The sequence below is a fragment of the Cetorhinus maximus genome, chromosome 15, assembly GCF_964194155.1.
Source record: "Cetorhinus maximus chromosome 15, sCetMax3.hap1.1, whole genome shotgun sequence".
NCBI classification, from domain to species: Eukaryota; Metazoa; Chordata; class Chondrichthyes; order Lamniformes; family Cetorhinidae; genus Cetorhinus; species Cetorhinus maximus.
In genome coordinates, this window is record NC_135893.1 from 75344227 (window position 1) to 75488405 (window position 144179).

Genomic DNA, 144179 nt, shown 5'->3' on the forward strand with positions numbered 1-144179 from the left:
TCAGCTTCATCCTTTTATGCCCCCGCTTCAATGAATTTCAAACGTGGCATGATGCTGACCTCTTCTTCCATCACTTGTCACATCCATGCCTACTTCTTCAGCCAGGAGTCTTCAAAATTCTCATTCTGCCTGGATCCTTCCATCTAGCCTCTTACTCTGTCTAGATCCTACCACTGAGAACAGCTGGCATGACATTGACTGTCTCAGTTTCTCTGCTCCTCTCACTCACTCTCACCTATTGTAGTGATTGTTGGTATAACCTTTCCTGCTCTCTTTAGATTGTTCTGATGAATGAGCCCTTAGTGTGGGTAATCCTGGGGGTGGAGCTTTCTAGTCATGGACATGGTTCAAGCATGTAGCTTCTAAACAAGCTCTGTAATAATGTCATCTGTTTCAAGTAAGAAACCTGTCCGGTACATCAAGTTCGTTACATTTGACGGCAAGGGTCAAATAGCTCTGACGCTGCACCTCACCTTGTGAGTACATCAGTTCTTAAGGAAAGAAAGAAAAGTATACTCACCAGTCGTGCAGAATCGACCTTTATAATGCATCCTTGGAAGACTGGAGCCAGTACACAGAGTGCCTAGGTTTTTATTTCGTGGCAAATGAAATAACAGCGGAGGAGAAGCAGAAAGCAATTCTTTTCAGTGTCTGGGGTAGCAAGACATGTAACCTCATCTGCAGTCTGACAGCCCCAATGAGCCCAATTCTAAACCTTTTACCGAATTGGTAGACCTTGCGATGACGCATTTTCAGCTGAAGCCGTCACTAATAATGCGGAGGTTTAAGTTTGATTCCAGACTAAGGGCCCTGGGCGAGTCCATTACAACTTATATAGCGAAATTGAGACAGTTGACTGAGCACTGCGACTTTGGAGACATGCTTAAAGATGTTGCTGGACCGGTTAGTTTGTGGCGTTCACGACGATGCCATTCAGCTTCATTTAATTGCAGAAGTTAACATCGATTTGAAGCGTGCTATGGTAGTAGCGCTAGCCATGGAAAGTGCTACGAGGGACTTGCAGGCTTTATGGCGTACAACATGGCGCCATTCTTCAGTTGGGGCAGGAGCCTACCGCCGGGCATGGCACACACAAAAACCAGAGAGACAGCAGCGAAGCAGGAGACAGTCTCTGCTGCTCGAAAAATGTAAAGGCCTAGTGGAAGCATTTCAGCAGCGATTCAGAGACCAATCTGTTACGGATGTGGAGGTAACCAAGTACCTGAAACCTGTCGATTCAAGGAGGGAGAATGCCTTTACTGCCACTAAAAAGGGCATGTAATAAAGCAATGCAGGGCGAAATCGAGACAGCCCATCAGACAGCAGACCAAGATGATTGAAGTGCATAATATAACATAACCAGAAGCTGCTGATGCTGATATTTATTCCCTATACAATGTCAAAGCAATAAAACTGAACCAATACCCTCTGCAGACTGTATTGCAGGGCTCCACCAGACCGATCCAGGCACCGGAACCTCATCTTCAGCATCCCGATGGTCTGCTCCACCAAATCGCAAGCTGCAGCATGAGCCTCATTATACTGTTGTTCTGCTGCAGCCTGAGGCCGCCGCATGGGTGTCATCTGCGGGTAGCCCTTGTCCCTGAGGAGCCATCCCTGCAGTTTCTGTGGACCCTGGAAGACTCCAGGGATCTGTGACCGACTGAGGATGTAGGTGTCGTGTACACTCCCTGGAAACTGCGCACACCTGCAGGATGCATTTCTGGAGGTCGCATACCAGTTGCACATTCGGTGAGTGGAATCCCTTGCGGTTGATGTAGTCCATTGTGTGCAGCGATGGAGACCTGAACGCCACATGGGTGCAGTCAATCGCACCCTGCACCTGTGGGAAACCTGAGATCTGGACAAATCCAATGGCCCTTGCAATCTGGCTGTCCTGGTTCTGGGTGAAATGCACAAAGTTATGTACCCTCGCAAAGATGGCATCTGTGACTTCATGGATATAATTGTGGGCAGAGGCTTGTGATATCCCACAGAGGTCACCTGTGGAGTGCTGAAAGGAGCCACTAGTGTAGAAATTGAGCGCTGCGGTCGCTTTCACAGCCACTGGCAGTGGATGCCCTCCACGTCCCCTTGGTGCCAAGTCCTGCAGTAAGTGGCAGATGTGAGCGACCAGGTCCCTAGGCATGCGCAGTCGTCGGCAACACTGGTTCTCAGTCACCTGCAGAAATGTGAGGTGGCATCCAAAGACACTGGGCATAGCTAGGCGCCTACCAGCCACAGCTCGCTGTTGCCCCTGGGCAATGTGTATGGGAGCCCCAGCAGCCCCTTCTCCCTGAAGCTGCTATTCCTGCCTTTGCGCGGCCAGGCACCTCAGTTACTCGCTCCTCCGTCGCCTTTGCTCTCTGTAGGCCATCAGGCATTCAGCTAGGTCACCAGGTTCCATGCTCCGGATTGTAGTCCTCCTGCGGCATGAAAGAGAGAGACACGTGTGTGATGGCCCCTTAACACTTCCCGGAGAGTGCTGTCCACCTCTCGGATGGCCACAGATGAGTGCGCTGCATGGCTGTCCTGTCAGCCTGCAACATGGGGGAGACAGCTCCTGACCGGGTTGCTGAGATTACAAGGGGCTGTGAGGGCCTCCAGCAGTGACTGCTACATGGCCAGCGTTGTCGAGGAGATTGTATGACGTGTGCAGCCCAACTGCTCTGCGATCCAGTAAAGTGGACTCGCAGCCTGTGTCGGGGGGAGGTGGGGTGGGGTGGGGGGGGGGGGGGGGTGGTAAAGTGCGCTTGGTGGCTTTTTGGTGCCTCCGCGTTGCTTGCATGGGTGGACAGGCTAGGAGCCTGACCCCAATCATATCACTGTGGCTGCGCCTGCTCTGTCTCAGTTGCAGAGGAATGGTCAGTTTATACAGGTGTCCTTACTGTGTGGCCACTCCTCTCGCCTACCCTGCCCCCCACCTCGATCTCTTGTGCGTGGGATCCAATGCCAGGGCAGCATTTGCCGCCCCCACGCCCCGACAACAGCAACAGTTGCCTCCGAGATTGGGTAGCAGTTGTCCCTGGACCCCCCCCCCCCCCCCCAAGAAAACAGGCTCCTCCGAGGCAGGGTGGCACTTCTCCCAGGCACCCCACCCCCACCCCCCTCCCCCCGGCGCCCCTGAAACCTGCAAAGCAACAGGCAACCCTGGCGAGCTGTGGAAAACGATGCTATTCACTCGCCTCAGTTTCCCCGAATTGAAGGCCACCAAGTGTACGTCACCTGTTTGTCGTTGTGAAACATGTCGACGTGCTTTCCCGCCGATGTGGACGGACGACCTAGCGGGGGTCCAAGAGCCTGGCGGGATGGACTTTTAGTGATATGCTGATGCATTACAATGAGCTCCCTGACGACCGTTGACGGGAAACGTGGCCTGAGCGGAAGATCGTGACCTGCCTTCCTGCCGTTGTGAAACCGATCGCGCCATATTGTCCGCGCACGCCACCTATCACGCCTGCTGCTGCCAGCGGCACAGAAAATTCCGCCCTTAATTTTTAATCATGTGACCTGTGTATGTATGTATTTGTTGTGGTTTAAGATATTCTTTGTAACTAGGAAATGTAGAAAACTAAAGGGGGAGGAAAGGTAGTGATTGAAGGTATAACCTTCCCTGCTGCCTTTAGGGGGTTACATGATTGTTCTGATGAATGAGCCCTAAGTGTGGGTAATCCTGGGGCCAGAGCTTTCTAGTCATGGACCTGGTTTGAGGATGTAGCTTCTAAAAGAGTTCTGTAATAAAGTTATCTGTTTCAAGTAGGAAACCTGTCTGGTACATCAAATTCATTATACCTATCTACCTCTGAATTTGCAACGCTCCATTGTCTTGGGTCCAATCCTGTCACTGTCATTAAATCTGCTGACGAGGGCAGTGCTATTGTTGTTTGGCAAACTGACCTCTACCTAGCCGAGGCTGAAAGCCAACTCTTCGATGTTTCTCCTATCTCTCTCTGGACCATAACCCCACCACTGAACGTGAAGCCGATATTTCCAAGAGTCACTGATGTCATCTCCTCCGCAAATCTTCCTTCCATGTCCCCCAAATTCATGGCCCCTAACCTCAAACAGCTCGCTTCTACATCCTTCCCAAGATCCACAAACAGGCCCTGGTGAACCTATTGTTTCAGCCAGTTCTTGCCTCACAGAACCTATTTCTTCCCGACTGAATTCTTTTCTCCCTGTGTCCAGCCTCTTCTCGCCCACGTCCTGCCTCTTCCGGCCCACGTCCAGCCTCCCTTCCAATGTCCTCCGTCACTCTAACAGTTTCCTGGCCTGAACTATCTCCTTTTCAATCTCTTGCACCTCCATCTCCCACTAGGGCAGTTGGAGAGGTGTCCGCTTCTTCCTTGAATGGAAGCTCAGTCAGTTCCCCATCCATGACCATGCTCCTCTGCCTGGCCGAACTCATTCTGTCTTTGAACAACTTGCCTTTTAACTCCACTCACTTCCTTGAAATAAAAAGCATTGCTGTGAGAACACCTAGGGTCCTAGCTATGCCTGTCTTTTTGTGGGGTATATGGAAGATTCTTTGTTCCAGTCTTAAACGGGTCTCCTCCCCACATCTTTTTCCAGCATGTTGATGACTGGTAGCTATACCATTTCCTCTCTTGCCCTGAGCTAGAAAATTTCATCAGCCTTGCCTCCAGTTTCCACCTTTCCCGTTCTTACATATTAAATTATAATTTCGTTCCCAGTATCCATTACCTATTATAATTACATCATTGTACACTGGAATTGTTTTAAACTAGGTACACAATTTGGCCAGATATCTTCTGCAGTCATGTTAAGTAGACATTTATTATGCACCAGAATTGGAGCGGCCGTGGACAAATTCGAAAATCTTACAGCACGCCAAAAGGATGTTTAACTCCTTATGTCTATGCTGGGGCTTTAAAAGAACTCTCCGATTAGTCTTACTTGCTACCCGACAAAATCTAAAGAATAATTTTAGAGTCACCGACTTTATCTATGAAAGGCTATTTTTTCTATCAAGAGATACTGACCCTATCTAGATTACTGCATTTCGTTTTTGGCACTGAATGTTAGCAAAGATATATTGGCCTTTAGCAGGTACATTACAGATTCACCCAGATGATTTAAAAACGGGAAGTGCTGGAAAAACTCAGCAGGTCTGGCAGCATCAATGGAGAGAGAAACAAAGTTAACGCTTCGAGTCCAATATGACTTGGGTCCAATATGACCCAAATTATACCAGGCTGAAAGTGTTAAATTATGAAGACAGGTTGCATAACCTTGGCTTGTATTCCCCTGAGTTTAGGCAGTTGGTGAGTGATCTAATCAGGGTCTTCAAAGTGACATTGAGCCACAAAAGGCAATATTAAGGAAGATGACCAAAACTTTGGTCAGAGATGTAGGTTTTAAGCAGCATCTTAAAGGAGAGAGCAGGTTTAGGCAGGGAATTCAAGAGTTTAGGTCCTGTCAGCTGAAGGAACGGACACCAGTGGTAGAGCGATTAAAATCAGGATTCTCCAGAGGCCGAATTAGAGGAGTGCATGCCTTGGAAGTTATGGAGATAGGAAGGGGTGAGGCCATGGAAGGATTTGAAAACAAGGATGAGAATCGTAAAATCACGAGGTTGCTTAATGTAGGTTAGTGATGGGTGAATGGGATGGTGCGAGTAAGGCAGCAGATTTATGGATGACATTAAAGGTCAAGTCTAGAGGTAACAAAAGCACAGGTAAAGGTTTCAGCAGTGAATGAGCTGAGGCAGGGGTGGAATCAGGCGATGTTACAGAGGTGAAAATAGGCGATCTTATTGGCACAAATATGTGGTCGGAAGCTCATCTCATGGTCACATATGACAACATGGTCTGGTTCAGCTTCAGACACTTGCCAAGGAAAGAAATGGAGTTGTAACTAAGGAGCAGAGTTTGTAGCAGGCACCAAAGACAATAACTTTGACCTTCCCAATAATTAATCAGAGGAAATTTATGCTCATCCAGTACTGGATGGAGGGTAATTTAGAGACCATGGAGGAGTCAGGACAGGCAGTCGTAAGGTAGAGCTGGGTGGCAACAGTGTAAATGTGAAATTTGACACTGTTTTCTGATGATGTCACCAAGATGATAACGAAGAGGAGCAACCACCACTCCCCTGCTGCAGTATATCATTGGTATTAATAAAATTGTTGGTTCTGAGACAATTCACACCATTTTTAAGATCAACATAAGAGGTTTACCTCCCATTCACTAAGCAATGACAAAACAGCAGAGGAGTGCAGAAAGTTCAGGCAGTGCAGGATTACCTCCAAAGGAACAGTGTGAATAGGATAGGGGAAGTTGATGTCGACATGAATAGCAAATTATGTACCTGCTTTTTATGTATTATATGTGAGGTCTATGGGTTTCAGTTTTCACAAGAAAAATAAACTGAATTGATGATCTCAAAATGCTATCTAAAATTTCTGAAATCCAAAGTAACAAAGAATTCAGCTTGCTCTTATCACCTTGAAAAGATGGCTTGGTGATCGGCCTTTTATTCAGGGCTGTTTCCCACCTATCCCCTGTTCTTGAGCTGTCAGGTTTTCAGTGTTTTTTTGTAAGCTGGCATTGAGGATGCTAAATCTGGTTCAATGTATTGCTGGAAGTGCCATTGTGATGAAAGAAAGAGAACGTCCCCAGTTCCTATAGTTTCTCCACATAACTGAAGTCCCACATCCCTGACACAATTCTGATAAATCTGCTCTACACCCTATAGATGGCTGTGCCATCCTTCCTAAAGTGGTGATGCCCTTCCTCATGCAATTTCTCTCACATGAGCCCTTTACATTTGGATTCACTAACAACGTTGATTTGAATTTTAAACGGAACCCCCTGAACAGACCCTAATCCAATATATCCTTTTGAAAAATGCAAATTTACAATGCAGTGCTTCTTAAAAATAGGCGTAGCACAGGTATGGTAGGATTTGTTATTGCTGGGTTTCTTTAAGTTGAAATGGCTGAGTATAATCTGCAAAGGAATGATTGTGAAATTACTCATGTCTAAATACAAAGTGTTTGCTTCATTCTATTTAACACTTTAAGATTTATAATTTTTTAGATTTGCTACACTTGTTCAATTACAGGATGTTGCAGAAGACCTGGATAAGGAGCGTCCTGTTGAATGCCCTTTAGACCGTGAAGAACTGGGAAGAAGCACCTGGTCTTTCCTACATACGATGGCAGCATATTACCCAGACAGGCCCACCAATAATCAACAGGGGGACATGAAGCAGTTTATTTCTTTGTTTTCAAAGTTCTTTCCTTGTGAGGAGTGTGCAGAAGACTTGAGAGAAAGGTCAGTGTGTACTTCTAATTTGCATTTGATTTTGTTAGTTGGTTACCGGGAAAACCCTTTGACTAACTGTTGCAGCCTTGTTTCTCTGGGCTAATCTGAAATAAAATTGTATTGAAGCTACTCGAACAGCAAAAGTAAATCTGGTACTGGAGCATTAATCCTACAAAAATAAATGCTCAAAATAATTTGAAGTAACTTGAAACAATCCCTGTTTTATTCTGCTATCTGTAATTCACTTTATTCCCTTGTCGTTTTTATTAGTTTTAATGTTTTTTTTCTATTATGAAGCCTTTCCTCCCATCCCCTCTCCTCTCCCCTCATCTTTTGACCTGAATTTAAAATAGGTTACTTTAGCTTTTTTTAAAATTTTGTCCCCACACTCCTGCCTTGTGGTTTGGACGTTTAAACGACTTTGGAAAAATTTACTTGACTAAAACCTGATCCAATTTATTAAATGGAAAAGCAAAGATTGCCATGGCCATTATATCAGTTTTTGAGACCCTGTTTTTTTTTTCCACTCCGGTTTTCACTCATTCCCTTCTTTCCTGTAGGGCAGCGACCCCTTGCTGGAAAATACCAAGTGGCCACCCTTATTTATGGATGAGTCATCACAGCTGAGCTCATTCTTGACCTTCCCTGATAACAAAACAGGCTTGAACAGAAGTCGCTGGGTAGCGATAAGAATCAGATCCTTGGCTGCTGCTTTTCTCTTTTCCTTCCTGCAGCAGAAATGCCACTGAAACCAGTTGGTAAATGCTGCGGCTGCCACTCCAGTTTGGCGCGCACAGTGATTTGAACCCGTGACATTTTGTGCCTGTGTGGTGTGGTCGCACACTATGTATAATTGTTTAATATATGGAATGCTTGCAGTGCAGTAAGTAAATAAAAAAGCCTAATTGGAGGGTAATGTTCAGCTGGAGGCTGATGCTTAGGTAAGGGTCTGAGGGCGGTGGGGTTGTTGAGCCATGAGTTCAATCTAATGTAGCTGAATGGATGGCATTTGGCGATTGGAGGCTGTATGCTAGAACTGAATTTTAAGTCAGCCCCCAAGTCAGGGAGGTAGGTTGAGGTCATGTCAACAACAGCAGGATATGGGGTGGGTAGTGTGTTGGGTGAGATGGATCTTTGGGTAGAGGCGTAAAGGATTTGAATGGAGGTAACAGGCTAGAGCTAGGCACCTAGTTAAAGTCTGTGGGTTGTGTGTGGATTGGTGAGTTGGGCATTAGTGTTAAATTGGGAGTGGACAGAGAGGCTGGCTGTGAGTTAGGTGGCAGCAGGGAGGCAGTTGCAGGATACAATGTGACTGCTTTGTTTTTTGATTGTCGATTTGATTGAATATGCTGTCCACCTGGAAGAAAATGCAATGTGATTTTCTGGCCCTTGTCAGCAAGCTCAGGAAATGTGTCCCTGTGCAATGTAGCAATGTCAAGGCAAAATAAGATAACAAATAGATTTTGCTCAGCGAAACATTTGGGAAAACTTCACTTTGGAATCCTTTCTTGAAGCTAATCCTGTTTTTAATTCACTGTTGTAGACTGAAGACAATGCCTCCAGACACAAGCAACAGGTATAAATTTTCCCAGTGGATGTGCCTTCTCCACAATGACATTAACAAGCGAGTGGGAAAACCAGAGTTCGATTGCTCCAAGGTGGATGAACGATGGAGAGATGGATGGAAGGATGGTTCATGTGATTGATTTTTAAACTTCACGTTTTATTTCGACTCTGATCTATTTGGTGTTTTTTTCCCTGTCCTTGACGATGTGCTGTTACTTGGTTTTGACTAGTTGGAAACTACAGTACGTGCTACCTTAATTTTTCATGCACATTTCTACATTCGCATTTCGCAATTCCTAAATTAAAATAGATTCTCTTTCGACATGCTCCCTCACCTGGGAAAGTGGGAGACAGGTAATGGAATAATTTCACTTTAAACAATTACTCTTGTGTTTTTATCCTCTAGGGGGTGCAATTGCTTCAGATTAGTGATTTGTTTGTGTGGAGACATCTTGCTTCTTCCTCCCACCACCCCCCCACCTTAAACCAGCTTATATTTCACCCCTCTCCTATTTTTACTTCGTTCTGTTGAAGGGTCATGAAGACTCGAAACGTCAACTTTGTTCATCTCCACCGATGCTGCCAGACCTGCTGAGTTTTTCCAGGTATTTCTGTTTTTGTTTTGCTTCTTCCTGAGTGAGTGTAGCTACAACAGACAGTTGAGGCAAAAGAGATTTTATATTTCAATCCACAAACCAAATTTGCTTGGGAGAGGTGAACATTTTGGCTCTCCAGTTCCCCCCTCAGCACTGCAAAACATTGAGAAATTTTGCCAGGTTTCAATGGTTTTTCAAACTGTCTCCATCAAGATGAGGTGATATCTTCAAACATCTAGTTTCAGTTTGATATTAAACGGCTAACATTGAACTACACTGTCATTAGGAGAATCACAATAGACCTTTACCTGGCTGTGAACCAAGAAACCGAGTACAGGGTAATTAGCTTCCAATATGCCCGTCAGAAGGAATTTATAAAATTTCAAATTAATTGGTGAATCCATGAAATTGCAAGGGATATAATAATTCTGATCTCTGTGCAATGACACTAGCGAAACTTTGGCAAACAAAAATGAATTACACCCACGTCAACTAGTACAGTATCCAAAGGAGGATGTTTAGTACTAGTGATTTAGCACAAGTGCTATTACAGCTGTACTAATGTATTTTCAAGTCTGGTACTGAATGGATTATGTATTGGGGTCAGTGTTGTCGATTAGAAAAGTTGGCCACGGTGTTGAATAGCAGTTTTTGTGATGTTGTAATATGCATGTCCACTGCAATATGTAAAATGTGCAATTCAGGCACTATGTGTCACCCAACACACCGACCCCATGTTGATAGTCTAGAAATTGTTAATGGAAAGGAAAGCCAAGACATTGTAAGCTTTTATAAGTAATTATGATACTTGAAGAATATATATGAAAAATATGCCATGTGTTGGAACTGTAGAAGGTTCTTAGTCACAGGGCTGTGCTTCCAGAAGCCCTCAGCTGAACACTGCACCTGATCTTGGCAGCCAAAGGCTTCTGGAAGCAGCTGTGAGATGTTGAGAACATTATGGGATGAAATTTGAACAAAGGAATGAAGGACTAAAATAAAACTCTGAAAAGTTGCAATCGTTTATTGCACTAAATTTGTACAAATGCAACCAAATTGGGCTGGTTGTAGAGTATCTGCAAACATTCAGAGTTTGAATAACTGTGTTGTCAATCATCATGGAAGATTTATTTCCTTAAATGGCCTTTTTTATATCTGTCCCCAAGCTCCTCAGTTTATTTCAGGGAGGAAGTGCAATGGTTGTCACCCCACAAAAGACTGATTGATTCTTGTCAGACAATTATGACCACCCAGCTGTGGATGCAGGACAGAAATAAAGTTTCAAATTCAATTTTTAAGAAATGCAAAGATCTGAACACCTTTTGTAATATTTGAGAACAGAGTTAATATGATATTTTTGTGTTTCAACTACTAAAAGGTTTAAAGGGTATTTATGCTTTAATTATTGCGTTAATTTGTTTGGTTAGTACTTTTACTGTGAGCTAAGTCTAGGTATGTGCAGCGTGTCTTGATGAATTAGCTCAATTACCCTTATTTAAATCTGACGGCTGAGCACCATTCTGAATCAGTGCATGAAACATATAGTGAGATGTAAATGTGCTGTTTGTTAGTACAGTGGGTTACTGTTCAGGTTACAATCTGCCCATTTCTTGTGAATTCATTAATGGCGCAAACAGTAAAATGTACAGTATGGTTAGCCATTTATGATCAGCACCATCTGGCCTGGACTGTACTACTATCCCCTTATGAGATTGCCATTGGAGATAGTGGCATAGAAGAAATTTAAATATTCTATGGAATGAATTAAACCATGAGAGAGTTTTAATAACCATTACAATTTGATATATTGAAAGGACATGCAATAAAATAAAACACCTCTTGATTTCAAACCAAGCGGTCAGACTATAGGAGCTTTCTGTTCATTGGTGTTCACCATGATCATGCTGTTTAGGTCGGGAGAGACGAGCTGCACTCTCAAATTCAGGTTTACAGCTGCGACACCCTCTAAGAAGATAAGATGCCCCTTCAGAGTGGCTAAAATACTGAAAGGTTTGAGAATCCTGAACTCCTTAGTATTGTCACTGTTTTGCAATAGGTTCCAGCTACTGCATTATCCTGTTTTAACTACATCATCAATATAAAATAATTTTCATCTGCATATTTTCTGGAGTACATTCCTATATTGATCAGTAACTTATGACTGGAAGTTTTACAAGACTTTGTTCAGAGAATAGTAAATGTTTAAGGAGGTAAGATAAACCTTACTATTGCACTAATTTTGAAGAATTAAAAACAAAATCCAAATGGTGGAAGTAGCTGCTAGTGCAAACAACATTGTTACTACTATGTTACACAGGATTGTACATACTTACGTATACTGTACTATGTGGCTATGATCTAAAGAGGTTTGAGTTTTCTAAAGGGTTCCTTGTCTGTGCACCTTCTGGATTTGTCATATTGTAAAAAAAAGGAAATAATCAAGTGTAGGACACCCATAAATGGCTGGCTTTGAGACTCATTTTGCTCCAGGAGTATGTGCAATAATGAAGACTCTGTCAGACTCTATATAATGCGACGCCAAGGAAACTTAGACTACAATAGCCAGTACATCCACAATTCTTTGTGCTGCCTCAGTTCTAAGATCTGCCTTAGCAAGGGAAAGATTTGTTTTATACAATTACGGAGTTTATTTGTTCCACTGACAAGAACTTACAATCAAGCTGCATGAGACTGTTTTTCTGAGAATTTGATTAGGGATATAAGTAATTGAAATAATGCTGGGTTTAAATTTTATACACTTCTGTTATTAATTTCAAATCACTAGGTGGTTAGATGGACTGTTATCATTTGATCTTACTCTTTTAGAATGCTCCCTCTACCCTCTCCCTAATACAGCAAATTAGCTCTTTCTTAGATAACGCAACATCTATGCCACAACACCAGTCGTTGACCATCTTCTGTATATTTTCCTGTTTTCTTTTCACAACTCTATACCTGCTCCCGCTTGTCCTCTATTACATGGGTGTATCTAGAGGTATTATTTGGGTTTATTTGCTCTGCCCTGTTGGATACGTTGTATACATCCTAAGGTGTCCTTTGGGACGACTCCTTTTGAAGCTGAAGATCACCAGCTCTTCCCTCTGACTTTGAAGATCAGTCTTTTTTTTCCCCCTTTTCTGGATCATCCTATTATGTTGTGCCAATAAGAATGGTAAACATGTGCAGCCTGACTCTGCAGCTTGATCAGGCTTTCAACTGAAAGGATACAACAATATAACCCAGAATCCTGTTTGCTTTGTTTATTCTCATCTTGCACTATTGAATGAGATGAGTGATAAGTTAACTAATCTCCGGAGGTATCTTGCAACTTCTCCTTTAGTGTATTTTATGTGGCTCATAAAGTGCATCAGCTTTTTTTTTGCAATTTTCTGTCTTTCACTTCTTATCACTGATCAACCCATGTGCAAATCTTGCCAGGTTCTTCTGGTAAGATCTTGGCTGCTTACTGAGCTCACAGTAAACCAGCTCGATATCCTTTGTGAGTATACCTGCCTTGGATTGAGACTGTGAGGTTAGGCAGGAAGAGGGTAGGTCCCAGCACAGATCTATGGGCCACTCCACTAAAACACGCGTCATCGTTCCAGGCATAAAATTCTGAAATCTTCTTAAAATGAGGTAAGAATTCATAAGGTGTTTCTTTTATTTGGCCAAGGGAAGGGAGAATCCCATCCATATCTCTTTACATTTGTTGAATCTTAGAAGCTGGTCAATTAATTTGACTTTACAATAAATGTAACTTCTTGCTCGCACTGTTGTTTGGCAGAGTTCTAAGATTTTGACCCATCAGTTATGCAGTAACTTTATATGCCTAAGCCTGTGAATTTATTTCCTCATTAATGGCAAGAGAATGTTCTGAGTTGACATCTCCTCATCTTTAGAGAAAGGTGAGAGACGGCTCACTTAAACAGATTAATAACTCCTTTCTTGTAACAGTCTTCATGGTAAATAGATAATTAAAAATAAAATCTCCATTTGAGGGAAAAAATAAGTTATGTTGGAAACTTTTTTTCAGTGTCCGGATTGCAGAATATATTCACAAGTGAGAGGATTGATGGGGGGAAGCCATGTTGGAAGTTTTATCATGGAGACTCATGAAGTATTGCTGATTAAACTGATTTTCTGCAGAGTAATTTCCATTTCATGAATGGACGGAAATGTGCTTCGTAATTCAGCTATTGTAATAATTTTGTTTCACCCACGCAAATGCTTCCTTAGCCACCATACCACCGCCAATGAACAGGGGACCTAACTTAAATAATTGAAAGGGACCAGGGATGACAGGCAATAAAATAATGACAGAATTGCTAGTTTATTTTTGCTTCTTTTTGAGTATGTCATAGCCGGTCCTCTCAATTGTGTGTCTATTTTGGGCCTTTTGTTAGATTTGAAAATGAACAAAGATATTTCTTCATATTTATATCCCATGTTATAGATAGAAGTTATGTTAGAAATACATTGAATGTTTCATGATTTTGTTGTTCATCATTATTTATTGGTTCCAGCCATTGAATAAATATCCTGTCCAGCAAGTCCTTGATGTCTGAATCTTGTCTCTTAGTTGGAAGGAGTTGCAATTCCAGTTAACCACTACAGTCCGTGAGGTGAAGGTTCTTCCCCAATGCTATTAGGCAGGGAGTTCCAAGATTTTGACCCAGTGATGTTAGAAACTTTGATATATGTTGAAGCCTGTGAATTTATTTCCTCCTCAATGGCAAGAAAATGTTTTGAGTTGAGCTCTTTTGAGAGAGCTCACTAGCATCAAAAACTCCTTTCTTGTAACAGTCTTCATCATAAATAGATATTTTTTTTAAAAAATCTCCCTTTGAGGAAAAAAAATTTGTGGATCAATTGGAAACTTTTTTTCAGTGATTGGTAAACAGAATTTATTCACTATGTGAGAGGATTGATAGTGATGATTTAAAGGTACAAAGGAGGAAGCCATGTTGGAAGTTATATTGTTGAGTCTATTCTTGATGAAAGTAGTGCATTTGATATGGATTTTCTAAAGTTGTTTGATAAAATGCCACGTAATTGACTTGTTAACAAAATTAGGATTAAAGAGGCAGTGGCAGCGCAGATACAAAATTGTTGCTGTAACAGAGAGAGTGTGGCAGTGAATGGTTGCTTATAAGGCTGGAGGGAGTGATGGTATCCCCCAGGGGTAGGTATTAGGACCATTGCTCTTTTTGATGTGTTATTGACCTGGATATGGGCATGGGGCCATAATTTCAAAGTTTGCAGATTACACAAGTTTGCAAATGCAGCAAACAGGAAACTTGTGAAGGACTTCTTGAGGACATAGACTTGTGAAATAGCCAGACATATGGCATATGAAATTTAATGCTAGGAAGTACAAAGTGATGCATTTTTGGAGGAAAAATGAGGAGGCAATATAAATAGATGTTACAATTTTAAAGAGAAAGTGATAACAGATCTGGGGAATCACATACACAAATCTTTGAAGATGGCAGGACAAATTGACAAAGCCAAAGATTCTGTATGGTTTTTTTTCAACGGGTGGAGGACTATAGTGCAAAAGCAAGGAGACTACGCTAAACCTTTATAAAATACTGATTAGGCCTTAACTAGATTATTGTATTTTTTTAAAAGCAAAATACTGCGGATGCTGGAACAAAAACAAAAATAGCTGGAAAAACTCAGCAGGTCTGTATTTTTTTGAAATACAATCAGCAGGATCGTATTTTTTTACTTGTTCGTGAGATCAATCATGGACTTTCAATGAGATCACCCCTAATTTCTCTTGAAAAGGTGGCGATGAGCATTCAGTGTGGTGGAGGTACACTCAGTGCAGTTGGGCAGGGAGTTTGAGGATTTTGATTGGGTGACACTAAAAGAATGGCAACCACCACCTTCTCAAGGGCAATTAGGGATGGACAATGAATGCTGGCCTATCCAGGGACACCCACATCCCATGAATAATTTTATTTTTAATTCCAAGTCAGGATGGTGTGGCTGGGAAGAGAACTTGCAGGTGGTAGTGTTCCACTCCCACCAGTAGAGGTTGCAGATTTGAAAGGTGCTGTTGAAGAAGTCTTGGCGAGCCCCCTCCTTTGAGATCTCACCTTGTTCCATCCTTCTCACCTCTTATTCAAAATCAACATTCTCTTCTGCCCTCCCAAGTGCGATTAAAAATATTATCACCGAGATAACTTCATTTTCTCAGCCTCTTTTTTTTACTCATTTATGGGATGTGGGCGTCGCTGGCTAGGCTAGTATTTATTGCCCATCCCTAATTGCCCTTAAGAAGATGATGGTGAGCTGCTATCTTTAACCACTGCAGTCTATGTGGTGTAGGTACACCCACAGTGCTGTTAGGGAGGGAGTGCCAGGATTTTGACTCAGCGACAGTAAAGGAATGGTGATATATTTCCAAGTCAGGATGGTGATTGGCTTGGAGGGGAACTTCCAGGTGGTGGTGTTCCCATGTGTCTGCTGCTCTTGTCTTTCTGATGGTAGTGGTCGTGGGTTTGGAAGGTTCTATTTAAGGAGCCTTGGTGAATTCCTGCAGTGCATCTTGTAGATGGTACACACTACTGTTACTGTGCGTCAGTGGTGGAGAGACTGAATGTTTGTGAATGGAATGCCAATCAAGCGGGCTGTTTCGTCATAGATGGTGGCAAGCTTTTTGAGTGTTGTTGGAGCTGCACTCATCCAGGCAAGTAGTGAGTCTTCCATTAGACTCCTGACCTGTGTCTTGTAGATGGTGGACAGGCTTTGGGGAGTCAAGAGGTGAGTAACTCGCCGCAGGATTCCTAGCCTTTGACCTGCTCTTGTAGCCACAGTATATATATGGTTAGTCCAGTTCAGTTTCTGGTCAATGGTAACCCCCCCGCAGGATGTTGATAGCAGAGTATTCAGCAATGGTAATGCCAATGAATGTAATGGGGTGATTATCTGTTGTTGGAGATGGCCATTGTAAAGCACTTGTGTGATGTGAATGTTACTTGCCACTTGTCAGCCCAAGCCTGGATATTGCCCAGGTCTTGCTGCATTTGGACATGGACTGCTTCAGTATCTGAGGAGTTGCAAATGGTGCTGAACATTGTGCAATCATCGGTGAACATCCCCACTTCTGACCCTATGATGGAGGGAAGCTCATTGATGAAGCAGCTGAAGATGGTTGTGGCTAGGACACTATCCTGAGGAACTCCTTAAGTGATGTCCTGGAACTGAAATGATTGACTTCCAATAACCAAAATCATTTTCCTTTGTGCTAGATATGACTCCAACCAGCAGACAGTTTTCTTCTGATTCCCATTGATTCCAGTTTTGCTAGGGCTCCCTGATGTCTCACGTTGTCAAATGCTGCCTTTATGTCAAGGGCAGTCACTGTCACCTCACCTTGGGAGTTCAGCTCTTTTGTCCATGTTTCAACCAGGACTGTAATAGAGGTCAGGAGCTAAGTGATCCTGGCGGAACCCAAACTAATCATCAGTAACCAGGTTATTGCTAAGCAAGTGTCGCTTGATAGCACAATTAATGACCCCTTCCATCACTTTACTGATGATCAAGAGTAGACTGATGGGGCAATAATTGGCCGGGTTGGATTTGAAATGCCTTTTGTGTACAGGACATACCTGAGCAATTTTTCTAATAGCCGGATAGATACCAGTGTTATAGCTGTACTGGAACAGCTTGGCTAGGGGCGCGGCAAGTTCTGGAGCACAAATCTAGAGTACTATTGCTGGAATATTGTCAGGGTTCATAGCCTTTGCAGTTTCCCCTACCTATGCACCAAATGACCTCTAATTTTGCGATTTCAACCTCCATCTCAGTTCATTATGATCTCTCTCCTCTGAGTTCACTGCCATCTTATCATCCTTAAATCTCTTCTTTCATATAAACGCCCCAACCCATATATAGGGCCATCCCCTTGACCTTGCTATCTCATGGTCTTACCACTCCCATTGTATCAAACACAGATAAGGCTATTGTTGATTACTTCCTTGTATCACTTTCTCTCTCCCCCTCTGTCTTTCCCCTCCATCCTTTTTTCCCTCCCTCTTTCTCCCCTCTCCCTCTCTTACCCCTCACTCAGTTTATAGCGTGTATTCAGGACAAGTTCTTAGAGCAGTATGTCTAATGCCAGCCAGGGAGCAGGTTTTCTCAACTTGGTAATGTGCAATGAGAAAGGATTAATCAATAACCTCATGGTAAAGGAGCCTCTTGGCAACAGTGATCATAACATGATAGAATTTCACATTTAGTTTGACGGTGAGAAGTGAAAGTCTAAAACTAGTGTTTTAAACCTAAATAAAGGTAATTATAAAGGTATGAAGGCTGAGTGGACTAAGTGAAGTGGAAAACTAGGTTAAAAGGTATGACAGTAGAGATGCAGTGGCAGACTTTTAAGGAGATATTTAATAACGCTCAACAAAGATTGATCCCAATGAGAAAGACTTTGGGAGAAGGATTTATCATCCATGGCTAAATAAGTAAGTAAAGAATAGTATCAAATTGAAAGAAACAGTACAAATCTGTGAAGGTTAGTGGTAGGTCAGAAGATTGGATAGATTTTAGGAACCAGCAAAGAATGACAAAAGAAATAATGAAGAGGCAGAAATTAAAGTATGAGGGAAAGCTAGCTAGAAATATAAAGAGAGCAGATAGCAAGAGTTTCTACAAGCAATTTTAAAAAGAGTAAAGCAAGCGTCAGCCCTCTAATAATGGAAAACAAGGAAATGTCGGAACAAAAAATGCTGGAAAAATTCAGCAGGGCTGATAGCATCTGTGGAGAGAAAGACAGAGTTAACGTTTCAAATCCGTATGACTCTTCACTCTGAAGAAGAGTCATACAGCCTTGAAATGTTAACTCTGCCTTTCTCTCCACAGATGCTGTCAGACCTGCTGAGCTTTTCCAGCATTTTTTGTTTTTGTTTTTGTTTCAGATTTCCAGCATCCGCAGTATTTTCCCTTTATCTTAAGGAAATGTTGGAAGTGTTGCACAGGTATTTTATGTCTATCTTTACTGTGGAGGACTTAGAAAACTTCTCAAAAATACTTGAAAATCAACCAGGGAAAAGGTACTGTGAAGACTATTAGAGCTAAAGATTAACAAATCCCCAGGACCAGATGGCCTGCCTCTAAGGGTCTTAAAAGGAATGGGTGCAAAGATGATAGAGGGATTGGTTATAATCTTCCAAAATTCTTTAGATTGTGGAAGGGTCCCAGCAGATTTGGAAATGGCAAATGTAACACCTTTATTCAAGAAGGGAGGGAGACGGAAAGCAGGAAACTATAGACCAGTTTGCCTAACATCTGGCATTGGGAAATTGCTAGAATCCATTATTAAGAAGGTTATTGATGACATCATGTGATCAGGCAAAGTCAACATGGATTTGTGAAAGGGAAATTTGTGTTTAATTTATGAGAGTTCTTTGAACAACAAGCAAGGTGGATAAAGGGGAACCTGTTGATGTGGTGTTCTTGGATTTCCAAAAGGCTCTTGATAAGGTGCTACATCAAAGGTTACTGCATAAAAGGAAAGCTCATGGTGTAGGGGGTAACATATTAGCATGGATAATGAATTGGATAGCTAGCAGGAACCAAAGATTGGAGATAAATGAGTCTTTATGTGTTGGTAAGCTGTAACTAGTAGAGTGCCACAGGGATCAGTGCTGGGACTTCAACTATCTACAATCCATATCAATGTCTTGGATGAAGGGATCAAATGTTTTTTAGCTAAATTTGCTGATGACACCAAGATAGGTAGGAAAGTAAGCTGTTAAAAGGAGGTAAAGAGTCTACAAAGGGATATAGACAGGTTAAGCGAGTGGGCAAAAATTTGGCAGATGGAGTATAATGTGGGAAAATGTCCACTTTGGCAGGAAGAATAGAAATGCAGTATACTATTTAAATGAATAGAGATTGCAGAACTCTGTTGTACAGAAGGATTTGGGTGTCCTGGCACATGAATCACAAAGAGTTAGTATGCAGGTACAGCAAGTGATTAGGAAGGCAAATGGAATGTTGTCATTTATTGAAAGGGGAATGAAATATAAAAGTAGAGAAGCTTTACTGTAGCTGTACAGGGCCTTGGAAAGACTAAATCTGGAGTACTGTGTACAGTGGCTCTCCTTATTTGAAAAAGGGTATAATTGCATTAGAAACAGTTTAGAGATGGTTCAAACAACTCATTCTTGGGATGAAGGGCTTATGAAGAAACGTTGAACATGTTGAGCCTAAAGCCATAGGAGTTTAGGAGAATGAGAGGTGATCTTATTGAAACATATAAGATCTTGAGGGGATCTTAACAGGTAGTTATTTAATTACAGCCAAAATATGCAGACAAATGTCTCATTAACAATAATGAGGTAAGTGACCAGCTGATCTACTCTTGATGGTGGCTGTGCCTTCAGTTGCCTGGGCCCCAAGCTCTGGCATTTCCCTCTCAAACCTCGCTACATCTCTTTCCTCCTCTAAAATGCTCCTTAAAACCTACCTCTGACCAAGCTTTTAGTTATCTGCTCTAATAGCTCCTTATCTGGCTCAGTGTCATATTTTGTTTTATAATGCCCCTGTGAGGCACCTTGGGACGTTTTATTGTATTAAAGGCGTTTTCTAAATACAATTTGCTGTTGTTGATTAAATATTAGCCAGGATACTGGAAATGTGGGATAGTTTGCATTCACCCAGGAAGGCGCATAATTATCATCAACATCACCGAATGACAATCACCAGACTTGCTGTGAGGCCTCATCGTTCATCCTGCAAAATGGGAATTTCTGGATCCTGTACAAGTTGACTTCCCTTCCTTTGCAGTCATATGGGGCTTAGTTTTAAAAGATGGCAACCCCGACACTCCCTCAGAATCAGATGAAACGCCAGCCAAGAGTGTGTGCTGAGATCATGGAATGGGACCTGAACCTACTGTCACAGAGTTGGAAGAGCTACTGCTGAGCCAGGATTGACACATTGAGCTACAGACTGTGAAATTTTATATTGGCTTTTAGGCACCATGGAGTCTCAGCCCACGACTGTGATATGGAGCTAAATGGATGAACATGTAAGTGAAGCAATCACCAGCAGCAGTCTTTCAATCTCAGACTGCTGCCTCTTGGTATAAAGACTTAAAAGCGATTAAATGCAGCCACCCAGATACTTAACGTCAAGCAGATTCTCACCACCCAAACTCAAAGCAAAGCTGAATGGTACAGCCATTACAGTTTATGGTCCTGTCTCTATTTCAACACTGGCAAACCCATCTACATTGTCAGTGGAAGTGATTATACTATTTTCTCTTGATAGTAGATTGATTACAAGTAAAAATATGAGCAGGAATGAGTATCCTTCCTTGGAAGCTGTGAAGCAGCCCCTCAAAATGAGGCAATTTTTTCCTCACTTCCCTCGACAAACTAAAAGAAAATGATCCTGTCCAGAAATCCAATTCCAAAATTCTGAAAAAAAGATAAAGTACCTTTTTTGGTTTTTATTAATTGAAACAATATTTGTCATAAAAGTATTATAATCATGTGAAATAATTGCTAAAAGCGTCTTATGGTATGTAACTGACAGTGGGATAAATTTGCACAGTACTGCATGCCAATAAATGGAATAAAAAGAATTGTCTGTTGTCTTCAGGAATGTGTAACACACAAGTCTTAACTATCCAATGTGCAGAAAATTGGTTTGCAAATGCAACTAACCTCATTGTTTTTAACTGACATCAATGCCTTTAGAAACTCAGTGCAAATTGACCAGATTTATACACAATAATAGCAGCAACAGCTTCATACAGGAACATTATAAAATAAAATTTGACACTGATCTACTTGAGGTGATATTAAGCCAGATTATAAAAGAAAGACTTGCATCTATGTAGCACTTTTCATGACTGCTGGACACCTCCAAAGTGCTTTGCAACTAATGATGCATATTTGAAGTGTAGTCACTTTTTTAATGTAGGAAGCATGATAGCCTATTAGTGCACAGAAAGGCCCCACAAACAGCAATGTGATAATGACCAGATAGTTTTTGTAACGTTGATGGGCAGATAAATATTGGCCAGAGCACCAGGGATAGCTCCCCCATTCTTCTTCAAGACAGGGTCCCTCAGTACTGCACTAGGGTATCAAAGTAGATTTTTGTGCACAAGCTCTGGATTGGGAGTTGAACCCAGAACCTTGTGATGCAGAGGCAAGTACTACCAACTGAGCCACTGCTGACATATGGCTGAGTTGCATACCTTGTCCAAGTCATTCTGTAGGGATGAAGGCCAATCTCCACATGCCAACTGAGATTTTCCAGTTGGCATGTGGGCTCCCACCACCCACTGAAGCTGAAACATGGCCAAGGGATGGAGGCAGCCTCGCGGTGGCAGACCGGCAATTGTAGGGGTGCAGCATTCCATCCTGCAAGGAAATCCGCACCCCCCCCCCCCCCCAACACCCGGCACCCGCCACAGCTGTGGCCACAGGCTATTCAGTAGAGAGGTTGCCTTGCCATGGTGACAGCCTGGTAACTGTGGCCTTTGTTTTTACTGTTATTTTTTTTAAAAATCACTTCAGCTCCATCACCTCCATCTTGAGACGTCTTCTTTCCTACCTGCATCGGCAGTGCCCATTTCTGGACAGCCACTTAATTGACTGCCTCCTCTAAAATCAGCTTCTGGGTCCCAACGCTGGCATGTTTGGGTTTAGCCCAATGTTTCAGGCCAATGACCTTTAGTCTGAGAGATGTGACAGGTTTTAAGCAAGTACAGGGGCAGGGAAAGGGGAAAACAAAAAGGAAGATCTCTGGTGGGGTGGGAGGCAGGAGTAAATAAATGACAAAAGGACTAATGGTGCAAAGCAAAAGGGGTTGGTAGTGGAACAAGTAAAGAAACTAAAAATGAGTGTAGAGAAGGTGTAAATGACAACAGCAGAATCAATGGGCCTGAACTTTGGCAAGTGGCGATCAGAATTGGATTTGCCGCTCAGTGCCTACTTTCTTACTTGGAAATCGAGACGATCCTTTCTTGCCCAACCTTCCAACTCAGGCCGGGTGAGAGCTATGCAGGGCAGCGGGCTCCTGAGGCCTTCAGTTGATGGCTGCAGTGTCGGTAGTAAGTTGGCCACATCCCCTTTTTTACAACACTAGCTGCCATAAATCAGGTAAGTTAAAAGGTCCAGCCACTTTCAAATCAGGGAGAAGGTAGGTTTGTAGGATAAGGATAGGATTTTGGGGCAGGGGGCAGGGATGGCTGGTCAGGGAGGGTTGGGTGGTGGCTGGTCAGATTTGGCGGTGGGGGGAGGGGTGGGTCAGTGGTGGGTGGAGTGTCAGTCAGGCGAAATAATCAGTGGGGGGGTCCAGTCGGGGGTGTGCAGTCAGAGGGGCGGGGTGTGTAGGTGGGGGGAGGGGTTGCAGTTGGGAGGTTCCCTGCGGGTTGGGAGGGGGGAGGGGTATGGGATCCCATGAGGACAGTCAGGAAGATAGTTGGGGGTTCTGGGGGCTGGGTGTGGGAGGGTTCCCGTGAGCGATGGTGTCTAGTGGGGAAGGAGGGGGGGTCGGTAGGAGTAGTCAGGGGGTCCCTCGGTGATGGAGGGGGTGTGGTGTGGTTGGGGGAGTTCCCCTGCACATCTTTGGGGTACCCCCAGATACACTGCCCTGGAGCTCAGAAGTTACAGGTCTATTATCAACACCTGCTGTCTGAAAAAAATAGGAGCAGCGATTGCGATCTGAAATTGTTGAACTCGATGTTGAGTCCGGAAGGTTGTCGAGTGCCTAATCGAAAGATGAGATGCTGTTCCTTGAATTTACATTGAACTTCGTTGAGACAGTGTAGGTGGCTAAGGATAGAGAGTTTAGAGTAGGATTGGGGTGGAGGATTAACATGATAGGCAACTGAAAGCTCAGGGTGGTGCTTGTGAACTGAATGCAGGTGTTTGCCAAATGATTTCCAATCTTGGCAGATGGAGCATATAAAAGCAAAATACTGTAGATGTTGGAAATCTGAAATAAAACTGAAGAAGAAATGCTGAAGAAGAGTCATACGGACTTGAAATGTTAACTCTGTTTCTCTCTCCACAGAAGCTGCCAGGCCTGCTGGAGTATAATGTGGGGAAGTGTGAGGGTATTCACTTCCATAATAAGAATAGAAAAGCAGAACATATTTTAAAAGGCTTGAAACATATACATGCTGATGTTCAGAAGGACTTGGGTGACCTCGTGCAAGGAACACAGAAAGTCAGCATGCAGGTACAGCAAGCAATTAGGAAGGCAAATGGCATGTTGGCCTTTATTGCAAGGGGCTTGGAGTACAGGACCAAAGAAGTCTTGCTACAATTGTACAGGGTCTTGGTGAAACCATACCTGGAATACTGTGTGCTGTTTTGGTCCCCACATTTAAGAAAGGATACATTTGCATTATAGACGGTACAGAGAACGTTCACTAGATTGGTCCCTGGGATGAGGGGGCTGCCCTATGATGAGCAGCTAAGTAAATTGGGCCTATATTCTTTGGAGTTTAGAAAAATGAGAGGTAACCTCATTGAAACATAAAAGATTCTGAAGGGAACAAAAGCAAAATACTACAGATGTTGCAAATCTGAAATAAAAACAAAATGCTGGAAATACCCAGCAGGTCTGGTAGAATCTGTGGAAAGAGAAACAGTGTTGCCATTTCAGGCCAAGGGCCTTTATTTAGACTCTGAAAGGGGTGGTGGGTAGTATCGAGGAGTGGACAAGGATGCCGCAGAGCAAATGATCCACTACCATCACCTTTAGCTTTGCACCATCACCCCTTTTGTCATTTAATCACTCCTGCCTTCCACCCTAACACAGATCTTCCCTTTGGTTTTCCTCTTTCCCTGCCTCTGTACTTGCTTAAAACCTGTTATATCTCTAAATTCTTCCAGTTCTGACTAAAGGCAGGTGGCACCATGGTGGAGGGGCAGAGATGATCCATTGAATGTGGAAGTTGGTGGGATGAAAGGTGGGGACAAGGGCAACCGCATCGCGGTTCTGGGAGGGAGGGGAAGGGGTTGGGCAGCGGTGAGGGAACTTCTGCTAGTTCTGACAGAAGGTTATCAACCCAAAACATTATTGGGTGAGACTTTAAATCACTCGAAACCCATTCACTTACACAGTTAACATTGAGCCCAATATTAGCTCTGTTTCTCTCTTTACACATGCTGCCTGACCTGTCATTTTACCTTTTTTTCCAGATTTCCAGCATTTGCAGGATTTGACTTTTGTTATAAACAAAATCTTAGCTCAGTGATAATGCACTTACATCTATGCCACCAGGTTATGGGTTCAGGTCCACTTGAGAGATTTGAGCCTCTCATCTAGGCTAGCCTGGCACTCCAGTGCAGTACTGAGGGAGATGCTGTCTTTTGGATGAAATATCAAACCAGGGCCCCACCTGTACTCTCAGGATGGATACAAAAATATCCCATAGCACTATTCAAAGAAGGATAGGGTCATTGCATTTCCTTACAATACAACAATGACTACACATCAGAAGAACTTCATTGGCCCTGAAGTGCTTTATGACATTCTGAGATTGCAAAAAATGCTGTATAAAAACAAATCCTTTCTATTGTAACTCAGAGGAGGTAATGACCAAACTTTAGAGCACTGTCGTTAGGACGCACCTTGAATACTGCATCCAGTTCTGAACACCAGGAATCAAAAAGGACATTCAAACATTGGAGGCAATGCAGCGAAGTGTCAGGATGCTGATCGCCAGTGTCAGGGATCCGAGTTATGAATAGAGAATGGAGAAACTTGGGTTTTTCAGGAGCCAACGTAGAAGTAATTTTATAGAGATATATAAAGTTATTAAGGGTATGGAAAGAGTTAACCAGAATAGAACAGGGAGAGTCAGCTTCAAACTAGAGAGGGTAATTTTAGGACAGTTATCAGGGAAATTCTTCAAACACTGTTCAGCGTGTGAATTAAACTTCCAGGTAGAATAATCCAGGTGAAACCTTGGGAATCAATTAAAAAGCAACTGGATAGTACAACAGGGTGATATTAAATCTCTGAGATGGATCAATCAAGATGGGCTGAAAACAGTTCTCATCTCGTAAACTACATTTTCATTAAAAGTTTTGACTACCTGGACAGAAAAATTATTTTGATCTGTTTGTGATCTCGAATTACCTTAAAATGACATACAGTCATAGCTAAACTATGGAAGACCTTTTGGCCCATTGTGTCTGTGCTGGCTCCTTGGTAGACCTATCCTTTTAAACCCACTCCCCTGCTCTTTCCCCAGAGCCCTGTATTTTCTTTTCCTTCAAGTATTTGTCAAATTCTCTCTTGAATGTTGTGGTTGAATCTTCTTCCACTTTCAGGGGTTCCAGATCACATTGACTCACTGGGTATAAAAGTGTTTCCTCGAGTTGTCTTTTGCCAACCACCTTAAATCTGTACTCCCTGGTTACCAAGCCTTCTGCCACTGGAAACAGTTTCTCCTTACTTACTCTATCAAAATCATTCATGATTTTGAACACCTTTATCAAATCTCCTCTTAACCTTCTCTGCTCTAAGGAAAACAATCCCAGTTTCTCCAATCTCACCACAAAGCTACCATCCCTGGTACCATTCCAGTAAACCTCTGCGTTCTCTCTAAGACCTTGATATCCTTCCTAAAGTGTGGTGCCCAGAATTGAACACATCACCCCAACCTGTGTTTTGCAAAGTTTCAGCATGACGTCCTGGCTTTTGTGATACTATTCCTTTATTAGTAAAGTCAGCAATCCCACATATTCTTGAACAGTCATCTCAACTTGTCCTGCCACCTTCAAAGATTTGTGTACATACACTCCTGGGCATCTATTCCCGAACCCTTTAAAATTGGACCATTTGGTCCTTATTGCCTTTCCTTTCCTCCTGCCAAAATGAGTTTGGTCACACTTCTCTGTGTTAAATTTCACCTGCCATGTGCCTGTCCATTTCACTAGTCAATGTCCTCGCCATATCATCTGCAAACTTTGAAATTATGCCCATGTCTATGTCATTAATATACATCAAAAAGAATAGTGGTCCTAATAGTGACCCCTGGGGAACAGCATTGTATACCTCTTTCTCCAGTCCAAAAAGCTTTCTGTGTCTTATCCAATTTTATATTCATGCTGTCACTCCCCCTTTAATCCTATGCGTTTTGGCTTAACCAACAGGTCTATTATTTGGTACTTTGTCACAAACCTATTAAAAGCCCATATACACAACATCAACCACACTACCCTCATCAACACTCTCCGTTACTTCATTAAAGAACCTGATCAAGTTATTCAGACATGATTTGCCTCTCACAAAACTGTGCTGAGTTTCATTTATTCGCCCATACTTTTCAAATACCAATTAATTTTGTCCAGGATTATTGTCCTCCCTGCAAGCTATGCTGGTTTCTAACCCCCTAACTAGGCTTTCTGCTCTCAACATCCCAACCTTGTCTATCTCTCCCCTGACTTTTCCTACCTCTTCCCCCTCTGCCTTTATAATCTCTTCCCATCACCAGCCTCCAATCTCCCCTGCTTTTTCCAGTCTCCTCCAGCCTTCCTGATCTCCCTCCTTGGCCTCAAATCTCACCTTGGCCTTTCCCCTTAACGCCCTGCCCTCCACCCCTGACCTATCCATGTTCGCACCCTTGACCTTACCTATCTCCCACTTTCCCCCAGCCTTTTTGATCACCCCCTGCCCATTCTGATCTCCCCTTCAGCACCAATCTTTCTTCCCTCCCTCTTCCCAGCTTCCAATCTCACCTCCAACCTTCAATTTCTCTCCCCCACCTCTAGCCTTTCCAATATCCCCCTCCCTTCTCTCCAGTTGATGGCTGAGGGCTGGTTTCGAAGGCTTGCCCACCTGATAGCCTCTCAACCCAGCTGGCTGTAGCTGGGAAACAGAGACAAAAATGTTAATCAGATCCTTCCATTGAATTTATCAGGACCTGATTGAAACTATGGTTCCTCAACTGTAAAATTGCCACCTCCACTCCCTCCCTGTGAATGTCAAAGTCATTGTGTCGAACTATTTCCCTACAACAGTAGCACTCTGACTGGCCTGCTGGCTTTGGCCCTCTTCTCTTTCTCTGGCACCCCCATATCTAAAGAGGATCAGAAGATTGTGGCCAGAGCCTTCACAATTTCCACCCTTGCTTCTCTCACCCGCCTAAGTTGTATCCCATCTGGACTGGTGACTTCTACTTTGAGAACTGTGAACCTTTTAAGTACTTCCTCTTTTTAACGAGCCCAATATATTTTCACCTACCTCCTTTACTGCTCTTTTAAGGTGGCATCCTTTTCTCTAATGAGAACAGATGCAAAATCTTTTAACACCTCAGGTTTGCCCTCTGCTTCCACAAGAAGATCTTTTAGGTCTCTAATTGGCCCAACTCTTCCTTTAACTGCCTTTTTATTATTCATCTGTTTATAAAAAGGCTTTAGGGGTCCTTTTTAAGTGAGCTGATTATCTAGCCTCATACTCTCTTATTGGACGACTTCTTCCCATTTTTTAAACCTATATTCAGCTTGGTTCTCTACTAGGGTTGCCAACCCTCCAGGATTGGCCTGGAGTCTCCAGGAATTGAAGATCAGTATCCAGGACACTTCTGTGTGCTACCTTGGAGAAAAATCATCAGGACATTAAAAAATATAGTTTTTTTTGTCACTTTCTTTGAATATTTCTCTTTTTCAGATATAAAAATATTGAAAATGGGAAAAACCAGCTGATTGGCTGACAGTCAAGCATTATCTAAGTGGATAATGAGTCTTTTTGCTTTCTAATTGGTGTAGGAAGGCAGTATATCACAAGGATTGACGTGATGGGCAATTGATACCTTATGAGGAAAGGCTGGACAGGCTGGGCCTGTATATATTGGAGTTTAGAAGAATGGGAGGTGACCTTACTGAAAAATGTAAGATCCTGAGGGGACTTGACAGGGTGGATGCTGAGGGGATGTTTCCCCTTGTGGGAGAGACTAGAACTAGGGGGCACAGTTTAAAAATAAGGAGTCTCCCATTTAAAATGGAGATGAGAAGAAATTTTTTCTGTCAGGGGGTTGTGAATCTTTGGAACTCTCTTCCCCAGAGAGCGGTGGAGGCAGGGTCAACAAATATTTACAAGGCAGAGGTAGATATATCCTTGATTAACAAGGGAGTCAAAGATTATCGGGGTAGGCGGGAATGTGGAGTTGAGGTTACAACCAGATCAGCCATGATCTTATTGAATGGTGGAGCAGGATTAAGGGGCCGAATAGCCTACTATTGCTCCTAATTCATATGTTCGACTAATGGCTGGAGTGTGGGGGATATAGTCATATGATGAAGCCTCCAGGAATACACTTACTCACAGTTGGCAATCCTATTCTCCACCCTATTATCAATTGTCATAAGCTTCCATGCTCCCATCTCATTTTAGCCTTTGTATCTTTAGTCAGCAAATTTGCCAAGTGGGTTTGACACATTCACACACTGCCAGCAACAGTAAACTTGCCAAATCTCACTCACTTGGCACTTATCTTAGTTGTCTTTTTAAACAAAAAGGGGGGAAAAAAAGAACAGAAACTTTATTATCTGATTCTTGCTGCCCATGAACACAACCCCTGACTTTTTCCCTCCACCGAGGGGTGGCAGGCAGGGGCTGTGCTCTCCCGAAGACTTTCGCTTGCAGGGAGACACCGCGCGGTGGCGCGCTCTGCCTGCGTGCACGCGCGCCGGGAGGGCGGGCGCGGGCGCGCTCTCGCCGCGCGTCCCTCGAGACTTGGTGGCGAGCCGGGACGCCGAGAGACAGACAGAGAGAAAGACTCAAGATGGAAGGAGGTGCGTACGGAGCTGGCAAGGCTGGTTCTGCTCTGGATCCCATCTCTTTCCTCAAACAACCCCAAACCATCCTCCGCATCCTCAGCTGGGTAAGGCAGATGATTTCATAAATGCAAATAGTATTTATTTCTTTTTTTTTAAAATAGGAAAATGGAATTGTAAATGCAATGTGTTTTTTTTTCAATAAATTGTGGAATGAGAAATTACAGGCATCACCTACCTGGTGGAAATGAGAACCCAGGTATTTGTGTGATGTCCATTCATCATTAAAACCTATTTCTCCTCCTAGTCTGTGTATTTCTGTCATTCTGGCAGCAAATATGTGAAATGTCGAGGTGATCTAATTATTATTAAAACATATAGGGTCAGAAAAGCCAGGTATTGCTGTAATATTCATTCATTGTTCAAAGTGGAGGTGGATACAATGTAGAAATGCGTCGATTTTTTTTTTCTCGTAATTTTTAAGGTTTCTGTACTGCTCATTGTCCAAACACATTTACAAATATTAAGGTAACAGTTTTTAGTTGCTTGAGATTTAAACGATCTCTCAAGTCTTCCAGACGTGAATGACACCGCGCTTGCCAGTTGCTTTTTCTTAAAATAAATATTTTACAGCATTTTGCGGATGTATTCTTATTTCCACCTGTATGATGGTGGGGGAAATCCAATTTCACTTCTGTACATTTCAGTGGTGGGGAACATAACCAGAGTTACTTATTATTTAATATAAAATAGAAACAGATTTTTTTTTCATGTCTGTTGCATGGTGTTGTTGCTTTGCGTTAGGACAAATATGTGTTACAATTAAAATGTTGTCTAAAGTCAGAACTGAATATGTTGCCATTCCATGTCCTTCTGTTGCAATGTGTGTGTTTCCCTTTTGGTATTTCAATAAATTGTCACAGGTTATTGTTAACTGTAACCCCTGCAATTCCAGGGAAACATTGTGGGAAAGTCCTCATTTTTATTAGTTAGTGCAGAAAATTATAAACCCCTCGTTTCAAACAGATGACCTTTCAGGAAATGGTTTACAAGGGGTTTTTCTCTCAGTTCAGATAGCGCCATCAACCACATAGTTGGCCAGAGATTAAGTAGCAGCTTTCATTTCTCCTGATGTCTGTGCTTTCTTTCACAATACATCATTCTGGCTGCTTGTACAGATTTTATTTTTTCCTAGGGACTTTTGAACTAGTCATCCGACATTTGATCACGTTTCCAGACCCAATGATGTCAACAGAAGGTCTATTATTGAAATTGATTGAAGAGTACCAGGATTTGGCATGGATGATGTGCATTGCCACTGGTTCATTCTTGATGTTTTGTCATGCTTTACATATTTTAATTGCACCCAGCGTGTTCTATTTTGCTTTGTGCCCAGTAACTGATTTTTATAAATGGACAGTGTTTCTTGAAAGAGAGAGGCCACCATCAAGTGCATAGATACTTGTGACATTCTATCTTACATATCCTGATGTTGTTTCAGTTCTTCAGGAGTGGGAGTATCACCCAGTACATTCTCGAATAAGATTTCATACATCATTTACTGACTGTTCCTATTGGATGACACAAAGTTATAATTTCTGACTGTAAAATTGGGTTAAAGCCAGTGTGTGCCCTATGCGCTGATCAGAACTGTTTGCTACCCAGACAATGGTACACTTATGCCCTGTGTCTCACCTGCTCAAACAATCACTAAACTTACACTCACCACAGTAACGTACATGCAATTCAGACACAGGTGTGATACCCTTTTCCTTGTGTTGAAATCAATTCATTATTATTATTCAAAAAACAAAAGTAAAGTCTAATTTTTATTTATTGGTTAAAGCTGAGCAGGCAGTAATGGGTTTTTAAATAAATGAGGTGAATAAGGTGAGGGGTGGGTTAAATTAAAAACAAATGAATTATATTAAAGATACTGCTCCCAGATTCTGCATCCCTAATCAATTAATTATATCCAATGAAGCAAACAGAAGACTGGACTGAACAAAGTTTGTTCATGTCACTTGTACCTGTTGCAATTAGTCATGGATTCTTCCTATTTCAGGGAGAACACCCAATGCAATATGTCACACTGTTGGTAACATTCTCTGCACTAAGGAGAATTACTCACAATGTCTATTTATTACCCACAGCTTCTATGCATTAATTAAATTCTACACATAAGGATTAATTTTGTTGTGAAATGTGGCTTCACAGCCCTGTGGAGATGGGCAATTTATAACAATTGATGGACTTAGCTGACATCGTTGATAAAATCCCTTCTTAAAGCATGTTCTGGAGGAAGAACAGCAATGTGTACTCTCAATCTGGGATTCCATTTGGACTCATCTTTTTTAATAGTGCCACCTGAATAATGATCTTTGCTTTTGAATAGCATCCAGGATTAGGAGGTATGCTGCTCTCTACTCTGCTCTGAGTGCATTTTGCTGCCAAGATTTGTAGGTTGATGTCAGCTGAGTACATTTGCTAACTTGGATCCTCTCTAGCAGCCTTTCACTGTAATGTTAATCACCCAGGTATGGAAATCTGTGGAAGATGCAAGAGATTAAATACTTTACATTGAAAATATTCCTCTTGCCCCATTACATAGTTCATTGCTTTCATTTGCACTAACGTGAGTTAAAATCAATGTTGCAGATTGTAAGGGGGTGTCATGTGTTAGTTACACATCAGTAAAATAAAATCCAAACAAATGTAAATCAAAATACAATTCGCTGACTCGTGTTATGCATATAACAACAGGAACGTTTAATGGACAAAGCTTTTATTTTGCCAAAAACTCACTGGCACTGGTCGATTCACCTGGAGAATTATTTATAGTTTGAAAACATGACCTGAAAGAATCCCAATAGGACATCACTATTAATCATAAGAGCATAGGACTTAGGAACAGGGATAGGCCATTCGGCCCTTCAAGCCTGCTCTGCCATTCAATAAGATCATGGCTGATCTGATTGTGGTCTCAACTCCACTTTCTTGTCTGCCCCCCCATAGTCCTTGATTACCTTGTCAGTCAAAAATCTGTCTGACTCAGCCTTGAATAAATTCAGTGATCCAGCTTCCACTGCTCTCTGGAGAAGAGAATTCTACAGACTATACACCCTTTGAGAGAAGAAAATTCTCCTCATCTCCGTCTTTAAAGGGCGACCTCTTATTCTTAAACTGTGTCCTCAAGTTCTGGACTCCCCCAGAAGTGGAAACATCCTCCCGTTATCCACCCTATCAGGACCTCTCAGGATCTTTTATGGTTCAATAAGATCACCTCTCATTCTTCTAAACTGCGATGGGTATAGGCCCAACCTGTTCAACCTTTCCTCATAAAATAAGTCCTTCACCCTAAGAATGAGTCAAGTGAACCTTCTCTGAACTGCTTCTAATGCAGTTATATCCTTTTTCAAATAAGGAGACCAAAACTGTACACATTATTCCAAATGTGGTCTTACCAAGACCTTGTAGAGCTGCAGTAAAACTTCCCTGCTTTTATATTCCATGTCTTTTGCAATAAATGCTAACATTCCATTGCCTTCCTAATCACTTGCTGTATTTTCATACTAATTTTTTTGTGATTTATGTACCAGGACACCCAGATCCCTCTGTATCACCGAGTTCTGCAGTCTCTCTCCATTTAAATAATATACTGCTTTTCTGTTCTTCCTGCCAAAGTGGACACATTCACATTTTCCCACATTATACGCCATCTGCCAAATTTTTGCCCACTCATTTAACCTATCTATATCCCTTAGTAGGCTCTTTACCTCCTCTTGGCAACTTACTATCTTGATGTCATCAGCAAATTTGGCTACCACGCATTTGGTCCCTTCATCCTAGTCATTGATGTTAATTGTAAATAGTTGAGGCCCCAGCACTGATCCCTGTGGCACTCCACTAGTTACAGCTTGCCAATCTGAAAAAGACCCATTTATCCATACTGCCTGCTTCCTGTTAGATAACCAATCCTTTATCCATGCTAATATGTTACCCCCTACACCTTGAGCTCTTGTGTAGTAACCTTTGATGTGGCGCCTTATCAAATGCCTTTTAGAAATCCAAGTACACCATATCTACAGGTTCCCCTTTAACCACTTGTTTGTTTCTTCCTGAAAGAACTTTGATACATTAGTTAAACACAATTTCCCTTCCACAAAGCCATGTTAACCCTGCCTGACCCTATTATGATTTTCTAAGTATCCTGCTATAACCTCCTTAATAATGGTTTCTAGCAATATCCCTATGACAGATTTTAGGCTAACTGACCTATAGTTTCCTGCTTTCTGTTTCCCTCCTTTCTTGAATAAAGGCGTAACCTTTGCTATTTTCGCTGGGCCCTTCAAGAACCTAAGGAATTTTGGAAGATTATAACCAATGCCTCTACTACATCTGCAGCTACTTCTTTTAAGACCCTAGGATACAGACCATTCGTTCTGGGGGACTTGTCAGCCTTTCGGTCTAATAGTTTTCCCAGTACCTTTTTCCTGGTGATGGTGATTATTTTAAGTTCCTGCCTCCCTTTCACCTCTTAATTTTCAAGTATCTCTGGGAAGTTTTCTGAGTCTTCTACAGTGAAGGTGGGCACAAAATAACTGTTCAACACTTCTGTCATTTCCTTGCTTTCCATTATTAATTCCCCTTCTCACTAGGCTAGAGAATCAATACACGCTTTAGTTACTTGTAGAAACTCTCACCATCTGTTTTTATATTTCTAGCTAACTTTCTCTCATACTCTAATTTCTCCCTTTTTTTTGGCCATTCTTTGCTAAAACCTGTCCAATCTTCTGACCTACTTTGCAGAATTGTACAGTGTTTCTTTCAATTTGATATGATCTTTAACTTTCTTATTTAGCCATGGATAAAGGCTTCTCAGAGCCTTTCTTTCTCATTGGGATAAATCTTTGCTGAGTGTTATTAAATGTCTCCTTAAAAGCCTGTCAGTGCATCTCTAATGTCTTACCTTTAAACCTAGTTTCTCAGTTCACTTTAGTCATTTCTGTCTTCATAACCTTATATTTACCTTTATTTATGTTTAAAACACTAATTATAGACCCGCACTTCTCTCATTCAAACTCAACATGAAATTCTATCATGTTATGATTGCTGTTGCATACAGGCTCCTTTACTATGAGCTTATTGATTAACCCTGATAGTCCAATATCTTGTAATTGACATGTCTCCTTTGTTTCCATTCCATCCTTTCGTACTACCTCTCTTTCAGTTTTTTTTCAATAACTTAGAAAAAGGTTTTTCAATGATAAGCATTCTTTAAATATTTTATTGTCTAGTTATGTTATATTATTAGTTTAATTTCTTGGTGTGATGTAATTTTGATTCCTGTAACAGTTTAAACTTTATTTAATTGCTTTATTTAATTTTGCTAACACCTTGAGTAAACAATAATGAATAATTTATGCCTTTATTCCTGTTTATTTTAATCTTGTTTAAGCCTGCCCTCTCATTTGGCCCTGAGCAAAATAGCATTCTCTTGCTGAGAGATCAAACAACACACCCTGTTCTCGGGCTTCTGTTAACCAAATTATAAAAAGGGGAAGTAGAAAGTCACTGGATAATGTGCACTCTGAACTTCCCCTGTGCAAAGAACACCTCTTCCTGATGGCATGACTTGAGCAATGTGGGAAATTAACAAAGGCTAGCACATGTCCCACTACTCTGGTGCCTTTACCACATTTATTACATGGAGGTATTTTTAAATTATTTATTTATTCTTTCATGGGATGTGGACATCATTAACAGCCCACATTTGTTGCCCATGCCTAATTGCCCTTGAACTGAGTGGCTTGCTAGGCCATTTCAGAGGGCAGTTAAGAGTCACCCACATTACTGTGGACCTGGAGTCACATGTAGGCCAGACCAAGTAAGGATGGCAGATTTCTTTCTCTAAAGGGCATTAGTGAACCAGATGGGCTTTTACCAGTTTCATGGTCATCGTTACTGAGTCCAGTACTGAGTTATAAGCCAGAATTTACTAATTGAATTTAATAACTAGCTGCCATGGTGGGACTTGAACCGTGTCCCCAGAGCCATTAGCCTGGGCCTCTAGATTACTAGCACAGTAACATTACTGCTACACAACCATCTCTCCCACATGAATGGATCAGTACACAGCATTGTGTCACCCTTGGCACAGTGCAAGTACTTTTGCCTTTGAGAGGGCTATGAGGTTCCAGCCCCATTCCAGGACTGGAGAACATAATTTATACTGACAGTTTGTAACACTACTGAAGGAGTATTGCACTATTGGAGATGATGATGAACTCTCAAGTGGAAGTAACAGATCCTTTGGCACTAACAGTGAAGTTTCTCCAGCATCCAGGTTAATATTTATCCTGCCACTAACATCACTAAAATTGGTTATTTATCTGATTTCAGTTTACTGTATTAAAATTGGCTGCCACCTTTACCTACATAGCAACAATGACTATATTTCAAAATTATGTAGTCGACTGTGATGTGCTTTGGAATGTTCTGAGTTTGTGAAAGAGGGTATATAAGTGCAGGTTCTTCCTTTACTAAGTTTCTCTGTGCTATTACCATGCCCATATACTTTTAAACATTAAGAATTACCCTGAAACTTGCTTGTCCAACAGACATGAATTTTTTTTTCCGTTCTCAATTGATTCCGAAATGCAAGTAGTAAAGTTCTAAGCCTGGGATTCTAGTGCAGTACTGATTGGAGGAGACGTTATTCACAGCAACTTCAATATCTGAATTAATGTGGATGAGGTAGTTGGTAGGGCTTTAGTATGAAAAAGATGGTAATTTTCAGGCTTTGGAGCTGGGGAACGGGATATGATCTGTGAAAGGTGAAACTGGAGAGCAGGATCTGAAGCCACAGAGAAAAATCTGCAGCCAGGAAGTAGCATGGAATGATACTTGGAGCCAGATAACAACAGGGACTGGGATCGAGCACTAGAATGGTGTTCGGAAGCCATGAAGATTGGGATCCTGAAAAGGAAAGCCAATGAGTGATGGCGATAGAGAGAGAAACCTAGAGCCATTTGAAAGGCAGCATTGGGAGGGGTACGAATTTGGGGCATAACTATGAGAAGACTGGGGAAACAGTAAAGAGAATGGCAAGCAATTGGAGTGAGCTGGGAAGCACTAAACTAAAGATAGGTCTAAGAACAGAGAATATTCAGGCAAGGCTGGAGACGCTTGACTGGTCTCAAATGGAATTCTGCTTTCCTGCTCTCTCCCCAGTCTCTCTTCCATGTTGTCAGTTTGCACTTACATCAGCTTTTCTATTCTGCTCTTTGGAATCTATTTGGTCCCTGCTAGCCACATGTTTTAAGTGGTGACGTGTTCCAGATCACTCGGGGAGTCTAAGTTGTTGTGGCAACATACACTTTTACATGTATGTTGTAGTCTGGAGCTGGATAATGAAGGTAGAAGCTCCAATTTATTTCCATCACGTGGCTGGACCACTCTTACTGCCTGCCATTGGCGTTTGTCAGAAGCATTTATAAATTGATACTCAACCTGTTTGAACACGTCTTCCTTGGCCACCAAGTCTTGGAGTGGAATTTGAACCCAGAGCTTCTGGCTCAGGAGCAGAGACGCTACCCACTGCGCCACAAGACCTCCTTATAAGTATGAACCACTTATTCTATTACATGATCAAGTCTTTATTATGCAACCAGCTCGATATAGTCTGTGACATGGTTAGCATGCACCAATCAGCAAAGGTAGAAAAATCTTGCCATATTACAGAACATTTTGTTTTTAAGGTAAATGGATAGGTTTTCTTTGGTTAAGTCTTTTCCCATCCCTTCTCTCTGCTAGGCATCAGTTTCCAGTCAAAAGGAATTCTCTTCAAATGCCAGTAGAAGGCACTCAAAAATTGAGTGAAAGACCCTTTACTTGAAACCTTTGAGCAGCATATTTTGAGAGTTTTGTCGCTCATTTCCTGTTAGCTCAATGACCTGTGGAACCACTTTAGTTACTATCTTAAAGTTATCAAAGGGATAGTGGAAAGGAGAACCATAGAACTTGTGCATTTATTAGGCAAAAGCAAATCTGTTTCTGCCATTATTCCCTTTCACCATTGAATTATTTGAAGTCTTTACATGCTTCCAGCAACCTCAAAGGTGAATTATTTCTTGTTAAAGTTTTCTTTAGCTGCAGTCTCTTCTATACCTCCAAATAGTTAAAAAAAACTAAATCTAGTAAATCTAAGTTCCAGGTTGTATAAGGAGCTATGAACTCAACCAATTCTCATTGGTTAAATATAAGTTTTTTTTTGAATGAATAATGAAGAGAGTTTGCAAACTAGCCATAAAGAAATGGTTTATATGAAGTCAGGCTGGGAGAACCAGAAGTTATAAGTAGCTAAAGAAATCACCACAGATCAGAACTTGAGGACGAAAATGGGTGATTTTCCTCTGCTTTGTATGTTTTTCTTAGGTGCACTTTCTTTCTGGTTACAAAACAGAGGGAAGAGTGAAAGTGACCCATGATACCAGAAATCTGCCCTCTTTGCGCTTAACTTGTACTTCTCTTCGTTTCACTATGAGATGGTGCAGAGTGCTCTTCCCTGGGATAGGCAGCAGCATGGTAATGAGTTGAGATTGACTTGACCACACCTCCCACCTCATCATTCTATTTGTTTTCACTTGCTGGAGGTTCAATTACTGTGGCATCCACAACTATTCAGCCCTTGTGCTTGCCAGGCTTCCTACAAGTTCCTTCTACTTTGGTGAAAGCCTCTTCCTGTGCTGGGGCATGTCAGTGCCAGTATAATGAGCTGAGCCCACAAACACGGGTGAATTTGAGTAGCTTTGAGTTGAACGCACTTTAGGAGCTCACGACCACCTTGAAATCTAGTGGCGAGGGGATAAAATTAGCTCCAGCTTCTTCACACTTTACTCAGGTAAGCTTATGGAACAGACTAAGGCAATTGAGTGAGATGAAGAATGGTGATTGTAGACATTGAAAGAAAAGTTTATCATCTTCATTTTGGACCTTTTGGTGGATTACAAAACCTTCTCATTATATTTAGTTCTTGTAATTTTCCCTGTTCCAGGCCCTGAATGGTATTTTTGTTGCTAATTAATGACCTGCTAATAGAAATTATATTTGTGAATTTTAAAAAATACATTAGTGAAATTTGATTTCAAATTTCTGAAATCAGAATTCTTTGAAATTTGAAATCTGTTTTATTGTGTTAATCTACCGGTTAACAATATTTCATCCACATAGGTGAGATATCATGCCTCAGTCTTTCTGGAATGATATTCACACGCAAATGCAGTGACATAGAATATGTGCCTTTGGCACTCTCATTAAATCATAATGTGATAGTCTAATTAATAAAAAGGAGTGCTCTGAAAGTGTACCAGTATGATTATTATGTAGGATTATGTAGAGCATAACACAGAAATAGACCAATCGCCCTAATAGGCCTACACTTGTATTTATGCGTTACATGAGCATTCTCCCACTTTATTTCACCTAACCCTACATTATTCTTCCATTTATTTCTTCCTAATATGTTTATCTAACTTCCCCTTTAATGAATGATATTCACTTCAACCTTGTGGGAGTAAGTTCCACATTCTTCCCATTTTCTGTGTAAAGAAGTTCCCCTGAATTCACTGTTAGATTTATTTAGAACTATCTCGAACTTATGACCCTTGGTTTTGGTCTCCTGCACAAGTGAAAATACCTGAACATTTACAACATCAACCCTTCCCCTAATCTTTAATGCTTCTGTCAGGTTACCCCTCTAACTTTACTTTTCTGGGGAAAAGAACTCCAATGAGTTCAATCTTTCCTGCTCAGTATAACCTCAGTTCTAGTATCATATTTGTGAACCTTATTTCCATCTCCTTGAGTGTCCCTCTATCCTTTTTTTTAAAATAATATTGCTACTTATATTATTATAGTACAATTTTCAAAACTAGCCTTCATAGCATTAAGTATAAAAATTGGTTTCAGTGAATTTAATTTTACTGCAATTGCTCATCATATTTGAAATAGTGAAAATAATGGAAACCATACAATAAAGTGCCAGCTTTGGATAAATCACAGAGTTCTTGAACTTTGATATTGTTACAGATAGGGAGAGATGGTGGGATAACTTCCCGCCTTTTCTTACCTCTTGGCTGACCGTAACAAGATGTATCTTTTTGAGAAGGAGTGTTTAACCTCTTTGAGTGCTGTGACTTTAAAGAACAGACACTAACAGGCTTCTTGTAACTTTAAATCAAAAGAAAGGATAAATGTTTATCTTCACAACATCCGAAATGTAAGCAAAAATACACTTCTCAGACACACATACACACAGGCATGCATACAGACAAGGAAAGATGGTTTCTAGAGATGTAACATGCACGTAGATTTAGTAGACGTTAGTAGATTACTAACAGAGTAACGAATGAAACAAGTCACTTGTTTAACCAGTCTTTAAGATGGAGGTTCAGAATGGTGCAGGTCTGTAGGATCCTCTCCTGGTTCTTTGAAGGCAAATGGAAGTTGGAAGTTTCTGGCTTTTGCAGCTGAAATTGTGGCTGAGTTCCTGTTGTGAAGAAATATAACCTTGTAGGTAAAATGAATTAGCCCCTTTTTGTTACCTGAGATAACTGTCTTTCAGAGGCAGGGTTCTTTTCTTCTTTGGGTATGATCTCACTGTACTGCTGGTCCCAGACTGTCTTGCTGGCTCCCTTGTGGATTAGTAAGATATTGACATCCTCTCCAGCAAGTTTCAGTCATGTGATGGCAGTATTGATGCATCCCGTTGTCCACACCATGGGTTGAAGCTGATGTGAATGATACACATTGGGGGAGGGGGTATGGGAATGGTGTGGGTGTCCTGATTGATTGATATACCATCAGCATTGCAGTTATTATTCGCTCACAGATTTGACAAACCATAATCATGGGGCCAACAGGTCTAGCAGCTGGTATCTTTTAGATCCCTTCCATTGAAATGGTAAGGGGTAATCAATTTGTACCTGGAAATACATTTGCATTTTCAAGCAACTTCCCAGATGTATTGGGCAGAAATTTCTCTGCCTGCTGGTGTTGGGCGTGTGTGGTGACGTGAGTGGACAATGTGGCACAATTGGTTTTACGACGGTGAGAAACCAGTTTGCAATTTTCCGCTCAGCCCCCCCCAACGGTGGGCCGTGTTTCCCAGCATCAGATGTTGGGAACCTCATTGTAATACATCAGCATATCATTATCAGGCCAGCCTGCCGGAATCATTCCCCTCCCCCGCCCGCCAGCCCCACCCCCCCGTTGGATAGTCCGTCCACGTCAGCGGGAAAGCACGCCGACGTGTTTCACAACAGCACATAAAAGGCGTGCACTTGGCAGCCTGCACTTTGAGGGGAACTCGGAGGTGAGCACACAGTAACGTTTGTGCAGCGCCCGCCAGGGTCGCCTGTTGGACTTCAAGCCTCAGGGGGGTTGGGGTTACAGGCAGCACTGCCGTTGAGGTGGCTGGTGGCGGGTGGGTAGCAAGCGCAGCTCTGCCATTGAATATAGCACATGAGCACCTGGGGTGGGGGGTAGGGTGGGCGAGGGAAGTGGCTACGCATTAGGGAAACCTGTAGAAAGTGACCATTCCTCTGCAACTGAGACAGTTCAGGTGCAGCCACATTTTTGGGGTCGGGCTCCTAGCTTATCTGCCCACTCAAGCAACACAGGCATCAAAGTGCCACCAAGTGCTGCAGAGCTCTCTCCCCCCACCCCCCAGCACAGACTGAAATCTCATAAGCATTTTAATAGACTGCAGAACAGTTGGATGACTGCATACTTTGTATATTCTCCTTGCTAAAACCGGCGATGTAGCAGTCACTGCTGGAGGCGCTCACAGACCCTTACAATGTCAGCATCCCGGTTTGGACCAGTCTTCCCCATGGTTCAAGCTAACAGGGCAGCCATGCAGCACACTAATCTCTGGCCGTGTCTCTGTCTGTCCAGAAATCACAAAAAGGATCACCTGACTTTCTGGAATCCATTTTGAAGGTACAGTATCCATTTTCTCATGTGGCATTCTATTTAAAAGTACAATGTTCACATGCCAATTAGCTTTACAGACATGACGTGACCATCACAATATTCATTACTGTCCAAATGATGGACCAACCTCTGTACAGAAAGTTGTGATTTCAAGCCATGCTGCAGAAACTGGGGCATCTAACCAATTCTGACACTTCAATGCAAAATGAAGGGAACACAGCACTGTCAGAGGTGGCTCCTTTTCAATGGGATGTTAAAGGAAGATCCCATCTGTCCTCTAAGATGGATGTAAAAGAAAAGCTCATGGCATTATTAAAAGAAGAGCAGAGGAGTTCTGGCATCTAACATTTGTTCCTCAACCAAATATTTCTAAAACAGATGAATTGGCCATATATATCATTGCTGTTTAAAGCACCTTGCTGTGCTCAGACTGGCTGCTGTGCAAACCTACATTGCCAACATGTAAAAATACCTCAATGCTTTGCCGTGTCCTGAGATTGTAATATAAATGAAAGTCTTTTCTGTCCATATAAGTTGCACGATACAGTAAAGTTGCTGTTTTATTTCACTTTTATTCTTACTAAATGTTCAGTATATTCGGGCTTACAGGTGCAGGTGACAGTAAATTCTAAATATTCTAAGTCATACCTAGCAGAAAGGAAGATGGTTTTGGTTGTTGGAGGTCAGTCATCTCAGTTCCAGGTCATCACTGCAGGAGTCCCTCAGGGTAGTGTCCTCAGCCCAACCATCTTCAGCTGCTTCATCAATGACCTTCCTTCCATCTCGCTGATGATTGCACAATGTTCAGCACCATTCGCGACTCCTCAGATACTGAAGCAGTCCATGTCCAAATGCAGCAAGAAGTGGACATTATTCAAGCTTAGGCTGACAAGTGGCAAGTAACATTCATGCCACACAAGTGCCAGTGCCAGGTGTTATATTTATGACTGAACCAATCACAAAGCCTTCTTATACTTGAACCCATGTTTGACTTCCACTCAAGCCTGGTATCAGCGAGTCAAGAACAGCAAACTTTGCAATGTACACAATGATATAGCGTGAAGCCGTTTTAAATTCTCGATATTTCTGTTTGACTTGAAGGGACAGCCACCCTGGAGACAGAACTACTTCATTCTTGTCAAAGTAGTTTTGAGGATGGGATCAAAAAGGCACCTTAAAAACTGTTTGCAATCATTGTAATTAAAATGTTACACTAGATTGCATTGCTTTTGTCATTTTTAATACTGTCAATTAGACCATTTTATTATGCCTGGAGTATTTTTACCAGTTTTGGGCCTGCCCATATCTAAGCTCTGGAGAAGGTGAAGCAGAGGCTGACTGGAGCCTATGGGCTGTTGGTTATGAGGATAGGTTCCAAGAATTAGGGCTCCTGGGCAGGAAAATCCATGAGAGCATGATCCACTCAATGCAGGGGTTAATTTAAAATGTGAAATGCTCCCCCCAATTTTCAGGCACAGTACTATGACTCTCGCCTAGGTCTCTAGGACTAAGGATCCATCGACAAAAGGCCCGAAAGGAAACTCACATGTAAGGCAGGGACATGGTGTTTGTGGCCGATTCCTACCAACTTAAGGTAGGAGTTTACAGGTTCATCTCCACAATTTTGTGGCCATTTACCAAGAGTTTGGAGAGGCTATAATATAGGTTCTTAAAGTGATGAAGGAATTGAACTCATTCCTGTTAGGTTACATTGACTGAGATATGAAGACTAAAATGTATAGGCAGGAAGTTAGGTTAGATGCCACTCAGTTATTCTCTTTACAGAAAGCCCCTTTTGTTATTAATTCATTATAGACTCTTAAAGGGGAATTTGACAGTGCCAGTTATAGAGGGTGAGTTATGACTGAGGAACCATTCTATCATAGTCTTCTGAAAATCTAGACGATTGTGCTAGGGGGTTGGAAAGAAATTTTCCTAAGTTGAACCACAGATTTTTTTCTGTGGCTTTTTTTATTCTGTTTTGCTGGAGATTGAGATTAGGGGGTGAGTCAGTGTTGTTAGTGGTTGTATGATGTCTAGCTAAGGTGGGCTTGATTTTTTTTCCACATCCCTTTTTATATGTTTGCGTATGTTCTATATATATTCCTAATTCATTTGGAAAACACATTTGTAAAGTTAGTTGAACATGATGCAAAGGTACTGCTGGCGTACTGGTAGTTGGCACATAAACATGCATCTGTTATGGAATAAACATTCCTTTTATTGTCACTTAATGTTTTATTTCAAGAACTGTTTACAATTTGTCACTTAATCATTTTAGAGTAAGCAGAGTGGCAATCAGGCCATACTTTTGGATCAAAAATAGGCCAACAAGGATAAAAACAAAAAAAAAGGTTGAAGAACAAGAAAAGAAGTGACATTAAGAGAAACCTATTAACAATAGAAATGGATTTTCCAGTTCTTGAAGCTGGGAATATTAGATCACCTGGGTGTATTGAATAGAGCAAAATTGCAATAGGGAGGAGGGAGTGTGCCCAATTTTATGTCCATTTAAATTATTGTAAAGTCAGCCATGGTTTCTAATGGGCCCAAACTCCTCCCCACCTGTGCCCAGTCAATCCAATATACCCAGGACCAGCAACAACAAATATCATGGATTCTACTCCAGTGAATCTCCTGAGGAAATATTTGCCTAAAGGCTTGGTCTCTGGAAGCGGCCGAGCAAAATGTCAAATATTAATCCATCCTCTGATTTCCATAGTTCAATCCCTAACTAACCTCTTGCTCCAGCCAACATTTTCCTTTGCCCCCTCTCCAAAGCAAAGGAACCATTCTATTGCCTGGAATATTTAATAATCTCAATATCAGTTCTGCTCCTGGCAGCTATTTTGCCCAGCCTTTTTAAAGAAGCTAATACTTTATTCATCATTGAAGGATAAATGAGAAGCACATTTGCAGATTTCTATTTTTATCGTATCGGTGAGGTAAAAGAACATTGTGTAAGGCAGAAATATAATTACATAAAAAGATGCAAACACAGAAGGGGACAATTTTATTTGAGAAGCAGAAAGTGAAGAATGTTTGTCTTAGATTAAAGAACAGTGTGATCTGTTTGCTAAATATGTAACTTCAATCCAAGTCGATGGCCAAATTGAAAGGATTAAAACTGGAAAGTCTGCTCAGCAACTAAATCTAAGTGGCTAGAGTTGACAAAGAATTTATTTGGGAAAATTCTCAGTCACGCTTGTGATTCTGTGGAGAATGTACACTAATTTGTTGAGGGCATAGGGGGCTTATGTTGCAAATTCCATAGCAATTCCAAAGAGGGATGAGAATTAATTCAGTGTTTATGAAGAAACACCAGGGCAAATTAAATGTGAAAAAACAAAGCTGATGAATAACAGTTGACACCAAGGTGTAAATTTGGCCCTCATTATTTTCCTTGTGGCTGAGTCGAGTGATGGGAACTAAGTTGTAATGTTGGTTTTCGAAACAGTATACATTAGATTGACTAACAGAATCCATCTCTAATATTTACATTTCAGCATTCAACATATGAAAAAATGTATTTGGCATAATATTGACCAGATCAACACACACATGCTAATTATGGTAGCAGAATAAAATTCTCCCACGATTTGTATTCTGTTTTTATTGTCCTTTTAAAAGCCTCTAAAAATAAGGCTTTACTTATTTTGAGGAACGTAGCAACAAGTGCAGTACATTAGTGTTAGAGATTAATTGTAGATTAGACTCAGGTCATGATGCAATATTGGGCCATTCTCATATGATCATGTGACAAAATATAACTGTTTGCAAATCTTTTGCAAACATCCTGTTGCAAGATCCTCTGCTGCTGGACTTGGTGTAGTTAAAGTAATTTTCCTTTAATGAAACATGGGACAATGGTTTGGAAGACACCTTTGCTCCCTTATTCCCAGGTTTGATGGTCCTGAGCACAATACCAGAAAAGGGCTATGGTAATGCCAGAGTCTGCTGGTTTGAATGTGCGCAGACCCACATTGCATCTAAATTGATTACTGCTCTAACTCCATGATGAGTGTGGTTGCTATTGCCATTGGCACTAATGCTAAAACTAATAACTATTCTACCATGTTCTGTAGAAGTATGGGGTCACACTTACACCATTGTTGAAAGAAATGTTCTATTAAATTTTGTCTCTATGTATCCTAAAGCTGACATATTTTCACACTGCAGTGCTGTACTTTCACATTGCCTGTTCAGTTTAGAAGGAATTCCCAGAAAACCAGGAATCTTTTGTGTATCTTGGGCTGATAAGAACATTTGCAATCATTTGGAGTGCCTGTGTGAAACTAAGGCAACAGAAACCTTTCACTTATCTTTCTGGAGATGAAACCTAGTCTAATAAAATCTCATTGTCCTTTGTTTAAGATTCTGCAATGGTTTCACCTCTTGTCATTATTATTATGTTAACTCGAATTCATTCCACTCGACATGTCACTTATATAAGCTTATATGTCTTCCTCTTAAAGGGGGAAAAGATACTGTTTTGATTAGCTTAGACTCAAGCATATTCTTGATTGGACTTAATTACAATTTTCAAGCTTTGAGTTCTGTTCCTATATGTTATTAGTTTATATTGTGTTTTTCCCTCACAATTGATATGGCATCCCTAGCTTTCTATTGGTTACTATGGAAACAAAGATCTAATATTGTGCCCCTGGAGATACTCCCAGAACTTTTAATGAACCTTGTTCAGTGATACTTTTTAAATTGACTAGTGCAGTAACAGGTATTTGATTAAACATTACTCTAGCACTCTAATTCAGTATATGATAGCAAATATTTTTACCTTAAAGTGCAAATATAATTTTGATGCCTTTCGGCTGTGCATTATTCATAATCATTTATCTGACCTTTGCACAAATTTTAATGCAATGTGCAAGATACAATACAATTTTCAATAAATAAAACGCAAATAAGTAATGAAAGATAATATAGTAGGGGTTAACATTTTGTATTTGTGGAGTGATCACCAGCCAGTAGCATATGCATTACACAGAACCATTCAGGTAGGCCACAGTGTTTGCAGCATTTTGTTACTAATTCAATCAAATAGAAAATTTAAGGGTTTTTTTTGTTTGCGGGTGGTTTTGCAGAACTTGCAATATTCCCAAAATTAATGCAAATTTATTTGAATTTGGCCCAAGGTTATCTCTCCAACTTTTCCCACCATTCAACTCAAGTCATTTAAAATGGGACAAAAGCAAAATACTGCGGATGCTGGAAATCTGAAACAAAAACAAAAAATACCTGGAAAAACTCAGCAGGCCTGACAGCATCTGCGGAGAGGAATACACTTAACGTTTCGAGTCCGTATGACTCTTCATCAGAACTAAGAAATTTAGAAATGAGGTGGAATATAAGCTGGTTGAGGGGGGTGGGACAGGTAGAGCTGGATAGCGGGCCAGTGATAGGTGGAGGCAAAGAAGAGATTGCCAAAGATGTCATAGACAAAAGGACAAAGTGGTATTGACGGTGATGATATTAGCTGAGGAATGTGCTAATGATGACATTAAAATGGGACACTTGGATGCTATGATGTTTTTCATTAAAGAATATGCATTCTTAATGCTGGGCCTGACTATGTTTTCCCTGACTTGCAATATTGCTGTTTCTGCGTCATTGCTTGAACATTTTATTTTGCTAATTAGTGTTGGTTTTTCACAGTACAGAGAGCTCCCTTTGCACAGACCTGCAGCCACAGTACTGTTGCTGCCTTCAGCTATCAGATGCAGCACTACCCAAACTGATCAGCATAAACATTTCATTGGGCCTTACCAATGCCTTTAGAGGATATAGCAGAGTTCAGGGAGACAGATGAAAGGCAGGTGTGCTTGCACATCAGGTGTGTGGCACATACTCAGGGTCAGCCCAGTCTCTTCTTTTCACACCCTGGCACACCTACTAGGCCATATCTGAAGAGGCCAGCCTTCACCATCTACACTTCATGAGGGGGGTTTTCCTGGAGTTATACCATCTACTGAAGCCTAACTTGCAGATAGGAATAATGCAGGTAAAGGTACAAAATCCCAGCCTCGTCAGCATTATCTAAGTGCCATGCTGAGTGGCATAGGCAACCGCAGTCTTCCAAGCTTTCCGATCATAGATTGTGGATGACCAGGTTGTTGGAGTACTGGTTAAGCCCATCTCTAATGTCGTCTAGCTGATTCCTTCTCTGTCGGCCTCTTGCTCTTCTTCTGTTAATCCTTCCAGTTAGTGATTAGGCACTCCAACCCTCCTGTGCAGCTAACATGTCCAAAGAACTCCATTTGTAGTCTTTTGATACGATTTAAGAGTTCTCTTGTTCTTCCGGCCTCAGTCAGTACACCTTTGTTAGTTCTTTTCTCCACCCAGCTTATCTAAAGCATCACATTTCGTAGCTGTTGATTTCCTTTTTTTTTACCTCTTTCCCAATACTCCAAGCTTCACATCCATGCTTCATTACTGACCAGACAGAACATTACAGTCCACAGGTTCTCATTTCAAGACTCAAGCTGACACTTCTTTGAATCTTGTTTAATTTTGTAAAATCACTCTTGGCTTCAGCAATCCTTTTTGGGATTTCAGGACTGATTTTAACACCGGATGTTACGGTGCTTCCTCGATAGTTGAATTGATTGGCATGTCCCAGTTAGAACATGTGATAACTTGAACACATAATACCAGCACTATTGCAAGATGGGCAGAGTGGGTGGATGGACCTAATACACCCGGCCACCTTCCGCTGCCACTTCCTTGCTCCTTCTTATTTCACAGGTGATAGCTCCTGACTCTGATTCCCCATAAGTGGATGTTGCCATGCTAGTACTTACATGCTGAGGATTGATTTATGGGCATGATGGGACAATGTCCTTGGTACTAGCTACATCTGCTGGGCAAGTATACCACTGTGACTTGAGATTCAAGCGTTAGGAAGAAGAAGTTGAAGAGGACTCTTATACCTTGATTATTCCTGAAGATTCATTAAAATTACTCCTGTCCAAATCCTCTACTGGCAGTACAATAAAAGCAGAATACTGTGGCTGCTGGAGATCTGAAATAAAAACAGAAATTGCTGGAAAAACTCAGCACTCCTGGCAGCATCTGGGGAGAGAGAAATGGAGTTAATGTTTCAAGTCCCATATGACTCTCCCTCGGAATTACTTTGGTTCCGTCACCCTCCCGCCCAATTAAATGCCCTCTCCATGACGCCAAACTCGCCTTGGTGGAGGGCATTAAGTTCTACCCTTACTGCCTAAAGTGTAGCTACAATGCCTCATATCTACCTACACTGAAGTGAGTAACTGTAGTTTAGGCATCAGGAGCTGGCTGTAGTTTGAAATATTTTTCTTTTTAAACTGTTTTTCATTTTGCATTCTCTCACTTCCCATCATTTTTTTTTGTTTTACTCTGTCACTGTGAGCTTAATGCGCATATTTAATCAGGAAATGGGAGACCGTCCAAGGTCAAGGATATTTTCATCCAGGTTCCTGGGCAGATGGTTGAAATTACTATTATGGGAGAGGCACAGATAAAGCACTCTCCTACAGTTCTAGAAGGTTCAAACTCCCATGCACAGATATAATGGAAGAAGTGACCGTCCAGGCATCTTCAATCTCTTTTCCCTCCTTCCTAGGATCTGTGCAGAAGTATCAGCCATGCCTAACTCACGGCCAACCCTTACTGCAGGCCTAATCTCATTAATGTATCACAAAAGGATTGACAGGCTGGCTCTCTTTTCTCTTGAAAAAAGAAGGCTGAAGGATGAACTAATAAAGATGTTTAAAATTCTGAAAGGTTTTGATAAAGTGGATACAGAAAGGATGTTTCCTCTTTTGGAGAGGCCATCAATGTAAAATAGTCACCAAGAAACCCAATTCAGAAGAGTGGTGAGAATGTAGAACTCACTACCACAGGGAGTGATTGCAGCGAATAGTGTTGCTGCATTTAATGGGAAGTTAGACAAGCATATGAGGGAGAAGAGAATGAATGATTATGATGTAGGGTCGGCAACTCTTGCTGGACAAATTCCAGGAGATGTCACCAGAAGTGACGTCACAGTGTGGTGCGAGCGGGTTCGATGATAATCCTACATGTCCAAAACGACCGAACCCTGGTACCTGGTGGGGAATTCACTGCATACACTGTCTAATAGGCTTTGGAAAAGCAATCGATGTGTTCTGAACAGTACAGCCTTCAAGTTCCATTGTGTGGACATGATATTCTGATTGTGCCGTTCCTGGAACCACTTGGTGCTTCAGGAATTCGGGGAAATAATCCCACGAAACATCAAGCCAGGGAGCCCCATGGGTCTATGTACCTTGGAAAGCGATTGCTGGGGTGTGCGAGCTCTTTGTAAGTGGGGAGTTTGAGCCGAGCCTGTTCATTGGCTCTTTTCTCAGTCCAGGGGCACCAGGTGGACTGAAAGTTAAGTCATTGACATCACCAGCAGAAACTGGCTCCAGCATCAGAGGCCAGCATAAGCCACAGGAGAAAGAGTGGTGACAGTTCCAGGGGGGTGGACAGCAACTTCAGCTGCGGACTGGGCAGCTGCCAGGTTCACCACAGTGGCCACTTGCTGTTGGCCAATGTGATGCTACAATTTCAAAAGCATAGTCACTGTGTAAAGTATGTCTCAAGTTTGCAATTTATTATGATGCTAATTAGAGGGAATTTACAGTCGAGTGAAGACCAATAGGAGAAAAAAAGAGCTGCCAAGAACTAAGAAGTGTATTAACAAATTGTAAGTGTAATTTTTAATTTGTATTTATTTGGGAGAATTGTTTTGCTATTGCTTGATGCCTGGTTTTATATTTCGACCACTGAAAAGTTTGACAGTTTAATTTTTCACGTAATATTAGACTTGCTGATTGTGCTGCAGTCTGTATTTTTGCTTTTCTGATCAATAAATTATCTTTAAGAAGATGAAACTAAAATGCCCATAAACTGAGCAACAACCTTCATCATTGAAGTTCAAGCCATAAACTGGATGCACCAATTTAGCTTCTTTTAAAGAACTTAAAAGGAAATGGAACCACATGGTCAATTTGCTCACATTCTCTAAAGGATGTGTTGCATCACAGAAATAGACTGTTATCTGAAAAGAAACAATGTGCAGGGTTACGGGGAGCTGGCAAGAGACTTGGCAGGAGGTGAATTGCTCATTCAGAAAGCTGGTGCAGGCATGATGGGCTAAATGGCCGCCTCCTTCACTGAATTCTGTGATTCTGTGATGAAATCATTCTAAAGGTGGCTTGGTGGTGGTGGTGAGGGGGTGTGTGTACAGGAAGGGAGAAATCTCTAGATGTACATACACAAATCTTTGAAGATGGTTGGACAAGTTGAGAAGGCTGCTAAAGAAGTAAATGGGATCCATGGTTTTATAACCAGTGGCATATAATACAACAATATGCTAAACCTTTACGAACCACTGGTTAGGCCCCAGCTGAAGTATTGTCCAAATCCAAGCTTTACTCTTTAGGAAGAATGTCAAGGCCTTAAGAGAGGGTGCAGAAGAGTTTTGCTAAAATGGTACAAGGATACGTGGAGAATTTGGGGTTGTTCTGCTTAGAGTAAAGAAGATTAAAGAAAGATTTATTAGAGGTGTTCAAAAAGAAAAAATAAGGAGAAATTGCCCCCAGCAGCAGAAGGATCAGTAGCCAAAGCAAAAGGTTTATGTTAATTAGCAAATGAAGCAGAGGTGAGATGAGGAGAATTTTTTTTACACAGTGGATTGTTATGACCTGGAGTGCTCTGTCTGAAATGGTGTTGGAAGCAGATTCAATGATAACTTTCAAACAGGAATTGGAGGGGAAATATGTGCAAGAGCAGGGGAGTGGGACTAATTGGATAGCTTTCTCAAAGAGCTGACACAGGAGCAGCAACCAAATGGCCTCCTGTGCTGTGCCATCTTTGTTTCTATCAATGTACCACTCCATTGTGCAACATTGTACTACCTTCTAGCTGGCACTTGCAATTGTCCAAGGATGTAAAATTCGCTTTATGATCTTAAGTCCTGTTTCTTTTCCACCTGCTTCTTCATTAATAAACAATATCGAATTATAAAAATAAGCTTTTATGGGCAACTGGTGGAAAAGAATCATGCTACACATCAGAATGTTTGAAAATGCCTCCAAAAAAAAATCAAACTATCTTGGTGAGCAAGATGCTACAGTGCCCATGAAAATATATTTTTCACCATTACAGCTAATCTTTTCCCTTAAAGTTTCTGTATCCACCCTGATAAAATATCACTTCTGTGTACATTAGTTCGCCCCTCCCCCCACCATAATAATAACTGATGGAATATTGGATATGGTTGGCACTTAAATCCTGACAAGTTTACATCCCACTGCACTTCCTTTGTAACTAATTCTTTTGACATGTCTTCTATGAACCTATTGGGTTTCAGTGTTCACAGTAAAACTGAATTGCAGGATGTGATCTCAAAATATTAATAAAAATGCTGAAATCCAATGGGAGACAAAAGAATTGAATTTATTCGGGCACATTGAATGGTTGAAATTTGGTAGTGGGCATTTATTGAGGGCTAATGTGTAGCTGTACATTGATCTTTAAGTCAGGGTGACCAACCCAGATCTTCTGGGATCATCCCGCAATTTGGTGCCTCATCCTGCATACCGGGAAGGCCTTTTCGTGTTTTGTCCTAGATTTCTTCTGCAGGACTTGTTTCAGCACGTGCATTGGGCACAGTAGGTTGGTGGTGTGTGTCCAGGGCTGTCCTGTCCTGTGGTAGCTGAGTGGCGGGGTCTGAGCTGCCAGCATCAGAACTGGAGTGGGCTATGCAGCCACCTGTTCCACTCCCCTCCCCCACCTCCTGCTCTCAAGGTCTCGTCAGTGCACCACACACACACACACACACACACACCCCACCCCCCTCCACCCCCGGCAAAGTATCTTAATGTTTTGACTCAGAGTTGGCCACCCTACTTTGAGTTGACAGCTTTTATAAAATCTGCATGTTGTACATTGGCATCTATAGATCTAATATTGTTCATGAAAAACTGCTGCCACATTCTGTGCCTCAAGTTAGTGCCAATAAGCATGATTCAATGCTTTAAAAATAGCAATAGGTAGTCTGTTATTGTGATCATAGTCATAGTGGGCACCGTGATCATAGTCATAGTGGGCACCATATGTTGGATTAATTATTGACACTAAAGATAATCTACTTTTCTCAAAGTCTAAGATACTGAATTAATGATGCAAAGGTAATCAGCTAAACAAAAATGCTCAATACCAAAGGTTAGTTTCCTGATAACAGTGTGGACTGTCTATTATAAAGTATTCAACTATTCCTCTGGAGAATATTTAGATAAGCATGTTTGAATGAAAGAAACAAAAACAAAGTTGCTCCTGGTTTAGATAATGGTCTCACTGCAGGACTGGAGCACATAGTGGGAGATAGTGGCATTGTGATAACATCACTGGACCAGTATTCTAGAGACCCAGGCTAATGCTCTGGAGATGTGGGTTCAAATCCCACTATGGCAGCTGGTGGAATTTAAATTCAGTTAATAAATTTGGAATTGAAAGCTAGTGTCAGTAATGGTGACCATGAAACTATCATTGATTGCTGTAAAAACCCAACTGGTTCACTAATGTCCTTTAGGGAAAGAAACCTGCCATCCTTGTCTGATCTGGCCTACATGTGACTCCAGTGTGGTTGACTCTGAAATGGTCTAGCAAGTCACACCGTTCAAGGGTGATAGGGATGGCCCACATCCCATGAGAGAATCTTTTTAAAAAGCATAATATAGGCTAATACTTTAGAGCAGTACAGAGGGAGTGTTGGATTATCAGAGCTGCTATCTTTAAGATGAAACATTAAACTGTGGAAGCCAAAGATTCCATGGGCTGGATTTTACGCTTGTCTGCTGGCAGGTTTGAAGATGGTTGTGCTTGTAAAATCCAGCCTCATGCCACTCTTCAAAGATATTTGGTTGCACCAGGTGCAGAGATCCTGGGTGAGCTTCTCCCAGGACTCGAGCTCGATGTCAAAACTCCTAAGTGAAGCCTTCAGAACATTTGTGTGGTGCTTTCTTTGACCACCATGTGCATCTTAGACTCAAGATCTCAAGAGAAGATTTGCTTTGATAAGCCTGTGTCAGGCATTCTCACTACATGACCAGCCAACTCAGTTGTGACTGTCTCAATATGGTGTGGATATTTAGTACCCTGTTGCTCACCCACACATTCTCTTGCTCTCACACATTCACACACACGTTCTCTCTCTCGCTCACACACACACAAACATTCTCTCACTCACACACGCACACACATTCTCTCGCTCACGCACACACATTCTCTCACTTGCACATGTGTGTGCACACAGGCACATTCTATCTTGCTCATACACATCCTCTCGCTTACACACGCACACTTTCACTCACACATACATACTCGCTCACACACATTCACTCGCTTGCACACACACTCTCTCACACATTCAAACACGCACAGACATATTCCATCTCGCTCACACACACATACACTCACTCTTACTCACACTCAAAGACACAATCTTGCTGACACACAGACATTCTCTCACTCGCGCATGCGCACACTCGCTCGTTCACACACACACAGACAGACACACGCTTGCTCACACACACAGAAACACGCTCGCTCTCACATGCTCGCTCACACACTCGCTCATACACGCTCGCTCACACACACAGACTCTCGCTCAAACACACACACACACTCACTCTCTCACCCCTCTCTTTCCCCCACTCTCTCTCTCTCCCCCACTCTCTCTCTCTCCCCCACTCTCTCTCTCTCCCCCACTCTCTCTCTCTCCCCCACACTCTCTCTCTCCCCCCACTCTCTCTCTCCCCCCCCACTCTCTCTCTCCCCCACTCTCTCTCTCCCCCCACTCTCTCTCTCCCCCCACTCTCTCTCTCGCCCCCACTCTCTCTCTCGCCCCCACTCTCTCTCTCGCCCCCCCACTCTCTCTCTCGCCCCCCCTCTCTCTCTCTCGCCCCCCCTCTCTCTCTCTCGCCCCCCCTCTCTCTCTCTCGCCCCCCCTCTCTCTCTCTCGCCCCCCCTCTCTCTCTCTCGCACCCCCTCTCTCTCGCCCCCCCTCTCTCTCTCTCGCCCCCCCTCTCTCTCTCTCGCTCTCTCTCTCTCTCGCCCCCCCTCTCTCTCTCTCGCCCCCCCTCTCTCTCTCTCGCCCCCCCTCTCTCTCTCTCGCCCCCTCTCTCTCTCTCTCGCCCCCCCTCTCTCTCTCTCGCCCCCCCTCTCTCTCTCTCGCCCCCCCTCTCTCTCTCTCGCCCCCCCTCTCTCTCTCTCGCCCCCCTCTCTCTCTCTCGCCCCCCTCTCTCTCTCTCGCCCCCCTCTCTCTCTCTCGCCCCCCCTCTCTCTCTCTCGCCCCCCCTCTCTCTCTCTCGCCCCCCCCTCTCTCTCTCTCGCCCCCCCTCTCTCTCTCTCGCCCCCCCTCTCTCTCTCTCGCCCCCCCCTCTCTCTCTCGCCCCCCCTCTCTCTCTCTCGCCCCCCCCTCTCTCTCTCGCCCCCCCCTCTCTCTCTCGCCCCCCCTCTCTCTCTCTCGCCCCCCTCTCTCTCTCTCGCCCCCCCCTCTCTCTCTCTCGCCCCCCCTCTCTCTCTCTCGCCCCCCCCTCTCTCTCTCTCGCCCCCCCTCTCTCTCTCTCGCCCCCCCTCTCTCTCTCTCGCCCCCCCTCTCTCTCTCTCGCCCCCCCCTCTCTCTCTCTCGCCCCCCTCTCTCTCTCTCGCCCCCCTCTCTCTCTCTCGCCCCCCCTCTCTCTCTCTCGCCCCCCCTCTCTCTCTCTCGCCCCCCCTCTCTCTCTCTCGCCCCCCCTCTCTCTCTCTCGCCCCCCCTCTCTCTCTCTCGCCCCCCTCTCTCTCTCTCGCCCCCCCTCTCTCTCTCTCGCCCCCCCTCTCTCTCTCTCGCCCCCCCTCTCTCTCTCTCGCCCCCCCTCTCTCTCTCTCGCCCCCCCTCTCTCTCTCTCGCCCCCCCTCTCTCTCTCTCGCCCCCCTCTCTCTCTCTCGCCCCCCCTCTCTCTCTCTCGCCCCCCCTCTCTCTCTCGCCCCCCCTCTCTCTCTCTCGCCCCCCCTCTCTCTCTCTCGCCCCCCCTCTCTCTCTCTCGCCCCCCTCTCTCTCTCTCGCCCCCCCTCTCTCTCTCTCGCCCCCCCTCTCTCTCTCTCGCCCCCCCTCTCTCTCTCTCGCCCCCCCTCTCTCTCTCTCGCCCCCCCTCTCTCTCTCTCGCCCCCCCTCTCTCTCTCTCGCCCCCCCTCTCTCTCTCTCGCCCCCCCTCTCTCTCTCTCGCCCCCCCTCTCTCTCTCTCGCCCCCCTCTCTCTCTCTCGCCCCCCCTCTCTCTCTCTCGCCCCCCCTCTCTCTCTCTCGCCCCCCCTCTCTCTCTCTCGCCCCCCCTCTCTCTCTCTCGCCCCCCCTCTCTCTCTCTCGCCCCCCCTCTCTCTCTCTCGCCCCCCCTCTCTCTCTCTCGCCCCCCCTCTCTCTCTCTCGCCCCCCCTCTCTCTCTCTCGCCCCCCCTCTCTCTCTCTCGCCCCCCCTCTCTCTCTCTCGCCCCCCCTCTCTCTCTCTCGCCCCCCCTCTCTCTCTCTCGCCCCCCCTCTCTCTCTCTCGCCCCCCCTCTCTCTCTCTCGCCCCCCCTCTCTCTCTCTCGCCCCCCCTCTCTCTCTCTCGCCCCCCCTCTCTCTCTCTCGCCCCCCCTCTCTCTCTCGCCCCCCCTCTCTCTCTCTCGCCCCCCCTCTCTCTCTCTCGCCCCCCCTCTCTCTCTCTCGCCCCCCCTCTCTCTCTCTCGCCCCCCCTCTCTCTCTCTCGCCCCCCCTCTCTCTCTCTCGCCCCCCCTCTCTCTCTCTCGCCCCCCCTCTCTCTCTCTCGCCCCCCCTCTCTCTCTCTCGCCCCCCTCTCTCTCTCTCGCCCCCCCTCTCTCTCTCTCGCCCCCCCTCTCTCTCTCTCGCCCCCCCTCTCTCTCTCTCGCCCCCCCTCTCTCTCTCTCGCCCCCCCTCTCTCTCTCTCGCCCCCCCTCTCTCTCTCTCGCCCCCCCTCTCTCTCTCTCGCCCCCCCTCTCTCTCTCTCGCCCCCCCTCTCTCTCTCTCGCCCCCCCTCTCTCTCTCTCGCCCCCCCTCTCTCTCTCTCGCCCCCCCTCTCTCTCTCTCTCGCCCCCCCTCTCTCTCTCTCTCGCCCCCCCTCTCTCTCTCTCTCGCCCCCCCTCTCTCTCTCTCTCGCCCCCCCTCTCTCTCTCTCTCGCCCCCCCTCTCTCTCTCTCTCGCCCCCCCTCTCTCTCTCTCTCGCCCCCCCTCTCTCTCTCTCTCGCCCCCCCTCTCTCTCTCTCTCGCCCCCCCCCTCTCTCTCTCTCGCCCCCCCTCTCTCTCTCTCTCGCCCCCCCTCTCTCTCTCTCTCGCCCCCCCTCTCTCTCTCTCTCGCCCCCCCTCTCTCTCTCTCTCGCCCCCCCTCTCTCTCTCTCTCGCCCCCCCTCTCTCTCTCTCTCGCCCCCCCTCTCTCTCTCTCTCGCCCCCCCTCTCTCTCTCTCTCGCCCCCCTCTCTCTCTCTCTCTCGCCCCCCCTCTCTCTCTCTCTCGCCCCCCCTCTCTCTCTCTCTCGCCCCCCCTCTCTCTCTCTCTCGCCCCCCCTCTCTCTCTCTCTCGCCCCCCCTCTCTCTCTCTCTCGCCCCCCCTCTCTCTCTCTCTCGCCCCCCCTCTCTCTCTCTCTCGCCCCCCCTCTCTCTCTCTCTCGCCCCCCCTCTCTCTCTCTCTCGCCCCCCCTCTCTCTCTCTCTCGCCCCCCCTCTCTCTCTCTCTCGCCCCCCCTCTCTCTCTCTCTCGCCCCCCCTCTCTCTCTCTCTCGCCCCCCCTCTCTCTCTCTCTCGCCCCCCCTCTCTCTCTCTCTCGCCCCCCCTCTCTCTCTCTCTCGCCCCCCCTCTCTCTCTCTCTCGCCCCCCCTCTCTCTCTCTCTCGCCCCCCCTCTCTCTCTCTCTCGCCCCCCCTCTCTCTCTCTCTCTCGCCCCCCCTCTCTCTCTCTCTCTCGCCCCCCTCTCTCTCTCTCTCTCGCCCCCCCTCTCTCTCTCTCTCGCCCCCCTCTCTCTCTCTCTCGCCCCCCCTCTCTCTCTCGCCCCCCCTCTCTCTCTCTCTCGCCCCCCCTCGCTCTCTCTCTCGCCCCCCCTCTCTCTCTCTCTCGCCCCCCCTCTCTCTCTCTCTCGCCCCCCCTCTCTCTCTCTCTCGCCCCCCCTCTCTCTCCCCCTTGCGCTCTTTCTCTCTCTCTCTCTCCCCCCTTTCTCTCTCTCCCCCTTCCGCCACACTCACTTGTTCCCTCTCTCTCACACGCGTGCATGCACACATACACTCTCTCTCACTCACACTCACTATCTCCTCTCTCACACTCTCATACATTCACATTCTCACACTATCTGTCACTCTCATACTCTCACTCTCATTCTCTTACTCTCACTCTTTTTCTTACATTCTCACACATATCAGCTGCCACATTCTCTCCCTCCCCACCCCCATCAGTGGCCAGTCCCCCCCCTCCGCCCGGCAGCCACATGCTTCCACCCTGTCCGGCAGGTACTTTGACTCTTTTCCCCCCTCCCAGCAGACTCACCGTTGCCGTCGTGCCGTGTTTTCAGGCTGAAGAAAGCTGCTTCTCCAATCAGAGACTGGTTCTCTCTTACATTTGCTGCTGGTTGGCTCACTAGTGATCCTAGCAACAGCAAACACGGAGGGAAACGGCCTGTGATTGGTGGAGCAGTTCTTCGAAGAATCTTTCGAATTCACTTAAAGGCATTTTGAACATGGGCTTCATGGACCAGGTCAAGAGGCCTGGCGGGCCAGATAGTGGCCTGTGGGCTGCATGTTGGACAGACCTGTCCTAGATGCAGGAAGGAGGATGGAACAGTCTGTATTCATCTCCACCTACTTACAACCAATTTTATATATAATGCTAATAAACCAGGTTGAAGCAAGTACCAGAGTAAGATTACAGTCTCTCCTAGATAAGGTAGGCCGTGCATACCAGAAGCCAGCAACCACACCACTGGTATATAAGCAAATATAGTCAGCTCAAAAGAGTGTGCTGCCAAGATAAGTGAACTTATCCACTGCTGACAGGTTCTGGGTAATAACTGAAACCTTGGGCTGGAGATAGGGCTTTATGCATACATGGCGTGTAAACATGTGCTGTGAATACTTTACACTGAGGAGGCACAACCTTTGGCAGCTCTGTTTGATAGTTTGTCTTAATGCTGGTCTGAAGTAGGGTCTATGAAAACTGTTTACTGTTCAGTAAGGCATGTCATTTGTAAAGACGACATATCCATTGTAAATTGATTGTTTTAGGCTCCTTACTCTAACTACATTAAGAAACAGCTACACAGAAATAGAACTCTCCTGCGACAAATACAGTTTTATAACAGAGACAACTCTCGTGTGTGTTAAAGGGCACTTCAACAGATCAATAGTCTCTGCTATAAAACTGTACTTGTCGCAAGAGAGTTCTATCTTTGTGTAGCTGTTTCTTAATGTAGTTGGAGTAAGAAGCCTAATTGATCTGTTGAAGTGCCCTTTAACACACACGAGAGTTGTCAATCCTTTGGCTGGTTCTAAACAAGTTCCTTTAAACACCACTAACTTTGTGACTCACAGAAGCTACAGTTTCAAATGCCACTTGTTTTAGTTACTTATTTAGATCTGAGTCATTTACATCCTGCTCTTTCAGTCTCAAATGATTTAAAATATGTTTGGAAGAACTCACCGTACTGCGCTCCCATTTCATTGTAACAATACCAAAGTTTCTGTCCCACAACATGTTGTGTTTTTACTATTCTGAGCCTTGAAGAAAAATAAAAGGACCTGAATTTGTGTTCTGCAGTGGGTTCTGAGCATAGGTACAGAATTGGCATTTTTTTGGGTTCCTTTTTGGTCATGCCCCAGTTCCACCCCATTAGTCATGCTGGTGGTGCTGTTTGGCTCTGGGATCTTATATGTGTGCAAATGCTGATTCTGCAGGTTCTTGCTCCTGAGGCAGGTGGTGCGGTAGTAAGGTCTGGTACATACAGGGTTAATGTAAGACTGAGTACAGTACCGCCCACACAGTGATGTAAGAAGGCACATGACCCAGAGCCAGGGTCAGTCTGGAGCTGGACAAAGATGTGTAAAGACCTAGGATGGAGTCAGCTCCATACCTGTACCCTCGACTGTATGTGTATAGTTATGAATTGTTCAGAAAGACTTGCTGTTAACATACTCAAGACTACAAAGCCTACTTCCTGGTGTCCGAAGCAGGATTTGTCAGAAGGTTGTGGGCTCAAGCCCTCAGTTTAGGACTTTATTATCCAATCTGCCACTTAATTGTAGTACTGTGGGAAGTCTTGCATTGTTGTAGGTGCTGTCTTTCAGCTGAGGCCTTTTTCACTCTCTCGTTTGCTGTAAATTTCCCATAGCACTACTGGAAGAAGAACAGGGGAATTCTTCTGGTGTCCTGGTCAATATTTATCCCTCAGACAACAACACTTAAACCATATTACCATTATCTCAATGATCATTATCTCAATGCTGTTTGTGGGACTTTGCTGTGTGTAAACTGGCTGCTGGGTTTCACTACATTACAATGACCAGGGCCAGAATTTTAAGGGGCCATTTGGAGATGGGCCTGGAGGCAGGAAGGCTGGCAGAATGGCATGGGAAGGCAGCAGATGGCCCTCCTGCCCAAAGTCCAATTGAACCACTTAAGTAGTCAATTAAGGGCCTCTTCCTACCTCTGCTGGTATTTTACAAGTGGCGGGGGGACATTCTACCACAGGGGGCAACCATCAGGTAAACTGTAGTGGCCCCCCCTGTGTGCTCCAGAAGGCGGTGGGGGCCCACTTTTTTGGGCACTCTTTGGCCTACGAAGGGGCCCACAGTGACAACTGGGAATCTTATGGCAATGGTGCCGCTTGCCCTCAGCGACCACCTCCCCCATGTCGCTGGGGCCCGCCTGACTGGGCCACTAGCTTTAATGCAACGGCAGCCACTTAATTGACTGATGCTGGTAAAATACCTCCCGAGGTCCAGCTGCCCGATAAAGCTTGCCTTCCCGCCCGCTTTCGGCACCAACAGCAGGACCCCTCTGCCCCTGAAAAATCCCCACCTATGTTTCAGAAATGCTCCATTGGGTGTGAAATGCTTTGCGACTGCTTGAGTTCATGATGACTGTAAAGACCCCACTTAGCCAAGTGTCTTGCAACCAAAATTGAGTATAAATGAGCAATAAATTGATAATCTGACTTAAATGGGTGGTTGGTTTGGAAAATTGAACTGTTTGGAGCAGTTAGTGAGTGGAGGTGCTGTTTTGAGGTTGGGATCAAAGTGAAAGCCCTTGTCACTTAACTCTTTCCTAGAAGATCGAGCTACCAAATGCTGTTGTCTGCTTTCCAGCATTGAGTCATTAAAAAGTCAGCATTATAAATGGAACCTTTTTTGCAGTTTTGTTTCCTAATGAACTAGTGGCTCATCTGATGATTTATAATTCTGTGAACGTCATTGTTCTATAAATGTTTTATTTTTTAATAAACTGCAGAAACATCCAATAACATTTCTAGAAACATGAAACCTTTGTAGGCTGCAGTCACTTGACTAAAATGAAAACAGACAGTTTATTCATGCAGTTATATATTGTTGACTCTGATCTTTTTTTTTTTGCTTTCACAATGCACCCACATTTTTCTCCTACAGTTTTTAACCTCAGAGGAAAAACCTTGGGTAATTAGTCTTTGCAACAAAATACAGGTACCAATTAAGCAATAGAATTATATCCTTGAAAATATAATTATTTTGTAGGATTGTAGAGCTCAAAGAATTAACTGATCTTTGGTATTCCCAGCATAATTGCATATAATGTCGATTAGAGGGAATTCTTTCTTACAGTGGAATGAGAACAGTGGAGTTGAGGGTTTAAACTATGATTACCCTCCATTGTTCCCTTTCTTGCTGTTTTTTCCATCGTGCAACATTGTTGTAATGAGTATCATGCAATCACGCTACGAGTAGAGATCAATCCCAAAGAAATGCGTCATGGCATATTAGTTGTGTATCAATAGGAGAAAAGATTGTGGCAGAAACATCAGGCAGAACCTCTTGCCGCTCATTTTCTACAATGCAACCAGAACCCCCTAGTTTGAACAAAGAACAAAGAAAAGTACAGCACAGGAACAGGCCCTTTGGCCCTCCAAGCCTGCGCCGATCATATTGCCTGTCAAACTAAAACATTTTGCACTTCCGGGGTCCGTATCCCTCTATTCCCATCATATTTATGTATTTGTCAAGCTGCCTCTTAAACACCACTATCGTACCTGCTTCCACCACCTCCTCTGGCAGCGAATTCCAGACACTCACTACCCTCTGCGTAAAAAACTTGCCCCGCACATCACCTTTATAGTTTTCTCCTCTCACCTTAAATCTATGTCCCCTAGTAATTGACTCTTCCACCCTGGGAAAAAGCTTCTGACTATCTACTCTGTCCATGCCACTCATAATTTTGTAAACTTCTATCAAGTCGCCCCTCAACTCCGAGAACAATCCGAGTTTCTCCAACCTCTCCTCATAGCTAATAAACTCCAGACCAGGCGGCATCCTGGTAAGTCTCCTCTGCACCCTCTCCAATGCCTCCATATCCTTCTGGTAATGTGGCGATCAGAATTGCACACAATATTCCAAGTGTAGCCTAACCAAGGTTCTATATAGCTGCAACATGACTTCCCAGCTTTTATACTCAATACCCCTGCCAATGAAGGCAAGCATGCCATATGCCTTCCTGACTACCTTATCCACCTGCGTTGCCACTTTCAGTGACCTGTGGACCTGTACACCCAGATCCCTCTGCCCATCGATGCACTGAAGGGTTCTGCCATTTACTTTTATAATTCCTACCTGTATTAGACCTACCAAAATGCATTACCTTGCATTTGTCTGGATTAAACTCAATCTGCCATCTCTCCACCCAAGTCTCCAACCGATCTATATCCCGCTGTATCCTTTGACAATCCTCTTCACTATCTGCAACTCCACCAACCTTAGTGTCGTCTGCAAACTTACTAATTAGCCCAGTTACATTTTCCTCCAAATCATTTATGTACACTACAAACAGCAAAGGTCCCAGCACTGATCCCTGCGGAACACCACTAGTCTCAGCTCTCCATTCGGAAAAGGACCCTTCCACTGCTACCCTCTGTCTTCTATGACCAAGCCAATTCTGTATCCATCTTGCCAGCTCACCTCTGATCCCATGCGACTTTACCTTCTGTACCAGTCTGCCATGAGGGACCTTGTCAAAGGCCTTACTGAAATCCATGTAGATTACATCCACTGCCCTTCCATCAGCGATCATCTTTGTCACTTCCTCCCCTTGTGCTTTCTCTCCCTTCCATAGAAAAGTTACAGCACAGAAGGAGGCCATTCAGCCCATCTTGTCCATGCCAGCCCTAGGACTCCCAGGTGCCCTTTCTAATCCCACCTTCCTGCACCCGGTCCATAGCCCTGCAGCTTACAGCACTTAAGGCATAGATCCAGGAACTTTTTAAAAGAGTTTAGAGTTTCTGCCTCTACCTCTGCCAATGAAGGAGAGCATTCCATATGCCTTCTTTACAACCTTGTCTACTTGAACTGCTGCCTTCAGGGACCTGTGTACTTGTATGTCAAGATCTCTCACTTCATCTACCCTTCTTAGTATATTCCCATTTATTGCGTAATCCTTGTAACTTCCTGTGATGGATGGACTTCTCAGATCCCGCAGACTGGAGGAGCTGGGTGAGAACTCCAAGCCCCACTCTCAATTGCTTGCTGCAGCATTTGAGCCTCGACCCAGGAAGAGACCTTGGAAAATGACATTGGAGCTGGGTTGACATTGCTTCTCTATGGCAGCGTATTTAAAGTAAGTAAACTCTAACCCCTGCACTCAGAATACCTTGGAAGTTTTGATGAATCACCAAGGGGTTCTGGACCCAGAATAACTTGCTATGATCCTTGACCAGACCCCAAGTTTTTAGTAAGATCTGGTTAGGGACCAATAATGCTTTGTTTAAAATAGACAAAGTTTGAAATTTAAGACACCTGCTCAGTGAATAAATCCACAAGATTCCATGGGTTTTGAACAAACGAAAAGAAACTTTACACGGTCAGAGAGATCAAACAATTTACACTATCTTGTACTCTGACATTCAGGGTTAGTATGATGTACATGTGAATTAACAAGCCAACTGTGGTCGAACACACCACACTACACAATAAATGACAGATGCAACTGAGACAGAGTCCATGGATTTCTCAACAGTCCACCCAGATCTCAGTAAACATTGTGAGTCAACCAACCAGTCTGAAACTCTGTCCCTCTCTCTCTCTCTCTCTCTCGGGATTCCCATCTTCATCTTCGAAGATCTTCCCTTGGAATTCTCGCCAAATGTCACTCCAACTTGGACGGTGTCAACAACAGTCCACCTTTCAGGGTTTCATTTTCGCCTCCCGAGATTTTGTTCCCCTAGATTCCTGAGTCTACATTCAATCACAAACTCTAAAGCACAATTTCAGATTTTCGGCCACACCAAGCAGAACACTACTGCTCCAAAGGGGTACGTTCACCCCAACAGCCTGCAGCATGGAGTCACCAACCTTCGGCTGCCTTCTTGGATCTTCAGGACTTCTTCTGAGCTGTTTTTGATTACCCAGGCTTTCCTTGAGGCCTCTTCACTTAAAGTCTGTTGTCCACAACCCTTTTCTTATTTAGAGCCATTTTTCCATGCTCCTCTCTTTTTAACTTAACTGGGACTTCTTCCTGTCCCTGTCCCCTGTCTGGAACTCCCTCTCTTTGGGACCTCTTCCTGTCCCCTTTCCACTGTCCCCTTCCTGGGTCACTCCCCTCGATGGCTCTCTACTCCTGGTCACCTGACTTGGATTTTGCACCATTTATCTTCCTGCACAGGCACATTGGCCCCACAGAACCTAAAAATTGCAGAAGTGCGCATGTGCAGCCTGCTCCTGGACTGAGCATGTGCAAAAGCTCCGCGGTCCATTGGGAGTTGAAGCTCCTGACCCCCACTCCCCAATGAGGTAAGTAGAGTTTTCATAAACAACTGACCTCCATCCTACTTACATCTAGACAATAAATCGTCCCCACACACAAAGCAGGGGATATTCAGCCCCTTGAACATCAGTGATCAAATTTTCTGTGTTTTAAATATGGTGGAAAAGGACTTTCTTTTACCCCCTTGTTTAATGTATAAAGCCAGGTTACAAAACATGGTTCCCCATTAGCAAATGGCTCTGCAGTCACTACTGAGATTATAGGTTTCACAGAAATCGTAATTATTTGAGTGCTAATTAGACTGAATACAGGTGATACACCGGAGTGATTTATAATTACAAGCTAAAGGACAGTAACTTGGAGAAAGTTAACTAATTTGAAAGCTGCAAATGGCAATTAATGTTCTGAGGATTGCAGTTTTCAAGTATCACTATTTTCTGGGAAATTGCTTAATGCCTGTTTGTTTCTTTGTTGATGCCTCTGGTGTTTAGAGGGTCATTTCGCTCACTGTGTGCTGGAGCCATAACTTCTCCATTTCAATACGAATGAGTCATACCAGTTTCTGCAAGTGGGGAATTTTAACCCAGCCTTTTGATACTTAGCTGCCAATCACACATGGATGATTATTACTTCACTGATGTGATCTGTCCTTTTAGCATCGTGTAGGGAAGAATAGTTGATTTATTAACTTCAGAATGAGCAAGCAGGTACATCAAGCAAGTTGAGAACAAACATCCCCACTAATTAAAATAAGATCATAGAAAGTTTACGGCACAGAAAGAGGCCACTTGGCCCATCATGTCTGTGCCAGCCAAAAAATGAGCCATCCATCCTAATCTCATTTTTCAGCATTTGGTCTGTAGCCCTGCAGGCTACAACATGTAAGGTGCATTTCCAGACACCTTATAAATGAGTCGAGGGTTTCTGCCTCTACTACCCTCTCAGGCAGTGAGTTCCAGACCCCTACTATCCCTGGGTGAAAACGTTTTTTCTCATCTCCCCCCAAATTTTTCTTCCAATCACTTTAAATCTATGTCCCCTGGTCACTGACCTCTCTGCTAAAGTAAATAGGCCCTTCCCATCCCCTCTATCCAGGCCCCTCACAATTTTGTACATCTCAATCAAGTCTCCCCTCAGCCTCCTCTGTTCCAAGGAGAACAACCCCAGCCTATCCAAACTTTCCTCATAGCTGCAAATTTCCAGTCCTGGCAACATCCTCATGCTTTGTGTTAGAGTTGGGAAGTAATCCCCCTAATACAGTTGGCCATACGTTTCTCCATCTTGTCCCTGAATCAGCTGGAGTACAGTATTAGACATTGGTCAGTGAGTTTATAACATTTTTCATAATTGTATTGTTGCCTGGGAAACAGGCCTGGACTATATTAATTGGACCAAAAAAAAGTGTTGGATAATAAAGTGTCATCAGGACAGAAAATCGGCACCACAAATATTGTTTCATGGGATATGAGCATCAATGGCAGGTTTGGAAAGGGCAGCATTAATTGCCAATCCCTAATTTCCCTAGAGAAGGTGGTGGCAATCTGTCTTCTTGAACCACTGCAGTCCACGTGATGTTGGTACACCCAGGTATTTTGATTTGCACCCCATCCACACCTTCAACGTTCACTCCCTCCACCACCGACGCACAGTAGCAGCAGTGTGTACCATCTACAAGACGCAGTGCAGCAACTCACCAAGGCTCCTTCGACCTTCCAAATCCATGACCTCTGCCATTTAGAACTGTGCTTTCCAAACTTGTTCTGGTGTGACCCCATTTTAATGCTGCAGACTTCATGTGATCCTGAGAGGGGGAGGGGGAGAGGTAGCTTCAACTGCTGACCGGGAGGGTTGGGAGGCTTTTAGCTCCTGAGTGGGGTTGGGGGCAGGGTTTAGCTCTTCAGTGATGGAATGGGGGGGATTCTTTTAACTTCTGAGTGGGGAAGGGAGTGTGTTTTAGCTCCTGAGCAGGTGGGGTGGACAGGGGTAGATAGAAGTTAGGGGAATAGGAATTGTTCAAACTGCAGTGCTTTTAAAAAAAAATAAACACCTACCTTTACACAGGCCTTTTTTTTAATAGCAACAAACAGGCCTCAAAAATGTTTGTTAGGCCACACCCACCAATAGAGCCTTGCAGCTGTCAGAAATCAGTCTGAACTCCAAGGCACCCATAACCCACAGTTTGGGAACATTGACCTAGACGGACAAGGGCAGTAGACACATGGGAGTACCACCACCTTCAGTTCCCCTCCAAGCCATTCACCATCCTGACTTGGAAATGTACCACTGTTCCTTCACTGTCACTGGGTCGGAATCCTGGAACTCCCTCCCTAATAGCACTGTGGGTGTACCTACACCACAGGGGGACTGCAACAGTTCAAGAAGACAGCTCACCACCACCTTCTCGAGGGCAATTAGGGATGGGCAATAAATATATGACTTGCCAATGACACTCACATCTCACAAATGATTTTTTTTTTTTAATTGTTGGTGTATGTGTGTGTGGCTGCTTGACCTTTGTTACTGACATCACCTGTGTCTGACTGGATGGACCCCATGGAATAGAAGTTACGGACAGTTGTGACCCTATTAGACATTGAAAGAGTCGTACCTGTGGTACAAGTGGGTTGTAGGTCTGCTTGTGGCATATGAAATAACTAACTGACAGCTTCCTTTTTAAAGCAAACCCATCGAAGATCATATGCTGATACCTGTATTTATTGACCTTTTATTATCACTTTATGCCTATGGAGTACTCGGTTCTGTTACAGGAGAAACCTACTCGTTTGAATTTCTGTTACCATCAATTTTTTGATTGGAAACTATAGCCAGTTTCATTGTTACTGATGTTGGTCCATAAAGCTATGAAGCATTCAACTCTCACATTTTCACTCCTTCCTCCACAGATATTCTCCATCGTTGTATTTGCTTCTATAGTGAATGAAGGCTACGTCAATAAAAGCAGCGAATATCTTTACTGCGTTTTCAACAAAAACAACAGCGCCTGCAACTATGGCATTGCCATCGGCATCTTAGCGTTCTTTGGATCCATCCTGTTTCTTACCCTGGACCTCTACTTCCCACAGATCAGCAGTGTAAAGGACAGGAAACATGTTGTACTCGGAGATCTGGGATTTTCAGGTAGATGCACTTGGGAAAGGTTATTTTTACCATTTATTGGCGAGCTAGTCTTACATAATTTGGGTGCACAGAAAATGCACACACGCCAAATTCAAACTTGCACAGATGAAAATTCAAGTCTCAAGCGCACAAATTTCAAGCTGCAAGGCACCTCTACATTGCTCAGCTCCACTGCTAACTGTTCTGCTCTCGTTTGTTCTGTCATGTTCCAGTGTTCAGTGTTCTTCACTCAACCCTCTGCCACCATTTGGTGTGATCATTTCTGTTTTTTCATTGCCTTCTGCGGTTTATATAGTCATTTACACAGTTTCCCAAGAGGATCTCACAAAGTTGTTGCAGGGCACTAGTAGACACCCCAAAGGATTTCAGGTCAATTGCTGTAGTTCTGCTGCTTATTGTACCTGGGATTGATGCTCCAAGCAGCAATATTTTAACTTTCCACCTCGTAGTAATGATAAATCAGCAGTGTAATATTACAACATTTGCAGTGAAATGATAAACATGTTCTTTATAAATATTCTAATATCCCTCTATCTCTCAGAAATTTGGAAATGCTGATGGTATCTTTGCTGTAAAGAGGAGGGTACCTGGATCACTAGAGTCACCTGAATCCTCAATAGGACAAGAGGACTCATATGTTAGTGAAAGATGCTTACATTTAAAAGCAAAGTCTGACCTTACAGACCAGACGGGGCTAAATTTGATTCCAGATGGGGCTATGCTATCATAGCTAGGTGACAGTACAGGTATTACAAGGCCCTCAAGTTAGGGAGTGGAAAGTTCATCAAAGTTTCCACTCACAACTTCAATGCAGCAAGTCCTGCTGGAAGTGTGCATGCGTGCATCAGGTGTGAGCTTAGCACTGGGGTGAGATATGATGGTTTTCATGATCAAACAGTGTGACAATACTCATTGTAAAGGCTTATGCCTACAGAGTGGCCACTTGAGCAAGTTGAGGAGTGATCAGAACATGTGAAGCTATATCTCAGTAAGGCCAACATGCATCAAATTGGAGAGGAGGGAAATTCTGAAAAACCTGTCAACCAATTACTTGCGGGGCTGTGTTCTAATGGTTGTGTTGCTCCATGTATTCCACTCATGCTCAAATCCAATTCTTTGAGCAGTAATTTAGGTACATGAAGGCTTTGACTCTTACTTAGCATCACGAGCACCACCCCATTCACAGTCCCCACTCTCTTGAATTATATCATTGCCTCCGAATTGGATTGCTTGCTGATTATGCACAGCTTTTAAAGGAAAATGCCAACGTCGTATTTTATATAGAGCTATAAATGCATTAGCAAAGAATTATTGAATTCATGTTAATATAGAGATTTGTCATTTAATATGAGCTACATAAAGAATAATGAATAAGAGTGAATAACAAAGGTGAAGGATTCCATTTAGATCGACAACATTAAAAACTGAATTGAAAGCAGTTTTGAATATCATTTGAATATTAAAATTGTACTATAGCTTTGAAATCAAATATGGTTTATTATTAAGGTGTAAAGTGGATAATAGTTGTACATAATTCATTTTGGATAATATTTTAACTAGGTTTAACTGTTTTAATCACTTATTAGCTTCACGGGCCAGAATTTTTCCCTCGTTGGGCAGAATCGGTAGGGGCGGTTTTGGGAAGCCCACCACTGCCCGTGATTGGTTCCGCTCCCCGATTTCACATGGGCGGGCCAATTAAGGCCTGCCCTGCGTGGATTGTGAGCGGCAGCGCTCAGCGCTACCTGTGCGAGTGGGGGTAGGGGGGAGAGCGGGCCTGATGAGCGGTTCACGCATGCGCATGAAAGAGTGCTTCAACCTCCCTGAGGCATGGAGCGGCCTCAAGGAGATTGAAGCGCTTTTTAAAAAATTAATAAAGACAGTAAAAAAAATTTTTTTAAATACATATTCCCTCATGTGACTGTCACATGAGCTGGGACAGGTTTTTAATTCAAAAATAAGGTTTTCAGTTAATTTTTAATTGCTTTAGAAAACCTCAACCCACTCGTGGATGAGATTTCCTAAAAAATGTAAAGGCCGCTTGGCCTTTTCGTCTACCCACCAACCATAAGGTTAGATGGGCAGCGTTAATTTGAATTTGATTTACTTGTTAATGGCCCTAATAGGCCTTTCAGTTATCGGCGGGCACGCAGCTGACTCCGGCCAGCCGAACAAAACATCGGACGTCGGGACGCACGCCGAACATCATTGCGTGTCATTTTACGCTCGGGCGTGTCGGGTGTGCGCCCGCAGACCGAGCATAATGTTCTGCCCATGAATTGACATCTGATTGTCTTTTGACATTCACTCTAGCCCTATGGCTACTGAATCTAATTAAGCCTGGCAAATGATTCATCTTTTATTCGTACAAGGTCTACAGAACCAACAATGTAACTTTTAAAGATAGAGCTGTGGAGTCAAATAGTCCGTGATTTGTCACATTCCTGATTGATATGCTATTGGGTTAGACTGAGTAGCTACCACACACTTGCCCTAGGGAGAGAGAAATTTGGTTAAGGGCAACTCTTCCATTCTTCTTATTTGTTGCCCCTCTAATGAACCGGTAAGCGACCATTAATATTTAAAGAAAAATCCGAACAATTTGTTTTAACCATTAGAACTACTCCATAAGATTTTGGGCTTTTTTTGAGCAAAACAAAATTTATGGTATATAAAAGAATTAAACAAAGCAAGCAGTATTAACTTAATATGGTTTATAAGTACATATGTTATACACTTAGGATTACTCCCTACTTCCCCCAAGAATTCTCTTACAAGACACATCAATTTTAAAGTTGTTTACTTCTGTTGAGATCACTCATAAGTATGCCACAGTCCTCTGGAGAATTCTCCTCCGCTCCAACTATCCTCCAAGATAAAACTTTTATTTACCCTCTCTTGACTATGGATAACTAATTCCTTTGTTCTAGTTACTTTGCAATACTTTCAAGCTAATCTGTGTGTTGCTTTCTTTGGCACAAGACTTGGTGAGGACCACTATAGACTCTTCCTAAATCTCCCAGCTTCTGCTCCCTCACAAAATTCAAACAGAGATTAAGCCTCATCTACATGAGGGATTTGTGGGTAGAGTTTAGGAATAAAAAAGGGGCATCCACATTGTTAGGTGTTTATTATAGACCCCCAGATAGTCAGTGGGAAATTGAGGAGCAAATATGTGCACAATTTGCAGAGGTGTGTAAAAACAATAACAATAATAATTATATTAGGTGATTTCGACTTTCCCAACATTAATTGGGATAGATATAGTGTTAAGGGCTTGGATGGAGTGGATTTCTTGAAATGTGTACAGGAGAACTTTTTAGGTCAATACGTAGAGGGTCCAACAAGGGTCGGCACAGTGCTGGACCTAATTCTGGGGAATGAAGCCAGACAGGTGGCTGAGGTGGTGGTGGGTGAGCATTTTAGCGATAGTGACCACAGCGTGGTACAGTTTAAGTTTGTTATGGACAAAGAAATCGACAAGTTGCAAAAAAATGTTTTGGATTGGGGGAGAGTGGATTTTAATAAAATAAGGCACGATCTGGCCAAGGTAGACTGGGAACAGCTACTTGTGGGGAAATCTACAGAGGAGCAGTGGGGGGCATTCAAAAAGGAAATGGGGAGGGTACAGGCTCAACATGTTCCCTCTAGGGTGATAGGAAGGAGTAACAAGCCCAGAGAACCATGGATGACCAGAGATATTCAGGTTACGATGAGAAGGAAAAGAGAGGCTTTTAGCAGGTACAAGGGAAGCAAATCAGCGGAGGCATTAGTGGAGTACAGAAAGTGCAGGGTGGAGCTTAAGAAAACAATTAGGAGAGCAAAGAGGGGATATGAGAAAGCTCTGGCTGGTAAAAGTAGGGAAAATCCCAAGATATTCTATAAGTATCTCAATGGGAAGAGGATAACCAGGGAAAGAGTAGGGCCCATAAGGGACCAAGGGGGCAATCTATGGGTGGAGCCAGAGGACATCGCTAGAGAGTTGAATGAATACTTCACATCCGTCTTCACCCAAGAGAATGAGGATGAAGGTATCGAACTCGGGGAGAGAGACAGCGAGGTTCTTAAGCAAATTGATGTAGGGAGTGACAAGGCATTGGAGGTGTTGGCAGGCTTAAAAGTGGACAAATCTCTAGGTCCAGATGATTTGTGTCCCAGACTGCTGAGGGAGGCAAGGGAGGAGATCGCAGGGGCTCTGACCCAAATTTTTAATTCCTCTCTGGCCACGGGGGAGGTGCCAGAGGACTGGAGAACAGCTAATGTGATTCCGCTATTTAAGAAGGGTTGTAGAGATAAGCCAGGGAACTACAGGCCAGTGAGTCTCTCGTCAGTGGTAGGGAAACTTGGAGAAAATTCTGATGGAGAAAATCTATCTCCACTTGGAGAGGCAAGGTTTGATCAGGGATAGTCAGCATGACTTTGTCAGAGGGAGGTCATGCCTAACAAATTTGATTGAATTTTTTGAGGAGGTGACCAGGTGTGTAGATGAGGGTAGTGCAGTTGATGTGGTTTATATGGATTTCAGCAAAGCCTTTGACAAGGTCCCACAAGGGAGACTTTTAAAGAAGGCAAATGCACATGGGATACAGAGTAATTTGATAAGGAGGATTCAAATTGGCTTAGTTGTAGGAGACAGAGGGTGATGACAGAAGGATGCTTTAGTGACTGGAAGCCAGTGTCCAGTGGCGTGCCACAGGGATCTGTGCTGAGTCCCCTATTATTTGTCATTTATATAAACGACATAGATGACTATGTGGGGGGTAGGGTTAATAAGTTTGCGGATGACACAAAGATTGGCCGGGTGGTTAAGAGTGAGGTTGAGTGTCTTGGGCTACAGGAAGATATAGACGGGATGGTCAAATGGGCAGATAAGTGGCAGATGGAATTTAACCCTGAAAAGCGTGAGGTGATACACTTTGGAAGGAGTAATTTGACAAGGAAGTATTCAGGGAACGGCATGACACTAGGAAGTTCTGAGGAACAAAGGGACCTTGGCATTTACATCCTTCCTTACATAAGGTGACCAATACTGTAAACAGTACTCCAGATGTGGTCTCACTAGTGCCCTCTACAACTGAAGCATAACCGCCCTACTTTTGTATTCAATTCCCCTGACAAGACACCAAGATTCCTCTGTATCTCAGCACTCTGCAATCTCTCACCATTTAGATAATATGCTGCTCTTTATTCTTCCCGCCAAATTGGATAATTTCACATTTTCCCACAATATACGCTGTGGGCAGGATTTTTAGCTCGGTGGGTGGGCAAGTGCTCAACTCGACCTAGCGTGAAATGACATACGATGACATTGGCTGAGCATGCCGATGTCAACGCGCAGTCGCGCGATAGTTCGGTCGGCTGGTGCGCGCCAGAGCCGGCAGGGCGTCTGCCACCAATTAAAAGGCCTATTAATGCCATTAAGTTATCAATTGTGCTGAATTTTCCACTGCCTAACAGTTGACAGGCAGACGAAAAGGCCAAGCGGCCTGTGCATTATTTTGGAAACCTCATCCACGGGCGGGTTGAGGTTTCCAAAATCAAATACAAGTGAAATAAAAGCTTTAATTTTTAATTAAAAACATGGCCCTGCTCGTGTGACAGAGTCACATGAGGGGACATGTTTCATTAATTTTTTGAGCTGTTCAATAATTTTTTTCAATATTTTCTTCATCTCCCTGAGGCAGCTCCGTGCCTCAGGGAGGTTATTCAGTGCGCTCATGAGCGAATTGCACACTAGGCCTGCTCGCCCTTCTCCCCTTGCCCGCATAGGCTGCGCTCAGTGCTGCTGCTCATGTATCGCGCTGTGCAGGCCTTAATTGGCCCGTAAAATCGCGGAGCGCTGTCGGTCGCAGGCAGCAGTCAGCTTCCTGGCCACCCCCATCGACCCCGCACGCCAAGGGCAAAATTCTGCCCTATATATAAGTAATAGGGACAGGATTATCTTCCTGGAGTGTGCAGTATTGTGGACGCTGATAGAGGTAGTGGCTCTCAAGCAAGTCAGGGTTAGATGGGGGGGTAGGGTGACCAACCATCTTGGATTTGCTGGGACTGGCCTGTAATTCACTATGCTGTCCTGTGTCCTGGGCAGGGCCTCCCAGGGTGCATTTTTCCCCGGATTATTCCTCTCGCTGAATTCTTTTTGCCTGCAGCAGCTTGGTGATCCCTGAGCAGGGTTTTCCAGTGGGTGGTCGCGGGGAGTGTTAAGAGCTGCCAGTATCAGAGCATTAGCATGGGTCATGTGGTGATGGTATCATGCATGTTATGAAGACCTCCCACCCCACATTCTATTGGTTCAACCACCTCCCCCTTCTGCTTACAGGCTCCCTGCCCTCATTCACACTTTTAGCACCCACCCCACTCTTACAGGTTTGCCAGCAATGCCAAAATGTCCCTGACGTTTGGGAGTTGGTCACCCTGGTGGGAGGGATGAGAACAGCGGGGGAGAGGGAGGGGGAAGGATGCAAAAATGGCTGGCGGGAGCAATGTTGGAGCTGGGGGGTGCACTGCTACTCCTCCTGGCTCCACATTAAAATACTTCTATTGTGAAATGGACCACATGAGTTGAGCAGTGGGAGCAGTGCCTGTATAGATTGGGCTCTGGTTGTCCCTCTGCTAACTCAATGGGGAGGCAGTGGTGTAGGCTAATGCCACTGGACTAGTAATCCTAGGCTAATACTCTGGGGACATGGGTTCAAATCTCATCATGGCAGCTGGTGGAATTTAAATTTAATTAAAACCTAGAATTAAAAGCTAGTTTCAGTAAGAGTTACCATGAAACCATTAGCAATTGTTGTAAAAACCCACCTGGTTCACTAGTAGCCTTTAGGGGAGGAAATCTGCCACCCTTACCTGGTCTTGTGATTCCAGACCCACAGCAATGTGGTTGATTGCCCTCTGAAGTGGCCTAAGAGGTTACTCAAATTAAGGGCAATTAGGGATGGGCAACAAAAGTTGGCCCTGCTAGTGATGCCGACATCACATGAAAGAATTAAAAAAAACTTAGTATGATATCCACCTGTTTCACTTGTGAAAGGCATACCATTTTTTAATCACAGAAACTTACGAATTCTCCCTTCCTTTAAGTTAGCTGTGCCTTAATGCACTTCCTTAATTTAGAACCACTATAAAGTAGAAAGATCCTGATCAGATACCTAACAATCTCTCCCATTTTGCTTTAACTAGAAATCTAAAAGGACCAGTGCAAGGAATACAATTCTCTTCTCAAAGTTAAAAGTGAGGGCAAGGGGAGTGGAGTGAGAGGACTAATTCATCCTTGACTCTCAGGAAGAATATAAGAACAAATGAATTAGGAACAGGAGTAGGCCATTTCGCCCCTCTAACCTGCTGCATCAATCAAATAAGCTCAGGGCTGATCTGATCTGATCATGGCCTCAACTCCATTTTCCTGCCTGCCCATAACACTTCAGTCCTTTGTAGATCATACATCTGTTTAATGTGCCCCCTTGTCCACCATGAATAGGGTATCAAATTAGCTGCCAGGAAGAAAATAGATTTCTTTTACCAAACTTTGCAGATCCTTCTTTTACAGCATTTTGTCTGCCCCTCTGTGGGTAGCATTTTCCCCCCCGTTAGGGTGGGTTTGTGCGGGAGCGGGCGTGGGCGGGCGGGTTCCCGATCGGTGCCCCCGGTCGGGGGTGTGCCGCCATTTTACGTGAGCAGGCCAATTAAGGCCTGCCCAGAGTGACGTCCGCACGGAAGCGCTGAGCGCTCCCTGTGCGGGTGGGGGGAGGGGGATTCCCTGAGCCGAGAGTGCGCTCTTTCACGCACAGATCTCCCTGAGGCAAAGTGCCGCCTCAGGGAGATCGGTTGAAGTTATAAAAATTTTTTTAAAGGTTAAAAAAAAATTTCCTGACATGTCCCCTCATGTGACACTGTCACATGAGCTGGGAAATGTCCATTAGTTTTATTTTTAAATGTTCTGAAAATTTTAAATCCCTCATGAAACCTCATCCCGCCCGTGGATGAGGTTTCATACTTTTTCGGAAGGCCGCCTGGGCTCTTCGCCTGCCCGCCAACCTCAAGGTTGGACGGGCGGGTCCATTAATCATTTCAATTAATTTTTTAATGGCCTCTATAGGCCGTTGACAGGTTGGCGGGCGCGCAGCCGAGTCAGATGCGTGCCTGCCAAACTGAAAATCTAAAAGACGCGGAGAGATGTCGAGACGCATGCCCAATGTCACCCGGCGTCATTTTACGCGTCGGCGAGAGGGCCCCGCCCCCGCTCACCAACCGGAAAAAGCTGCCCTGTTTCTCCCTCCTTCGCCATTGAGATTCATTACATCATTTCTGTTGGGAGCAGGTTCATCTTTTGTGCCGACTGCGAGGACTCGAATTGTGGGATAACAGGCTACACAGGGTGAGGAAGAGATTGCCTTCCTATTGTGCCCTACAGCCTAGCTCTGCAGGCCGCTCCTGACCAAGCATCATGTACGAGGCTGTCAGAATCTCTTCAAAGGAATATTTGTTATTTAATAACTGCAAAAATAATCTATGCAGTTTTTAGACCATTTTCCTGGGTCTTCCTAAAAATAAAGGCTTTAGCAAAATACATTTTCAAAATTAATTATTCTTTTTATTCAAAAATAAATAAAAACTAATAGATATCGGGAGCTTGCACAAGACGTCAATTGTCACAAGCCCTGCATTAGATTAAATTAAATTATACAAGCTATTGAACTTGATTAGAAGGAAGTAACTTTCAGACAGGGCACAGTACCAGGCCTGGAATTAGAATGCTGGCATACACTGAGAGAAATCTAGACTGATTAAACTTTACTCTGTGATAGAAATATATGAAAATAATGTTCAAGATAAACCCAGAAATCATTGCCTCCTGATACCAGTATTGCCACAGTATGCTAATGAGAGTAGACAAGAGCGGAACTTCTGAAAAGTGAGGACAGGACAAATGCGGTGGAAGGAAAAAGCTGGATACTATTGGAATGGAAAGCAGAAGAAACCAGGGAGAACCCAAAGGGAACACAGATGAAGATGGGGGAACATTGGGAGATTTTTGACAGACATCAGAGTGAATGCAATGAAGAATGGGTTGCAAGCAGAGTCAGAAATTCAATGTTTCCAACCCTCCTCTAGAGATCTGAGGCAGAATTTTTGAATCATATTGGAGGCAGTACCGGAGTGGAGAGGGCTGGAAAGTTGGCTTTGGAGAGTGGCGTGCCAGCTTGTTGGCAGGTCCCCCGGTGGTGGTGGGGGAGTCAGGGTGAAGATTACCCATTCACAAGTGACAAGTAGTGTGTCAAAATAAAAACAGGAAATGCTGGAAAAACTCAGCAGGTCTGGCAGCATCTGTGGAGAGAGAAACAGTGTTAAAGTTTCGAGTCCGTATGACTCTTCAGTGTACTAAGTCCATTAAAGGGCGTTTTAAGGCTAGTGTTCCGAGGCCTACTGGAATTTTCCAATCAGCTGGCACACACCCCCCCACCCCCTGCAGCAGCTGAAGCCTGGCCAATGCATGGAGGCGGCTTCCCAATGGCAGACCTCGGGGTTTGGGGTGTGGGAGTGCAGTGCTCCATCATTGATTTAAACCCTCCCGCAGTTAACATGTTATGATGGTCACAACAGTGACCACAGGCAGCCCTCGACAACAGCAGCTGTGCAATTGTGGCCACTTTCTGTTTTAAAGTTTTTCAAAAAGTCTTCACAGAGGGTAACTCCCACTTGAGGCGCAGGCTGTCTCTCCTCTGACTCAGCAGCTCCAACATCTGGGAATTTGGGGATGCTGAGAAATCAATACTGGAGGGACTCTTATTGGCCCTACCACCTCAGGAGCCCGCCCTTCATCTAACATGCAGACCAGCGGCACTATTTTTATCACCGACCTGCCAACCCCAGCTCCAACAGGACCTGAAAATCAAGCCCATGGTCTCTCCTTTTGACCTTCAGGACTAAGGCCTGCAATGCAGCATCAGAGAACCTGGGAGCCCTCTCTTTTCCTTCTTTTCAGACTGTTCCAGCAGATGTCATAGCCTGAATACACTTCTTTAAGAGGGACAGGCTGTCTTTAAGAAGTACAGGATAGCTGCACATCATGCCAGCCTCGCACGCTCCTGGGCCCCCTGCTGAGCCTGCAGCCAGTCAGCAGCAGGTGGGCTACTGCTAACAAGCAGTTGATGTCTCAACGGGACTGAGCGTGGGGCAATTGCCCATTGTGATCCCCACGCCCAATAATGAGTCTAATCAAGTTTTCACCCTCAATATTAGTTCCCGTTTGAATCAGCCACCAGAATTTTGGAAAAACAACTGAATCAATCACTCTGTAACTTTTAATGTAATTGATGTCAAAACCAGCTGCTGAGGGGGAATTTCCCAAATTTTCCCAGGCCAAATTAGAATGACTCATAAATCAAAAAAAATACAGCAGAAGGTGGAAATTTGAAACAAAAGCAAGAAATTGTTGGCAATGGTAGGAAAGTGAACAGAATCTATGGTTATCTTTATCAAAAGTCATGGGCCAGGATATTTAGGGCGGGGCCCGCTTGCCGACGTGTAAAATGACGCGGGATGACGTTGGGCGGAACTCCCGACGTCACTGCGCCCCATTTCAATTTTCAGGTCAGTGGGGGCGCAGCCGAATCAGCTGTGCGCCCACCGACCTGTCAACGGCCAATTGAGGCCATTTAAAAAGTAATTAAGCTCATTAATGGACCGGCCCATCCAACCTTAAGGTTGGCGGGCAGGCCAGGAGCCCTGGCGGGCTTCAGAAAAAGCATGAAACCTCATCCACGGGTGGGATGGGATTTCATGAGGGTTTTTAAAAGTTTAACAAATGATTAACTAAAAGTGATGGACATGTCCCAACTCATGTGACAGTGTCACATAAGGGAACATGTCACGCAAGTATTATTTTTGCCCCGTCGCCATTTTTAAATTTGGCGCCGATCTCCCTGAGGCAGCACTTAGCCTCAGGGAGATCAGTGCGCTCTTCCACGCGCATGTGCGAAAGAGCGCACTCTCGGCTGAGAGAATCCCCCCTTGCCCACACAGGGAGCGCATAGCGCTTCCTGGCAGATGTCACGCTGGGCGGTCCTTAATTGGCCTGCCCACAGAAAATGGCGGCGCCCCCCCAATTGTGGGTGCCGATTGGAGGCACGTCCGCATGCACCCACTCCCCCCCCCCAAAAGCAGGGGGAAAATTCTTCCCATGGTGGCTCTTGCTTTCTGATGAACATAGTGGATGGTTTCTTGGTTTCCTGAACAGAAGGACAATGATAATCTCATCGATGTAATACAATTGCTATAACAGTAAATCTTTTGCATATTTAAATGGAGGGGTTAAAAATCACAGCATCTCGCTGGAACAGCCTGGCCAGAATTTTACAGCCCTGTCAGGGCGGGGACGGGACCATAAAATGCAGCAAGCCAGTCTTAGCTCCATTTACTTCAGCAGGGAGGTAAAATCCTGCTGCCGTAAAATTCTGCCCCTTGTTTTTTATGGGGAAAGATTCAGCCATTATACATGTTTACCAACCAAATGAGCCAGCTACAAGAGGTCATCAACCTGAAACGTTAGTTCCGTTTTTCTCTCCTCAGTTGCTGCCCAACCTGCTGAGTATTTACCGTATTTTTATTTCAGATTTCCAGTATCTGCCGTATTTTGCTATTGTACCAGATATTTCCCCCAATTAAATGCTGGGAAGACTGAAACCATTGTTTTCAGTTCCTGCTTCAAACCCCATTCACCAGTTACTGACTTCATACCTGTCTCTGGCAACGGTCTGGGATTAAGTCAGTCTATTTATAATCTTGGTGTCACATCTGACTCCAAGATGAGTTTCCCACCTCATATCAGTGCCACTGCTAAGACCATCTATTTCCACCTCTGTAACATCACCCGACTTCACCCCTGTCTCCACTCATCTCTTAAAACCCACATTTGTGCTTTTGTTGTTACTTACATAAACCAGTGCTGTGTGCCTACCATCCATAGTAATCAGTCAATGCAGAAGTGTCTTTGCAATCTGATCAGAGCCTACCATTGAGCTATCTCTCCTTTCCAGGGAGCTGCTTGAACCATGGGAGTCTCACCACATGTGACTTCAGGGAATCTCATATATTTGTATTGAGACCAGATGGCAAACTGAAGGCGTCTGAGCCAGAGTAAAGTCAGCAGAATTAGACACTGCTGGGTGCTCAGCTGCTACTGACATTTCCTGGCTGCGGTGCCTTCCAGTCAACATGTAGGCTTGGACCAGCTGCTGGGATACCCTACAGATCTGCTCCCAGGCATGCCTGTAACCAAAGTTGTCAGCAATGTGATCAGCAAGGGAAGCTTTAAACAGTAGGTTTCTACAAGGCTGAAAAATAAATGAAAACAAGAATATCTCCTCATAGGTGGCAGACCATAATAGCACTTTGATAGAAGATTACATCACTGAAAATGTTTCTTCATAATCACCATGATTTTTAAGGGTGCCTGTTACTCCAGTTCAATGTATAGCTATGCACCTAGATTACTACAAGGTGTAAATATTGTGGTTAGGTTTTTTGAAATGCTAGTTTATGGATGATTGCTGCATCCATTTGCAGTATTGCTGCCTTCAAGTTGACAGTGCAGGAAATTACAAAATTTATGAGACACAAAGGAAAACACAGTGTCAAGACCTTTAAAACAAATTCTTATTTCAAATCTTTTGTGGTAGCATTTTTTATATGTTCATTCTCAGGGTATGGGTGTGATTGACAAGGCTGTAGTTGACTACTTAGTGCCCGTCCCAAATTGCCCTGAGAAGATGGTGGTGAGCCTTCCGATAACACTGGAATTGATTTGATGCAAGTAAATGGCTTGCTAGGTCACCTCAGAGGGCAGCTAAGAGTCAACTGTGTTGGTGTGGAATTGGAGTCACATATAGGCCAGATCAAGTAAGGATGGCAGGTTTCCTCCCCTAAAGGACAATAGTGAACCAGTTGGGTTTTTATAACAACCTAATAGTTTCATGGTCACTTTACTGATAGAAGCTTTTCTATTCCAGATTTTAAAATAAAACAAACTTGAGTTCTTAACCTTCAATGGTAGGATTTGAGCTCATGTTTTATTGAATAATTAGTCCAAGCCTCTGGATTACTAATCCAGTATCATAACCATTATATTATAGTATCCCATTGTATGTGGTGGCTTTTACAGAAATAACATTTTTTTTCAGAACAAATTAAGAAAGCTTTTTGCTTGTCAACTGCGACTCCATTGGAAACACAGAGCCAGCATTCCAGTCAAAATGACGACAGTAATCCATTCACTTCTTAAAATTTGTCCATGAGATGTGAACACCACTGGCTAGGCCAGCATTTATTGTCCATCCCTAATTGCCCTTGAGAAGGTGGTGGTGAGCCACTTTCTCAAATCACTGCAGTCCATGTGGTATAGGTACACCCACAGTACTATTAGGAAGGGAGTTCCAAGATTTTAATCCAGTGATATTGAAGGAATGGCAATATATTTGCAAGTCACGATGGTGAATGGCTTTGAGGGGAACTTCCAGGTGGTGATGTTCCCATATATCTGCTGCCCTTGTCCTTCTAGATGGTAGAGATTGCGGGTTTGGAAGGTGTTGTCAATGGAGGCTTGGCAATTTGCTGCAGCACATTTTGTAGATGGCAGACACAGCTGCCACTGCGGACCAGTGATGGAAGGAATAAATGTTTAAGGTGCTGAATGGGATGCCAACCAAGCGAGCTGCTTTATCCTGGACAGTGTTGAGCTTTTTGAGTGATGTTGAAGCTGCATTGATCCAGGCAAGTGGAGAGTATTCCATCACACTCCAGAGTTGTGCCTTGTAGATGGTGGACTGGCTTTGGGGGGTCAGGAGGTGAGTTACTCACAGCAGACCTGCTTTTTTAGCCACTGTATTTATATATTTATACGTTTCTGGTCAATGGTGACTCCAGGATGTTGATTGTGGCGGATTCAGTGATCGCAATGCCATTGAGTGTCGAGGAAGATGGTTAGATTCTCTCTTGGAGAAGGTCATTGCCTGGCACTTGTTTGGCACGAATGTGACTTGCAATTTGTCAGCTATTCTGAATGTTGTCTAGTCTTGCTGCATGAAGGTAGGGACTGTTTCAGTACCTGAGGAGTTGCAGATGGCACTGAACACTGTGCAATCATCAACAAACATCCCCATTTCTGATCTTATGATAGAGAGGTCATTGACGCAGCTGAAGATGGTTGGGCCTAGGACACTACCCTGAGGAACTCCTGAAGTGATGTCCTGGGACTGAGATGATTGACCTCCAACCACCACAACCATCTTCTAAAGAGTCATACTGGACTCGAAACGTTAACGCTATTTCTCTCTGCACAGATTCTGCCAGACATGATGAGTTTTTTGCAACATTTTCTGTTTTTATTTCAGATTTTCAGCACCCACAGTATTTTGCTTTTATCACAACCATCTTCCTTTGTGCTAGGTAAGACTCCAACCAGTGGAGAGTTTTCCCCCTGATTCCCATTGACTCCAGTTTTTCTAGAGCTCCTTAATGCCGCACTCAGTCAAATGCTGCCTTCATGTCAAGGGCAGTCACTCACTTCTCACTACTTGAGCACAACTGTTATGTGCACATTTAGACCAAGACTGCAATGAGGTCTGGAGATGAGTGTGACTGGTGAAACCCAAACTTAGTATTGGTGAGCAGGTTATATTGCTGTGTAAGTGCTGCATGATAACAGTGCTAACGACACCTTTCATTACTTTCCTGATGATCGAGAGAAGACTGATGGGGGCAGTATTGACAACATTGGAGTTCTCCTGTTTTCCGTGGACAGGATTTTCTACATTGTCGGGTAGATGCCAGTGTTGTAGTTGTACTGGAACAACTTGGCTAGAAACATAGCTAGTTCCGGAGCACAAGTCTTCAGTACTATTGCCAGGATGTTGTCATGGCCCATAACCTTTGCAGTATCCAGTGCCTTCAGCCATTTCTTGATATCTTGTGGAAGGAACCAAATTGGCTGAAGACTGGCATCTGTGATGCTGGGCTCCTCAGGAGGAGACTGAGGTGGATCATCCACTTGGCACTTCTGGCTGAAGATGGTTGCAAATGCTTCAACCTTGACTTTTGTACTGAACTGCTGGGTTCCCCTATCATTGAGGATGGGGATTAAAGCAAAATACTGCGGATGCTAGAAATCTGAAATAAAAACAGGAAATGCTGGGAAAACTCAGCAGGTCTGGCAGCAACTGTGGAGAGAGGAACAGAGTTAACGTTTTGAGTCCGTATGACTCTTCTTTAGAGCTGAAGGGAGGTAGAAATGTGGTGGATTTTATACTGTTGAAGAGGGCATGGAGCAGGTGGAGCAAAATAGAAGGTCAGGGATAGGTGGGAGTTCGGGAGAGATTGACAAAAATGTCATGGATGCAAGCTAAGGGAGTGTTAATGGTAGTGTTAAAGACTAAAGAAAGTTCTAATAGTGGCATTAAGGTCGGAAAACAGAATGTGTTCATAGCAGAGCAAAGGTCAGTGCTCTCTGAAGGCAGAACATAACAACAGGTTAGAACAAGTTTTCTCTGTGAGGGGAGGGGGTTTGGGAGAAAAATTGAAAAACATGATCAAAATGTTGGACAGGGTTCATGGTCTGAAGTATTTGAACTCAGTGTTACATCCAGAAGGCTGTAAAGTGCCTAACTGGAAGATAATTTGCTGTTCCTCCAATTTGTGTTGGGCTTCACTGGAACATTGCAGCAGGCCAAGGACGGACATGTGGACATGAGAGTAAGATAGTGAATTGAAATAGCAAGCAAAAGGAAGGTCAGGGTCATGCTTGAGGACTGAGCAAAAGGTCACCCAGTCTGTGTTTAGTCACCCTGATGTAGAGGAGACCACATTGTGAGCAGCGAATACAGTAAACCAAATTGAAAGAGGTGCAAGTGAGTCGCTGCTTCACCTGAAAGGAGTGTTTGGGGCCTTGGACAGTGAGGAGGGAGGAGGTAAAGGGGCAGGTGTTACATCTTCTGTGATTGCATAGGAAGGTCTCATGGGAAGGGGATGAGGAGTTGGGGGTGATGGAGTAGTGGACCAGGGTGTCACGAAGGGAATGGTCCCTATGGAATGTCGACAGGGGAGGTGAGGGGAAGTTGGGTTTGGTGAATCTCTCCTGAGCTACTACCTATCCCTGACCTTCTATTTTGCTCCACACGCTCCACGCCCTCTTCAACAGTATAAAATCCATCACATTTCTACCTCTCTTCAGCTCTGAAAAAGAGTCACACGGACTCGAAACGTTAACTCTGTTTCTCTCTCCACAGATGTTACCAAACCTGCTGAGTTTTTGCAGCATTTTCTGTTATCATTGAGGATGGGGATATTTGTGCAGCCTCGTCCTCCAGTTAATTATTTAATGTCCACCACCTTTCACGACTGGATGTGGCAGGACTGCAGATTTTAGATCTGATCAGTTGATTATGGGATTGCTTAGCTCTGTCTATAGCAGGCCGCCTATGCTGTTCAGCATGCTGTGGCTACAGGAGCAGGTCAGAGGCTAGGAATCTTGCGTTGAGAAACTCACCCCCTGACTCCCCAAAGCCTGTCCACCATCTGCAAGGCACAAGGAGTGTGATGGAATACACCCCACTTGCCTGGATGAGTGCAGCTCCCACAACGTTCAAGAAGCTTGACACCGTCCAGAACAAAGCAGCCTGCTTGATTGGCACCCTATCCACAAACATTCACTCCCTCCACCACCGATACACAGCAGTGTGTACCATCTACAAGATGCACTGCAAGAACTCACCAAGGCTCCTTTGACAGCACCTTCTAAACCCACGACCACTATCATCTAGAAGGACAAGAGCAGCAGTTAGATGGGAACACCACCAATTGGAAGTTCCCCTCCAAGTCACTCATCATCCTGACTTGGAAATATATCACTGTTCCTTCACTGTCACTGGGTCAAAATCCTGGAACTGCCTACCTAACAGCACTATGGGTGTACCTACACCACATGGACTGCAGCGGTTCAAGGAGGCAGCTCACCATCATCTTCTCAAGGGCAGTTAGGGATGGGCAATAAATCATGGTCTAGCCAGCGAAGCGCACATTCCATGAATGAATTTAAAAAATGCACATGGTACTGTATTGTTGCTTTATCTGGTTGACATCTCATTTTTAGATGTGTCTGATGCTGCTGCTGGCATGCTCTCCTATACTCCTCATTGAACCACTGTTATGACGCAGCAGATGATGTGTGTCAGGCAGATCAAATCCACAAAGGAAACTTGATCACGCAGTCACAACGATTTTGCAATTTGTATTTTATTTTGAGATGTGTGCCTTGAATTCAGTAGTAATAAGTCTCCCATGACCTCAGAGGTTTTTTTAGAAAACTAAATGAAACATTTATTAACAAAAGAAAATATTTCAAGCACATACATAGGTCTACAAATTACTACTATAATAACTCCCAAAACCCCTAATTAATCTGGTTTCCAGTTACACCCCAGTTAAGGCAACAGTAAAAACAAATAGATTTAAACAGACCCAGGCAAAGCAACATGATACCCTGGACAATGATAGTCAAGGTGAGTTTTTTTGGCCTTGGTTCCTGTAGACAGTAACTTGATGCTCAGAGGCTGAAGGCTTTTCACACTTGTGTTAGATATTAGTATGCCTTCTCCGCTTACACATAGTCTCATCTCCTTTATACATGTTCCTCCCTTTTAGTGCAAATTCCATTGTTCCCATATGTTTTTGCAACTTTACTTTTCTCATAATATAAATCTTTCATGTTACTAATTTTATCAGTAACCTTTGGGAAAAATAAACACACTGGTTGGCTTAGCTGTTTGTGGCTAGATGTAACATCTTACCATCTCTTTGAAATTCAAACTACTCTGGTTTATCTAAAAATGCAAATTTTCCTTACACCCCACATTCAAAAACTTCAGCCATGTTTACGTACTTAGCAATTCAATCCCAGCTTTTTTGATACATCAAAGCTCCCAGACCAGCTGTCTCCAATTCAGTTAAATCCCACTATTAACCCACGTTTCAATAAATCACAATAATATTATGAGAATTATTATATTTTCATGACAACCAGGCTCAGTGCCCTGGCTTGATGGTAATGGTAGAGTGAGGGATATGCTGGACAGTGAGGTTACAGAATGTCATTGAATACCGTTCTGCTGCTGCTGATGGATCACTGTGCCAGGAATGCCCAGTTTTGAGCTGCTAGATCTGTTCTGAATCTATCCCATTTAGCACGGTGGTAGTGCCACAAAGCACAATGGAGGATGTCCTCATTGTGAAGACAGGACTTCATCTTTGCAATGACTGTTTGGTGATCAGTCATGCACAGATGCATCTGTAAAAGGCAGATTGCTGAGGATGAGGCTAGTTAGGTTTCTCCCCTTGCTGGTTATCTTACCATCTGCCAAAAGGCCCTGTCAGATAGATATGTTCTTCAGAACTCGGCCAGCTCAGTCAGTAATGATATTAACAAGCTACTGTTGGTGATGGACATTGAAGTCCCCCACCCAGAGTACATTCTATGCTCTTACCACCCCCAGTGCTTCTTCAAAATGGTGTTCAACGTGATTCATCAGCTGAGGAGGGCAATAATCATCAGGATGTTTCCCTGCTCATATTTGACCTGATACCCTAAGACTTCATTGGGTCTGCACTCAATATTGAGGACTCGCAGGGCCATTCCCTCCTGACTGAATACGTGCTGCCTCCTCTGATGGGTCTGTCCTGCTGGTGGGACAGGACATATCCAGGGGTGATGTTGGTGTCTGGGGCATTGTCTGTAAGGTATGATTTGATGAGTATGGCTGGTCAGGTTGTTGCTTGACTAATCTGTGAGACAGCTCTCGCAATTTTGGCACAAGCCCCAGCTGTTAGTGAGGAGGACTTTGCAGTGTCGATTCAGCCTGGTATGCATCTGTTATTTGCATTCTCTAGTTCACTACTGGTTTGTCCATGGGTTTTGTTCTTCTTTGACTTTTCTGTAGTGGTTTGATAGAACTGAGCCACTTGCTAGGCTATTTCAGAAGGCAGTTAAGAGTCAACTGTCTTGCTGTGGACCCAGAGTTGCATGTAAGCCAGACCAGATAAGGTTGGCCGATTTCCTTCCCTGAAGAATATTAGTGAACCAGTTGTATTTTTAGACAATCCGATACTGAGACTAGCATTTTATTCTGTTGTTATTATTTTAATGGGTTAACAGCATTTGATCAGACAAGCTTGGGCATATTCTTTCTAAACACCTTTACAACTTTACTGCAAACAGAATAGAGAGGAACTCTTTCCCCCAAGGCACTTTTCTTCAACTAAGTTTTGTCTTTCTTGCTCCTCACAAACACATGCTTGTTGGTCCAGTTTCATGGGCACCAGTGGCTGGGCGAAGTCTTTCAGCCAGGACTGAAAGCAATTAGAAGTGGGAGCCCTGATTCATAAAGCTGAAGAAAAAGATTGTTGCATACAGACCTATATTCAACACATTTATCAGTGGAAATTTTGCCCCAAGAGCAATAAACATTCTGTTAGTGTAGGTGGTTAAGATTTTATAATGCTGCAGTTTAACATGTGCTTGTGGTTATTATTTTGAACACAGCTGTTGTTACAATAATTCACTGTTTATTCAAAAACATATATCTGAGAGTGGGCATATAATTGCAATTTGTCTTCGTCCTTGTTCTAACAGCACACTTGTACAGTATTTAGTCAGTCAAGGTTGACAAAAAAAAAACCTCATGAATGTACTGCTGCTATAAATATTTGAAAGTGATTCCAGAATTTTAAGTATGCAGTGGTGATCATTAATAGGAAAAAGCTTGGATTTTACATTTTGACAAATGATTAAGGTGTCGCAAAGTGCGTTTTATGAGGCTTGAGAAATTCTCTGTACAAAACCTTAAGCTGACATTAATTCTAAGAGAAAGGGAATGAGGTTGAGGAGTGCGCAGGAGTGTTGTTTGAGATGTCAGAGGAAGATACATGCTCATTAAGGGAGAAGTTCTACAGATCGCGAATGGAATAATCAAACCTGAAAGCACTGTACAGTACATGACACTTCAAAGCTGCAAAGAACTGCAGTTTCTAAACATAAGAGCATAGGACAAGTTAATGAATAGCTCACTGAGAAAATCTGCTATAAAAAGAAATGCAGCAGTTCTTCTAATTAAGAAAATAAAAGGATAAATTGTGATATATCTTTTCTTGAATCAAGCATGGTTGAGACTATATCAATTCTTTACAAAAGAAAATGAAGACTTGCATTTTTATAGCACCTTTCATGACCTGAAGACATTCCAAAGCACACTTACAGCCAACAAAGTATCTTTTGAGTGTAGTTACTGTTGTCACTGGGAACCGTGGCAGCAAATGTACACACAGCAAGGCCCTACAAATGATTATGTGATAATGATCAGATAATCTATTCCTTTTAATTGAGGGATATATGTTAGCCAGGATAACATCTCTTAATTTCTTCAAGATAATGCCATGGGATCTTTTACATCCATCCAAGAGGGCACACAAGGCAACGTTTAGGATAATGGTAGAAAAGGACAAGAGGCAATCCAGAGTAAGAATACTTAACTGGGAGAGAGCCGACTTCAATGTGGGGCAAGAATGGGGCTGGGTTGGATAGACTGGAACCAAAGGTTGGCAAGAAAAACTGTAGAAGAACAATGGGCTACTTTCAAAGAAGAAATGGTTTGGGCACAGTTAAGGTATATTCCCTCAAAAGGGAAAGGTAGGGCAAACAAATCCAGAGCTCCATGGATGAAAAAAGAGATAGAAATTAAGATAAAGAAGAAAAAGTGTGCTTATGACAGGTGTCAGGTAGAAAATACAATTGAGAACCAAGCAGAATACAGAAGGTTCAGAGGGGGGATGAAAAGGCATATTAGGGAAGTGAAGAGAGTCTAAGAAAAGTTTGGCAACCAACATAAAGGGGAATCCCAAAGTCTTCTATAGGCACATAAATAGTAAAAGGGTGGTAAAAGGAGGAAAAGGCCAATTAGGGACCAAAAAGGGGATTTACACATGGAAGCAGGGGGCATGACTGAGGTGTTAAATGGATACTTTGCATCTGTCTTTACCAAGGAAGCAGATGCTACCCAGGCCATGGTGACAGAGGAGGAAACTCTGTCACTAGAAGGGCTCAAAATTGATAAGGAGGAGGTATTGGATAAACTGTCAGTACTTAAAGTTGACAAGGTACCAGGACCCGATGAGATGCATCCAAGCATATTGAAGGATGCAAGGGTGGAAATTGCAGGGGCACTGGTCATAATCTTTCAGTCTGCCCTAGACTCATGAGAGGTACCAGGGGACTGGAGAATTGCAAACATTACACCCTTGTTCAAAAAAGGTTATAAGGATAAGCCCAGCAATTACAGACTAGTCAGTTTAACTTCAGTGATGGGGAAGCTTCTAGAAACAATTATTCTGGATAGAATTAGTAGTCACATGGAAAAATGAGTTGATAAGGAAGAGCCAGCAAAGATTTCTAAAGGGGAAATCGTGTTTAATTAACTTGCTGGAGTTTTTTTTTGAAGAGGTAACAGAGAGGGTAAATGAGGGGAATGCTGTTGATGTGGTGTACATGGACTTTCAAAAGGCATTCGATACAGTGTCACACAACAGACTTGTGAGAAAAGTTATTGCTCATGGAATGAAAGGGACAGTAGCAATGTGAATACAAAATTGGCTGAGTAATAGGAAACAGAGGGTAATGATTAATGGATATTTTTTGGGCTGGAGGAAAGTTTATAATGGAGCTCCCCAGGAGTCAGTATTGGGACCCTTGCTTTTCCTGATTTTTTTAATGATCTAGATCTTGGTGTGAAGGAGACAGTCTCAAAGTTTGTGGATGATACAAAATTTGGAAGCATTGTAAGCTGTGATGAGGACAGTGTAGAACTTCAAAAGGACATAGACAAGTTGTTGAAGTGGGTAGATAGATGGTAGATGAAGTTCAATGCATAGAAGTGTGAGGTGATGCATTTTGATAGGAAGAACATGGAGAGACAATATAAAATAAGCAGTACAATTCTTAGAGGTGCAGAAGCAGAGGGACCTGGGCGATTATGGGTGTAGATCATTGAAGGTGGCAGGACAGGTGGAGAGAGCAGTTAATAAAGCATACAGTATCCTGGGCTTTATTAATAGGGGCACAGAGTTCAAGACCAAGGAGATTATGCTGAACTTGCATAGGACACTAGTTATACCTCAGCTGAAGTATTGTGTGTAGTTCTGGGCACCACACTATAGGAAAGATGAGATCGTATTGGAGAGATTGCAGATGAAGTTTACAAGAATGGTTCCAGGGTTGAGAAATTTCAGTTACATAGGTTGGGACTGTTCTCCTTGGAGAGAAGAAGGCTAAGAGGAGATTTGATAGAGGTGTTCAAAATCGTGAGGGGTGTGGATAGAGTAGGTAGAGAGAAACTGTTACTGCTCATAAAAGGATTGAGAATGAGAGGGCATAGATTTAAAGTGATTTAGCAAAAGAAACAAATGTGATGTGAGAAAAAACTTTTTCACACAGCAAGTGGTTTGTGTATGGGATACACTGCCTGGAAGTGTGGTGGAGTTAGGTTCAAACGAGGCATTCAGGTGGGCATTAGATGGTTATTTGAATCAAGACAATGTGCAAGGGCATGGGGAAAAGGCAAGAGAATGGCACTAAGTCATAATGCTTATTTGGAGAGCAAGTGCAGACACGATGGGCCGAATGGTCTATTTCTGCTGCATAATGCGAAGGCCTTGGTTTAACATCTCATCTGAAAGACAGCATGGCCTGGTCTGCAGCACTCCCTCTGTATTGCAGTGAAGTGGCAGCCTAGGCTTTTGTGCTCAAGTCTCTGGAGAGGGACCTGAATCCACAGCCCTCTGACTGAGAGATAAAAGTGCGACCATGATTCTGGCACTAACATGAACATACTAAAACTACATGTTGGTGAATGAAATTTCTGTGGCTGTATGTGACAAGACTGACCCAACAACCTGACACACACAAAGCCAAGTTAACTCCAAAATCCTAAAGCACTCCTGCAAGTTATTGAACTGCTCGTTAACTTTTTGTTCTTTTAAAATCTGTTCCAGGACTGTGGACATTCTTGTGGTTTGTTAGCTTCTGTTTTTTGGAAAATCAGTGGCAGTTGACTTCACCAGAAGACCTTCCCCTCCTTCAAGGAGCTGATGCTGCTCGCGCTGCCATTGCCTTCTCCTTCTTTTCCATTTTGTCCTGGGTAAGTTCTGAAAAGTATTTCCAGCACCATGTATTCTTGCATCTGGAGTTAAAAACTGGGGATCATGCACCCGCATATCCTGTTCAAATGTAACAGAGAATTGAATTTTCCATTCCATTTTTATGCCATGAAATAAACATCCTGTTCTAGTTTTTATGTTTCAAAGTTCTACAAATGTTTTATTCTTCCATGGGGTGTGGGCTTCGCTGGCTGGGCCAGCATTTATTGCCCATCCTTAACTGCCCTTGAGAAGGTGGTGGTGAGCTGCCTTCTTGAACTGCTGCAGTCCATGTGGTGTAGGTACACCCACAGTGCTGTTAGGAAGGGAGTTCCAGGATTTTGACCCAGTGTCAGTGAAGGAATGGCGATATATTTCCAAGTCAGGGTGGTGAGTGGCTTGGAGGGGAACTTGCAGGTGGTGGTTTTCCCATGTATCTGCTGCCCTGGCTTTTCTAAGTGTTGGAGGTCACGGGTTTGGAAGGTGCTGTCAAAGGAGCCTTGGTGAGTTGCTGCAGTGCATCTTGTAAATGGCACACACTGTTGCTACTGTGTGTCGGTGGTGGAGGGAATGAATGTTGAAGCTGGTGGATGGATGCCAATCAAGTGGGCTGCTTTGTCCTGGACAGTGTTCAGCTTCTTCAGTGTTGTGGGAGCTGCACTCATCCAGACAAATGTGGAGTATTCGAACACACTCCTGACTTGTGCCTTGTAGATGATGGACAGGCTCTGGGGAGTCAGGAAGTGACCCAGCCTCTGACCTGCTCTAATAGCCACAATTATCTTTAGAAACTTGGTAAATGTTGTCAATGCAGTTGCCAGATTTTGGTTTTAAGGTGCTCACAGGAAAGTGATCTAGAATGTCACAGTACAACATACTTTGTACAGCAATTTGTTTTAGGCTTTGAATCTTTCAAAAATAAAACTGCTTTGACAGCATTAACCATATATTCTACATAACCATCTCTATTTAAAATCATACTTCTACAGTTAAAAAGTAGTAATGCCCCACAAACCTCAGAGCCCATTTCAATGAATCTTTTCGTGTGAATCTTATTTAAAGAAGCTCTGAAGAAATGAGCTTGGTACAACAATTTGTTTCCCTTTGTCAAATCTTTTCTTCCCACTTCTCTTCTTTGCACTCATTTGACTGATGTTGGTGATAGCTTTTTATCATTTTTTGTGTTTCTTTTTTTAAAATTAAGAACTTGTTTTCCTTTCTTTCCCAATTTTTCTCCTCCTCCTTCTGACAGCATTGACTCTTTCAGTGCACATTTTCACGGTGCATTGTTAGTCATCCAACATACTAGATAGGGATCAGCAGCGAGCACTGGCAGCTTCCTAACCCAGGTTACCAGAGCCATTTGCAGTGCTCCTTATTGTGGCCAAGACTGAAATGAGACAACTTGTTGCAGGCTTGGAAACAAAACTGGGACTTTCCTGATGCACATAGCTAAGTAACACATTGGACAGCGTATGCACCAACTGATCTACTGGGAGAGATCATTGCACAATTCTTGATGCTGTACCAATTGGCCCAGCCTAGACTCACAGTATTGTATAAAAAGAATCAGATAAAACTCCACCCTTTAAAACTGGCATATTTCAGACATCTTTCTTCAAAGAAGAGTTCATTTACAGAAGTTGCAATGCCCAGCCGTTCTGAGAATGGTAAAATGGAACATAAAGATCAAAGCTTAAATTGGGCAGTCTTACCAAACACATCAGCTTATGTAATATCTGTATATGTTTTAAAAGAATTTCTATTATTTGGAATTGCTATCCACTTTTCCATCACATTTTTTTTCAGGGCTACTTGACTCTCTTTGCCTTCAACAAATTTAAAAATATAGGATTTGCGGAAGATGTTCAAAGACTTGTGCCTCAACCTTCATCATCTCCACAAGTGTAGACCAGTCTTTCTGACTGTTAACAAAGTAACTGACTCACTTCACCCTGTCAGAATACAGTTTTAACGTCATTAACACGTGAGATAATAATCATTAAATTATTAATAACTTCTTACTTCATTCAGTGCTCTAATGAGACCAGGTAATTAGCTGCTCAGTGCCTGACATCATGCCTAACACAGACACCTCAAATTAATTGTCTCGACAGTTTGCTTTTATCACATTTTCCAATACGTCAACTTAATTTCCTGTGAGCAGAAACACAAAGCTAACCACATCAGTCTTTTACTGAATGGTTCGGAATTTGAAGCTTATTTTAGCTTGTGAGGAAAATACAAAAGTATGTAGTTTCAAAGACATTTCAAAATTTTGCGTTAATAACTCACACAAAATTAAAATAATGCCTGACACAATAAATTCAAATCGTAAATGTAACTAAATCACATATGATAAAGGTTCCAGTTATATAAATTATCCAATTGGGATGAGCAAATCACCATCATGATTACCTTGTGCTGAAATCTGAAATATTCAAATTATCCTTTCTACTTTTGCCACCTTGCCAAAGTGAAAGGTTGGTATGATAGAATAGAATCATAGAATGCTTGCAGCACAGAAGAAGGCCATTTGGCCTGTCATGTCTATGCTGGCTCTCTGTAAGAGCTATTTGGCTAGTTGCACTCCCCTGTAGCCTGAAGCATGGCTGATACATGACCTAACTCCTTATACCCACTTTTGTCCTGTATCCCTTAGTACCTTTAAAACATATCTATCAATCTCAGAGTTAAAATTAACAACTGAACTTGTATGAAATGATATTTGTGAAATAGAGTTTCAAATTTCTAAGAAATAACCTTTGTGTGTAGAAATGTTTCCCAATTTTACTCCTGAAAGGTCTGGCTCTAATTTTTAGATTATTCCGCACAGCCCCAATCCTAACCTCCCCAAGCAGTGTTTCTCTCTATCTACCCTATCAGTTCCCCTTAATATCTTGAAAACTTCGATCAGATCAGTTTGTGTAACTCCTTGTAATTTAGCCCGAGGATTCCACATGTCATTCTGGTAAACCTATACTGCACTCCCTCCAAAGTCAATATATCCTTCCTAGAAGAAAGAAAACTCCTGGTTTCAAATTTTCTCCAGTTTGTTTTAAATAGTTTAAGCCTGAAACTGGAACAGCGTAGCTTAGGTTTGGTTCAGTACAGATCTTTAAAATTCATTCATAGGTTAGTGGGTGCCATTGGCAAGTCCAGCATATTATCCCCTCGTTGCGGGAGATTAGAACCAGGGGACACAGTTTAACTAAGAGTTTTAAAGACAGAGCTGAGGAGAATTTTTTTCTCCCAGAAAGTCGTTAGCTTGTGGAATTTTCTTCCCCTGAAAGCAGTAGAGGCTGGATCATTGAAATTATTGAAGACTGAGTTAGATTTTTGATAGACAAGGGAGTCAAGGGTTATGGGGGGCAGACAGGAAAGTGGAATTGAAACCACAGTCAGATCAGCCATGATTTTATTGAACAGCAGAGCAGGTTTGAAGGGCCAAATGGCCTACTCCTGTTCCTATGCCCATCCTAATTGCCCTTCAGAAGGTGGTGGTGAACCACCTTGAACTGCTGCAGCCCATGTGGTGTGGGTACACCCAAAATGCTATTAGGATGGGAGTTTCAGGATTTTGACCCAGTGACAATAAATGAGTGGCAATGTATTTCCAAATCAGAATCTTGGATAGGAACTCGGTGGTGGTGGTGGTGTTCCTTTGCACTTGCTGCCCTTGTCCTTCTAGTGATAGAGGTAATGAGTTTGGGAAATGCTGCCAAAGATGTTTTAGCAAGTGGCTCCAGTGCACCTTGTCAATGCTATACACTGCAGCCACAGTTCACCAGTAGGGGAGGGAGAGAATGCATACGGTAATGGATGGAGTGCCAATCAAGCAGCTGCTTTGTCCTGGATGATGTTGAGCTTTTTGAGTGTTGTTGGAGCTGCACACATCCAGGCAAATTGAGAGTATTCCAACACACTCTTAACTTGTGCCTTGTAGCGATGGTGGACGGATTTTGGTGAGTTAGGATATGAATTACACGCTACGGAATTCCCAGCCTCTGACCTACTCTTGTAGCTACAGTATTTATATGGCTCACCCAGTTAAGATTTTGGTCAATGGTAATCCACAGGATGTTGTTAGTGGAGGATTCAGCAATGGTAATGCCGTAGAATGTCGGGGAAGATGGTTAGATTCTCACTTGTTGGAGGCAGTCATTGCCTGGCATTTGTGTGGTATAAAGTAATTCACTACTTATCAGCCCAAGCCTAAATATTGTCCAGGTCTTGCTGCATTTGGACACAGTCTGCTTCAGTATCTGAGGAGTCGCAAATGGTACTGAACTGTGCAATCATCAGTGAACATCTCCCACTTCTGACCTTATGATAGAAAGAGGGCCATTGATTAAACAACTGAAGATGGTTGGGTCTAGGACACTACCCTGAGGAACTCCTGTGGTGATGTCCTGGGGCTGAGATGATTGGCCTCCATCAACCACAACCATTTTCCTTTCTGCTAGGTACAAGTCCAACCTTGCTGGGTAGATGTCAGTGTTATAGCTGTACTGTCAAGAAGCCTGGCTAGTTCTGGAACACAAGTCTCCAGCATTATAACTAGGCTGTTGTTGGGGCTACTAACCTTTGCTGTATCCAGTACGTTCAGCCATTTCTTAATATTACCATGCAGCGAATGAAGTTGGCTAAAGACTGGCATCTATGATGGTAGAGACCGCAGGAGAGACCAAGTTGAATTATCTTCTTGATATTTCTGGCTGAAGTTGATTGCAAAATCTTCAGCCTTGTCTTTTGTACTGATGCGCTGGGATTCACGTTGTTGAAAATGAGGATGTTCATGGAGCCTTCTCCTCCCGTTGAAGGTTAATTGTCCACCACCATTCACGACTGGATGTGGCAGGACTGCAGAGCTTTGATCTTATTCATTAGTTGAGTGATTGTTTAGTTCAGTCTATGGCATTCTGATTCCTGTTTCTGTAGCTTGACAAGGTACCTCAATTTTAGGTATGCCCGGTATGGTCTCTTACACTACTTATTGAACCAGGGTTGGTTCGCTGGCTTTGACGGTAATGAGTAATATGCTGGGTCATGAGGTGGCTGATTGTGGTTGAATACAGTTCTGCTGATGACTACAGTGCCTCATGGCCAGTTTTGAGCTGTTGGATTGGCTCTGAATTTATCTCATTTAGAACAATGGTCTGCCACACAATAGGATGGAAGGTATGTTCAGTATGAAGATGGAACTTTGCCCCAACAAGGACTGTGCAATGGTCACTCTCACCAATTCTGTAATGGACAGATGCATCTTCGACAAGTCAGTTGGTGAGGATGAGATCAAGTAGATTTTTTCCTCACGCTAGTTCGCTCACAACCTGCTGCAAGCCCGGTCTACAAGCAATGTCCCTCAGGACTCAGTCATCTTGATGAGTAATGGTGATGGACATTGAAGTCCTCCCATCCAGAGTAAATCCTGTGCTCTTGCTGTGCTTCTTTGAATCAGTGTTCAATGTGAAGGTGTAAACTTAAGAAATAGGAACAGGAGTTGGCCCTTAAAGCCTGATTCACCCTTCAACAAGATCAGGGCTATCTTCTATCTCAACTCCCCATTCCCGCACAATCGCCACATCCCTCCCTTAGTAACCAAAAACCTATCAAAATCTGTGTTGAATATACTTAACGACTGAGCATCCATGGCTTTCTGGGGTAGAGAAGCCCCAAGATTCACAACCCTTTTGAGTGAAGCCGTTTCTCCTCATCCCAGACCTAAATGGCTGACCCCTTATTGTGAGGCTATACGTCAACTGAGGGAAGCCGATAGCTGGTAATCAGCAGGTTTCCTCGCTCATGTTTGACCTGAGGCACTGAAACTTCATGGAGTCTAGAGTCAAATGTTGTGGACTTCAAGGGTCACTGCCTCTGAACTGTATACCACTGTGCTAACACCTCTGGTAGGTCTGCCTTGGGACAAGACGTACCTAAGGATGGTGCCAGAGGAGTCTGGGACGTTCACTGAAAGGTCTAATTCTGCGATTACAACTACGTCAGGCTGTTGCTTGACTAGTCCATGGGACACCTCTCCTAATTTTGGCACAAGTTCCCATAGTTAAGTAAGGAGGATGGGTGGGGGCAGGTTTTTTTTTATTCATTCATGGAATGTAGGCTTCGCTGGCTAGGCCAGCATTTATTGCCCATTCCTAATTGCCCTTGAGGTGGTGGTGAGCTGCCTTCTTGAACTGCTGCAGTCCACGTGGTGTAGGTACACCCACAGTGCTGTTAGGGATGGAGTTCCAGTATATTGACCCAGCAACAGCGAAGGAACAGTGACATATTTCCAAGTCAGGATGATGAGTTGCTTGGAGGGGAACTTCCAGGTGGTGGCGTTCCCATCTATCTGCTGCCTTTGTCCTTCAAGATGCCAGTGGTCATAGTTTTGGAAAGTGCTGTTAAAGGAGCCTTGGTGAGTTTCTGCAGTGTATCTTGTAGATGGTACACACTGCTTCTACTATGCGTTGGTGGTGGAGGGAGTGAATGTTTGTGGATGTGGTGCCAATCAAGCGGCCGCATTGTCCTGGATGGTATCAAGCTTCTTGAGTGTTGTGGAAGCTGTACTCATCCAGGCAATTGGGCAATATTCCATCACACTCCTGGCTTGTGCCTTGTGGATGGTAACCAGGCTTTGGGGAGTCAGGAGGTAAGATACTCGTCACACGATTTCTAGCCTTTGACCTGATCTTGTAGCCACAGTATTAATATAGCTAGTCCAGTTCAGTTTCTGGTCAATGGTAACCCCAGGATGTTGATAGTGGGGAATTCCGTGATGGTAATGCCGTTGAACATCAAGGGGCGATGGCTGGATTCTCTTCTGTTGGAGATGGTCACTGCCTGACACTTGTGTGGTGCAAATGTTACTTGCCAAAAGTCAGCCCAAGCCTGGATATTGTCCAGGTCTTGCTGCATTTGGACATGGACTGCTTCAGTATCTGAGGAGTCACGAATGCTGAACATTGTACAATCATCAGCAAACAATCCCACCTCTGACCTTATGATGGAAGGAAGGTTATTGATGAAGCAGCTGAAGATGGTTGGGCTGAAGACACTACCCTGAGGAACTCCTACGGTGATGTCCTGGAGCTGAGATGACTGACCTCCAACAACCACAGCCATCTTCCTTTGTGCTAGGTATGACTCCAACCAGTGGAGAGTTTTCCCCCTGATTCCCATTGACTCCAGTTTTGCTAGGGCTCCTTGATGCCACTTTCAGTCAAATGTGGCCTTGATGTCAAGGGCAGTCAGTCTCACCTCACCTTAGGAGTTCAGCTCTTTTGTCCATGTTTGAACCAAGCCTGTAATGAGGTCAGGACCTGAGTGGCCCTGGCGGAACCCAAACTGAGCGTCACTGAGCAGGTTATTGCTAAGCAAGTGCTGCTTTATAGCACTGCTGATGACCCCTTCCATTACTTTACTGATGATGGAGAGTAGACTGATGGGGTGGTAAATGGTCGGGTTGGATTTGTCCTGCTTTTTGTGTACAGGACACACCTGGGCAATTTTCCACATAGCCGGGTAGATGCCAGTGTTGTAGCTGTATTGGAACAGCTTGGCTAGGGGGCGCAGCAAGTTCTGGAGCAGAAGTTTTCAGTACTATTGCTGGAATATTGTCAGGGCCCATAGCCTTTGCAGTATCCAGTGCCTTCAGCCATTTTTTGATATCACGTGGAGTGAATCGAATTGGCTGAAGACTGGCATCAATGATGATGGAGGCCGAGATGGATCATCCACTTGGCACTTCTGGCTGAAGATTGTAGCAAATGCTTTAGCTTTATCTTTTGCACTGATGTGCTGGGCTCTTCCATCATTAAGGATGGGGATATTTGTGGAGCCTCCTCCTCCAATGAGTTGTTTAATTGTCCACCACCATTCGTGACTGGATGTGGCAGGACTGCAGACCTTAGATCTGATCCGTTGGCTTTGCGATCGCTTAGCTCTGTCTATCACTTGCTGCTTATACTATTTGACACGCAAGTAGTCCTGTGTTATAGCTTCACCAGGTTGACATCTCAGTTTAAGGTATGCCTGGTGCTGCTTCTGGCATGTCCTCCTGCACTCTTCATTGAACAAGGGTTGATCCCCTGGCTTGATGGTAATGGTAGAGTGGAGGATATGCCGGGCCATGAGGTTACAGATTGTGTTTGAGTACAATTCTACTGCTGATGATGGCACACAGCGCCTCATAGATGCCCAGGCTTGAGTTGCTAGATCTGTTCGAAATCTATCCCATTTAGCACAGTGGTAGTGCCACACAACATGATGGAGGGTATCCTCAGTGTGAAGGTGGGACTTCATCTCCACAATGACTGTGTGGTGGTCACTCCTACCGACACTGCGATGGACAGATGCATCGGCGGTAGGCAGGTTGGTGAGAATGAGGGCAAATATGTTTTTCCCTCTTTTTGGTTCCTTCACCACCTGCCGCAGACCCAGTCTAGCAGCTCTGTCCTTTAGGACTCGGCCAGCTCAGTCAATAATGGTGCTACCGAGCCACTCTTGGTGATGGGCATTGAAGTCCCCCAACCAGAGTATATTCTGCACCCTTGCCACCCTCAGTGCTTCCTCCAAGTGGTGTTCAACATGGAGGGGCACTGATTCATCAGCTGAGGGAGTGCAGTATGTGGTAATCAGCAGGTGGTTTCCTTGCCCACATTGACCTAATGCCATGAGACTTCATGAGATCTGGAGTCGATGTTGAGGACTCTCAGGGCAACTCCCTCCCAACTGTATACCACTGTGCCGCCACCTCTGCTGGGCCTGTCCTGCCAGTGGGACAGGACATACCCAGGGGTGGTGATGGTGGTGTCTAGGACATTACCTATGTATGATTCCGTGAGGATGACTACGTCAGGCTGCTGCTTGACTAGTCTGTGAGACAGCTCTCCCAATTTTGGCACTAGCTCCCAGATGTTAGTAAGGAGGACTCTGCAGGGTCGACAGAGCTGAGATTGCCGTTGTCGTTTCCAGTGCCTGGGTCGATGCCGGGCGGTCCGTCCGGTTTCTTTCCTTTTTTGAGGCTTTGTAACAATTTGATACAACTGATTGGCTTGCTAGAGTCAACCTTATTGCTGTGGGTCTGGAGTCATATGTAGGCCAGACCAGGTAAGGATGACAGTTTCCCTAAAGGACATTAATGAACCAGATGGTTTTTTACAACAATCGACAATGGTTCCATGGTCATTGTTAGACTTATAATTCCAGATTTTTATTGAATTCAAATTACACCATCTGCTGTGGTGGGATTCTAACACTGGTCCCCAGAGCATTACCCTGGGTCTCTGGATTATTAACCTAGCGACAATACCGTTACGCCATCGCCTCCCTGGTTGACTGGGCAGGATGCGCCTTTGTCATTGATACAAAATAGTATATATTTTAATTTAGTAATTTCTGTATGTCATTCCATGATTGGTATTGATCTGACCTACCTTTCCCAGCTATGGTAGAATGACATCTAATCAAAGATCCCTCATGGAATAAATGTCTTTTTGCAGCATTGTTTTGTTTTAAAAAGAAAAAGCAAATATTTAAAAATGAGTTATTGTTAAATTCTCATTGCTATAACAATACATCTTATAACAATTGAGTTATTTTTTATACCAACATGATTTGATAATTGTGATCATTTTAATATTCTATATTTATGAGGTAATAGAACATATTTGGTAAACAATATATTTTAATGTGAAACTAATAGGATATGTCTTGGTCAGGTATAAGACATAACAAGAGTTTCCATATATGAGGACTTACATTCACTTGTGTTTTGTGGGTTATCCAGTCCATCTAACTGATGAATTTATTTTCAATACAGCAATGACCTATCCTTCAATTCACTGTATATGTAAAGAAGTTATAATGACTTTTCTTTTAAGAAATTACAGATCTTTACATATCCAAAGTACCTTGAGTTCTGTGTCATTAAATCTATGTACCCTCAGGTTATACAATATCTTCAAATCAAAATTGGCATGCACTAACATAAGAATGGGGAAAAAAGGTAATTAGAATCTAAATATAATATTTAATCATGAACAACTTTCAGTGAGTTTAGGCAGTAGTCAAAGTTTGGGACATTGTTGATGAAAATTGATTACGAACTTTTGCTTAAAAGATTTATAAAATTATCCATACCCCATTTGGATCACTGCATTGATGTTGTGTGAGAGGTATTCCTCATTGCATTTGACCTCAGATTAATTTATATGAGCAATTTTTACATGCAGATGCAAAACATGATTGAATATCTAAAACAAACAAAAACAGTGAAGGAATTGCTGAACACTATAATACTGTGTGGAATAATGATATACTGCAACGCGCAGTGAGACTTAACTAACGAAATCATCTCCTTCACATTAACTATGTATGTTATATTATGCCTCTTCATTTCTAGTTATAGCACACTAACAAGCATAACTTAGTCCTTATTTCAATTAATCTCATTAAAGGCTGGCCTAACCCTGAAGGCATGGCAGCGGTACCGCTTGGGAGCTGACTCATCTCTCTTCTCCCAAGATCACTTGGATACTGGCCATCCTCCATACAGTACTGGAATTGAGAACACAGAAACCTTCCAGAGCCCACCGTTTGCTGAAAACCTGGACACAGTCTCCACGGGATATCAAATGCCCCCATATTAAAGGCTGAAGGTCCCCCTCGACATGTAGAAATACAGTATCCCTTATGTTGGCCTAGATAGTTTTCTAATCCAGCCTGTCAAAAATCAAATCTGTTCATTGCTTCTGTGTATCTTCCCAGCCCCTCTACATTGTTCAAGTTACTAGACTGGAAGTCTGTCAAAAAGTACAACATGCAGAACAACTGTGTGAGCATACAAAAAAAAACATTTTTCAGCACTTGCAGATGATTTTCACAAAGATGAAGTAAAACTTTTCAATGGTGAAGGATTTTTTAAAGATGCATTGGAGATTTGATATTTAAACTGAAACCTATGTGGCCAATAGAAAAGGGATACTGTAATGCAGATATTTTATCTGTGGTGCAGTGTTGTTCACTGGTTGGTTAGCTGCAAGAGTACTAAAGTGCTGTTGAAGATCATTAGGCTTTTCATGTGCTAAACTGATGTTAGATTCCCTTTATTTAGAAAATAGTGCGGTGTACTCACTATATTAGTGGTATTGTCATTCTTGTATTAATATGTAGTATGCAAGTTGGAAAGGCAGCCTCTTCCAGCAACAAAGCATCTATTTAGTGTTTTTAGGAACCCTCTTCAATTTATTTGACGTACCTGTGAGCTCATGATTAACTGTTCCACATGACGTGCCAGGTTTTCTAGCTGTGTTTAACTGTATAAAGCTTTAACTTGTTAAATGTTCAGAGCTAAACGGGGATGTGAATTTAGTCTGTATTCCTGCTTCAATTTAATTGCATAGGTCCAAAACATATGAACATGATTAGAACAACTTAGAAACAAGTCAGCTGAACATTTGAATTGGTACCATGGAAATATTTTAAAATCCTGTTTTATACAAGTGATTGCAGATGTCTTATAATATGAATGAGTAGGATATTACTCAACAGTGGTATTGGTTGTAATTTTAGTAAAAGCTTGGCTGTCCCTCTCTATATAACCCAACATTTATTGTGTGTCTTTTGTATAGTAACCTCATTCTTATTGTATGGAGTTGGACATTAGCAAATTTAGAATGGATAACTAGAAGGGGAACTCACTGCATACAAGGAGGAGGGTCTTTTAAACCTCCCCAGCCCAGGTGCACCCAAACTGTTCATTGAGCCAATGCATCAAAGTCTGCTTGAACTTTTCTGACTAAGAACATCAGAATGTAATTAAGTACAAGTCATTCCATTTGCAGTGTATGTCTGTACGGCCAGTCAGGTAAGTCCAGACTTACTAATTGAACCTTAACCTTTTCACCAGAATAAAACCTTTGTATACATTTAACAAAATAATGCCAGAGCAACAGGAAGTGCAGTTCTGTATTTGTTATGATCCCTGTAGGGGAACCATGAACCAAAATATCCAAATACACTGAATGACCCCCAAATGAAGAAATTGCCAACAAGATTTCACTTTTTGTAGTTTTTACTTTAACAAGAATCAGAACCAATGCAAACTACACCTGAATTCACAGGCAATTGGTATTTAAAATAAAAAGGTAAATTTCACTTTAAATAGTCGATACAATAGATATGTCTTACATAACAGTGAGCATTCACATCACTCACCCCGCACAAATGTAGCACTACGTAGCTACACAATACCACAATATTCTGTTCCTTAATCATGCAGGCAAGATCAGGAGTCCTATCCAGTAACAGATTTCACCTTCACACTTCAAGGGTACAATTGCTATCAGCAAGGCACGTTTCTATGAACCCTCCTTCCCTCAAGTTATGACAGTCCTGATGGTGTAGCTTTCCAGAGTTCCTTTTCAACTGACCAACCCAGTTCATGGTTTGGCCACTTCTGGGATAACACCAAATTCTTTAGCATGTCCGAACTATTTACACAGCTTTCCAGGTTTTAGACCATTTTAGTCAGTTCGCACAGTACCTCCAAGAGCTCCTGTCTTCTTTTCTGCCAAACAGAAGAAACTCCATTCTCAAACATACGACAAAGTTTTTGTTTTGTTGATAACTGGTTCCTTTTTTTTTACTTTAACAAAGCCAAACTTCATAAACATCCTTTGACTGCATTGATGTTTTATAAAGGAAAGAAACACACCACTGAAATGGTGGATAAAGCTTGATTGTTTTTACGTAAAAATGTTTTAAGAACGTGGTATGCCTGTATTGGTAGCTATTAGCATGTTAGCCATAATGACTGCTATCTATTAGAAGGTACAAACCACCTTCTCCAATGCCTATAATCCAAATCCCAGAGGGGAATAAAACACAGGAAAATATACGCGCCAATCTCAGGAAATATTCTAGGAGATTTCGCCCTGACTCCATGAGGCATTCAAGTGAACTTGAGGAGCCATTGGTTACAGATAAATACATCCATAAATAACATACCTAAATTCTTTAAGCCGTATCCTTTCCCATATAACAGCTTATATTGGAACAGGGATTGTAGAAAAGCATCCTTGTGAAAGATCACAGACTCCTAACCCCTATGTCACCTGAAATACCCTTCATGGTTATTTATGCCAAAAGTTTGTGGTTCACTCCCTTTGGTTCCACTGTCATCCTGGATAAGCTATTCCAGATATTTCTGCACAAATAAATTATATTTAACTGTGTTTATACCCTATCATAATTGTGCATTCACGTTTTCTCATTTAATCTGAATCCAAGCCCCCACATGGCAAGTTCGAGAGACAAAATGCTTCTCTGAGGGGAGGAAAAACCTTTATAAGAGTTGATGTTGCAGATTGAATTTGCAATAATCATCAATTAATTTGTGTTTTGCAATAGCTGCTTCCACTTATAAATTTACTAAACTTTCTATCTGATTCTTCCATATTAATACTGCCAAATTGAAGAAAATGCAGTACTCTTAGCAGTGATACCAATTATTGATGAATAGTGAGCATAAACTAACTAGTTCTGCTTGACATGAAGTGAGCAGTTTACCTGTAATTACATCTCATTTTTGTAGTTTCAGAAACTAGGGGAGAAACAGTCCCCAACAATAGTGGAAAAGAGTTGTCAAGCAGAATGTTAGCAGCAGTGAAGTAAGGGGAAAGTTTGCTAAGAAACCAACATAGAAATCTATTTCGATATGAAACCATTTTTAGACTGCAGCTGGAAAGTGCCAGTAACAATTTGTAAGGTTTTATTTTAAACAAAGCAGCAAATTAACATCACAGTGAGATTTGAAATGAATAGTGGTTATTATCCTGCCACAGCATTTATTCCTTAATTTCATTACCTCGAGTAAATTTGTGGGTTTTTTTTTATATCTCTGTCAGTCGAACACGTTCCTGGAGCAATGCGACCTACGACTTAATGCCGTAAATTATGCTGGTTGGTGTCCCGATAATCCTGTTATGAACTTACTCCAAAATTCTCTGGAAAATAATAATATGCGATTGTAATGGCAATCCAGGGATCTCCAAAGCAACCCAGTCAATGGCTTACCTCATCTGCATTAATTAAGCTGATTAATATTGGTATGACCTGAGTCACAGAACCTTAAATCCTCTCACTGTACTGAACTTGATCGTTTACAGAGTTATGGAGGCACCTCAGCTACTGTATTCGGTTTTCAGGAACATTCTAAATTACAGATTTTTTAAATCTAGAAGATGGGACTAGTAACTGCCAAAAAAGTGTCCAATTAGATAGGGGGAAAAATTAGACATTGTTTGCCCATTTCTTGGATGTGAAATGGAGGCAAAAATGGTCCATTTTCTGGCACTATGTCCCACACTTCAATGACGTCTGAAGTACATCCACATTGCTTCAGGTCGTAGTCAGGCAAATCTGCCGACTGCCATAAACAGCTTTAGGCCCCTTGCATATGCTAATGAGGGGCTAGTACATTTTTAAAGACTTCTCTCAAAAATGGTCAGACACCAAGCAGAGCAAGTTTTCCAATTTCCTCCACACCTAACCAACTCCCTTAAGGGGAGTGCTAGAGACCATTAATGTTAAGACACCTTTTATTATTTTTAAGTTACTTTTGTGTGGAACCAGGATGAGCAGCAGTGGTCCTGCTGGCTTCACGGCACAAGTGCGGGCACTGCCATCTCCTTTCCCCCTCCTCCTGTTCACCACCACTGCCTCCCAGAACCTACCTGAGGACCAAACTGGTGACACCAATGGCAAAATTGATGCAGCGGCATGTTTTGCTGGGTTTTAGCTGAGTTAAAAATATCACAAAAGAGCAGAGATTTTATTTCACTTTAACCAATTACTTTGAACTGATGTATTTAAATACATTCACCTGCACCATAATTTTTCAGTTTTAAGTGGTAACGATGCCAGGAAATATGCAATCGCCACTGATTTAACTGGAACTAGCTTTACGAAAATCACTTTTATCTGGCTTCAGTGAGGGTGGATCAGTGCAAAAGTTCCTGGAAGAAATGATGCAGCTTAAATAATAGCATAATTCACTTACGCCTTAATTTTCTGGTACTTTTACAATGTGAAAGAAACCCAACGCCACGAAATCCTGGGCCATTTGGTATGGTAAAATTAATTTGCTCCAGAGTCGGCCTACAAATGAACATAAAACTCCATCCTCAGGTTTGGATCACATTAGGGGAGATTCAGTGAGTCACATTTAAATTGATGCACTGTGAAGATTAATTCAGCTCTTCCGTCATTGACTCCATGTCCCAGGTACATTGAATACAAAATGCTTATCCTTGTTTACAAATCCCCCCAAAAACCCCACTCCACTCCATCTCTGTAGCCTCCTCCATCGGCTTTTTCCATTCTGACGTTCTGTGTATTACACCTTTCCTCTACTCCAGCATCAGTGGCAGATTACTGAACTCTGAAACACTCTGTAAATTCCCCGTTTGCCACTTTCAGAAAACTCCTTTCAATATCAAAATCCTTGACATTTTGGTCAATTCCATTGATTCCCTACTATTGCCCAATGTCTTATTTCGCAATCTCCACCCCCCCCCACCACCCCCATTGTCTTCTGTTCTGTGAAGCGCCTTTGAGTATTTACTACAAGTGCTATGTAACTGCAAGTCGTTGATAGCTACTTGAAGTTTCTTTTGCTTGTCTTTAAATTTCATTTAAGCAGTTTACCGTAGTGCCAAAAAAAAGTCAATGCACTTAAAGGCAATTTGAATGAACATCAACAAGAAATGTTTGTTATAGCAGACAAATTCTCGTGGTTAAAAAGTTCTGCTGTGTGTTACACTTATCTCATTCTGGATACATAAGTGCCCATTGGATAATTGTAACAAAGGAAGGTATTTTTTCCCTTGATGACCTCTCATTTGTACAGTTGTGCTTTTTATTAGGTACAATGTGTTTTTGTACAGCGTTCTCTGAACTCTTTTTGTTATGTTTCTTGTGTAGATGGCTGACAACGGGCCACTAACCAAATGTTGTTGCCAAACTCATACACTTGTTGATATTTTACATTTGAGTCCAGCTTTGGATGAGTGCAAACTTTTTTATATCGCTGCACAATTGCTTTTCAAACAGCGATGATGTACAAATGGTCATATTGCCGTGAACTACTTTGTAGCTTCACTTCTTAAACTTATATTGGACCCTTTTTTTATTTTAATTGCTTTGAGTAAGGGTTTCTATTTTCAAATGACTAAACTGAAGTTACAATTTTGCAAAGTACCACCGGTCTTAACTAAAAAGTCTGTTGAAACTGTGCAATGAATATTCCCACCGATAATTCAGTATTTAAAAAAAAAAGGTCTTTTTGTTAAAAAAAACGCAACCAAATGGTCATTTCATAAGTAGAAAAATATATTAAACAATTGAAACCCAAAAGGAGATTCCAATGAAGCAAAATGGTGCACTTTGTAGTAAACCTCTTCACTGAAGTTCACAGTCATAAAGTATGGTACAGTAACAGTGGTGTTTATACTGTGTTTTAAAATAATGTACAAAATGAGTGATGTATGGAAAAAGTATAAAAATTTAAAAGTGAATCTACTGTATTTACATCTTTGTTTATTTGTTCTCAAAGAACAACGTTCTGTTTTTGTGATTATCAGTAACCTTGTGCCGGTGTACAATAAATTCTCAATAAAGATGTGTCAATGCACATGAATGATGGATGTTGGCCTCCATTTATTGTAGATCCCTTGTGATATTTCTCATGTATACTCTGGTTTGGAGCACAGTTGTAAGTATTTGGTTACCTAGCTGTCCATTTGAGGTCAATGCTCTAAATAGGCAAAACCTCATGTGGTTGTAGTTATTTATATGCTCCTAAGATCAATGAGACAACTGTGTAAACTTCAGGCTTCAGGTCAATGACTAGATTTGTTACCCACTATTACTTAACATAGAAACACAGAAGGAGGCCATTTGGCCCATTTTTATATAAGAATAGAGGCATAGACTATTTTCTAAATGGGGAGAGAATTCAGAAATCTGGAGTGCAAAGGCACTTGGGAGTCCTAGTCCAGGATTCTCTTAAGGTTAACTTGCAGGTTGAGTCGGTAGTTAGGAAGGCAAATGCAATGTTGGCATTTATTTCAAGAGGACTAGAATATAAAAGCAGGGATGTGCTGCTGAGGCTTTATAAGGCTCTGGTCAGACCACATTTAGAATATTGTGAGAAATTTTGGGCCCCGTATCTCAGGAAGGATGTGCTGGCCCTGGAGAGGGTCCAGAGGAGGTTCCCGGGAATGAAAGGCTTAACATATGAGGAACGTTTGAGGACTCTGGGTCTATACTCGATGGAATTTAGAGGGATGAGGGGGGATCTGATTGAAACTTACAGAATACTGAAAGGCCTGGATAGAGTGGACGTGGGGAAGATGTTTCCATTAGTAGGAGAGACTAGGACCTGAGGGCACAACCTCAGAGTAAAGGGAAGACCTTTTAGAACAGAGATGAGGAGAAACCTCTTTAGCCAGACAGTGGTGAATCTATGGAATTCATTGCCACAGAAGGCTGTGGAGGCCAGATCATTGAGTGTGTTTAAGACCGAGATAGATAGGTTCTTGATTGGAAAGGGGATCAAAGGTTACGGAGAGAAGGCAGGAGAATGGGGTTGAGAAACTTATCAGCCATGATTGAATGGCAGAGCAGACTTGATGGGCCGAATGGCCTAATTTCTGCTCCTAAGCCTTATGGTCTTATGTGTATATGCCAGCCAAAAAAGAGCAATCCAGTCCAATCCCACAATCTTGTTCGTTAGCTCTGTAGGTTACAGCACCTCAGATGCATATCCAAGTACTTTTTTTAAATCAATGAAGATTTCTTTCACTGCCACTCTATCAGAGTTCCAGACCCCCACCCTCTGTTATAAAATAATTCTCCTCAGCTCCCCTCCAATCCTCCTGCCAATTACTCTAAATCTAAGCCCCCTGGTTATTGACCACTCTGCTAAGGGAAATAGATCTTTCCTATCCACTTGATCCAGACCCCCCATAATTTTGTACACCTCAATAAAATCTCCCCTCAGGCTCCTCTGTTTCAAAGAAAGCAAACCCAGCCTATTCAATCTTTTCCTACAGCTAAAATTCCAGTCAACATCCTTGTAAATCTCCACAGTACCCACTAGTGGAATCACAGCCTTCCTATAATACTGTGATCAGAACTGATTGCAGCACAGTAACTGTGACCTAACTTGCAATTTATTCAGTTCGTGCTATTACATTCTATGCCTCAGCTAATAAAGGAAAGTATCCCCTATGCTTTCTTGACTAGCTTATCTACCCATCCTGCTATCTACAGGGGTTTGAGGACATGCTTTCCAAGGTTCCTCTGCACTTCTTGGTATCCTACCATTTATTGTGTATTCTCTTGCCCTGTTTGTCCTCCCTAATTGCATTACCACACACTTCCCTGTATTATATTTCATTTGACACTGTGCTGCTCACCTGAACAGTCTATTGATATCTCCCTAGTCTACAGCTTCCTTCCGCATTATCAACCACATAATCAACTTTTGTACCATCTGCAAACTTCTAAATCATGCCTGCTACTGAACCAGCCACAAAACATCTGCCAACCACCACCTTCTGCTTCCTGCCACTGAGCCAATTCATGTTATTTACGTTAGATCCTTACCTCAATAGTTACCCTTGATAATGAGTTTTGTTCCCTTGAATTCTGCCTCTCTTTGCTCCTGCACTTTTACTGTAACTTCACTTTCTCAAATTCCCCCAGTGTTTGTTTTCTGTGCTTTGCCGATTATGCTCTGTGTATGACCCTGAACAGCAAACATCAGCTAGCCAGTCAATTACAAGTAGCATCAGAGCCAAGTTCTCAACAACATCATGGGTTGAGATCTTCCTGGGTAGTCAGGAAGGACTTTGCACCAACAGGAAACTATTACCACTTCCCTCCTGGCAGCTATTCATCACTTACAAATTAATTTTGATTATTTTAGTCTTTTTTTTTTGCTACTGGCTTAAGGTGGGAAAGTTTGGGTCAGTATTACAATGCAGGACAGATGAAAAAAGGTCTTTTTCTCTATATATGTTTGATTGCTATGGAGGAACATGTCCTACCTCAATGATGGCATAATTTCAGTAATGTCCAAATCAGACATACCAACAGAAGGAAGTGCTATGGCAGTGAAGCTTAACTTGGTTTTCCTCCCAAATCACCGCATGTGTTTTAATGGTCAAAACCAGAGAGGACAGAAATCCTGCAGAGTTGTCAAACAAGTGCAGCTTTGGAACTGAGTGCATACCTGGGAATTTGGTGAGTGGGGGAGTTTAAAGTGTTAATCTTGCTCTTGAAGGATCTATTCTAGTCTGCAATTAAACAATAACTAGAAAGTACTGTGTAAGTCGACCAAGTTTCTTTCTTCCAACCTTAGGCAGGGTAAACACATTCTGCTGAGAGAGTTAAGTAGTTAATTAGCTAACTGGTTGAATCTGGTTTCTCTCACCCTAGTTCAGTTTACTATAAATTCAGTGTTCTTTAGTGCAGCTAAGGCAAACGAAAAAGGCTTTGGAACTGAGTGCATACCTTGGATTTTGGTGAGTGAGGAAAGGAGGTGTTAGTTTCCTTTTGCTTTTTCACCCTGTAGGAGTTGGTTCTCGCTCTACTACACAGGGACAGGAGCTAGCTGTTTGATGAGTATTTGGTAAGTGGTTAAGGTCTATTCCAGTCCTCAGGTTTAAAATAATATACAAAGTGATGGTAATGTTAATAAAATCTATAAAAAATGGAAATAAATATAGTTAAGGAATTAATTAAAATACATTAAGGATGGCAGGACTGGTGATGTGTCAAGGCTGCAGCATGTGGGAGCTCCTGGCTGCCAGTGTGATCCAGGGCAAACACATCTCCAGTAAGTGTTTGCGGCTCAAGGAGCTTTGGCTCAGAGTCATTGAACTGGAGGTTGAGCTGCAGAGTCTGTGACACATCAGGGAGGGTGAAAGTTACCTGGATGCTTTGTACCAGGAGGCAGTCACACCATTTACAATAGGGTCTTCTGATTTGGTTAGTGGTCAGGGACAGGAGAGTGTGACTGCGAGTGAGGCAGGTAAGGGGACCCAGAGGGCATCAGCCTCAGCTTTTGCAATTGTCCAATAGGTATGAGGTTCTCGCAGCTTGTTTGGATGATCATGCAGGTTGCAGGGTGGTGAGCAAGCTGACCATGGCACCGTGGTACAGGAATCCAAGCCATCCAAGTGGGGGGAGCAAAAAGAAACAGTGGTTGTAGGGGATAGGATAGTGAGGGGGATTGACACTGTTCTCTGCAGGAAAGAGCGAGAGTCTAGACGGCTGTGCTGCCTGCACGGTGCCGGGGTTCGGGATGTTTGCTCTGGGCTGGAGAGGAACTTGCAGTGGAAGGGGTAGGATCCAGTTGTTATGGTCCATGTAGGTACCAAGGACATAGTACAAGGAAAGACGTTCTGCATAGAGACTAAAGGCACTAAATTAAAAAGCAGAACCTCAGAGGTAATAATCTCTGGATTATTACCTGAGTCACATGCAAATTGGCATACGGTACATAACATTAGAGAGATGAATATGTGGCTCAAAGACTGGGTGGGAGAAGTGGTTCTGGTTTGTGAGCACTTGCACGAGTGCTGGGGAAAGTGGGGACTGTACCATTGGGACGGTCTACACCTGAACTGCGCTGGAACCAGTATTCTAGTGAGCTGCATAGCTAGAGAAGTAGGGAGGGTTTTAAACTAAATAGTGGGGGCAAGGAATCAAATTTGAGAAGATGTAAATCAAAAAGTAGAGAAAAGACAAGAGAGAAAGGTATTAATATGGGAAATGATAAACAGGACATGACAGGAAGGGATAGATGCACAAATCTAAGAGTAAATCAGCAGATAAGACTAGAGGTTACAAAAATAATAAAAGGACAAAACTATAGGTTCTGTATCTGAATGCACATAGCATTTGAAACAAAAAAGATGAACTGTGGGTGCAAATAGAAATAAACAAGTATGATCTGAAAGCCTTACAGAGATATGGCTGCAGGGTGGCATAGATTGGGACCTGAATATTAAAGAGTACATGATGTTTAGGAAGGACAGGAACTTCAAAAGGTGGAGGGATGGCTTTGTTAATTAATGATGGTATTAGCACATTAGAGAGGGATGTCCTAAGTTCAGGAAACCAGGATGTAGAAACGGTTTGGATAGAAATGAGAAATGATAAAGGCAAGAAGTCACTTGTCAGAGTGGTCTCCTAACATTAACCACATGGTAGGATTGGGTATAAAGGAAGAAATAATGGGAGCTTGTCGGAAAGGTACAGCAATATGAGGGATTTTTAATCTGCATATAGACTAGGAAAATCAGATGGACAAAGGTAGCCTAGATAAGGAATTCATTGAATGTTTTCAGGGTGTTTTTTGGAACAGCATGTTCTGGCACCAATCAGAAAGAGCAGGCTATACTAGACCTGGTATTGTGCAATGAGATAGGGTTAATTAATTACCTCAGTAAAGATGCCCCTAGGTAGCAGCGATCATAATATGATTGAATTTTACATTCAGTTTAAGGGAGAGAAGTGTGGGTCCAAGAATAGTATTTTAAACTAAAATACGGGAAATCGAGTGCATGAAAGCACAGCTAACTGAAGTGAACTGGCAAATTAGGTCAATAGAAATGCAGTGGCAGACATTTAAGGGCATGTTTCAGAAACACAGAACAGGTACATTCCAACGAGAAAGGAAAATTCCAAGTGGAAGACCCGCAATTCATGGTTAACTAAAAAAATTAAAGATAGTATCAAACTTAAAGAAAAAGAGGAAACAGTGGATAGGCATAAATGGGTATTTTTCTGGTTGGCAAGATGTAACAAGTGGCATGCCACTGGGGATCAGTTCAACTTTTTACAATTTATATTAATAACTTGGTTGAAGGGACCAAAGATATAGTTGTGAAATTTGCTGATGACACAAAGGTAGGTGGGATAGTAAGATGTGAAAAAGAAACAAGGAGTCTACAAAGGGATATAGATAGGTTAAGTGTGTGGGCAAAGACCCAGGAAATGGAGTAGAATGTGATGTGAAATTGTTCACTTTGGTGGGAAAAATGAAAAAGAAGCATATTATCTAAATGGTGAGGGGATGCAGAGGGATCTAGGTGTCCTAGCGCATGTATCGCAAAAGGCTAGTATGCAAGTACAACAAGCAATTAGGAAAGCTAATAGAATGTTATCATTTATCATGAGGGGAATTGAATACAAAAGTAGGGTGGTTATGTTTCAGTTGTACAAGGCATTGGTGAGACCACGTCAGGAGTAAGGAAGGATGTAAATACATTGGAAGCAGTCCAGAGAAGGTTTATTAAACTAATGCCTGGAATGGAAGAACTGTCTTATGAGGGAAGGTTGGACAGGCTAGGCTTGTATGTGCTGGTATTTAGAGTAAGAGGCAACTTGATTGAAACATTTAAGATCCTGAGGGGTCTTGACAGGGTCAATGTGAAGAGGATGTTTCCTTTTGTGGGAGAATCTAGAACGAGAGGTCACTGTTTAAAAGTAAGGGGTCGCCCATTTAGGACAGATGAGGAGAATTTTTTTTCTCTCAGAGGGTTGTGAGTCTTTGGAATTGTCTTCCTCAAAAAGGCAGTGGAAGCAGAGTCTTTGAATATTTTTAAGGCAAAGCTAGATAGATTCTTGATAAGCAAGGAGGTGAAAGGTTATTGGGGTAGGCGGGGGTATGTGGAGTTGGGGTCAGCCATGATCTCGTTGAATAGTGGAGCAGGCTCAAAAGGGCCCAGTGGCCTACTCCTATTTCATATGTTTGTATATAAGTATGTTTGTATGTCCTAATTAACCTAGTCCTAATTAACATACGTTGTCTACATGGGTTGTCAGGCCTTGCTGTCATGGCTTTATCTGATAAAGGTTAGCTAAAAAAGGTTGTAAAAACAGGCCAATGTCATAACCACCTCAGTAGCAAGTCCAGCCAAGCTGGTTAGGCCCAGGCTGATGTTTTGGGCACATGGGTTCAAATCTCACCACAGCAGCTGGTGGAATTTAAATTCAATTAATAAAAACCTGGAATTGAAAACTAGTCTCAGTAATGGTGACCATGAAACTATCATCGATTGTTGTACAAGGCATTGGTTCACTAATGTCCTTTAGAAAAGGAAATCTGCCATCCTTACCAGGTCAGGCCTACATGTGACTCCAGACCCACAGCAATGTGGTTGACTCTTAACTGCTGTTTGAAATGGCCTAGAAAGCCACTCAGTTCAAGGGCAATTAGAGATAGGCAACAAATGCTTGCCAGCGATGCCCACATCCCATGAAAGAATAAAAAAGGCAAAGTTCTTAGTCCTTGCCAGTTAAACAATTTTATATTGCATATAAATTCTGCATTGTAAAATGTTATAAAATATTTCAAATCACACTTCTGCTATACAGCTGTTCATGATTTTACTAAGCCTGTTTTTTTTCATTAAGTTTCAGTTGCTAGAACAGAAGTTTACAAGGTAGTTTTTAAAATCTGTGATATATGTAAATGTTAGAAATTCCCCACATTTATCTGGAGAGGACAATCTGACTTTTACTTCATAAACTCTTGTGATGTGATGAAATGCAACAATAGCACATTCCAAAATTTAACATAAATAATTATACATCTCATAAATAAATTGCCTTCCAGATTTGAAAATAATTGATAATTAATAGGGGGATAAAATTAAATTTAATCTTGTTTTTCTGAGGCTAACCTCACATAACATTTACTCATAGAGCAGAATTTTTTGCTGAGCGGGTGGGTGCGCGCCCAACCCCCTTGAGAGTAAAATAGCGCGTGATGACGTCGGGTGAGCATCCCGACATCATCGTGCCCTCACGTGATATTACGGTTGGTGGCACACACAGGAATCGGAGTCAGGCCTGCCATCAATTATGAGGCCAATTAAGGCCATTAAAAAGGCAATTATGGTAGATTTTACATTGCCCGTGTGATTTTTCACTCGTTGCATGGGCAAAACGGGCAGGTGGGCAGCCAACAATTTGCTAAATCTCACCCAAGGGCAGGATAAAAAGGGTCAGCAGCATTGCCAGTGTGAGTAATGAGGAGTTTTAGAGATAGCTTGCTGCTGGTGGTTCCCATGATGCTTACATCCTGAGACACTCCCAGATGCCGAGGCTCTTCAGTGCTCCAGCCTGACTGGATGGATGGCTGCTGGGTGACAAGGGCTATCCGTTGAAAAGGTGGCTTATGATGCCTCTCCACCACCAAAGAGCAGAGGTGGAGCAGTGTTAAAGTGGGAGTCATGCCTCCACAAGGGCGGTGGTAGAGAGGACCATAGGTCTTCTCAAGATGGGCTTCCGATGCCTGGACCGTTCAGGGGATGCTCCACAATACCCCCCTGAGCAGGTGTCACTGATAGTAGTTGCATCCTGCGCTCTCCACAATCTGGCACTGGCAAGTGGGGGACCCACTAGAGGAAGAGGATCTTGACGCAACTGCACAGGCCACAAATGATGAGTCCAGTAGTGAGTTAGAAGAGGAGCCCGGTGAGGAGAACACTGAGGGCGTGAAGGCAAACCTTGGTAACCTCCAGGGAGGCAGGGACACCTAGGACGCCTTGATTCAATGCTCATTCAAGCTAGGCTACCAAAGATCTGCTTCCACCTCGTGTCAGGGCTGCCGCCTCCATCCCAGATGCCTAAATTGACCCTTTCAATTGCACCCAAAGTCCACTCAATGCCTGTGCAATAAAGTATCCAGTTACTCACGTCCAGCATTACATACTGGCGTATCCTGCACCAGAAAGAAAAAAGGTGAAGCATACTCAGGCCATCAGAACCAAAGCAAATTTAATGTTATTGTCACATTGAATGCATAATGACATTACCATTACTAGTGTTGATGTACACACCAGTAAACATATAAAAAAAAATTACAGAACTGAAAATCACCCGTGAACTGTCCCTCTGCTGCTGATGGTGCCTTTAACTCACGTTTTCGAGTGCTACGTCTTGGTGCCACCCACCCCTCCGCCCCTCGCTGGCACCGGCATTGGAGACAACCTGCTGACTCTGCTGTCCTGTTGGCTTTGATGACCTTGGCGATAGTCCTCTGACCAGTGGAGCCTGTGCTGCCCTACCTGGGAGGGAGCAGCCAGTGCCACGGCTGGCATCTCCCCCAATCATTGCAGCCTTTGCTGCATCAGTTGCCACAGTCACTGGAAAGGGGTGGAAGAGCTGTTGCTGTCATCTGGAGCAACCTGAGAAGAGCCTGCAGAGACAACAGGCAGCTCGTGCACCAACATGAGGTCTCTCTGGACCTCGCTGCTCACCGCTGATGGCCGGACACCTAGCTGGGATACTGGGTGCCTCATCCATCTCCCACACTGGCACTAACCACTTGAGGTGATTGCCTGTGTGAGGGCTTGCATGTCCGAGCGCAACCCCAGGAACCCTGATTCAAGTCCCTGAAACTGCCTGTCCATGAAAGTCGCCACTTTCTCAATGGAGGAGGCATTACACTTAGCCATGAGGGTCAATGCAGTGCTCATGGTCCGCACGGGCTCCTCCAAAACAGACACCATGGCACACAGACCCTGTCATAAAGAGATATTAATGTCTATAATGTTATTGGATTTTTTTTTTAATTAGAGTTTAGTGGTATTGTCTGTGTGTGTCTTAATTGGATTAAAGCCAGCTAGTCTGGGTGCTTTGATGTACAGTAGTTTTGAGATGTTAATTAGATAAACATATGGAAGTTAAAAGGTAAAGTGTAAATTTGCATTTGTTGAATAAACCATTCAAAAGAATGGGTAAAATCTTGCACCTAGCTGGGAGACGCTAAGCAATGTGTTTATATTACTAATAAAATCAGTGGGATGAAAATGTTATTGTTAGAAGATGTGACGTTAAAAGCCGAGGATACCATGGAAAATTTACAGTCAAAGGAAAAGCTAGGTAGAAACAGAAAGGAGTTTGTGTGTGTAAGTCAGAGACACTTAAGAACTAACCAGCCTGTAAGCCTACAACTGTGTCTGCAAAGGAACCAAATTGTAAGGAACCTCATTTTGATTTGGTAAGATCAAATGTGCTTTGCCTGGTGTCTGTTTAAAGTCTATGGGTTATTGTTACCTTGGTGAAGATTTACCTGGGAGTGATGGGTTTGTTTAAAAGTTATTATGGTAGTAATTTGTAGACATGTGTATGTGTTTAATTTGTTGTTAAATTAATAAATGTTTAATTTAGATTTAAATTTAAAAGAACTTTGGAGGCTCAGTGGTCTTATTCCTGAATTCAGAGCTGCATCTCAAACATACCAATTGAAAATATAGGTTATGACAGTTGTTCAAGTTTCCCTCTGGGATTTAATCAACTCAGCCTTTACCAACTGCTGTGTCATAACAGACTCTCATGGATCTCTGCATGGACTCCTGCACATCCCATTGGACATCCAGCATCTGCCGCCTAATGGACAACTCCAGACACTCATCATCTGCCTTCGACTGAGCATCGCCCTGGTCCCCAGCAGTCCTCTGACTGCTGGTGCCCTGGGCACTCTCTGCCTCCGCCTGTACCTCAAGCGAGTGTGAAGTGCCCTCACCAATGTTCACCAACATTCTTGCTGCCAATCTAATGTCCACTGAGGTGCTGGTATCTGCGCTGGTGCCTGGTTCAGAGAGCAGGTGTGAGGTAGGTGCAAATGAAGCCCGGTGGTCCTCCGGCATGAAGAGTGCCCCTTTGGGGTCCAGAGAGCGAGTGCACGTTGGCGAATCTAACGGAGATCAAGGACATGTCATTAGTTAAAGTCATCACATTATTAGTGTGCAAGCCATGCACCCTGTTGAGACCATGGAGATCTGCATCATGGTGCCATCAGCTTTCATTGGTCAATGGGGACTCCAGGTTTGAGACTCCCATCAATGAGGAGACGACACTAGAATGGTTGCTCAATCCGAAACACTCACCTCTGTGCACTGCGCTCTTACCTTCATTTGGGACTCCTGCCTCTCTATGCCTGGTTGCACATGGAGCGTGCCAGCTCACCTGCTCAAGGGCATCCTGGTCAGCAGCAGGTTGGGTGGGCCTCTGGCTGTACGTGGTTGGTCATGGCTTGTCTTCTCCTGAAGGACACAGAAGCATTGATTGGTCCACTCTCTACCTGCAGCCCCATTGCAGCCTGGCCAACCCCAGGTGAGGAACATCTTGCAGGGCATATCCGAGGGACGTGGCCCTCAAGCCGCAAGACTCTGTCCAAGCAACCACAGCTCAGCCCTTTGGCCAGCTCTGGCATCATTGACAGTTGGCACTCAGACTCTAGCACTCCTGAGGTCCACAGGGGGACGGCCAGACCGTAACACTTCTGCGCACTGACCCATGACAACATGGCACTCACCCTTCCTGAGCGCCGCAGATCATTGAACCTCTTCCAGCACTGTACCCATATGTGCCGCACCACATCATAGCTGCTAACCAGCACTGCAATCTCCTCCCAGGCCCTCTTTGTGGCCTCCTCCTCCCATCTCTGGGGACAAGGGTGTCCCTCCTGGCAGCCACTTCCTCCAGGAGAACCACGAGGCAATCATCCGAAAAATGGGGGGGGGAGGGGAATGAGTGCGCACCAGACCTGCCCTCCCGCCTGGCGTCTCCAGCCGCACTTGACTCCATCACCTTGAGTTTGCTAAGGCAGAACAGATGTTCTTCCGTGGCAGCTTTCCAGGGGCTGCCTATGCTGTTTTTAAACCGGCCGCCTTGTCGCCATTGGACCCGGCTGCCGACAGGCCCCCGCCCCCGCCTGGCCCTTCCCGACCAGTGGGGAGCCGCGTTTCATGCTGGACGGGCCTTAATTGGCCCGCCAACGTGAAATCACGGTTGGGGGCTGATGGTGGGCGGCGGCCCATTTCCCGGCTGATCCCGAGCTTACCAACCATGCCCGCCCACCAAACTCAAAATTCTGCCCGTAAATCAGGGAATTTCTTAGAATATTTTTCAGCCTGTCGAGACAAGTGGGTGCTCACAGAAGAACATCAAACAACCACAACTCTTTCTCCATTAAATCGATGACTGCTTCAGTGCTGCTTCATGCTCTCATCTGGATCTGGAAAAATGTATTAATTTTGCTTCCAATTTCCACAGCTCCATCATTTTCACGTGGTCCATCACTGACACTTCCCTTCCCTTCCTTGACCTCTCAGTCTCAATTTCTGGTGATAGACTGTCCACCAATATTCATTACAAGCCTACCGACTCCCACAGCTACCTCGGCTACAGCTCCTTACACCCCACTTTCTGTAAGGACTCCATCCCATTCTCTCAGTTCCTTTGTCTCCGTCGCATCTGTTCTGATGATGCCACTTTCCAAAACAGTCGCTCTGACATGTCTTCCTTCTTCCTTAACCAAGGTTTTCCACCCACGGTGGTTGACAGGGCCCTCAACCGTGTCTGGCCCATCTCCCGCACATCCGCCTGCACACCTTCCTCTCCCTCCCAGAACCATGATAGGGTCCCCCTTGTCCTCACTTATCACCCCACCAGCATCTGCATTCAAAGGATCATCCTCTGCCATTTCCGCCAACTTCAGCATGATACCACCACCAAACACATCTTCCCTTCACCCCCCTGGCGGCATTCCACAGGGATCATTCCCTCCGGGACACCCTGGTCCACTCCTCCATCACCCCCTACACCTCAACCCCCTCCCACGGCACTTTCCCATGCAACCGCAGAAGGTGCAACATCTGCCTCTTTACTTCCCCCCTCCTCACCGTCCAAGGGCCCAAATACTCCCTTCAAGTGAAGCAGCGCTTCACTTGCACTTCCCTCAATTTAGTCTACTGCATTCACTGCTCCCAATGTGGTGTCCTCTACATTGGAGAGACCAAACGCAGCCTGGGTGACCGCTTTGCGGAACACCTTCGGTCTGTCTGCAAGCATGACCCAGACCTGCCTGTCACTTGCCATTTCAACACACCATCCTGCTCCCATGCCCACATGTCCGTCCTTGGCCTGCTGCAATGTTCCAGTGAAGCTCAACGCAAACTGGAGGAACAGCACCTCATCTTCCTACTAGGCACTTTACAGCCTTCTGGACTTAATATTGAGTTGAACAATTTCAGATCATGATCTCTCTCCTCCATCCCCACCCCCTTTCCGATCCCCCTTTTTCCAATAATTTATAGCTTTGAAAAAATATATTTTTCTTTTCCCACCTATTTTAAAAATTATTTTGATCTATTGTTTTATCTCCACCTTTTAGCCCATTTTGATCCCTTCCCCCCACCCCACCCCCACTAGGGCCATCTGCCACTAGCTTGTCCTGCTTGCTACCTTTCATGTCCCCATTAGCACATTCCTTAGATAATATCACCACCGTCAATGCCCCTTTGTCCTTTTGCCTATGACATCTTTGACAATCGCTCTTTGCCTTCACCTATCACTGGCCCCCTATCCAGTTCTACCTGTCTCACCCCACTCTACCAGCTTATATTTCACATCATTTCTCTATTTCCTTAGTTCAGATGAAGATTCACATGGACTCGAAATGTCAACTGTATTCCTCTCCGCAGATGCTGTCAGACCTGCTGGGTTTCTCCAGGTATTTTTATTTTTGTTTTTGTTTCAGATTTCCAGCAACCGCAGTATTTTGCTTTTATCAAAATACAGGCTCCTGGTTTTATTAATTATGCACTACATGGGGCATCTGACTCTCAGTACTTAATATAAGAAGGAAGCTAATTATAGATGTTACAATATGCATTTTAATTTCTAATTAGATTACTTTAAGTTGCCTAATTGCAAAAGCCTCTGCAAGCACAACATCATCTACACTATTTATTCAAAATCTCAGGTCTGGATACCATTCTAAAGGGGGTGCAGGAGCAGAGGGACCTGGGTGTATTATGTGCATAAGTCATTTAAGGTGGCAGGACTTGTTGAAAGCGTGATTAATAAATTAGCACACAATAACCTTGGCTTTATTAATAGGGGCATAAAGTACAAGAGCGAGGTGGTTATGTTGAACTTGTATAATATACTAGTTCAGCCTCAGCTGGAATATTGTGTCCAATTCTGGAAGTCACATTTTAGGAAGGATGTGAAGGCATTGGAGAGAGCGCCGAAAAGACAGACGAGAATGGTTCCAGGTATGAGGAACTTCAATTAAGTGGATAGATTGGAGTAGTTGGGACTATTTTTCTTGGAGAAGAGAAGATTGAGAGGAAATTTGATAGAGGTATTCAAAATCATGATGGTCTGGACAGCACAAATAGGGAGAAAGTGTTCCTACTGGTGGAAGGATCGAGAACAAGAGGGTACAGATTTAAGGTAATTGGAAAAGAAGCAATGTGACATTAGGAGAAACTCTTTTGTGCAGACTGGTTAAGATCTGCAATGCACTACCTGAGAGTATGGTGGAGACAGGTTCAATCGAGACATTCAAGAGGGAATTGCAATAAAAATTTCAATGTCCATATTTATGGTGGAAAGTGCCAACGTAAACTTGTCACACTGTAATTGTACCTTCTGGCAGTGTTGGTAATGACTGAGGTTACTAGATAAGATTAGGACTCATGGGATTGAGAGTAGTACATTAGCACTGATAGAGGATTGGTTAACAGATACAAAGCAAATAAATGGGTCATTTTCGGATAGCAGGATGTAACTACTGGAGTTCCACAAGGATCAGCATTTGGGTCTCAGCTATTTATAATCCATTATCAATGACTTAGATGAGAGAACCACATGTAATACATTCAAGCTTCAATATATTCAAGCTTCCTGATGATACAAAGATGGTGAAGAAGTAAGCTGTGAGGAGATGCACAGAGGCTGCAAAGGAACATAGGCCCATTAACTGATTGGGCAAGAAGGTGGCAGATGGAGTATAACATAGGAAAGGCACTCAGTCCAAGCAACCACAGCTCAGCCGTTTGGCCAGCTCTGGTGTCATTGACAGTTGGCACTTAGACTCTAGCACTCCTGAGGTCCACAGGGGGACGGCCAGACCTTAACGCTTCTGCGCACTGACCCATGACAACACGGCACTCACCCTTCCTGAGTGCCGCAGGTCATTGAACCTCTTCCAGCACTGTACCCATGTGTGCCGCACCACATCATGGCTGCTAACTAGCGTTGCAATCTCCTCCCTGGCCCTCTTTATGAGGTGTGGCGGCCTCTTCCTCCCATCTCTGGGGACAAGGATGTCCTTCCTGGAGAACCGCTAGGCACTCATCCGAAAAGTGGGGGGCCGAGTGTCCATCCAACCAACCTGCCCACCTGGCTTCTCCAGCCACACTCGACTCCATCACCTTGAGTTTGCTAACGCAGAACAGATGTTCTTCCTTGGCAGCTTTCCCGGGACTGCCTATGCTGTTTTTAAACCGGCCACCTTGTCGCCATTGGACCCGGCTGCCGACAGAGCCCCGCCCCCACCTGGCCCTTACCGACCAGTGGGGAGCCACGTTTCATGCTGGACGGGCCTTAATTGGCCCACCAACGTGAAATCGCGATTGGGGGCTGATGGTGGGCGGCAGCCCGTTTCCTGGCTGATCCCAAGTTTACCGACCATGCCCGCCCACCAAACTCAAAATTCTGCCCATAAATCAGGTGTTTTCTTATCATATTTTTCAGCCTGTCGAGGCAAGTGGGTCCTCATAGAGGAACATCAAAATACAGGCTCCTGGTTTTATTAATTATGCACTACATGAGGCATTTGACCCTCAGTACTCAATATAAGATGGAAGCTAATTATAGATGTTACAATATGCATTTTAATTTCTAATTAGATTACTTTAAGTTGCCTAATTGCAAAAGCCTCTGCAAGCGCAGCATCATCTACACTATTTATTCAAAATCTCAGGTCTGGATACCATTCTAAAGGAGGTGCAGGAGCAGAAGGACCTGGGTGTATTACGTGCATAAGTCATTGAAGATGGCAGGACTGATTGAGAGCGTGATTAATAAATTAGCACACAGTATCCTTGGCTTTATTAATAGGGGCATAAAGTACAAGAGCGAGGTGGTTATGTTGAACTTGTATAATATACTAGTTCAGCCTCAGCTGGAATATTGTGTCCATTTCTGAAAGTCACACTTTAGGAAGGATGTGAAGGCATTGGAGAGAGCGCCGAAAAGACAGACGAGAATGGTTCCAGGTATGAGGAACTTCAGTTAAGTGGATAGATTGGAGTAGTTGGGACTATTTTTCTTGGAGAAGAGAAGATTGAGAGGAAATTTGATAGGGGTATTCAATATCATAATGGTCTGGACAGCAGAGATAGGGAGAAAGTGTTCCTACTGGTGGAAGGATCAAGAACAAGAGGGCACAGGTTTAAGGTAATTGGAAAAGAAGCAATGGTGACATGAGGAGAAACTTTTTCATGCAGACTGGTTAAGATCTGCAATGCACTGCCTGTGAGTATGGTGGAGGCAGGTTCAATTCAAGAGGAAATTGCAATAAAAATTTCAATGTCCATATTTATGGTGGAAAGTGCCAACGTAAACTTGTCACACTGTAATTGTACCTTCTGGCAGTGTTGGTAGTGACTGAGATTATTACATAAAATTAGGGCTCATGAGATTGGGAGTAGTGTATTAGCAAAGATAGAAGATTGGTTAACAGACACAAAGCAGAGAGTAGGAATAAATGGGTCATTTTCGGATGGCAGGGTGTAACTACTGGAGTTCCACAAGGATCAGCAAGTGAGAGACTAGTAAATGTTGGTGTTCTGGGGGATTTGGGAGTTATTTTACCAAATCACAGAAGGTTATCATGCAGGCACAGCATACAATTAGGAAGGCAAATGGCATATTAGCCTCTATTGCAAGGCAGTCAGAGTAAGGAAGTCTTGCTGCAATCTCCTAGAACTTCTGTAGTCCACACTTGGAATACTCTATTATACAGTTTCCTTGCATTGCGTTCAACAAAGGTTCACTAGATTGATTCCTGGGGTGACACAGGTGACCTATGGTTAGAATGGGCCAATATTCTCATTGAAACATCTAAAATTGCTAGAGGGCTTGACAGGGCAGATGCTGGGAAACTGTTTTCCTAGATTAAAAGTCTACAACTAGGGGACATAGTCTCAGGATAAGCCATTTAAAACTGAGATGAGGAGAAATGTCTTCACTCATTCATTCATGTGTGCTCTAGAAGGCAGGTCCTTGGCTCATTGACTGGTAAGGCTTCATCCTGAGCCATTTTTCTTGGCATTTTTTGTCAGTGGTGATTTGCCACTGCCTTCCAATCTCAAGGGTAGGGTGAGGAGGCAGGGCCCAAGTCTACCTCAGTCCTAACAGGAATCAAACCCATGCTATTGGTACTATTCTGAACCACAAGGTAGCCATCTAACTGGCCCCACCTTCACTCTGAGAATCTTTGAAATTGTCTCCATCAGAGGGCCGTGGATGCTCAGTCAATGAGTATATTCCAGAGTGAGATCAATTAATTGTTGGGCACTAAGGTAATCAGGGGAAGCGGGGATAGGCCAGGAAGGTGGAGTTTTTGCAGAAATTCAGCCATGATCTTATATAATGGTACAGCAAGTTTGATGGGTTGCATGGCCTACTCGTGCTCCTACTTCTTATGGTCTAATGATCATAAATCCCAGTTCTCTCTAAAGTAGTGCCTCTTGACCCAACACTGGAATATTACTATACAAATGGACTGCATCATGCATTGGTGTGGTTCATTTCTATTATTTCTAGTACACATCTGTCCACAAGCAGCAAAATTGTCAAGATTATCCCATCTGCCAATTTAATTGATCACCTTGTTCCATTTTTACCTATCCAGGGAGGTAGTGGCATAGTGGTATTGTCACCGGAGTGATATTCTAAAGACCCAGGGGACCTGTGTTTGAATCCCACCATGGCAGATGGTGAAATTTGGAATTAAAAGCCTGATGATGACCATGAAACCATTGCCGATTGCCATAAAAACCCATCTGGTTCACTAACGCCCTTTAGGGAAGGAAATCTGCTGTCCTTACCTGGTTTGGCCTACATGTGTGACTCCAGATCCACAGCAATGTGGTTGGCTCTTAACTGCCCTCTGAACAAGGGCAATTAGGGATCAGCAATAAATGCTGGCCTAGCCAGTGATGCCCACATCCCATGAACAAATTTTTTAAAAAGTAGTAGCCAGAGAATCACCTGCAATGGCTTTTCTTCTCATCCCTGCATCGTTACCTCTCATGTCCCCAAGGATTTATTCTTGGCCCCCTCCTGTTTTTCATCTACATGCTGTCCCTCAGCAACATTATCTGAAAACAAGTTAGAATCCACATGTATCTTGACGACACCCAGCTCTACTGCAACACCACCCATCTTGACCTCTCCACTGTCCCTACACTTTCAGAGTCTTTGCCCAGCACCCAGTAGTGAATGAGCAGAAATTTCCTCCAACTAAATATTGGGAAGACCAAAGCCACTATCTTTGGGTCCCCGCCAAAAACATTGCTCCCAAGCCACCAATTCCATCCCTCTCCCTGGCAAGCATCTGAGGCTGAACTAAACTGTTGGCAACCTTGGTGTCATATTTGACCTCGATGAGCTTCTGACCACATTTTTGTGCTATCACTAAAACCACCTATTTCCACCTCTGTAACATCGCCAGACTCTGCCCCTGTTTTTGCTCACCTGCAGCTCAAACTATCATCAATGCATTTGTTACCTCTTCACTTGACTATTCCAACACACCCCTGGCTGACCTATCTTTCACACCGCCCCCCCCCCAATAAACTTAAATTTGTCCAAAACTCTGCCTCCTATGTCTGAGTTTCGTTCACTCATCATGCCTGTATTTGCTGACCTACATAGGCTCCTGTTTAAGCAATGCTTCAATTTTAGAATTCTCTTCATTGTTTTCAATCCTTCCATGGCCTTGCCCCTCCCTATCTCTGTCATCTCCTCCAGGTGTATAACCATCCAGGATATCAGCGTTCCTCCAATTCTGGCCTCTTGAGCATCCCTGATTTTAACCATGCCTCAAGTGGGAGTCGTGCCTTCAGTTACTGAGGCCCTAAGCTCTGGAATTCCCTCCATAAAATTCTCCACCCCTCTACTTTGGCTTCCTCATTTAAGAGGTTCCTTAAAACTTACCTCTTTAACTAAGTTTTTGGTCAACTGATATAAAATCTCTTTATATGACTTGTTGTCAAATTTTGTTTGATAATGTTCCTGTTAAGTGTGTTGGGATGGCTACTGTCTTAAAGGCACTATATGAATGCAAATTGTTTTTTTTCAAACAAATTTTCTCTCCTTGCTTCCTACAATTCCATAATAATAAAAGCAAAATACTGCAGATGCTGGAGATCTGAAATAAAAACAGAAAGTTCCGGGAAAAACTCAGCAGGTCCGGCAGATCTGCAGAGAGAGAAACAGACTTGGGGCAGGATTTTCCTGTCGGCGAGCGGTGGGGGGGGTGCTGCTCACCGATGCATAAAATGACACGCAGGGTGACGTCAGGCGGAACTTCCGACGTCACCGCGCCCCTTTTAACTTTTCAGGTAGGCGGGGGCGCAGCAAAATCAGCTGTGCGCCCGCTGACCTGTCAATGGCCAATTGAGGCCATTGACAGAGTCATTTAAGTAATTAATGGACCTGCCCGTCCAACCTTAAGGTTGGCGGGCAGGCCAGGAGCCCTGGCGGGAATTAGAAAAAGCATGAAACCTCATCTACGGGAGGGATGAGGTTTCATGTAGGTTTTTAAAAATTTTAAGTTTTAAAAAAAATTATGGACATGTCCCAACTCATGTGACAGTGACACATGAGGGGACGTGTCAGGGAATTTTTTTTTCTATTTTTAATATTTTTGACAGTAGAGCCGATCTCCCTGAAGCAACACTTAGCCTCAGGGAGATGAGTGCGCTCTTTCATGCGCATTCGTGAAAAAGCGCACTCTCAGATTTAGGGATTCCACCTCCCCTCCGCCCCCATAGGGAGCGAATAGCGCTCCTGTGCAGACGTCACTCTGGGCGGGCCTTAATTGGCCCGCCCACATAAAATGGCACCACCCCCACCCCCAATTGGGGATGCCGATCGGAGATGCACCTGCCTGTGCCCGCACTTCAACTTCACCCCCAACGGGGGGAAAATCCTGCCCTTAATGTTTTAAGTCCAATATGACTCTTCTTCAGAACTCACAATTCCAATCTGGTTTGTAATGACAGTCTGTGCCTTTCTTGGTATCTAGTCTCCAGCCTTCGTGCTGACCTTAGCCTAATCTCTGACCGCTGCACTGACCTTAGCCATCCATCCACTTCTACTGAAAACCCTGGATTGCTTTGACCTCCACATAGACTCTAGATGTTCCATTCTTCACGGACACCACTGACTCTCTGACCTATTTATATCTGATCGTTCTCCAACCCTCAAATCTGTCTGAAATATTTTTCTGACAAGCTTTCATTCATGTACTCATAGCATTACTGTTAAGTGACACTGTTTCTAACCTTGCTTCATTTCTTCAGTTTTGTTGGTTTTATCTCCACTGTGCACTACACCACAGTAGGCTCAGTGACAAACTGGCCACTCTCTCTATTCTTACTTTGATATCTGGGCAGCAGTACACGTCACCTGTAACAGCAGTAAAATTTACATTTTACATTGAAAAGAGAGAAATTTACATTTTACATTTATACAGCACTTTTCGTGACCAGACATCTCAAAGCACTTTATATCTGATGAAGTACTTTTTGAAGTGTAGTCACTGTTGTTATGTAGGAAACGCAGAAGCCAATTTGTGCACAGCAAACTCCCACAAACAGCAATGCAATAATGACCAGGTAATCTGTTTTTGTGATGTTGATTGAGGGATAATTATTGGCCAGGATAGCAGGGATAACTCCCCTGTTCTTCTTCGAAACAGTGCCAAGGGATCTTTTACATCCATCTGAGCAGGCAGTTGGAGCCTCAGTTTGACATCTCAAATAGTGCAACGCTCCCTCAGTACCACAAATGATTTTGGTACTCAAGCCCTAGAGTGGGATTTGAACCCGGAACTTTGTGACTCAGAGACACGAGTGATGCCATAGCTGGCAATCTCATGCTAGTGAAAGGCAGAAAAACCTTTGAAAAGTACAACATATATTTACATCCTCACTAACAGATCTTGCATGCATACACAATATTTCAGAGGGCCTATCTCCTTCCTACCTCTTTTCCTGATCCCACTTAATACTATACCCCTACTGAATACCTTTCCCTTTTACATCCCAACTATTAACCCTTCCTTTTAGATATGCTGTTTCTCCCTTTCTCAACTTAGTTATCCTTCATAATACTGATAACTCTTCCCCAGTAGTCACCTTAATCTCCTATTTCCCATTTCCTGAAGCTCCCCTTACAAGCATCACTTCTTTGAAGTTAATGTATCAAACCACATTCCTATCTTCCTTTCCCTCATCTGTCCACATGCTGACCAGCCAGGAAGACTCCTGTTCTTCCTAACTGGTCTCCAGCTCCCCTGGCATTGTTCTTTCAAATGTCCACTCCATCTCTGAATCAGGCACCTTCCCATCCACATTCTCATCATAACAAGCTAACAGAAACCTGGATCATAGATTGTGCCTCAGTTCACCGAGGTTGAGCTGCCCGTCTTCATCTCCCACCACATTTCCTCCACCTCAGTTCCTTCCCCCTATTGAACCTGCTCCTTCTCAACATTCAAATTCTGAACCCTCTTCCACCCCTCCCACCCTTCCTTTAAGAACCTTGTCCCCAACTCCATGGGCGGAATTGTCCCAGATTTGCACTAAGCTCGGTAGCGGGCAGGAAAAAGGACGTTTTACCAACTGGCCGCAGCTTTTCACGCTGTATCGTCCCAATCCCGCCTCATTAATCACGCATTCCCAGGAAACTAGCCATCTCGATGGCAGGTAGGCACTGATTTGCCCCACCAAGCCATCACCTCAACGCTTCATCACGCCAGGCACCACATTTAAAGTGCAGCTGTGCACACACCTCTCAGTACTTCCAGTCCAGGACTGCTGCAAAGAAGACATGGCCCCGAAAAGCAAGAAGACTGCAGGCCACCCTGGTTTAGTGGCAAGCCCCTCGAGCGCCTTTTGGACACTGTGGAGGCCCACTGTGATGTCCTTTACCCCAACTCTGGCCGCTGGAGGGGCAGCAACATTACCACTCCAGCTTGATAGGCAATGGGAGTGCTGATCAGTGCCAATGCTGCACAGAAGAGGTTGGCCATCCAATGCAAATAAAGGATGAATGATCTCATCCATGTCGCCAGGGTAAGGCAGTCATCTCATCACTCTAAACTCACACACTCAAGCCCATCACACATTCACTAGCATCTCACTCACTGCCAGCTCAAGGGACATCACCACTCACTCTCTCACACATACCCTCACGTCGCTATCTTGCCTCATCTCCTCTGGAGACTGCCTCCTCTGCTCTCATTAGCTTGAGGCCGCTTGCACAGATTAACTTGTGCCCCCCAGTACAGCCCTTGCCCTGCTGCCTCTTCCCTTGCCGGAGGCCACTTTTCTCCCTTCCCCAAGCAAGCCCTAGTACTGTAGCCATTGAGAAGCCACCCCCGCCTTATGGCTGATCAGGTAGATAGAGATCGGCCTCAGAGCTGCTCTAAAAGTGATGTGGTACTGTCTGCGAAGTCTGGCATTGATGACTGCGAGTGCTGCCGAAGTAAAGTAGGCAAACAAACCTCAAAGCCCTGAGCGAGGTACAGCTCACCAGGTGCACGTTGTTTATGTACAGTTGTGAAACACATTGGTGTGCAATCACGCTGACGTGCTTGGATGATCCAGTGTGGGGAGTCGGTTCCAGTGAGCTGGTCTTATAATGATATGCAGATGCGTTACAATGAGGTTCCCAACATCCGACGGCGGGAAACGCAGCCCACCATTGACGAAGCGAATGATTGCAAACTTCTTCCATGACGTTGTGAAACTGATTTTAGGCCTTCTCGCCATATCGTCCGCTCACCCCGCCAAACATGCCCGACGCCAGCGGGCACAGAAAATTCTGCCCATGTCTTTCTTGTTCAATTCTCCAATCTGTCACCAGTCTCTATACACTGGCGCCTGGCTTTAATGAGATCCACTATAAGGCAGATCTCAGTATAACGCAGACCCCAACATTTTCATTCTGCAAATGTGGCCACAAGTCTCACCCCACTAGGAACACAGCCACTCACTAGGAACACAGCGATTTAATTTTCATTAAGTGTCAATAGCGGACCACTTTCATACTGAAAAACCATTAAAAGCAGCCATTTAATTATTGGTTGGTGTTACACAGCAAGTGCTATATTCATTCATTTTGGAGCACGAGGACTGGAAACTGTAGGGTCATGCACACAATATTGGCCCTGTCAATGGTGGGTTCAAATCTGAGTGTTAGGCACCAACAAGGAAACAGCACGGCCTCACTGAGAACAGGGTCTTGAGATATGCACCCTGTGAACTGCATTCTAACAGGAAACCAGTGTACTAAAAGACTCATAATCCTTAATAATGAAACTTCACCTGAATTCATCCTGCCCCTCCACATGCTCTATCTTTCTCACCACTCATACACCTGACCACTCCCTTGACCTTGTCAACACATGAGGTTTCTATGGCCACACGGCTCTCCCTCAGATCCTCATCTCCGTTCCTCATCTATTCCTTACCTTCACCTTGTGTCCCTGGAAAATAGAAACCCTCTATTTCTCACATAAGCCTTCTCATGCTACACCCAAAATCAGTGGATTAAAAATCAGATGGGTTGTGGAAAGAGTAAGTGATACACACCACCAGATTGATACTCATGAGGTGAAGAGGAAAATTGCTGCCTTGAATCCTTATATTTCAAAGAATTAAACAACATGTTTGTATCATCGTGTAGTAAAACAATAGGTTGCAATGACTAATTATTCATAAAGTACTATGGTGATTTAATTTTCATTAAGTGTCAATAGCGGACCACTTTCATACTGAAAAAGCATTATGGGCAAATAGAAACATTAGGGACACTTGACTTCTTTTCACAAGCTAATTGGAAAATGGATGATTTCTACAGCAACATAAAAGGCTGTTGGTATATTCGCTAAACAATACAGCCGTGAGAAATAAAATAAAAAATTAAAGGGGCATAATATAATAAGTCTTTGTCAATTTTGATATCCATTTTATGCCTGCAATTTGAATATTTCTAGGTTTCTTTCTGCAGTAATTCAATTAAAAAATTCTTCTGGCGTCTGCCACCTCCTAAAGATGCCAATGCCGGAGAATGTTCACGTGTGCACACATAAATCCAGTTTCAGTTTACGGTTGGTATAACACTCTTGTCAAAAATATTACAGTTGCTTCAGTTCAGGGTGATCCAGCAACTAAAATTAGAGGCAGTGCATCACATGGTAAATAGGGTAAAAATATTAAGAATCATTTAATAGGCATGCAATAGGTAAAGGCCAAAAATTGTTATGTTAATAATGCCTTTATTCATTCTCAGGATGGAAGTGTCTCTGACAAGGCTGGCTGGCATTCATTGCCCATGTCGAGTTGTCCTGAGAAGGTGCTGTTGACTATGATTGTTCTGATTTGATGCAACTGAGTGGGTAGCTATGCCACTTCAGAGGGCAGTTAAGTCAACTACATTAACATGGGATTGGAGTCACATATAGGCCAGGTGAGGACGGCAGGTTTTCTTCCCCAAAAGATAGTAGTGAACCAGTCAGGCCTTTAGAACAATCTAACAGCTTTGCGGTCACTTTTCCTGATAACAGCCTCTAATTCAGATTTATTTTAAAGTGTACAAGAATGTTTCCAGGCGTAAGAAATTTCAGTAGTGAAGATAGATTGGAGAGGTTGGGATTGTTCTCCTTTGAGAGGAGATGGCTAAGAGAAGATTTGTTAGAGGTGTTGAAAATCATGAGGGGGCTGGATATAGTAGATAGGGAGAAACTGCTCCCACTCGTAAAGGGATCGAGAACAAGAGGGCACAGATTTAAAGTGATGTGCAAAAGAAGCAAATGTGATACGAGAAAAAACTTTTTCACTCAGCAAGTGGTTCAAGTCTGGAATGCACTACCTGGAAGTGTGGTGGAGACAGGTTCAATCGAAGCATTCAAGGGGGCATTGGATGATTATTTGAATAGAAACAATGTGAAAGGGCAGGGGGAAAAGGCAGGAGAATTGCATGGGCCATAATGCTCATTTGGAGAACTGGTGTAGACACAATGGGCCGAATGGCTTCCTTCTGCGCCATAACATTCTGCAATCTTGAAACAGTCAGGGTGGGATTTGAACTGCCTGAAAAGAAAAATTCCCAGAGAATAGCTGGAGAGAGGGATTACTTTCCATATATTCACATCTTTAATGGCTGAAATAATTTCAGCTACTCGATTAAAGCAATTGGAAATGTGTGTTGTTAAATTGTTTTGTGAAGCTTTTATCAGCTTTTTCAAATGGTAAAACACTGATAATGCATCACAGAATTGTACAGGACAGAAATAGCCATTCAGCACATCATACCTGTGCCACATCTTTGGCTGTTCTATCCAATTAGTCTCACTCCCCTTGCTCTTCCCCAGTTTTGTTTGGTTAATAATATCTGACAGATATCAGCCTAATAATCTGAGGCTTCAATTTATACAAATGGGGTATATCTCATGGGGGTGATTTTCCTCTGTTTCCCCCTTAGCTGGAGCTTAGCAGGTGCTGTGTACCCAACCCGCAGTGTGTGTGTTCTGACCTCAGTATACTTGAATTTAGCAGGTCTGAACCATTGGCACAGCCCAGTTTCATCTCCAGCACAGCCAAACCCCTGTTCCTGGCAGAATATGGTGACTGGAAATGGAGATAAAAACACATGAGCAACTCCAAAGACTGGCTGCCAGTATCAGGACCTTACCACAATTGAGAGGCTCTAAGATAAGAGAGGCTAACCATGCCTTGCTTTGCCATGCCTTTAGATCCTTCAATCACAAGGGGCTCGGATGCAAGATCTAACTAGTGCTGCTTGATGTGCTCCTCCTTGTAAAGGGCTGCCATTCTGCCAATTGCCAGGGATGACCCCTCACCTCGGCTCACTTCTAAGTCTGTTCTTATTCTGCACCTGTTGTAGTCATAGGAACGGGCCCACCATAACGGGGAAGCCCCGAAGTCAGAGGGCAATATAAAGGAGATCGAAACCTGCTGTAATAGATCTCCATCCTATATTCCGATGGTTTATGCCTTGGGAATAAGCACTCACCCGACACAAGCCACAGGAAAATTGGCTCCCTTGTCATAGCTGAAAAATTGTCATGATTACGATGCCATGACTGGTCGCTGAATTAATTTTATTGGTATTTGACACACTGGTATCATTGTGAGACATTATTTCAAGCACGTACTGATCACATGTACTTCATAAATACTATAAATTCTGAGAAATAGCAGTGAGTGGGTGAAGAAATAAAAATAAATGTCATGGTAGGCCAGGGTCTTGGAAAGTTCAGTCACTGGACTAATATAACATTCAGGAATAACAGAATCAGTATTTAAAATGGCATTTTTACAATATCAAATTTGAACTGCTAGATATCTTAGAAGGCTGAACTTTTTTCCAAAAAAAAAAAATTCAATTCCATTCATTTTTGCCTCTGGTAATTTTTCCACTTTGACCATGGTCTGTGAAGTGGTGTGATAACACTAGTCTTTTTATAGGTCAGCCCTGGTTTACTCCAAGCTTCAACATTGTGCATGGTTTACACTGCCTCCTTCAAGGGTAAAAGAGGAGTTCTGCTGTGTAAAGTGGGTGACTGAGGCCCAGAATTTGGAATGGTGGGGGTCGCCAGCAGTCCCTGCTCCCCCACATCACCACCCATTCAAATGATTGGACATTAAATGCTTGTCTGGCTGCTGACATTCCTCCCTCACACATCGAGTGGAATTGAATGCCCTCTCCTGTGGCAGGTTTGGCAGCGGGGGTATTTAATCGGGTGGGAGGGTGGCGAGTGGGCACCCAGCGTGCCCCCACCCCGATTAAGTCCGGGCTGGAAGGTTTGTGGGTGGCCTTCCTGCCCTGCTGCCAATTGAGACCCTTAAGTGGGCAATTAAAGCCCACTTAGGGGCTTTTTCCTTTGCACCGCTGGTATTAACCTAGTGGTGGGAAGGGGGTTCACCATGCATGGAGTATGATAAGCAAACACATGTGGGGTTGCTTGCGGGCTGCCCAGGGGAGGGACCCTCATTCAAAGGCACTCAGTGCCTGATAGGGGGACCTGGCATCGGGTGACTGGCTTGCTGCTGACTCCCCTGCTTCCCCCAGTCTGCAAGACCCTCCACCCACCAACATCACTCACCCGTGGCTAGGGATCCTTTGTCAATACTAGGCCTCGGGTGGGTGTCGTACTGGCAGCAGCTACTAGTGGCGCTGCAGTTCAGTAGAGTTGCCAGATTTTCAAAAGTTTGAGAAGTTTTGAGCTGTGACTTGTGGAGCTCTCACTTAAATTGGAAAGGCTTCGTGAAACACGCTCCTGCACAGCCCAACTAGCTCCTTTGGTAGTTAATGAGTCTCTTAATCCCAGGGTAACGGTCTCAAGCCCTACATTGAGTGTTTTGGTTTAATATTTTGTTTAAGAAGCTAAGAAATTGTAGTCAATTAACTGAGCAAGAAACTTTTGGACAAGGTAGTTTAGGCACAGTTTCATTATGAAATGTTATAGCTCACACATTTATTGGATGACATGTTTTTAGCACCAAAGGAACCAGTTATTGTTGCTGGCGCTGCCACTACTTTCTCATTGGAATTGTCCCCCCTAACCCTGTCAGGTTTTGTTATCCTGGTCTTCATTTTCAGGAATACCATTCGGGTGGAGTATGCAGCAGATGCAACACTGTAACTCCTGCATCATTGTACCTGCATTGATGCATGTGCAGGAAATGCTCCCCCTAGTGCTGTGGCACAAATAAACACACCCTTTAAAAATACTCTTGCCACCTCCAACCACCACAATGTACATCCCATTTAAGAAGTGCTGCTGGCTTTATATAGGGCTAGGTATCGGTGATATTAAGCTTCCTAATGCATGGCAATCATTTTGAACAGCAGGCAATACAAATTTGATGTGCTGCCTGCAAAGTAGTCAGCAGCGCAGGTTAATTGTACCTGCTTTGAAATCTTATCTAATTTAACTGCCAAAGCCTTTAACGTCACAATGCAAAATTGGAGCATGTTTCTGATACTTGATAGTACTAGTCACGTTGCATCTTCAATAATTTTAGGAAGTACACTATTGCCCCTTTGTGGCAAATAATTGGTACTGCAGCTGACTGACAGTTGAACATTTTTTCAGCACTAACTGCACTGCTATTCCATTACCATGAATCTTAACCAACGTGGAATATTTGCAATAGCTAGAATTAATTCTGAAATAACTTAATTAGCTAAGGGTCCAAAACCTAGAAAAGAAACATCTTGCGGAGTCCTCGGAGGTATGAAGTTACTTAGCAGGGTAGAAATAATAAGCCCAAAACAATACTTTCAGATACACCAGTATAGCTGGGTATGAGGGAAGATTGGGCAGGGGAAATTTAGGAAGTATTTCTCTACAGGAAAGGAATGAACAGCTAAAGCAGATTTATTGGAAATAAATGAGGTCAGAACAGTGGACTCATTTTAAAAAAACTTGCTGCAATGAGAGATAGGTTTTGACTCCTGGATGAATGAGGTGCAATAGGAAAAGCCTTCATCCAAATCTATTTTGTGATAATCAGTCTGTGGTTGCATATGAATTGTGGACAAATGAAGAGACTAGAAATTGCATTTATAATATAACATGGAGGAAAATGGTGAAAGTACTTGAGCAGAAAGGCTGCAGACGCACAAAAGGCTTGCTGAGTTGGCACAAATTTACTCCTGTACAGTGCAGATTTTCTTTTTGGACAGATATGCAAACGAAGCTTATAAATTTTCAGGAAGTGTTAATAACCTCCAAGTTTTGTTTTCAAGATATTTCTGAATATGATTGGATGGAGGCAGGTATTAAATTGTCAAAACAATTGATTTTACTGAGAAATAAGACAAATGAAAAGAAACCCTTGAGCTGGATAAACAGAATTGGAATGTCCAGTCTCTTTTTCCATTTTTCTGTTTCACCTCATCAATTTTTGACTCTGTCTTTTTGCTTTCCCATTCTTTATATAATCAGCCATTTTTACACTGCTCCCTCCTGCAATCTAGTCATGTCTCAGCTGTCAAGCTGCCATTCCAGCCCTGTCACTGTCCCTGGTTCGCACATATTTTCTGGCCAATCCAAACTGCTGCACAAAACTGAGAAAATAACATCACAGAATTTTAACGGCACAGAAGGGGGCCATTTGATCCCTTGTGTCTGCACCGGCTCTCCAAATGAGCATTATGACCTAGTGCCATTGCCCTGCCTTTCCCCCGTACCCCTCCAACACATCCACAAACATTCATTCCCTCCAGCACAGTGGCAGCAGTGTATACCATCTATAAGATGCACTGCAGGAATTCACCAAGGCTCCTTTGACAGCACCTTCTAAATCCACAACCACTACCATCTAGCCCCTCCAAGTCACTCGCCATCCTGACTTGCAACTATATCACCATTCCTTCACTGTCGCTGGGTCAAAATCCTGGAACCCCCTTCCTAACAGCACTGGACTGCAGCGGTTCAAGAAGGCAGCTCACCACCACCTTCTCAAGGGCAATTAGTGATAGGCAATAAATGCTGGCCCAGCGAGAAAAGCCACATCCTGTGAATGCATTTTAAAAAAATAATCAGCAAATGCCCTCTTGAATGCCTCGATTGAACCTGCCTCGAGCACACTTCCAGGCAGTGCATTCCAGACCCAAACCACTCGTGAAAAAGTTTTCTCTCATGTCAAATTTGCTTCTTTTGCAAATCACTTTTGCAAATCATTCTTGTTCCTTTTACGAGCAGGAACAGTTTTCCCTATCTACTCTGTCCAGCCCCCTCATGATTTTGAGCATCTCTATCAGATCTCCTCTTAGCCTCCTTCTCTCCAAGGAGAACAGTCCCAACCTCTCCAATCTATGTTCATAACCGAAGTTTCTCATCCCTGGAACCATTCTTGTAAACCTCTTCTGCACTCTCTCCAATGTGTTCACATCCTTCCTATAATGTGGCGCCCAGAACTGTATGAGTACCTTATTTAAATTCAACATAACCTCCTTGCTCTTGTACACTATTGATAAAGCCCAGGATACTATATGCTTTATTAATGCTCTCTCCACCTGTCCTGTCACCTTCAATGATCTATGCACATATACACCCAGGTTTTTCTGCTCCTGCGTTATTCCACCCCTTATTTTATATTGTCTGTCCATGTTCTTCCTACGGAAATGCATCACCTCACACTTCTCCCCATTGAACTTCATCTGTCATCTATCTGCCCACTCCACCAACTTGTCTGTTCTTTTGAAGTTCTACACTATCCTTCTCGCAGTTCACAACACTCCCAAGCTTTGTATCATCCGCAAACCTTGAAATTGTCCCATGCACATCAGGATCTAGATCATTAATATATATCAGGAAAAGCAAGGGTCCCAATGCCGACCCCTGGGGAACTCCACTACAAACCTTCCTCCAGCCCGAAAAATATCCATTGACCATTACTCTCTGCTTCCTACTTTTCAGCCAACTTTGTATCCACATTACTACTGTCCCTTTTATTCAATGAGCAATAACTTTTCTCACAAGTCTGTTGCACTGTGCCTTTTGAAAGTCCATGTACACCACATCAACAGCATTACCCTCATCAGCCTTTTCTGTTACCTCTTCAAAAAACTCAATTAAACACAATTTCCCCTTTAGAAATCCATGCTGGATCTTCCTTATCAACACATATTTTTCATGTGACTATTAATTCTATCCAGAATTATTCTTTCTAGAATCTTGCCCACCACTGAAGTTAAACTGATTGGTCTGTAATTGCTGGGTTTATCCTTACAACCTTTTTTGAACAAGAGTGTAATGTTTATAATTCTCCAGTCCTCTGGCACCTCCCCTGAGTCTAGGGAAGACTGAAAAATTATGGCCTGAGCCCCTGCAATTTCTACTCTCACTTACTTCAATATTCTTGGATGCATCTCATCCGGTCCTGGTGCCTTGTCAACTTTAAGTACCGACAGTCTATTCAACACATCCTCCTTATCAATTTTGAACACTTCTAGTGACAGCGTTTCCTCCCCTGTCACCATGGCCTGGGTAGCATCTACCTCCTTGGTAAAGACGGATGCAAAGTATCCACTTAATACCTCAGCCATGCCCCCTTTGTCCATGTGTAAATTACCTTTTTGGTCCCTAATTGGCCCTACTTCTCCTTTTACCACCCTTTTACTATTTATATGCCTATAGGAGACTTTGGGATTCCCCTTTATGTTGGCTACCAGTCTTTTCTTATAATCACTCTTTGCTTCTCTAATATGCTTTTTCACCTCCCCTCTGAAACTTCTGTATTCCTCTTGGTTTTCAATTGTATTTTCTACCTGACGCCTGTCATAAGCGCACTTTTTCTTTTTTATCTTAATTTCTATCTCCTTTTTCATCCAGGGAGCTCTGGATTTGTTTGTCCTACCTTTCCCTTTTGATGGACTATACCTTGACTGTGCCCGATCCAATTCTTTTTTGCACGTAACCCATTGTTCAGCTACAGTTTTTCCTGCCAATCTTTTGTTCCAGTCTATCTGGCCCAGTTCCATTCTTGATCCATCGAAGTCGACTTTCGTCCAGTTAATTATTCTTACTCTGGATTGCCTATCGTCTTTTCCTATCATCATCCTAACATGTACAATACAATGATCACTGTCTCCTAAATGTTCCCCCAATGACACTTGGGAGAGAATTTTTTCCCCATCAGGGGGCTGGGAAGGAGCGGGCGTGCAGCCGATCACCACCCGCAATCGGCTGCGCGTCGCCATTTTACGTGGGCGGGCCAATGAGGGAACAGAGCTGCCTCAGGGAGATTAGTTTGATTTTGAAAAATTTAAGTAACGGAAGAAAAACATTTTTAAGGCATGTCCCCTCATGAGCTGGGACATGTCTATGAATTTTATTAAAAATTTTTACTGAAGTTTAAAAACCTTCATGAAACCTCATCCCGCCTGTGGATGAGGTTTTATGATAAATGTGAAGGCCACCTGGGCTCTTCGCCTGCCCGCCAACCTTAAGATTGGACGGAGAACTATGTTAATTATTTTAATTGATATTTAAATGGGCTTAATAGGCCTTTGACAGTTCGGCGGGCGCGCAGCTGACTCCAGTGCGCACCCGCCGAACTGAAAATCGGAATGACGTGTGGTGACGTCGGGACGCACGCCCAATGTCACCGTGTGTCATTTTATGTCGGCGAGCGGGGCCAGCCCCCACACGCTGTCTCGAAGATTCTGGCCTTGATCTACTTGGCCCACCTCATTTCCAAGAACCAGGTCCAATAGTGCGTCTTTTCTTGTTGGATTTGACACATACTGCTGTAGAAAATTTTCCTGAGCACAGTCTAGGAACGTTTGCCCCTCTCCACCCTTTACACCACCACTGTCCAGTATACATTCGGGTAATTAAAGTCACCCATTATAACTACTCTATAATGCTTGCATTTCTCTGTAATTTCCCTGCAGATTTGTTCTTCTACATCCTTCTCACTAGTTGGTGGTCGATATATTACACTGAGCAATGTAATTGCACCCTTTTTGTTCCTTAGCTCTAGCCAAATTGATTCTGTCCTTGAACCCTCTGGGACATCCTTTTTCTCCAGCACTGCAATGCTCTCCTTAACCAATACCGTCACCCTCCTCCTTTTCTTCCTTTCCTATCTTTTCGAACACCTTGTACCCAGGAATATTTATCACCCAATTCTGCCCTTTCTTGAACCAGGTCTCTGTTATCGCCACAACATCATATTTCCACATGCGATCTGCACCTGTAACTCCCCAATCTTATTTACTATACTCTGTGCATTCACATACATGCATAGGAACCCTGATTTAGATTTTGTTACTTTCTCCCTCACCCCGACTTCACCTATTAACTTACTATTCTCTATACTAGTGCTACCTGTCCCTCCCAGTATTTTGTGCACCCTGGTATTCCTCTAATATTTTCACTTGGTTCCCACACCCCTGCCGAGTTAGTTTGAAGCCCTCCCAATAGCACTAGGAAAAAGCCCCGCAAGGAACTCAGTCCCAGCTCTGTTCAGGTGCAACCCGTCCGGCTTATATAGTGCCATCTCCTCCAGATCCAGTCCTAGTGTCCCAGGAATCTAAAGCCCTCCCTCCTGCACCATCTTTCCAGCCACATATTCACATGCCATATCCTCTTATTTCTGTACTCACTGGCAAGTGGCACTGGGAGCAATCGGAGATTACGACATTTGAGATCCTGCTTGCTAATTTTCTACTTAGCTCCTTAAATTCTGATTGCAGGACCACATCCCCCTTCCTACCTAAGTTATTAGTACCAATGTGGACCACGACCACTGGCTGTTCACCCTCCCACAGAAGAATATCTTGCAGCCGCTCTGTGACACCAGAGAGGCAACATACCATCCTGGGGTCACGTCTACGGCCACAGAAATGCCTGTCTGCTCCCTTAACTAATGAATCCCCTATCACTGTTGCTCTTTCTTTCTTCCCCTCCTATACAGCCGAGCCGCTCGTGATGCCACAAACTTGGCTCTGATTGTACTCTTCTGAAGAACCAGCGCCCTCACCAGCTTCCAAAATGGAAAACCGATTTGTGAGCGGGACCCAAGGGGACTCCTGCACTACCTGCCTATTTCTCTTGGACTGTCTGGTTGTCACCCATTCCCTCTCTGTCTCCAGGCCCTTAAGCTGTGGTGTGACCACCTCTCTGAACGTGCTATCCACGTAGCTCTCAGCCTCGTGGATGTGCCACAGTGACTCTAGCCGCTGCTCAAGCTCTGAAACCTGGAGCTCAAGTTTCTGCAGCTGACAGCACATCCTGCACATGTGGTCATCTAGGACACTGGTAGTGTTCATGATTTTGGATACTTTACAACTTTGACAAGATGGCATGAGGGAGCCGAGTTGGATGCCAAGACCTCAGTGTCCATCTCAGCTATGATACGTAGTCAATGCCACCTCAAAACCAAAGGGAGCTGGGAAACTGAAAGTTCATTGCTGTGCTTTGAGTATGTTTCTGGGAATTTGGAAGAAATAAATATGTTGAGAGTTGCAAGCGGCTATAACAGGCAACCAAAAGTCTACTCGTTGAAATTTTAAAAAAGGTTAAAATATTTTTAATTAATTTCAATCTACCTGTCTCCCTCCATTTAAAAAAAATTCTAAACACCAACATTAAAACATTTTTATCATTATTCATTCAGGGGATTTGGGCATTGCTAGTAAGGCCTACACTTATTGCCCATCACTGGAAGCTGCTGGTGACTGCCTTTCTATACCACAGTAGTCCATGTGTTAGGTAAGGAGATCTAAGATAATAACGCAGAAACCATGAAGAAACAATGAAATGCATTAATTTAATCTAAAAGTAAATGAGACTGTTAAACTCCTGTACCATATATCTCAATAAGGACATGGTTTAAGTTTTTATTTCCATATAGAATTAAAAGTATTAAAATTAAAATTATTTGTCATACATGCAAAGCATCTGTGGAGCAAAAAATGTCCTTACTAGCTCAAAAAGAATGATTTTTTATTCTTTCATGGGATGTGGACATCATTGAACAGGCCACCATTTGTTGTCCATCCCTAGGGAGAGAGTTCCAGGATTTTCACCCAGCAACAGTGAAGGAACAGTGATATTGTTCCAGGTCAGGATGGTGTGTGGCTCAGAGGGAAACTTGTTCCTATGCGTCTGTTGCTCTTGTCCTGTGGCAGAGGTTCTGGGTTGGGAAGGTGCTGTGGATGGAACCTTGGTGCGGTGCTGCAGGCATCTTGTGGGTGGTACATACTGATGCCACTTTGCATCAGTAGTGAAAGGAATGAATGTTTAAGGTGGTGGATGGGGTGCTAATTAAGCAGACTGCTTTGTCCTTTAACAAAAGTAACAAATCACACTTACCTGAATTATGCTACTCGTCTGAACTATGATCAAACATTATAAGAACTTCCAAAGTACAGCCAACAAGCACCAAGCTTAATGAATCAAACTGTTCAAAATAGTTAAATAAAGGCAAAATACTGTGGATTCTGGAAATCTGAAATAAAAGCAGAAAGTGCTGGAAAAACTCAGCAGGTCTGGCAGTAAGAAGAGTTCCGAAGAATATTGGACTCGAAAAGTTAACTGTTTCTATCTCCACAGATGCTGTCCGACCTGCTGAGTTTTTCCAGCACTTTGCTTATATTTTGTTCAAAATATTTTCTCAAATTGCTTTCAGTGATCGGCTTGACTCTTGAAGGACATACCCCTCATAAATAGAATTTATGGTGTAACACATTGAAAATCAAATGACTCCAGGGCTGAATGTCATCAAGCTGATTCACTATATGAAGTATTTTGTCACTTCTTAACAATTAAGGATACACACACAGCTATCTGCTTCTGAACCCCAACTTCTTGTGTGAAAAACAGAAGGGCCAGGATCTTTAAGTCGGCGACCAGGGGATGAGGCCTGCTCGCCTACTCATAAAATGACACAGGATGACGTCGGGCGGAACTCCTGATGTCACCCCATGTCATTTCAATTTTCAGGTTGGCGGGGGCACAGCCAAATCAGCTGTGTGCCCACCGACCTGTCAACGGCCTATTGAGGTCATTTAAAAAATAATTGAGGTAATGGACCTGCCCGTCCAACCTTAAGGTTGGCGGGCAGGCCGGGAGCCCTGGCGGGCTTCAGAAAAAGCATGAAAGCTCATCCACGGGCAGGATGAGGTTTCATGAGGGTTTATAAAATTTTAATAAATGTATGCTTTAAAGTGATGGACATGTCCCAACACATGTGACAGTGTCACATGAGGGGGTATGTCAGGGAAACTTAATTTTTGCACCAGCACCATTTTTAAATTTGGCGCCGATCTCCCTGAGGCAGCACTTAGCCTCAGGGAGATGAGTGCGCTCTTTCGTGTGCACACACGAAAGAATGCACTCTCAGCTGAGAGATTACCCACCGCCTGCACAGGGAGCGCATAGCGCTTCCTGGCAGACATCACGCTGGGCGGGCCTTAATTGGCCTGCCCACGTAATATGGCGGCACACCCCCAATTGGAGGCGCGCCCACCCACACCCGCTCCTGCACTACCCCCCGACGGGGGGGGAAATTCTTCCCAAGGTTCCTTTATTCTTTATTCTCCTCCAGAGGGCAATACATCCGAGATTTAGCACACTCTACTGTCAGGTTTTATATAACAATTCTTTTTAACTAAAGTGTCTTTTTACAAAAAAGCATAAGCATTAAACACATACATCTCGCTATACTTACACTACTTTTGACCACACAGGCCTATTCCATCTTTTAAATGTCTCAGCATTAGTTTTACTCCATTCCCAGGGCTGCACTATTTTACCTCTGATTTTCTTTATCCAGTTCAGTACCTTCTTTAAGCCTTTGTCACACGTTGTAAATATATAAGCTCTCCCGCTCCATCTCCACTCTCTGAGTGTTTTCAAATTCCAGCCCCCACTTTCAAGTTGGAAACCGCATCACCTATTCCTTATGATAATGTGACCATATTTAAACTAAAACCAGGGGCATAAAGGTTGCTAGCACAGTCAAGTAACCAGGATGGAAATGTAGGTTGTGCATCATAGCAAGGCAAACATTTTTATTTGCCTATATTTTAACAGATATACATATACATTACATATGCAAAATAAATGTGGATATAATTGCCTTGGAAGTGATGTCACACTTTTAAAGCACATTCAGACACCATTCATAAATAAAACAATAATGAGAACATCAGCTTTTCTTGCTGGTAGGATATCACAGTCTCAAAGTAACACCAATAAAGCAACTTAAGCTATTTTTGGACCACAAAAATGCTACTTAAAGAGCTAGGTAAGGAAAATAAATTGAAAGGGTATGAAAGAGACAGCTGAAGGAGAGATAAGATTTTTGACAAAAAAAACACCTTCCAAAAATCAATCCCTGTTGTTATTCCCAGAAGTTCGAAATAATCACTCTTTTAGGCACAAACTCTGGAACTTTCATTGTGTATTTTTCCAGATCTCACCATATGCTGTATAATGTTACACTGTTGCTTTGGTAAACTGAATGTAGTGCAGTAGTGAGTGATGTAGCACTCTGCATGTATACCTACACATAACAATATAGTTCCCAACTCTTTTCAAATTATATTAAAACATAACATGCCTCTTTCTTAAAAAAAAGTGCCTCTATCTGATTCTGAATTAATCTAACTCTGAAACTGAATCAATCTGTATCCAAACTATTCTGTATATGAATTCAAATCGTGAATTTGAATTTAAATCAATCTGAATCTGAATCAACCTGAATTTGAATCTTAATAATTCTGAATCTGAATCCAAATCAGTCTGAATCTGAAATTGAATCATTCTGAATCCAAAACTGAATCAATCTGAATCTGAAACTGAACCTAGCTGAATCTGAACTATTCTG

The 144179-nt window shown here is 43.5% G+C and overlaps 2 protein-coding genes across 2 annotated transcripts in view; both read left to right on the forward strand.

The window, feature by feature from the left end:
• gfer (growth factor, augmenter of liver regeneration (ERV1 homolog, S. cerevisiae)) overlaps positions 1 to 10841 on the forward strand; it is a 12373-nt gene extending 1532 nt beyond the window's left edge. The window contains exons 2-3 of the mRNA XM_078558664.1: positions 7087 to 7298; positions 8833 to 10841. Coding sequence (XP_078414790.1) covers positions 7087 to 7298; positions 8833 to 8995 — 375 coding nt within the window. The 3' untranslated portion in view covers positions 8996 to 10841. The remainder of the gene's footprint in view (positions 1 to 7086; positions 7299 to 8832) is intronic.
• An 18346-nt stretch (positions 10842 to 29187) lies between these two features.
• syngr3a (synaptogyrin 3a) lies at positions 29188 to 102224 on the forward strand. Its single transcript, XM_078558665.1, has 4 exons — positions 29188 to 29327; positions 67155 to 67389; positions 90478 to 90623; positions 101082 to 102224. Exons 1-4 carry the CDS (start codon positions 29229 to 29231, stop codon positions 101271 to 101273), a joined length of 672 nt encoding a protein of 223 aa, XP_078414791.1. The 5' UTR covers positions 29188 to 29228; the 3' UTR covers positions 101274 to 102224.
• The last annotated feature ends 41955 nt before the right edge of the window (positions 102225 to 144179 follow it).

What these genes read in the sequence shown, in the direction of transcription:
- syngr3a (XM_078558665.1), top strand. Translation starts at nt 29,229, where the DNA reads ATGGAAGGAGGTGCGTACGGAGCTGGCAAGGCTGGTTCTGCTCTGGAT. An exon ending in TCCTCCGCATCCTCAGCTGG is followed by an intron (nt 29,328 to 67,154) that starts GTAAGGCAGATG and finishes CTTCCTCCACAG; the next exon opens with ATATTCTCCATCGTTGTATT. An exon ending in TCTTTTCCATTTTGTCCTGG is followed by an intron (nt 90,624 to 101,081) that starts GTAAGTTCTGAA and finishes ATCTCATTAAAG; the next exon opens with GCTGGCCTAACCCTGAAGGC.